Genomic DNA, 121896 nt, shown 5'->3' on the forward strand with positions numbered 1-121896 from the left:
ATTAATAGACGCTAAATATTATGATGGAATTCCTAATAACAAAAGGAAGGACTGAAGACCACATATTTATTAGTTTTGATAAGTCATATCGTCTTTTCTTTTGTTTTGCATCGTCATAAATAATAATCGTGCAGTGAGCTCTAGCTGGCAATTTTGGAAGTGTTAGTTGGGGTCCCCACCGCGAATTTCCTAAGACACCACGAACCCATTGCATAGTTGGAAATGAAGTTAAATCGGACTCCTTACTTATATAAATTTTTTCAATAAGTTATTATCGTGTATTAAACATTTGAAATAAAAATTGTCTATACTACTATCCAAACTGATCGACTGATATTTATATGACAGCCTCAGCTCTGGCAAGCGTAAAAATGACTGACAAGTATTACTCAACGCAATACAAACTACCATTGAATTTTAAGTCATTAACATTATTCATTGTTCATTAATAAAGATAGACGACTAGTACACTGTCGATGTACCATTGGGCAGAATGTGGAATCCCCTTTGTGCCTTGGCTTGTAAAATGGTCACGTGACTGTAATGACTCTAGCTAGCTTGATTTGGCGGGAAATTATGGGTGCCAGGTCTTATGCCGATTCTATGTGTGGGTTCCTTTCCTTCCTGCTGTCTACCCACGTACTCCTGATGACAAGAAAGTATGTCGACAAAGTAATCGATCGTCGCTCACTTGCCCGTCAAGCCAGCGAAATTAATGATGATTAAAGTTGGCAGTGAATTGAAAATGGCAGCCTTCAAAATTATTCTTAATCATTCTGTACACTGATATCTATAAAGGAATTGTTAATCTAGATCTATGGACCGGCCGCCATTAATGACACTTCTAAATCTCCTAACAACCCATATTAACTGTAGTCATTTGGACATGTGTCAATAATCAACCTGGATATGGACATAGTATTTGTAATTGAAGAATCCTGTCATTAGTACAGACAACATTGAGTAACTGTTAATTATAACGAACCGTCTCAATGTAATATAACAACACGACTCGACGTGGGCCAGCGCCGACAGTAATAATCTAAATTGATGAAAGGCGCAGGTTAATAGTTGAGGATAACTGAGGTAATCTGGTTTATCAACATATGAATTAATAATCAATACTATGGGGGCTTATTTTGGATAATATTGACTCTAATCAAACTAGCTAGTTTAGAAACTAAACTATTTTTCTGCTTGAGCACTAATTAATTAAGGAATTTTGATTAATAGAGAGCAAAAAAAGTTCTACATGATAAGGGAATGAAAATATTATCGGTTAGTATGATTTTTTAAATTAATTTTTATTCTCTCTGACATTTTGAATGATTCTATACTAGCCAAAGCGTGGACTGAGCATTTATTTCGCCTCATACGAGATTTAGAACTCTGTGTTTCGATATATATTCATAAGTCAAATGGTATTAAAATCAAAACACCGGTATATTAAAAATTCGAAATATCTCTGGCATCGAGTGACTCGATTACTTTACTCCCCTTTCCGGCTTCCTCCCTCTTTTCGAAACCTTCTTAGCCAATCAAAAGTAAGCCAAGGGAATCCCCCTCGTACGCGCGATTTTCTCGACCCTCCGCGCAATTGCGCCTGGGAAAAAGCAGTGACAAGATATTCAAAGTCTCGTTGATTGTGTCAAATGTGGTGAAATCAGTTCATTTACATATTTAGACTTTGCTTGGCCCTGACGATTAGAGACTATCGAATTGAATCACGACTGATATCCATTGCTCTGGTAAGCACTGGTTGTAATATGTTTCGTAATTTAGAGCAGTTATTGTTATATTTTTCGTCGATGATACGAACTACTTTACTGTAATAGCGCCATGCAATAATCCTTCACTCATTAGCATATTTAGTTTGTTCTGTACAAACGACACTGCGCGTTTGTTTGGATGTTTATGATGGCTTTGTCATAGGTCCATCAGACAAACCAACTTACTCTATCTTCCCTTATCTTTAACATTACCAATACATGAACGATTTTTTAAATCTTTTGAACCAAATTTAATAATAATCGCAGATATCGTGTTTTATCAGACGAATTTGCATAAAGAGAATACGATTTTTATTGAAACAAAAGCTAAAGGATTTCAATAGACATGCTGTCACTCGGATAGCATCCTACAGAAACATGGCCACCCCTCCTTAACGAAAGTATCAAGTGATTTCATATTTGTTTAAAATAAGCTGTGTTTTAAGAAAACAAACTAGCCTAGTCCTACACTCCACTTTTAATTACTCGGGCTACCTGTAAGGTAGGCCGAGTTTAGGTTTCGGTTTGTATCAGTCTATCGTATGGTCGAGGTTTTACATGATGAATATGTATGCCATCGAGACAGTCATGAAAGCGAGGCGACGCACGAGTGCAAGTCATGTGACCTACATGTTGGGTCGGAGGTTTTCTTGCTCTCTGCTCCTCGCCGGTGGTTTGTTATGGCGAATTCCTTTTCTTCTGGGACACTCAAAATACACACAAACGCACACGCCGTTCGCGGTAGACCCACACTAAAAGATGTCGAGCGTTTTCGGAACGGGTCGGTCCGCGAACTCAAAGCAAAATGCCAAAAGAATGCCAAAGATACCAGAAAGATTACCAGAAATGTGAACTCAAATGAAACTCGAATGAACTCAAATGAAACTCAAATGAACTCAAATGAACTCAAATGGACAAACGTACAAACTTACTCAAACGTACTTAAACGAACAAACAATCACTAACTCTTTAGTAAGCAGGAACTTCATTGATAACTGCTTCGAAGATGATGGAGACAAAGAAAACATTCCATGTAAGCTGAAGATGGACGCCATATTGGAATCTTTCAAGACAACATTTCATGCCTTCCGCGAATCAACAAGCATTGGACTTACGCCATTTTCATCGAGGATAAGTTTTTTATGTATTCTTTTCTTTTTGTTCTCAATTTTGGACAGTTTCTTCAACATTCTATCGTTCGTTCAATTATTAGTAGCGAGCCTGTTGTGCATGATGTTGATTTTAATTGTACATTTCATAAATGAGTCAACTAAGAGTTTGGTATACTCTTTGGAAAATGACTGTGATTTATTGGAAAAGACTGTACAGTTATCTGTATTTGTTGATCACAATAAACTATTACATTTATTAGAGGATTGCAGGTCTCGTTATGCCAAATTTTATACTTCTCAGTACCGTGTTGAGCACAAGCCTCGTGTTGCTTCGCGTGATCGAGAACCAAGTAGAGTCCCTGTTGAACAACTCGCACGCCTTTTGCACAAAAGCAGAAAAATACGGAAAAGGGTTCGTAAGTAAGTTTTCAAAAATGTACCCATGACATCTAGAATGCATTGCTTTGTCAATAAATGTCATTTGAATCACGAAATAATGAAGTGTTATTGCAAAATCTACAAAGGATCTAAACGAAACAAAGCTGCTGGTAATTCTTTTCCCGGTCGAAGGAAATTACGATTCAGGAAATCCCTCCTTAAGAAATTAAAGTTTCACAAAAAAGCAATAAATGCTGGTTATAGTCGTTGTCAGCCAATATTGAAAAATTATAGTCCAGGAAAACATGCTTCCAACAGTTTACCCCATGTTTACAAGAGTCTCAATCACAGAATAAATCACAGTAAGTTTACCCTAAGCAGAGATGTAGAAAAAAATCCTGGTCCATACACAGTGATAGATCCAAAAAAAACAATTTCTGCTCCATATTCTCAAGGTAACATTGCATTATTTGGTCCAAATGCTGGTCGTCAGTGTGTTGCCATGTCACTATGTGCATTGACATATAACCATAGGAGTGCAATAAGTTCTTCAGTAGACCTAGTAAACACCATGAATATTGGGAATGAGTTATATTCTGTCCTATCAAGATTATACAACCAAGAATTTTTACTGTTGACAGAATTACCCAGTATAGTAACAGTACTAGAAAGCACTTACCAAATGGAATACAGTCCAAGTTATACTGGTAATATACATGATGTCTCATCTACTGTTGATTTCCTCTACTGTATGCCCTTAGGTAATGCTTTGCAGATTTTAATTGGAGAAAATTACCATTCATTTCTATTAACTATTCAATGTAGTACGGTAGCTATTTATTGTCATGGTGATGGCAGATTTAGAATATTTGATTCTCATGCTCGGAATTCATATGGCCTCCCTCTTCCTCGAGGTACTTGTGTACTCCTAGTTGTCGATGACTTTAATGCTTTAATAAATTACTTCCAAAGTTTTTATGACAATTCAACAGGTTCTTTTGAACTCAGGGGAGTGCATATCACAGAAATGTGTGAACAAAACAATGCAAGTGAAAATACCTTAATCTACCAACCCACATAACTGAACAGAGTGAAGTGATTGGTAAAGGCACAGATGATGATCAACAAAGCCACAACAGTCATAATACAAGTTTCAATGCCTATATGAATGGTATAATTTTGAAACGTTGCTGCACTATATCATTTTATTGTATTTGTTTTTCTGTTTTAAAAGCCTGTAACTATTGGAATTCAGATACATTGGAATCAATTTCTGATCATGGAAACATGTTTTATACTCGGAGCCTCAACAAAGAGTGCCTTACAATCAATGATTTACCAGCAAGCCTTCAGATATATGATGCAGATATAAGTGTTAAAAATAATTTACAAAAACAAGGCAAATTGTGCTGCACATCTGCTACAAGCAAATTAGAACTACAGAAGATAACAAATAATACAAAAGGCAATACTGGATCTACCATCTGCTATCAATCGTGAAGCATTTGGATCAGGAAGCGAAAATGCCAAAGCATTAGCCCTACAAAATGCTCAATATTCTTTTATCTTTTTTACCAAGCAAACCGCCTGGCAACAACGGTTCCCGCGAGACCCTCTCATTTTTTCGGGGTTGACCAACATAAACACATCCTCTCCGATTGCACTCCTTTACTTTCACACTTCTACTACTTTCTCACCTTCTTTGTTTTCGACATAGGTAGCCCGAGTAAACGCCAATAAGGGCGTCTAGTTATTCATAAGACGTCAAACGATCGGTTGTCTATCATCGTAACGCTTGTGGCTAATAAACTGTAATTGGATCATCATTGCCCTCCATCTCCATAGAAAAAATCTTACACTAACTGTTAAAAGCACTTCATCTTAGTTCTAATTCCATTGGCTTTTTAACCGACAATTTTAGTGTTGGGAGGTCGTGTTGACTCATGATGTTAATTAAGTTCAGTCAGGTAGAAAAGGTAAGTTGAATAGACCACAAAAAATCGGTTTTGACAACCAACCAATGGCCGTTACTTCAATTATTTCATACTGCGCAAATTGCGCAACAATATGGTTATCAAATTTATTAGGTATAGGCTGGCGCAAACCTATAATTCAATTACAGGCTTATGTTCCCCTTTTTATTTTCGACCAGTTGTATACTCATGTTTGAACAATCAGCGGCATTAGGCATTGTTGAATGATGCAAAACAAAGTTATTCGTACTTCAAAAGTGAATGCAAGATAGGGGTCCCTCTGCCTGGGGTGATTTCATTACTTGATTGACACATTAATTTAAGGACTTATTTCAATATGCTTTGACTCAACAGATGCTCGTTGCATACTTATTACCCCCAGTGCGTCAACTCCAAAAAGTCACGTCATTGTTAGTAAGCAATAATTGGTATAGACGTTTTGCCGTTCAGCAAAATCAGTACTTTTTTGAATCACTGCGAAGTATTTGTCGAATACTAATATAATGGTTTAGTTGGGAGTGTGCTATGCACGCTTGTAAAGTTGTTGTAACCCATAAACCGAAACTATACTGATCTCTTCTCTAAGAAAAGGGAATTTTTAGCTCTTATACCCTACGTTGCTCTGTAACCTTTTGAACGTTAAATTTGAAATGCACGCTCGTGGGAGGGAGATGATGAACCTTTAAAAATACCATAATATATTGCGGTGTTTAGGGGGTAATGAGGTAATCAGGGGGAAATCCGCACAAATCATGCTAGATAAGGAATGTCTAGAACATGCTTCCAATGCGTCTTATGATATTTAAAGATGTATGAGAAACAAAAAGAAAAAGAAAGAAAGAATTTTAAGGAATTCTTTAAAGTAAATTTTAAATGACCACATATTCATAAATCGATACATTTTCTGTAACACTAAACGTCCTGATGTTCTGAACGTGGGAAATTAACTCGGAATGAACTGATATAAGCAGGTATAGGGTGCATGCAGTTGAGGAACGTTTATGACAGTTTGTTCACCAGGTAGAATGTGTAATGTGAAAATGGCCAGCAGTTGGGACCACACGCGTTAACCACTACTGTGAATGAGGAAAACAAATCGACCCTTTGTATTATAATCGACTACTTTGACGATGCAGCGGCCAAAGGGGGTCGCCAAATATTGAATCACAAGGCCTTGTGAGTCATCCATGGGGCAAATAGACAAAGCCTTGTTACAATAATGGCGTGGAATGAAATTTTCGGTTCAAATTAAGCCAATTTGACAAGAGATGAATTAAAAAATGCACAGTTCCATTACTTTGAGAAATTACTTAGTTAAAAAATTATGAGGAACATTTTAAAATAAGTCAACAGGTTTCAAAACAAACACCCGACTTAACAATATTCTCCAATTACGATTTATCGCTGGCTTACTGATAAATTAAAGCTAACAACGGTTTCTCGAATATCGTGGGGTCGACATTTCAGAAGGTGCTGCCTTAGTAATGACACCTGGAAATTGCTAGACCTTTTTGTGGTTCGGATGACCAAGTTAATAGCGGTCCCGTCCCTAATTAGCTAGAGACGTTAAGAGAGGACCACGAGTTAATCAGTTGAATTACTGTCAAGTGTTATCCTCTATAAACAAAGTTAATTTATTTATTTATAACAGGCCTCTCAATGGGGTGAGATTCTGGGGTAGGACACACCCAGTTGTAGAGCCAGGCTCATCTTCATTCAGTGTAGGCCTTCTCATAGCTTTACCCTCCATTCAGTACTTATCAAAACCTCGTTCTAATTTCTTATACTTCAATTTAATTATTAAACTAATCTTGACGTTGAATAATTTTCCAGTTTTTAAAGTTATTTCCTCAGTACATCCCGATTAATTGAAATAATCAACATATATCTTCCTAAATTACTTCAATAACTACTTAACATTGGTTTTAAGTTAGGATTTAGAACTTAGAAAATAATGCCTAGATTAAATTAAATCAAAAGCATTAACATTTTAAAATTCTGTTGTGCTAACATGTTTTCCCCCAAACTGTCATAGGATGCTAAAAATGCACTTTACAACGGCCAACTTTCACTAACCGGTTACATGCAATGTAGACTATTAGCATTCCTAGAGTTCCAGAATGCAATGCATCATGGGATGTTTCAGGGGGCACTTTAATACTTATATGCATGGTGTCGAGTCGGCAATAAGCCTTTTAATAGTTTAAGAATCGATTCCACTGCGCATGCGATTTTATCCCGAATTTCTCACCTTCTTTTGTTTAATTAAGAACAAAAGAAGGTTTAGACAAAAGGTGAGAAATTCGGGATAAAATCGCATGCGCAGTGGAATCGATTCTTAAACTATGAAAAGGCTTATAGCTTGCTAATAGCGGAAAGTGATAAGAAACCTTACCGCTGTTTAAGACCAGTATTCTGCAAACTCAGACATTTCAATGGCTTGTCGTGAAATCGTTTTTTTTTTTACTACCGCCAGTCAAGAATATAAAAGGTACCGACATGATTTTTGATTGACGGCAGCAAGAAACGTGTGTGCAGCTCACAACTACCAAGTTTTTGACTTATTATTTTGGATTGACGGCAGCAAAAAACACCATCTTTGTGCTATTCACAACAAGTTTGCAGAATATTGAAAACCACAGTAAAAGTTGTTAATTTTCAAATATTCTTTTCAGTGTTTCTTGGTGCATGAAATGTCGACTGACTTATAAAGTATCACTCAAAACAGTCCCACAATGCAACACATTTTTAAACTCCAAAAATGGCATTTTATTCAATTAATAATAATCAATAATTTAAAAATATAAAATCAAATATGTTATAAAGATTGTATGGATAAAATGGCAAGATGTTTGAAATTTCATTCCTTATAGTACACTCAACAAAATTACTCGACTCTGATTGGTCGAGAGGAGTACAATTATAGCGTTAATTGTACTCCGTAGGAGTACCGAATTAAGTCGCTATGGCAACACGGCCAAAACAATGTCAAAACAGTTATTTTCTATCATTTTGTACTTAAAAAGCATAAATAAAATTTTAAAGCCGTAAGAACTAATCTTTTTTATGCATTTCAGTTGCGCGATGGACTGAAAATCGGCCGCCAAATAGACAAAGATGAACGGCGTCGCTTCGCATTTTTTACTAAAATTTTGTTGAGTGAACTATAAACAAAAAATCGCATGATCTTCTCGTACAATTTGGAATTAATAGACACTCGTAATGTTTTGAAAGTTCTTTAATTGCACTCGCCTAAAGGCTCGTGCAATTACAAGAACTTACAAAACATTACTCGTGTCTATTAATTTCCAAATTGTACTCGAGATCGTGCGATTTCCTATACTAATGAGTCACAGATTTTCAACAAAAACCTATTTTTCTTGCTAAAATTGAAGTAATAATATTGCCCTTTTTCATTTAATAATAATGATCATAATCATGAACAGAAAAAAATTTCCATTTGTCATTTTGAGGATATAGGGTCACCTGTTAATGGGGGACTTTAAATATCTAAACCTTTACGAATTGTCAACCTTCTATCCTATCTTATATGGCCATCCCCCCTCCCCTACTCCCCCCTAAATAACTATAAGAAGTATATTTGTGCTAGAGTGCTTACACTATATCCATGAAATATAATCTAAATAGTTACTACCTAATAGTTTTTATTTAGCGACTATTAGTCACTATCACTCAACTGGAACAGCTTTAGTAACAATACACAAAGTCTTATCTTTCTATTGTCTTGAGTATTTGGTTTCCATTTGGTTTCCATTATTTCCAGCAAAGTAAATAATAATTCTAGTATTAAATAAAGATGTGATAAAGCTTGAATCAGAATTCAAAGGGAAAAATTCCTATAAACTTATGTTATAGTTTTCTCTTTATAAAAACTTTAATTTCTTAAAGCTTATTCATTTGTTTTCCACTAAAACCTGACAACACCTTATGTTATGTACATTTTAGTATTAGTAATTTTTGTTTTCTTGAGCATCAATGGCTTTTCTTGTTGCAGATATGTTGTCTTGAGTTGATGGTTGAAAGAAACCTATGGGTCCCATTTCTGCCGTAAAATTTTGAGGAACTCCAATCACGTGCATAATTGAATCCTTTGACTTCTTCATAGTTCTTTGGAGTTCTTGTGTTGTAGACTGGTAACACTTCGCTTGCATCACTTGATAAGGCCTGGGATTGAAGAAAAATAATTTAAAATTTTACAGACTCAAAATGGTTGTTTTTTTCATTAGCAAGTTTCCATGTCACATACACCTAATTCAAAAAAACATTACAGTCAAAGGCGATAGGTGATAGGTCATTCCAACATGGAAATGGTTTCGTTGAATGCAAAGAACATCGAATCAGTCTCAGCACTAAGGTCCATACTCTTGACGAGAATATGAAGCAGAAACACAAGTCATTCAAGCTATTCTTGGATCTTGGAATGACATATATGCTATTGCTTTTCGCCAATCGCCTTTGGCCTTTGGCGATGACAACGTCTTTTAATTAGGTGTATACATATACAATGTACACACAAGGTAACTACCATTTTCAACCTAATTTTTTTTTAAAATTACGTTTGACCAATTAGCTAGAAGGTTTAAACTAAAACAATTAGGCCTCTCTCCCTCATGATCTATGTAATGTTTATAACATGAGTGGTCATGTTGTATTGGCTATACAATCTAGAGGCTGCAGGTCTTATTGTTAAAGTATGCTAGCCTGATATTACAATATAATAATTATTTGATTTATCAGAATTTAAAGGAGTTTACTATCAAATTTGTCACATGGTAATTTTGTCATATTGTATAGTATTGCAAAGTTTTGTAAAGACTGGTCATCCTTGAGTGACATAGTAGCATAAACCATTAATTGAAAGGTGTGTATAAGTGAGAAATAAGTGTCATTTCAGAAACATCCTACCTTGAGCCAGATCATGGCATCTGTACCATAGCCTTCCATGGAATAAATCTGTAAATCGCCATCAAAGTACTTGGCATAGAGTCTTGATAATGGTAAGCCATACCCATAACCTGCCTGTTGGTACACATTTAGGAAGGTTTACATTAGATCTAAGTTTACATCAGATTTAAGAGTATTATAAATCTTCTTTCAATGCCTTAAGGTGGCTGCCTACTTTTGAACGTTCAATTTAAGCCCACGATGTGCACGTGCTCAAAAACCGCTGAAAAATCTACAAGATTTTATTGAAGAACTATATGTGTTTTGACCTTCAACCCAGGGTAAAACCCTCAAATTTTGCACAGGACTCTCTATTTTTTAATAGCTTATTCGAAAAAACTCCTAAAAATCTAGGCTATATCAACATTTCAGAAAAAGCTAATTTTTCTAACACATAAAAAATAGATTTTCGTAGGGATTTTTGTTTGACTTTATGAGATTTTTTAAGAGCACCAAAACTACAAAATATGACAAATCAATGTATCTCTTTCTCTTTTTGTCAAAAATGTCTAACATATTATTGTAGAATGATTAACTAGCTTTCATTTGTGGAATCATAGAGTCCGCAAATAACTACTTTTATCTTATGAATCTTCATTTTTTTTCCTAATCACTTCCGGTGGTGCAATTTTTGCTCCAAAAGCTCTATTATCTCGAAAACAAGCTCGGGACACCCAATTTTTCTTTCCAGATTTGGAATCAAAGTTTAAATTTTTTTCCAAAAGTAGGCAGTTACCTTAAATATAAACTTGTATTGGCGGCTCAAAATTCAAATAAGTATTGTAAGATGATTCTTCTATCACAAAGTAATTCTGATAATGTGGGTTTATATTGGCAGCTCTCTCTCCCTATCAAACTCACAAGAATATTGTGATACTACTAAATAGTTAGCACATTATTACTCAATACTTACCAATGGAGCAACATGTCCTGACGCTGATGGTTGAGGTGCAGTGGAATAGTGGTACTCAAAAACTTCATCTATCCTGGATTTTGGGATTCCACCACCACGGTCTGAAATCTGTAATGAAATAAGATTATTATCAAATTTTCTATGGCAGGAAATAAAATAACCTTATTTAATAGCTAATAATTAATAAGAAATCAGCTTTACAAGTGGTGGAGAACTATTGTGATCTAATTATGTAACCATAACTGCTTACAATAATAACTTTATTAATGAGTCTATATTCTAGCTTACGTACAATGTGAACTAATTTAGGACACCTATCTATACCATAATAATGAAAAACCTCCCCATATCCAGACCCATCTATCTATTTTAAAATCTATTTTCAAGCTTACCTTTATGGTAAGGTCTTGCTTGCTTTTTGTAATTAATACTTGTACTGGTGGCATCTCAACACTTGTGGAGTAATTTTCAGTTACTGCTCTCATTGCATTCTGTAAAACAAAAACAAAAAGAAAATGATATTTCAATCTGTATGTGGAAAAGCAGATTTCTTTATATATTTTTGGTTCATTATAGTTATTGGCTTCAAATAATATTATTAAATAAACACTATACAGTCATTATTAGTGCAGTTTTCGTATGACTGTGAAAAGCTCAGTGCTGTATGTATGCCTTGACACAACCATGTTTTTTAGAATTCTGATTGGCTGATTTTTTTTCACGCAATGTGATTGGTCAGTCATACTTAGGCAGTGCCATGACCTTGACATGACTGTGTCACGTGACCTTCATGCACTGTTCCAGGTATTTGATTGGAAGGAGAGAAAAAAACTCACACAATGTGACTGTTCTGGTGTATGCTTTACTGTGTCACAGCTACATGCTGCAAGCTTTTCCAGTTATATGAAAACTGCTCTACTATTAGCCCACATTAAATTATTATAAGACCTTTCCATTCCATTCCATGTGCTGCACTTCATGTTTTCACTTTGATCAATATTAAGGTGTAGAATATTTGTCTATGGTATTTAGGAGATGAAATTATTCAGCTTGTCACAGAAAAACACACTTAATTTTTTTCCAATGAAATTTCTTTTTTTGCTATGACATTCTAAATAAATTCATCTACTTTTTGAATGGCATTCACCACTATTTTGCTGTGATGGCACACTGTACGATTCTACATGTGCTACCAAGTACAATTCTTTTTGTCTTTAAATTCCAGGCACTTTTCAATAAGTAGGGAAAAAAAAGATATTTTCCAGGGTTCAGAAGAGCTTCTTCAGAGGTGTTCAAGGAATCCCATAATCATACCTTTATTAATTCAAATAGCATGTGATAGAGATGAGCAGGAAGGTAGGAGAATGTAACATGTGATTTCTGATCAATAGCTGTGGGTAAACAAGTAAATATTAGTGTCAATAATATTTTTCTAAAAGATGAGCATTAACTATATGTTAATCACAATGGTGTTTGGGCGATTTATGATCATACTTTAAAAAATAAGTTGTATAGCAGATCTAAAACGTTTGGATTAAGCACTACGCATATTCCGCCCCAGAACCGTGAGTCTTCAAAAGGCATGTAAAACAAGTTCAAGTTTCACTAATATTCATACTCTTATATGTAGCTAGACCTCTTTAGCTTCGTATGCAAATTGCCCATTTTAGGTCACATAACATTCCCTTGAGAATAGTTCTTTTATGATGAACATGTTAAAATATTTACACATGAAACAATCAACTCGCAAGAGTGGCATCACATGGTCTGAAATGTGCACAACAAACAATGAAGCTAAAAAGGTCTATAGTGTTCAACAATGAGACGTACATCCTTGGGAATGGCATTCTATTGTTGAGCGTACTGTATTAATTTCATCAACAATAGCAATAATAATAATCAGTAATTGTTGCATATCCTACCATTGTGTTCTGTTATTTCTAGCTCTGGAGAAGCACAGTAGTATTGCTCACACAAATATCTTGCATTATCTGCAGCATCTAAAAATCAAAATGTAAATTTCAATATTTCATAATAACCCAAAAATTTGTTTATGAATTACCCTTAAAATTCCGTCACATCTGGGATCCTAGACAATTCACCCATGCATTAAAGATAGCCTTCAGGCTTGAAAATATGGGGTAACTTCAAGTACGTAAACTTTTTTATGCGATAAAATATGTTGACAAAATTAAGAGTCAAGTACAGCAGCTCTTTTACTACTGTTTTAATTGCTACATACTGATTGAAACAATAGTCACGGCATAGAAATAGGACAAATTGTAGAATGTACGTACTATGATGCAGTCTGATTTATTTGAATGACAGTATAGTGTATTGCCTGATTTCTGTGTTGCGACTGTTATCTTGAGAGCAGGTAGCAATAAAAACAGTGATGAGTCTATCTTCCACTACTGAGTCAAACCAATCAAATACTGAACCAGACTTGGTGTATTTTTAGAAACCACCTTACTGAAATTTTCATAAACATGAGAACTCTGTGTCTGCAAGCTGCACGCTGAAATTTAGTTTTTTGCTGCTGTCAATCAAACCTAATCAGTTGGTACCTTTCATATTTTTGACTGGCAGCAGCGAAAGACCAAATTTCAACGCGCAGCTTGCAAACACAGAGTTCACATCTTTATGAAAATTGCAGTGAGGTCACCATAACAAACCCTCGCTACTCGAAAACATAGATTGTATTATTCCTTATGGTTTTTTTACTTTCTTTACCTTCCACAATAGAAGCTACATGACAATCATCTTCAAAACAGCCGACAAAATTACTCCTGGAGCTCAATGCTGCTTCATGACCAAACAACATTACTGTTGGCATAAATAAGAAATATATACGCTAAAGATGATAATAGTCTCAATAGAAAACAAAGTGATACTAGGGTAGTGTTTATAACAGCATTAGTTGGTGTTTACAAACATAATTGGCATTTAATGTTTTAAGATGCTTTTTTGTTGTTGTTTCATATATATAATCATTTTGTTCCCATTCCCCAAGCTAGATTGGAATGCCAACCATTCTTATTCTAGAATACTTTAAAACACCATTTCTCAAAAGTAATCTAAAAACACATTAAGAAATATTTCCAAAATACTTCTTAAAAGTAAAACTTACAGTGTTGAGTGATAAGCATTCTGATGCCGATCCTATTCATGTAAAAGCGGTCTGTAGTAGAATAGATGTGGGTGTTAGAATATTTTTAGGTACATGGAACCTTCTCAAAATTATCTAGAATACCAAGCTAAAATGGAAATACAAATGAAATGCCACAAATTCCATAAATAGAATGTTTTCTCAAGGTTGCGTGCGCACCCAAATTTAAGGAACTTGACGGGCCACAATACCAGAACATGAGCTTTATGATGAGCATTATCATGCATTGCTATGAAATCTTTTTCAATAAGAATTCATAAAATAATTATTCTCCTCTTTAAATATAAAACTGGCTTCTCAAATTTACTGGATTTGCGTTTTTCAGTTTTGTGGCCCGTCAAGTTGGATGCGCACGCAACCTTGAGAAAACAGTCTATTAAGAAAAGTCCGATTTCTCTTTTGTTTTTGTGTTAGCCTCTCATCCAAGACAATTTTGAGGTCAATTGAAAATGAAAAAAAACCAATATCAATTAAAACTAACACAATACGAACTGACCATAAACAGCAATGACTGCCATATAAACTTTTTTTAAATGATATCTGTCAATAATACTAAGGTGGTAGCATCTTATTTTCCTTAGTATACTAAAACCACTAAATTCATTTATTTAATTAACCTTTCCCAAATTTCCTTGAGGGGTTAAGAAAAAAAATAGCTCCAAAAAGAGTTCAGATTTGACAAAACACAGTAATTGTATAAAAATATCAAGTCAGACCTCAACTTCAAGCCCCATTGCAAAAGGTCTATTCTGTTTCCCTACTTGTACCAAACTTACCTAGGAAATACTGTATAGAAGGGTGTAATACATCCTTTCCTCCTCTTTCTCTGAGTTCCATTATACCCTGTTAAACAGGAAAAACAGGTGCTTAAGAAAGTGCTTTGCAAAGGGTTCTTTTAAATTCTACTTAACTCATGACCCCTAACAGAATCTGGTGAAGTCCTAAAGGATTTGGTCGCCAATACTTAACTTTTTATGGGAGCTCTTTAGAGAATAGCCTTCCTCTATCCCAAGTGAAGATGCTATTTTGTCAAAAGAGAGTTTTAGATAGACTTTTTTTCTTCCCGCAAATGGCAAACGTGACCACGTTTTCATAGTTTTCCTGTATTTTACTTCACCTCTTGCAAACTTTCATATCACAAAAAATTTTTTTTTGTTTTTCTACTACTTGGATTTTGTTGCGATTCCTTTTCAGTTATTTAAAAGAATTTTTCATTGATCAACTGACGTTACACATTTGCCGTGAACGTCAATCTAAAACTTTCTAAAACTGCCCTATTCGCCTTTTCCATATCGAGCAGGGTACTGGGCTCGAGTTCGGACCGCAAAGCATGCATGGATTGTTTGGAAGGACAGAAATTTTAGTAATGGCGTCCATCGCGACTGAAAATTGCATGTCAAAAGAAAAGGTTATTTTGACTGAAGAAGATATTCCCGGCGCTAAAATTTCACGTGATTCGATAGAGCAATGTACCGTAGTTCAACTACGAAGATGGCTTTTGTGTAGGGGAGCAAAAACCTCTGGAAATAAAGCTGCTTTGATTAGTAGGTAAGACGATGTTGTGATTGTTTATGTTTTGCCCTCTTTTCTATAATTTTTTTTTTATCCGTTAATTCTTGCTTTCATGTTAAAAAATCATGTTAAATCATTATTGTTATTTTAGAGTGCACGATTATGTAAAGAGTGGATTGGCAACCAAATATCTACGCGATCCTGATGGAGGCATCAACGTTTTAAAGAAAAAAGCTCAACTTGGCGTTCTTGACAACGCAGAACCAGAACTTTCTCTGACATTCCCGAAGGAAGGTTTTAGCTGTGACTTGACTGGAATGCCAAAGATAACTTTTGGCACAATATGGAGATATATGATTGACTATGTCGAGGTCAAGAAGCAGCTATCCACGGCCAAACCATTGGTCAAAGGCTATAACTTCTATAAATCTGGCCATGTTCTTTTCGTTAGTCACTTAGCTGAAAAGGGAAAACATTACATTAAAAGCCAAGTACTGCCATCTATGAAAAAGAAACAAGTATACACATGTTATATTGTCATAACCTCATTTGGAAATATCTTAAGAGCCCAATGTGGCTGTCCAGCAGGGGTTGATGGCCGATGTAATCATGTCACAGCTACCATGTTTGCTCTAGATGAATACTGTAAAGAGAGAGCAAAAGCTGAGCCAGATTCATCAGATTTGTCCTGCACATCAAAGCCATGTAAATGGAACGTTCCACGTAAGCGAAAAGGTACTGTTGTGCCTATTGGAAATATTGAATTTGCAAAACATGACTATTCAAAGCCAAAGAAAAAGAGAATGTCCTTTACAACTCCAAGACATGATGTACAGGCTCTAAGTCAGAGAACATGGCCTGAGGACAAGGTGAAAAATATGTTTAATCTTATTAAAGAATACCAAGAAAAGTCAAAGAAGGCAGTAGGATGGTTGCATATTCTTCCTCAAGAGGTTCCTGTCAAGCAATCAAGCACTACAGAGTCTACAGAGGAACAAAATCATGATTTGCTATCACCGATAAAGGAACACCCAGTCTCTGCATCCACTATCAAGGAAAGATGTCAACAGGTTCAAAGGAAACTGGATTTGTCTGAGTCAGAAATAAACAATATTGAAAAAATGACAAGGGGCCAGTCAAACAACAATACATGGTATTGTCAAAGAAGAGTCAGAATTACTGCATCAAAGTGTAAAAGAGTTGCTGCCATGAAGGCGTCAACATCACCAACTAAAGCTGTCCAAGAGATCTTGCACTATAATGTTTCTTATCAATCCCAAAGTATGAAAGAAGGACTTCAGCAAGAAAGTACTGTCTTAGAAAAGTACATGTCATTGATGCATGAAAAGGGACACAATGATCTGAAAGTCACTCAGTGTGGTTTCTTTGTCAGCAAAGACCATGGAATTCTTGGTGCATCTCCAGATGCTCTAGTTGATGACCCGTCATTCGAGGATGCAAAAGGACTTGTGGAAATAAAATATGTCCAAATGAATGAAGACGAAAGTTTAAATGATGCACTACTCAGAAAAAAAATCTGTTTGAGAAAGAACAATGACATTGAACTGAATACCAGCCATCAGTACTTTTATCAAGTACAACAACAAATGCATGTTACTCAAAGAAAATGGACTGATTTTGTAGTTAGTGGTTCAAGATGTGATGATTCTCTTTTTTGTCAAAGAGTGTTTTACTCTGATGAGTTTTGGAATGCAACTTTTCCTAAACTTCTTTCATTTTTTCAGAGGTGGGTTGCACCTGAAATTGCATATCCCAGAATTAAACATGGACTACCTAAATTAGATTTAAGATCGTTATAAATGTTTATTGTCCAAGTGAAGTCACATAAACTATAAAAACCAAACAAGTTATTAATAACTATGATATTTATTTTAATAACAATAACAATTCATTAACAATACATATCTTTTTATTGTTTATAGTTGTCATTATACAATCCATACATTTAGAGTGGAGACACAAAATTCATGAAACAAAATCTGAAATAGACACAAAAGCAAACAATGGAATAAGTGGCTTTAAGCCTAATATGCATTTCATGGGTTTTGTAACTTCACTCTATTCAAAGATAATAATTGAATATCTATTTTACTTCTTATATATTTCAATCAATGAATCAAGTTTATTTTGCTAGTTATTTAGTAGTAACCTGTTTTGTTTTGTACATTACAAAAACTATCACTCTAAAGATTTAGTTAATCAAAGGAGGATGAAAATTACTCAATGCACATACTATAATCAACATATCAGATGCAAGCTGTGCAGAAACAACTGGAATTCTACGGTCAAAAATATGCCAGTTTTTTATCCTTGCCATTGTTCTTTCTACATGGATCCTTAAACTAGCCACTTTTTTGTTGTGCTCTGTCTGTTCTTTCGAAAACTGTTTCATGTTCTTAAGCTTGAAATGAGGGAGGATAATTTCTGCACCTACTGAGAGCAGTTCTTCCTTACAGTCAAAGCCCTTGTCAGCCAAGACTTGATCTCCTGGCTTTAACTTAGCTAAAAAGTTGCTCTGTACCACAATTTCTTTATCGGAGGCACTCCCAGGGAAGAATTCGCTGACAAAATTGATAACACCACTGGGACTAATACCTATTAGTGATTTCATGGTGTTTCTTGACTTGTAGTGAGAAAAACACATTGATTGATTATCTAATGCTGATGGCTTCCCCATTTCAACTTCAGTGCAATCAACTATGGTTGTGAGGTTTGGGTAGAAGATTTGGAACACTTCAGGCATGTAATGTTTTGTAACCTCAGGTGGTGGGATATTAATCAGTGGCTCAAATTCACATCTCAGAAATCGCAGCCAAGTTCTAAGGATTCTGCAAACTGTTGCCAAAGATATGCCAAATCGATGAGCAAGGTCCTTCTCAAACAACCCAAGTCTTAAACGCATCAAAACCAGGGTAAACTCCTGAAAGGTATTGAGAGAACGAGGTCTTCCCAGCTGTTTAGTGTTGCTTGTGTCGACGTAAACCTTTTCATGTTCATAACTAAGATTTTTTGCAGAGTGTTCAATAAGGTTATAGACTAAAATCATAGCATCATAATCTGGAAAACCAGTATAGAATGTTATGTCCTCGTCGCTGTCCTTGTATTTGTTTATCTCAAATATGCTGTTGCTTTGCAATTCCAGCTTTAGTTCAGCAAGTTGTTTCTTTAAATCTTTGTTTTCTTCCTTTACAGCTGAAAATTGTTTTTCTATCTCAAGTAGTCTATCAATGTCTTTGTTTTCCGACCTTAGTTTTTCGTTTTCTTCCTTGATAGCTAGATATTGCTTTTCAATTTCAAGTAGTCTATCAATGTCTTGACCAGAAAGCAAAGTTTCAGTTGCTTGTTGAAGATCTTGGTTGTTTACTTCGACGCCATGATGAAAATCTGGGTTTTCGATGGTTTGTTCGTTTGTCTCTGACTCAACTCGTTGTTTTTTCTTTTTCTGTGATTTGTCTACAACAGGATGTCGGGATATCTCTCTTCTTTTATGTGTTTGTTTCATCCACGGAAAGATGGTTGGGAAATGATTGCGACTCAACTTTTCCCCTCCGAAATGTGCAGAGCAAACCCTAGTAGCTTGAGATTCGATCTTTAGTGTTTCGTTTCTCAAAATACGCTCGTAAACTTTTCTTTGCTCTTCATCCTTCGGAATCCTGTAATAATGTAATTCTGGAGCATTTCTGAAGCTGTTTAGGCATCCAGGAACACAACAGTTGGATTTATGCGGCATAATCCACACAATCACATGCAATTTTCAGTCGCGATGGACGCCATTACTAAAATTTCTGTCCTTCCAAACAATCCATGCATGCTTTGCGGTCCGAACTCGAGCCCAGTACCCTGCTCGATATGGAAAAGGCGAATTAGCCTCTCCCTCATATAGAACTTCCCTGAATCCTTATCTGGTTATAAGCACCTCAATAAATTCAAGCAATGTTTTAATTACCTGTGCCATAGTTTCTACAACATTATTATGTCTTTGCTTAATTTTTGCTAGCATATCTGTAAATCTAAAAGCAGAATGGTTCTTTGAGTAAGCAATTTTTAATAGTTGAAATCTTACAATTTCAACACACTGTTTTATACTGTACTAGTCATTTTAAGAAAATAGTTTTTTTAAATAATAATAATTATTTTTTCTCAAGGTTGTTACCTCTCACCCTTAGTCCCTCCCTGTCCCCTGCCCCCTCCTCCCTGGAGTTTTCTTTATCTTCATGTAAAAAATAAAAATTGATTATAATTATTCTTGAAAAATGTTTACCTATTTGCTGTTTCTTCATCGCCGTTTTCATCTTCAAACTCAACCAATTCTGAAAAACTCTGTACATACCTGGGATAACATGAAATATTTCATTTTAGTATAATTTTAGAATGCAATATAGAGTTTCTCATACTGTGATTGGTTGAGCGACCAGTGATTATGAGACGATAATCACTTCACAAGGGATGACTATGAGGTTTTCCAAAGTCTGCCAGAGCAGTAGCAATACTAAAACGTTTTTTATTGTTAATCGTGAGACAAACGCATAAGATTCATTCATTACGTTTCTACGATGAATAATATTTTATCATCCCAAATGATAAATACAAAATTAATTTTATCAGAAAAATATAATAAAATAACATGGCTATTGTTACTTACCAACTTCTTACCAACTCTACAGATGGCGTTTTAAGGAGATTCTTGGGTAAAAGGTCAATTTCTCTAATGATATGTGCGAGTCGTATGGGGAGCTCATGTTTACCAAATTTGTAGGAATCTAGGGTCTTGGCTCTTTTACCTGAAAACAGATCAGAAACAAATTTGAAGATTTTTTTATTATTTGTGTCTATTTTGACCCACTAAACAAATTGCATATCATAAAACATGGGGGGGGGGGGGGGGGACCGAAACTTTCTTTAATGCAAAAAATACTTTGGTCTTGTTGCCTATATTACTGCAACTTAAAATGTACAAAAAATTAATGAATTTTCAAAAATCCTAGCCTGCGTGCAGCCAGACTCTTCTCTCGTATAGTTAGTTAGTTCTGCTGCATGCTGGCTATAAAACTTCATAATGTAAAACATCCCATGAGGCAATGGACTGGAAATAATATTTATATTTATCACTTCTTGGTGTATTTGAACTCAATGCTCCATTTTACAGTGTTTGAATGGCAGGAAGTTCAAAAAATAATGACCCCCCTATCCTCCCCAAAAGGAAAAAAAAACTCAAGTTGTTCATGATTCGAGTGTCCTAACTGTTTTACATGTAATATTACGGTAATTCTTTTAGTCTTGAGTCTCTCCCAATCTTTCAACGTGGGTATGGAAATAGCCCCAGACATTAAAGCAATCAGAAAGAATATAAAGATCTACAGGTATAACAGGAATAAGCTTAATTTTTTTTCCTCTTTGGCAATGTCTGTCTAGCTACTACCACTTTAGAAAAATAGTAATTCAATACTACAATAATCCAGTCTTGATAAATAAAGCAATCGAAGACAAAGAAAATTACGTAAAAAAAGTCAATGGTTATATATTATTTTTTTAGTTCATAAATACAGTTGAAAAGATTTCACTTCTGCGTCATCATTTCCGAGAGTTGAAATGAGTCCACACGCAAAGGAAGCAAACAAAACGTGTATTTTTACACGAATGATTCTAGAAAAAAAAAACCAATTGTAAGATAGTTTTATTTCATAGTTGTTATGTAAAAGACACTTAAAGATTTCAAAAGCTTTATAAAATTTTACAAATACGAAAATTTATAAATCTCGAAGGCGTTTGGGGGGGCGGGTTGGCTACGTCACAATGAATATAAACTGGACTTTAACCCTACGCCTTTTTGGTCATTCATTTGCGATTTTTATACGTTTTTATTACTAAAATAATAAAAAATAATTTCGATCTAGACAAATTTAAACTACTTTTATTCCCTGGGATCCTTTTTTGTTAAATGGGTGAACTAAATCGTCAAAATTTGATTGAAAACCTTTAGATTTCAAGTTGTTGCGGTTGCTTTATTTTGATGAATATTGTAATACAATACGATAGAATATATAAGCAGTATTGCATCCAGTAGAGGGTTATGAGTTAATGCTTAACCTTAAATAAAACTACGCAGTAAGTGAACTCAGTAAGCTTAAAGATTGGCGCCTAAATTTCGTCATCTCATAAAAGACAACACAAAGAAACTAAGCATTTCAGTTCTACTTCAGCCGTTTCTTGGTAAAGTCTTCGAGTAAACATATGATATAAAGGTCTTGATACCAAATTAGAAGCTATTAAAAAGAGGTCTTACAAGTTTTACTCACCGAAGGAAGTATACTGTTCGATAGATAAAATAGACTGTTGGTAACGGCTGTAGCGTTGAATGAGACTCCCGATGTCTCGTAATAATCTTCTAGTTAGTCGCATGTTGAATGCAATCCTTTGAAGCAAACTAACTTCCTATAATCATTTGAAACTGAGATAAAAATAAAGTTACACTGTAAACCAGTAAGAAACCCCAACAGCCGCGATATTGCGTTCACGAGGAATGTGACGTGACGTCACATAACCAATAGACTGTTTGCTAGCCTACGTACAGCCGGGGATAAAGCCTGACAAGTGTCACGTAGCTATAGTTGGCATGCTCAAAGTAGCACGCTTTCCTGACACCTTTATTTTAACTCGAAAATTTCAATTATCTATGAATTTGAGGGATTTTAACAATGGCATGGACAACGAGAGATTATGGAGTAAAAATACACTGAGAATTTATTGAACTCGATTGCATGGTGTATTATCTGTGTGTGAAGGGGGGAGGGTGCACCAAAAAATCAAGCTTGCTGAGTATATCCATCCTTTTTTATAAACTTAAGGAAAAATAACTAAAATTGGCCTAAACTAAAATGAGTATGCCATCTTTTTCGCTGGCCTTGACCAAAATGGCGTACACAGAGTTACGTCATAGTCCCTACCCCCCTGTCCATTATATTAATCTGTTTACCCCAAGCTCACAAACTCTAAACATTATGAATTAATGATAACGAACGCGGATCGATCCAATTCACACTTGTTTTGAAACGTCGTCGTGGCCTCATCCTATAATACTATACTCAATACTCAAACATATAGTATTCTGGACCATGCTACTCGAATCCTCATAAACCATTTGAGAATTTCCGTCATCCCTCACGTGATGGCTTTTATCCCGTAAAACGCCAAGCTACGAACGCAAGTTTATTGTTTTCAACTATAACTGAATAAGTAAAACTGTGTGCTATGGGGATGGTTTTCACTGATAAAAATAGAGGCATGAAACATTTTGTTATAAAATGTTTTTCTTACCGTTATCCGAATCCATAGATGTAAAAAAAATTGTTTTTTGATTAAATATATATATATATATATTATTCCTTACCCGATAAATGACTTATCATTGATGTCAAAAATTTAACGAAATTTGCTAACGAAAAGGCAAAATAACTAAAGACTTTCTTTAAAAAGTAATAAGACAGGGGAAAGAGGATTTTTTAAATAGAAAACACTAAAAAGAATAAAATATTTAGTCCTAAGGCTATATGACGTCATCTTCTAAATCGTAATCTAAAAATAGCATATTCCCAGGTCTTCAAAAGTCTCGCTCTACCAGTTTTGTCCGCAAGGGACCGAACGTGTAGAAACAAGATGGTGGGTGTCTTGTGAACATGATTACGTACTGCACTATAAATAATCTTAAAAACCTTAAATAAAACGGCAAAACTAGGCAAAAACATTCATCTGCAAATGGCCGAAATAATATATACGCTTTCGAGGCATAATAGAGACGTGAATGGTTGCTGTTTTTCGGCAAACAGCCGCGTTTTAGCTTCGTGTTCAGGGGACAAAACGTCTCGACTTTGGGATATCGAAAGTGGAGAAGAACTGCCACAGTCTCCTCTTGAGCGGCACGACTACCAAGTAAACTCGTGTTGTTTTTCCCCATTCGGGACTATTTTAGCTACTGCATCTAGTGATTGTAAAGTTATCTTATGGGATGTTAATACTGGGGAATGCTTAGCTGTACTGGAGGGCCATCGAGGAGGAGTCCGAACTTGTTCCTTCTCTCCGAACTCGCAATTTTTGATTTCTGGATCTGCCGATGAAACGTTTTGTATCTGGGACGTGTCGACTAGGAAGCTGGTACGATGTGTGGATAAGATAGAAAGTACTGTTAATGCATGTGTTTTTACACCAGATGGACTTCAAGTCGTAATAGGGACGAGTAACGGCAATTTGTCAATATTTGATGTACACAAAGGCAACCTTCTGAAGTATTTGGGAGACGCACACGACCTTGGCGTTACAGCCTGTAGTTTTTCTCCTACCTTTGGATCTGCAGGTAATTTAATAATAAGAAGGGAAAAAAGCTACTTTTAAAGTATTAAATACAATCCTATTTGTCAGTTGCGATTACTGTATTTTCCTAAGTTACAGTACAATATTTGCAGCTGTTTCGTGTTGACAAATTATTAATCTGGAAGAGACTTCAAAATTCTAAAATATCCTACAGATCTGTGGTAATATATTCCGATTTACAGTAACACCAATAGCAAAGAAGATTATCTAAGATCAAAGTATTGATCTTTTATCTTTTTTATTGCACAATATATTTTGAGCACTTTTGAGTCGCAAAAAATATCGTTACATAATAAGAATACGTACAGTATTAAACCTTCTTTTACATCAGGACTTGATTCCTCCATGGCAAATTTTATTTTAAGGAATTATAATGTTTTCTTTTTTATCTTGACAATTTTAGAACTTTAAAATGAAGAGCATTGCGTGTGTTTAAATAAAAATAAAACATGTACAGGGTACTCAATGCGCTAATTATTCAAATTGCATTTCAAAAGAAAAAATAACACATTAAAAATATAAATTTCAATTTGAAAATCTTAATCAGAAATATGTATCAAGATGTCTAATATTTTAAGGATGAATTTATATTTTTTTATAAAATCTGCTCTGGTAAAATATCATGATATCTCATGCTTAAAATGTTGCAACCAAAATGCTAATATCTTCTACCAATTCCATATGCTGACGCTAATAATTGTATTTATAGAACCCCCATTGAAAACAATTGTTTCCTCTCAAGTCACTTTGCGTTTTTAATTTTCACATCTGTGTGATTGTAACCTCAGGTTTACAAGAATTTTCATCTTGGCTGTATGTTTAAATATTGTTACAAATAAGATTCATAGATTTATCAATATAAAATGGTATTTTAAAAATTTATCTGCAGAGCTGAAGGATGTGGTTCAGATTTAGTTATATGATCTGCCATTTTAACCATTCACCCATTCTAACACTATTTAGTATCATTACCCAGGTGATTATAGAAAATTGTGCCAGCTCATTGGTTGAGAATTTTGGACTATTTGGACTACTTTTTGATAATCACCTAGTACAGGTGAATATAGGATTGCAGGCATGCTGTTTGTTTATGCACGTTGCTTTGCTGTGAGGAGTCAGGATGGCATGCTCGCCTCTCATCTCTGAGGTCCAGGGTTCAATTTATCCCAGTTGTTTAATTCGTGATTTGTGTTGATTGGTTCTCTTCCTGACTCCAAGGATTTTCTGGGCCTCTGGTTTTTCCTCCCTTTTCTTAATTCAACTGTAACTAATTCACTGCTCGAAAACTGATCCCTGGGTAAATATTTGCAGAAAATCAATTCCCCTTTGGTGAATAATTGTTAATTAACATCAGGGTTCGTGCTACTCCTTGAAATCCTTGAAAAGCCCTTGAAAATAGGGGAAAACACCAAAACTCCTGGAATACTCCTTGAATTTAATTCAAACTTAATGCTATTTCTAACTTTCCTTTTGAAATAAATAATGATAAAAAATGATTGAAGAGTTTCTGGTTGCTTGTTTACTGGTTGGTTGCATGTCATGATCATTTTTATTGGTGGACGTGGCCCCGGCTGAATGAGCTGCACTGTAACATTGAATCAATGTTTAAACCACGTTCTAATACAAAAAACTTTATCCTTGAAAATCAAATTTTTATGCTTGAAAAGTGCTTAAAAAGTCCTTGAATTTTGAAATGAAAATGTAGCTTGAACCCTGTAACATCCTGTAAAATATTTAATCTAAATAATCCTCACACTAATTTGATCTAAATAATCCTCACACTGCCTACTAACACAAGCATTACAATTAAAATTCTTGAAATATGTGTTTTCTTGTGATGTTTTCAGACCATGATTATACTGAATCCCAATCAGGAATCTGTATCTCAGCTTCAGATCTTATTCCCACCTCAGACTCTGGCTCTCAGCCTATAAGTAAGCTAATCATTTCCAACTAAATATTATAATTATTATTATTAAAATAATGGACTTTATTCAAAGAGGGTGACACATGACAGTTGAAGTTAACCCATTTTTGGTAAAAACGTGTGAACAAAATCACAACCCATTTTTCATAGAAGTCTAGAAAATAACCTAATTATTAGTTAGCATTTGAAATTAGAAATATAGAATGTTATTGTGTTACGAGTGTGGACTTGAAGCCTTCACGTTAAGTGAAATTATATTCTAATTATATGTATACACAAAATATGTAATTTTGATTTGTTCCCATCAGATTTTTAAAATTTTTCCTCTAATGATTGGTATTATAAAGTACCTTCAAAAGATGAAATAAAAAAGGGGGGTCCCTGACTTCATTTTAGAGCTATAAGAGATCAAAAAAGTTTTCATGATATTGTGCTTATCAAAACATTGGAATGACATCATCACGATGAGCACGAGCTTACCAAATTCCTGCATAGAAAGGCTGCAAAAATAGAGTTACGTTAAACATAAAGCATTAAATTAATAACTATACTGATGTTAATCTTTAGAATAATGAAATTCAATGCTAAGGGATTTTTCATAAGCAGTTTGAGGTTGGACGTGATGAAAAAATAATCAAGTTCAGTCTCAACTTCAAACCATTGTTTCGTTGTCATCAAGGCGATATTGGGAAAGGTCTATCGTTGGCCTTTTTTAACTCATAGATACGCGAAGCATAGAAATGAGTTATTGTTGTGAGAAGACAGCACTTGATCATGATAACCTGTCTGCAATGTTAAAGCATTTCAACAAAAACTTAAGAATTTGCTTTACTATTTGTCCTCATGTTATAGACCATGCTTAATAGTCTGTCAACCTCTTTCAGAATAATCTAGAATGTAAGACTAACAGGAAAATACAAAAGAAATGACATAAATTCTAAAAAGAAGTCTGAGATCAAACCAAAATGTCTGTGCAATTTCTCTTGGAATAATAACAGGGCTTAAAATAATGGCTCAACATCGGACAATGTCTGTCCAGAATTGGAACTCGTTCAGTCAAATCTTTGCATTGCTGGTCATTTTGACCAGTAACTTTTAGCCGGAAATGAATTGACTGTGCTAAAACTAATTTGTCATCATCACTGACAACTTATTGATCATAATTTTAAGCCCTGAATAAGCCAGAGTCATATTATTGCTAAGATACCGATAATATAGATTTAAATATAATTCTCGTGCTGTTATTTGCTAACTTAGTTCCAACTGTAACAGACACTAGTGGCTGTGCTCCTCAGTTTCTGCTGGCGACAGCTGGGAATGATAACCTCGTGAGACTTTGGAATATATTCACTTCATCAGGTATGTTATTATAATATAGCATTGATAAAAGAAACAATAATTATGGAATTTTTCCATATTGTCTTTGTTTTATATTAAAAGGGTAAAACTTAATTGAAAGTGACTTACAAAACTGTGTCCCTCATCCTATGATCAATTTGGAATTTAGAAGAGGGAAACTGCTGAACCTGGAGAAAAACCCTCGAAAAACATGAATGGGATTCAAATCTAAGACCACAGGAGTGAGAGGTCCATGGCATATTGTTATACCCTGGGGGGGCACTCCTCTATATTTGCTATTCGAGTATGTGCCACCCTATAGGGTATGGTTTTTCAGCTTTTTGGTCTGGGGTAGGGTATCATTGTTTGACATTTTGTCTGGGATAGGATATCATTTTTGTCTGGGATAGGGTTAAGATTTGGTCGTTTTGGTCTGCTGGCGAATAGGCTACGCTTTCTGCCGGCACAAAAACAATAAAAACGTTAGTAAATATTAATTGCAATCTATTGACTAACTGGGTTTAGTCTGGGATAGGGTGTACAATTCTTTGTTAGAGTATGGGGTAGGGTATGTAAAATCAAAATTTTAGGTCTGAGATAGGGTCAGGGTTTTAAGGTCCTTGCTGCACACCCCTATCCAAGTAAGGGTGGTAGTACCCCCTCCCCCCCCCCCCCCCCCCCTCAACCCCCAGGTCATTACACCACTTGTTCCTCCCTAAATTTCCAAAGAGCAAAATATTTCAGCCTGTTTGTTTGTTTTTTGTTTTTTTTTAGCTTATTCTGAAGATTGCCACATTGATGCTCGGTGTGTATTGGATGGACATCAGGGACCAGTTTTGGACTGCAAATTCTCTGCCAATGGAAGAATTCTTGCATCTGCGTATGTACCAAAAATGTGCAATTTTGAAAACCCCAATACAGGGTCTCTCACATTATTCACCTATTGATATAGTTGGTGGGTACAAATATTGATTTATGTTATGATTATTTTTCTGTTTCATTTATTTACTTAGGTCAAATGACAAGACAGTAATTTTATGGGATCCTGTGAGTAGAAAATCTGTTTTGTTCGAAATGTTTTGTAGGTTGAAAACAAATACTGTAGCAAGAGTGATTATGATTGCATGTTTTATAAAACAGAAAAACAGTTGTGCAAAGGTTGGATAGAACTAGCTGATGGATAAATCTTATCCAGTAGAGAAATTTGATATATATTAGCAATAACTTATCCAATAGATATCCTTCATACAATCCTTCATACAACCAGGCCCAGTTGGACATGATTTGCAAATATATAAATGTAAATATAAATATAAATTATGCATATTTAGTATAATAAGTTAGTCTTAAATTTAATTCTATTTCAAATGTTCATATCTCCGAAATGAAAATTCAAGATACAAAAATACTGCACTGTTCCCATATAAGTGATTTTGAAAATGGAGAGATAACTAGCTAGTGTGAGCTGTGTCTGTGTTTCTAATGAAACGGTAATGATAAAAAGGTAAATTATACTCTGTGAAAAGATGAAAAAACTGATGTTTTGGATGCTAGTCCTTCATCGGAGTTAAAGAGCATTGATTTTGAAAATGATTTTTTTCTTTGATATGCACTTCAAGTCAGGATACCTGACCACGGGCAGGAACAGAAAATACCTCCAGCTTGTGCAGCCAATGAAAACGCACAATTTTTAGTATACTGGACCCGAAAAAAATAAAACTTATGAAACTATTGTTTGCTGTCATATTGATTAGCCAAAACAACTGTAAATGATATTTTGTTCACGTGCATTATGATGCAAGCCGTTTTTGCTGCACATAACACTCTGCTACTGCACGGTAACTATGCATTTGTCAACATGGCTTGCTCTCCTGTGGCTTGGTATGTTTGATAGATAGCAAGCCAAAATCAAAAATGAAAAACAAATATTTTGAATTATGAAACAATTATTGAACTCACAAATTATCGTGATCTGTTAGTGTCTCACAAGCAATTATTTGCCTCTGCTTTCGGCATCAGCAAATAACAAATCACAATGAGTGTTTTGCTCAACCTCGTCCAATAATTGCTTATTAATTTTCCTCTGTTTTCAACAGCTTAGGGCAGTAACATTGCATACTATCACTGGACACACAAGGTAAGTTCTAGACATTCATTTGCTTATTCCTTCACCAGAGAACGGAAACTCCTCCCTCTGCAAAGCCCAACTCCAGACCTACTAAATGCAATCCAGTGCATTTTCCTATACAAAACCTGATAAAATATTTGATTTTATATTCAGTACCATTTCTCATTTGTCACATGTTATGAGCTGAAATTCTAGCCTCTTACTAATATCATGGTGTTTCTTTCATTTTTGATGTTTATTTTGACAAATTTCCTTGTTTTAAGGAGTAATGTTATGGGATCTGTTACAGACAGCTTCACATTACTTTATATTACTTTTTTTCGCATTCCAAACTATGTTTGAAAATTCCAAAATTGGCAACCAACTTTGGAACTTCAGAATGAAATTTGTTATGAGCTTCTGAACTTTCCACCAAAGTTCAGAACTTGGGTGGCTTATTTTGCAGCTAAAACAAACTTGATTTTTAACCAGGAGCTTCTTGATTTCCTTTAGGATATTTATTGGGGAACTTCAAATTATATATATAAAACCAAATTCCAAACTTGGGGGGGAAGTTCTGAAGTTCATAATGAAATTAGTTTCAAACTTCCAAAATTTGTTGCCAAACGGCGTTCGAAGCCCAAAGGTGTAAAGACAAGTAATGTGAAACCGACTGCAGTACGAATGACCTATTACAATTTATGATCAATTAAATTTGTCAACTTACTATTTTAGGTATGTGACATGTTGTGCCTTCTCACCTGATAGTAGATGGTTAGCAACAGGGTCGGGGGACAGAACTATGAGAGTGTGGCAAATAACCCTTACAGAACGAGGTTGGTATTGAACTGGTGCTTAACTAATTACTTTTTACTTCTATCAAAATGTGTATTTTTTATAGCTTCCCTAATTCAAGAAATCAATATGTGGCTAGCAAAGCCTTGACTAAACCTCAGCTTATCTGAAATGACGTCACTGCAAAACTGAGTTGTCGTGAAGCCTGCGAAAATTGACCAGTGAAAAATAAAAACCTGTCCAACATTGCAATAAAAATATGAACCTCCTTAGTTATTGTGTTACTGTTAACATCCTCTTATTTCCAACATAATTTCATTTGGTGGCCTGGAAATCAATAATTTCATGAGAAAAAGTGACACATCAATTTTGCAAATTTTCTCAATTCTGATTGGCTAACATGTTCTCTCAGATCAGCTGGTCACTGTTTGAAACAGTGACTGTGAAGTATGTTGAATACATGTATCTGTATTTTTCTTCAGGCGACCTTGATACTAATGCCATCATATTGGAGAGAAAGGATGATTCCCAAACCATGCCTTTGGTGAGTCATGTCATTTTATTTATTCATTTTAAGTTCTACATTTGACATCATTATTCCAATTGCAGTATACTTACTCTCTGTAGGTATCCAGGACTGTTTTATGGCATGTGTTACCTTCCCATTGGCTGTTTAATTTTTAATAATTGTATGTGGGTTTTTGTTTTGGGGGGAGGAGAGGGGAGGGGAAGAGGAGGGATGATTTCTAGAGGTTACTAGGGAGTACCTCTCCCTCCCTGCTACTGAATCAAAGAGGTCTTTTGATTGATATTCAGTTATGATAAGGGAGTGTTCAAATAGAAAGGTTGCATCTATGTAAAGTTGGTTCATAACAAATTGACAGCTTGATAGGAATCAGCTGACAATGATTATAAAAGAACTCTTATAAGAAAAATCACTTTCTGATTGGTGGAGCACATGTGTTATATGATTGCACACAGCACACTATGCTCACTTTCTATTTCTTCATTTGAGTACACAGCCAATGCATAAAATATATGAATAGATAAAGTCAAGGACTAATAATCAGCTCAGTTGACAGTTTCACAGTTGACCCTTACATATGTGAAATGTTTTTTCCCTCCCAGGAAAAACCCAAAAAGAAGCTGCTTGCTTTATGGACAGTTGATGAAGTGTGTAGTTGGCTGGAGACCATTGGGTTAGAGCAGTATGGTGAATGCTTCAGGGAAAATGCCATCGATGGAGCAGAATTATCAAACATGACTTCTGAAATGCTTTTAAATGACATCAAAATTGGTATGACTTTTTCCCCAGAGGGATTTTTTTCATAGATTTACTGAGAGCAGCAAAGCCGTGAAAGCGAGTAGCCGCCCACTTTTCATACTTAGCTATTTATTTTTCTATTTAGGATCCCAATGATTTACTTCTTGCTTTGCCCTCTTTAGCTACACTTAGACTTCATTCACAATTCTCGATGGTGGGCTTCCTGTGTGCTAAATTACAGAGAATGAATATACGGTATTGAAATAAGATTCATTTTGTTGTTTCATTACCTAACCTACAGTTCTTGTAATTATTTAGGTCCTGTTGGACATCGTAATAAAATTCTCCGAAGCATCAACGACATTAAGAAAGAAGAAATAGATGACAATATTCCTGATGAGTATCTCTGTCCAATATCCAGAGAAGTGATGACAGATCCTGTTATAGCAGCAGGTTAGTCTTATCAAATCCACACAAAAAAATAACAATAAGAGAAAAAGTAAAATAAAATCCCTTTCTTGTGATAAACTAAGTATAAATACTGGTTTCCAAAGGCCCACTTTTGCTCACCACTACTAGATTCAATATTCGAGAGTCATGTGCAGTAATGGACCTCTTTACCTTGGATGCAATGTTTTCATGTTTCAGACTGTGTCATTTTCTTGAGAATGAGATTCTTTGCTTGAGTCATATCCATATTCGTTTGTCTTCTCATGTGCAACCATTAGACAAATAAATGATGCTCTAGGAAATGACCGTACCCGTGAAATGGGAAAACATTACACCCAAACCAAAAAGTTCTATTACTGAATGTGGTAATGGAGTAAAGACACGACCCCATCCAGAGGGGTCTGAATATGCAAATGGGTCATTTGCTCGCTCACTAATATTAAGATGTTAGCTAAATCACAGGTAGCCTGTGCTGTGTTGTTTCTGTGAGGGTTTTTCTTGTGACTGATAAGGGTTATTTTTGAAAGTACTGAACAAATGAGACTACCTTTGATTTTTCAAGTCATACATTGTTTTCAAAATGCAGGGGCGCATCTTGAGAGGGGGGGGGGGTACAGGGGGTGTGCACTTTTTATGGAGAATTACTTGATGTGATGACTCATCGGTTTGTCCTGATCATAAATCGTGCGCCCCTCCTAAAACATCCTGGGTCAGCCCCTTAAATGTCTTTGGCTTCATTTCTTCTGCTGTTGTATCATTTCAATGAGAACTCTATAATAAGGTCCTCTATTTTATCTCTTCCAGATGGTTACTCCTACGATCGTAACGCCATCGAGTTATGGTTACGGTCAGGACGACTTACCAGCCCCATGACCAACGCCCCTCTCAGGAACGCCACCCTTACTCCTAACAGGATGCTCAAAAACATCATTAATCGACATTTTGGTCAAGCCAACCAACCCCTGGCCTAATGTATTCCCTGGCTGCGATATATTTGGTAATTTTAATTCCAGGAATTTGTCCCCCTTGCAATCTCTTCCTGGTCTTACTGTTTAGTGGTCAACCAGTCTATGCAACGCATTGTTGAATCTTGGAGCGAAAACCAGCTCAAACAACTCCCTTTTGATATACTTTTAATCATCTGCTAGTATGAAGTGCGCGTTAACATTAGTCTGTGTGTCGGGGGGTCCAGTTCGAACGTAACCTGAGTACATCAGGCTCTCCTTCCCATCCCCACTCACCCTCCCCCGGGGCCTGATACTCAGGCTAGTTCGGACGATCGTGCTTATGACTCTCGTACTTCAGAAAGCCAGGCGCTGTCATTGTAATAGATTAGAGGAAAGAGAAACGAACACATAATCTATTATAGTAAAGAGTTGGCATGGGCGAAACCAAGAAAGGAAAATTGAAATGCTTTCGTCTGGAGTAACTTGAAAGTTGTAAATAGATAACATTTAGTGTGAATATTATTTTTTCTTATTTACTCTAATGTGTGTGATCTTAAAATATAATACATCAAAACGATGAAAAGGACTTGCTTCCGTTTTCTTGTGAAGCAATTTCTTGACTGCAACATCATGAAATAGAAAACGCGCATGCGTGCTGTGTACTCTTATGAAGCACACGCCATTAACCAATCAGAAAACAAGATTTATATAACAGTACTTTTATAATTTGGAAGTTGAAAGTGCGCATGAGAGCTATTAGGTATATTCTTCTTCGCAGCCGTTATTAATATTGCCCGGGACCGAATCATATATATACATATATATATGCACCTACTGGCAAGAACGTTGTCATGCGATATTAGAACAGTAGTAATTTAGTGAGAAAGAAATATATTAAAAGACAAAAGACAAAGTTCAGCTTCAGTGATCTTCTTTTGTTTTTTAATATAATTCCTATCCCACTAAATCAATAATGTTCTATTTTCGTATGACAACGTTCTTGCAAGTTGGTGTAAACTTCAGTTACAATCTTCCATTTTATATATAACATACAAGAACAAAAAAACAGAAATAGATAAAGAATTGGATCGGCTGAGAACGAAACTAATGACGGCTGCGAAGGACACTAGCGAGGTATGTGCTTTCATAAAGCACGCACTCAACCAATCAGAAAACGAGATTTATTACAGTTATTGTATAACAGTATAAACGGTGTGCCATGAGTTGTTCTGAAGTCACTAAATCCGTGAAATAAATATTAGACTAAAACACTTTAGTAGACCCTAGTCCATCGTTTTCTTTTGTGTCTATTTGACTATTACTTGTTGACTAACATTTTTATAGTGTTTTTCATAACCGTAATACAGGGTTAAATGCCTTTACTCTATGAGACCAGGTTCACACTTGGTACCCCCAGCACGATATTCGAGAGTAGAAACCCTTTTGTGCACTATTTGTATTTCGTGGTCAATATATCCGAGCCATAGAACCTTAAAGATTATTCCATTGAAGTTCTAGCCGAATTAAATTGCGGACGATTTTCGTACTCGTTCCCCTTTCAGTATCCTGCTCTTTTGCCCTTAGCAATGCTTTCAAATCGCTTAAATTCAGAGCTAATATTGTAAAACGTCATTTTATCGACATTAAATCGTATTAAATAAAGTGTATTTTAGACTAACAGAAATAGTCCTCTTTACCTTGGGCGTAATGTTCTCCCATATCAGAGCACGTGTCCATTCTCTAGAAATGGACCCCCTATACCTTGGGCGTAATGTTCTCCCATATCAGAACACGTCTCCATTCTCTAGAAATGGACCCCTTTACGTCGGGCGTAATGTTCTCCCATATCAGAGCACGTGTCCATTCTCTAGAAATGGACCCCCTTTACGTTGGGCGTAATGTTCTCCCATATCATGCAGAACACGTCTCCATTCTCTAGAAATGGACCCCTTTACGTTGGGCGTAATGTTCTCCCATATCAGAACACGTTTCCATTCTCTAGAAATGGACCTCTTTTCCTTGGGCGTAATGTTCTCCCATATCAGAACACGTCTCCATTCTCTAGAAATGGACCCCCTATACCTTGGGCGTAATGTTCTCCCATATCAGAACACGTGTCCATTCTCTAGCGTATCATTTCCTTGTTCTACGGTTGCTCATGAGGAGACAAATATTGATAAAATGGCCCCTCGTAACGCATTAGGTCCTTGACTCCCTTTCTTCTCCAGCATCAAACGAGGGAGTATGGATAAACTGATTTATAAATTGATAAAAACGTATGTGCGTTTGTTTTTCTCTGTTTTCTCAGTTTCAGACCATATCCTTCCCTGAATTAATTAGATTCTGAGTCTTATTTTATCTCATCTCTCACCTCCCCTGCCACAAATAGGCATAGAAGTATTTTTAAATTAATAATCTCGTTTCTACCTTCAACCTTACGCTTTTATTTGCGCTCTCTTGTACCCTGGATACCAGAGGCCCGTGAGGGGCTTGGGGAGAAGGGAGGAGAGAGGCTAAGGCTAATCAAGGCTAGCGGCATTCCGGCCTCCTCGATCCATTCCTCGATCCCCAAACTCTTCACAGGCCTCTGACACTTCTAGATCTTTAGCTCAATACTCAAATATAGTAATATAAGACACACACAAACTATATATTGAAACAATCTTTAATAACATTTTTCATATCATTTTAATCGACCCTATAATACAATAGCTATTAGAACAAACTATGCTAAAACACTATATGTCTTTGATTCAATTTAATTATAGGCATAGATAGAGAAAATATATATAGCCCTGTGTATAAAGGGAGGGGAGGGGAGGGATAATTTTCAAATTTTGTAATTACGCCGAGTGAAAATGTGCTGCACTTTACTACATTGTCGACAATAGAAGGTAACACTCGGAAAAACATCAAATGATCGACCCGAAAATTATTTTTAAAGTCTGGGTTTTTTTTTAAACAGCTTAACTTGAAACAATAGACCTTTCCCGAATTCACTTCACTGGTCACAAAACAATGGTTTGAAGTCGAGGTTGAACTTGATGAACAAAATAATCAAGTTTAATCTCGACTTCAAACCATTGTTTCGTGGTCAGTCAAGTGAATTCGGGATAGGTCTATTGCATGATTTGTAACTAATTTCTCTCACACAGGCTATTTATTTATTCTATGTGGTCTTGAAAATAATTTTGTTTTTGATTATATTTTATTACAGTGCAGCACACTTTGGGCCTTGTCATTACAATATCGATCAAAAAACTTTGTAAAAATACTGGAAAAATATATGGAATATATATATATATTATCTTGTGTCATCAGCTAGAGTGCAAACACTATACCATTGAATAGTACTGGTACTATTTCATGTAGTACTTAATTAGCACTGATTAAACAATAGGTAACAATAGGTATTGTATTATTCTGTACTATATTACGGGTTTAGTGACTTCACTCTATCGAGTTGAAAGTGTTTGCACTCTACTGTTTTTTTGGACTTCTTTTCATAACATTCTTTAAACTGAAATATTTCTACAAACAGAACAGTCCAATATGGTGTATTGTGGATTGTTCTTGTCTAATACAACCCAACGAATGAATTAGTATACAATATATACAAACCATTCATAGACCATTAGAAAAATTAAGGCATTTGTAAAACTATCCATTGGCATCCATTATTGCAATAAAGAATTACATATGAGAGGTTTTGCACCATCGCTTGACCTCAGCCATGTTGGACGACATAAACAATGCAATCATTTTACACGTGAACGAATTCAACTCCCTTAGAGTAAAGAGATTTTATTGTTCTGCCATCTAAACATGGCCGCCATCACGTGATGGTGCAAAACCTCTATATAGTGCTAGTTGCTGTGACGTAAGCTATTGTCATTACCATGCCAACCAGAGATTGATTCACTGATGAAACAACAAAGCAACTTGGCAAAAACTATTGTGATAATGGTTGGCAAATTAACATCAGAATGGTAATGTTTGTAAACCGCCACCAACTAGCGCTAGTACGATAATTTAAAACATTACCAACGAATTCGTATGTGATTTAATTTTGTTATACTATCTTTATGCACGCATTCCACAACCTATTAGTTATTAGCCGCGCTCTGACTTAGATCAGCCCTCAGCCCAGAGATTGTATTTTTTTCAGGATTTCGGAACTTTTTTTTACAGGATTTCGATATTTTTTATAGAATTTGAAAAGCTAATTGATTCTCAGTGGTTGTCCAGGTATTGTACTGGACTTTCGTGAGGCCAAGTCCTCTCCCGCAGGCTCAAATAAAAGTATATACTGACCCACTCTTACTGTTGAGGTTTTCCTCGTAGTTCATTGCTCTCAATAAAAAGCGAGCTTGTTGTGAATGAGTTCAGTGCCGGCCGCGACATGTATCATTCATCGTACACCCACTCCTGGCGAGCGCAAGCGAAAATCCGAAGCGTACGGTTGAAGTTTCACAAGGAATGCGCCATGCTGGCCGGGAATAAAGTCACAGCTATAATTCTCCATAAGTACATTAAAGTTCCCGTTCTGTTCAGAAAAAAATTATTCATTGAGGAACAGTTGATTTGATGTTGTTTAGCTGTCCAGTATGACTATTCTAACAAGAGAAGCTTATTTAAGAATGCTTTGTGTAGTCAACCAACATGGCGGCTATGACGTAACATGCACCCCAAGAATGTTGCTTATGTTAGAATAAATCCAATATGTACTGACTCAATATAACAGTCTGAATCGTCTAATCCTTAGAATCTGTTGTCCGTGATTGATAGCTGTCAATCCAACGAACTCCATGAACATAATATAAAATCCCTGAAAGTCGCGCAGCTCATTTCACTTCACTTATCTACAGTAACAAATGTCATCAGTACGTTCTTCACCAGATTTTCAGAATAAGATATACAGTGATCAAAGAGTGTTTACACCAGTGCGCACGTTGACCACAGCAGCTGGTAAAAGCTTGGTCTGTCCATTCCAATGCGTTTGCGCATGTGCTGATCCGTCATTACTAGGCCTTCTTCGAATTGCCTCATCAAGGTTCGTCTCTTGTAACCCTTGGTGCACCTCTAGCGGTTTTTTCCCCGTGTCAACGACCCAATAAGTGACGTTTGAAAGAGGATTGACAGGGAATCTACGTGGAGTTTGCGAAGGACTAGATCCACCACTATAGTTTTCCAGCGCACTGTGCGGTCTTGGAATATTAAATCCCCTCTCATTCTTAGACGAAGGACTCCGAACCCCAGAATGAAGCGAATCCGAATCTCCCGAACTGACCGAACAAGTATCCGACAAATTAATCGATGACACGTCGGATGATTTATCGGAAGAGTAGTTATGTGGGCTACTGCTTCGGTAGAGCATCGGAGACCACGAATTTGGTGGACTTGAACAAGTAGAGTTCCTCGAGTCGAATGAACGTTCAGACAGACTCGATGTTGATCGATATCCACAAGGAATCCCTTGCGCAGTTGTTGATGGGAACTGATTATGTGACCAAGACTGTGGCCGAGTGGTTGCTGTTGTCCTAAGATCAAACGCATCATTTTTAATGTCCTTGAGGGACTGTGGCTGAAGGATATCAGAACAGGATCGAGGCCTGGCTTCTTTTCGTTCCTGTGCCTTTCTACTGATTTCGTGCCTCAATTCATTCATTCTTTCTTCAGCGGTCATGTGGTGGTACAGCACACGTGGTGACCTGGGTAGCGCGGATGAAGGGACTGGTAATCTGACGACATCTGGAGCAGGACAATCTATAATCTCTGGTGGTGGTGGTGGTGGTGAAACCGGTGATCGCACGGTGTTGCTTTTTTCTTCTTCTGCAGAAGTTTCTTTGCTGTCTTTCTTCTTATCTGGAGTGTGAAGTGCGAAAGGTATAATTAAAATTCTCTGGCATGTCTTAAATGAATATTTATTTATATATTATACAACCGACCGTCACTCCCCTCGTGAGGGCTCTTCCGTACGGTTCCCTCCACACGCACTAGCTATACCACTACATTCACTATTTACAAAACAACACTCGACTAACATAAGAAGATATAACTAGTTAAAAACTAGTGTGAGCTGCGTCGGTGTTTCTAACGAAACAGTAATGATAAAAAGGTAAATTATACACCTTGAAAAGATGAAAACATTTACTGACGTTTCGGACGCTAGTCCTTTTCGTCGGAGTAAGAGAGTGAAAGACGAAGGACTAGCGTCGGAAACGTCAGTAAGTTTTTTCATCTTTTCACGGTGTATAATTTACCTTTTCATCATTACTCAACTAACATGTTGATGTTTACGAAAGTAGGAAAACCGGATAATCTGGAGAAAAAAAACCTCGTGCCAAGGGAGAGAACAACTTAACAAACTCAACTCCCATACGTGGCTCAGCCGCAAATCGACACAGTGATGAGAGACAACAGCGCATGCCACCCTTTACACTATAGACCCCTCGCAGCACGTCGGAATGCAGCTCAATTATTTGGACCGAGGATGTAATAATAGGATTCCAATTCTCAAAAGATTTAAATTGTTTTGTTTTGTCCTACAAATTGAGCTCCTTTGACGTCACGTGCAAGGGGTCTATTATGCGAGGCTATGGAGAATACCAAAGACTGACTCGAAGTTTTTTAGTTTCAAATTCAAGAGATATCTATGAAGAATATCTATGGGGAAAAAAACATGATAAGGAGACTTACTTGTTTTTGCTGTACTCCATTTACGTTCAGCCAGTTGTACACTTTTCCAGAATTGTTCGTGTAAGTTCTCTAATGACTTGTGGTAACTCGGGGGCATACTTTTGGGTCGTTGAGATGGCGGGCTTGGGCTACGACGCGAGGTGCTGAGGTTTTCTATCAGAAATATTAAAAGATAAAAAACGGGTTTTAAAACTTGAATCTAAAGATGGCTACCACTCTGGTGTTGTAAACGTTAGTTAGTTATATTATTAACAACAGCAGTATTTCTGAAGACATTTGATTTCAAATTATTCACTTTATTTAAAAAACTTTTAAAAACTTTACATTTCCACTGAATTTAAAGATGTAACAGATGTAGCATTGTATAAGTTGTCAACTTCCAAATTTAGAAACGTCGAAGGGAATATTTTAAAGCTTCAAAGTGTTAGCCTTCGTTCAGCCAGTATAATTTCTCTTTCGAAATAAAAAAACCTTCTTCCGAGAGAAATCATACCGACGGACTGAACACAGTCTAGAAAGTATATGACTGAAAGTGGAGTTTGAGGTTAAGAGGGCAATTGACTGGATTCAAATGATGATTAGCCAGCGTGGCTGTCTTTGTATTTTTCAAAATGGACTGTCTAAACTTCGTCGAAGGCAAATATAAAATATCTTGTTTTTCATCAATATAAAAGACTGCATGAATATAACGATTTAAAAATGCCCTTAACATTCTGTCACTCTAATTTAATGCATAAAATGCAAATGGTCTCATGATTAAATCTTCTAAAAGTTTTCCGAGTTTCATAGAAAGATTTGGGTAATTTGATTATCACAGTTAGCGATATACAAGAGATCAATGATATACATTATCTCACCTGAAGAACTATTATGCGGCTCGTAGCGATGCAACGATCTGAAGTGACTATCTGTTCAAAACAAAAGAAATCCAGTCATGAACATGAACTGTACGTTTTAGAGCGCTGAATTTAAGAATTATAAACCCCCACTGTTTTAGTATTGACCTTGAATAAGTGCTTTCTTGTGCAGGGATTCTTCATCAATTGAAACCACATGGTCCTTTGATTTCACTCTCTTAAACTTTAGCATACTTTACGAGAAGCTTTGGCACCTTCTTCAAAATATTTTTTCTGTTTTCTACTTGTTGAAGAAGTTGATTAGATTATTCAATGTTTGAACAACTTCAGCCTATCCCAAAGCATCTTTGGCAAGTGTTGATCCTTCGTCAACATGACAGGGATTTTTCAATTCTATTATGAGCCAAGAGAATGCTAACAATGCCTCGCGGAAGGATATATAGTATCTGAAAACAAGCTTTGACGATCGGGGACATGGTTTCCTTATTAATCACGACTAGATGGTAGAGCGGAAAAGGGGTGGCTAGTGAACTCAAGATTTTTGATTGCATTTGGTTAAAATCTGACAACTGAATTACACTAATGTCAACTAGTGGTATCCATTTATTATGAGAAGTATTCTATTTCCATCATAATAAGACACATTTAGTTCTTTTTTCCGGTAACGGAAACAGAAAATGGAGCCCAAAAAAACCGATAGGCCATTAGAGCATTAGGGAAATATTCCAGGAATTCTTAGTCGTTTTAGTTTATGAATATGAAAAAACCTTTGTGTTTACTTGTAACGACCACGCGTTAGAAAACGCCACGTTTTATTTACTGCGGAGATTACGGATTAACATTTTTTTAAAGTTCATTTCTTGTCTTTAAAATAGAGTGTGCCTTGGCTTTGCCACAAGAATACCAACGATAGAGCGTTCTATTATGCCACAGGGATCCCAACGACGAGGTGAAGAGAAAGTACGTACGGTGGCGGGAAACTAATTATGACTTTAAGCTCCATCGAGATTGGATTTCGACTTGATTGAGAATCAGAAAATGCCATGCCAAGTTATCTGCCCATGTGTATTTAACAGTATCCGATTGTACAAAAAGACGGAAGAAAATATACTGGCAGGTTTTGATCTGGATAATCAGAGGAAGGGAAGTGAGTTCATTTACAATAATATTGATAAGAAAAATCCCACGGAAATGAAGGGAATAGGTAAACCCACACAACTGTATGATAAACAGAAAACTGACTCACGAAAACACTGAACATCGTTTACCCCCAATCTCCACTAAGTAATAGGAACATACTGAACCCTGAGGTTGACAAAGTAAAAAACTGGAAAATCTTAAAACTAAGGACAGCTGCGGATCGAAGGTAGCGCCGGCACTAAAATCCTTCTCAGTGCTGTTATTTGATGGAATGAAAAATAAACAGAGCTCATAATTAATAAATAATACTACTAAACTATATTATTTGACCATTAATACTTTACGGCTTTATAAGATTAGAAAAATAGAGAGAGAACAGCACCAAAAGCGTCTGCTTAAAAATCCTAAAAAAGCTTTGAATACAATGCATTATGGGACTAAAATTGACCACCCACCGCAGGGGTGGATCCAGACTAGTGCCACTAGTTCCATGGAACTAGTCAAAGTTTTTGAAAAAAGAAGAAATTAATACTCTTTAAATAAATCATAAGCGAAATTCATACAAAAAAATCTTTCGACATTTTTAATCCCACGAAAATGCCTGCACTTCCGGTCGTTCTTTCCGGAAACAAATATTCTTGAGACAAAATTTGTGTATTAGGGTCGGGGCCCACGGGAATGTATTGCTGGTTTTCACATGACGTCATCAAAACATCAAAATCTAAACTATAGATCGTATAAAGACATTTCTCAAGTATGTTTTAGAAATCAGTGTTATAAGTCACAAGAAAAAATCTTGACTCATTTCGATGTTTGGTTCCCGAGTTATGAAGGTCGAGTTTGTGTCACGCAATACCGTCACGTCTATCTAAATAGCGATAAAAATATTAAAATAATTTACTTTAGTTGAAAATTTTACCTTAGACACGTTTAAAATATCTATTTAAAGTATATTTAAGTGAAAAATAGTCAAACATATTAAATATTCCATCATTTTAAGCCTTTGGAATTTCATCCGCCATGATGGTGTACCAACTTGGAACACCAAGATGGCGGCTCCATACATTTTAACCAAAAATTGCGTCATGTTTACTCGCCTATAGTTCCGCAACTAAATGCTTTACAGCCTTAAAATTTGGCCAGAATATGTAGTTTGGACCGCTTTACAAGAATATAAAACTTCTATTTTATTATAATGCGAATTTACGCTTTTGAAATTCATGATGACGTAGGTGAAAACCAAGAATTGCTTTCAGTTGTACTGTCAAGGTTGTCACGGCATTGATATGTGGCACTGGTCAAACGCTCATCCCATTGGCTGGCACCAGTTAGCTTTGTTTTTTGGCACTAGTCAAAGTCGCTTGCTATTGGCTACTTATGTGGTTGGCACTAGTCGGCACTGGTAAGAAAGACGCTAGTCGACGTAGTGTGACCAAAGATTACAAGTATACACGTTATTTACAGGCAGAATTACAAAGCATGCATGGCTTATATAACTCGTGGAGAACCAACCTTTCGAAAGGAGGATTGTTCTCCATATGATTTTGGGGTCTTATTTGATGATCTTAATGGTTTATCGGATTAAAAAAGAAACATGAAGTTATCACTAACGTATGGAAACCGAATAGCGATTTTCAATTTCCTAAGTCAAAAGAAGGCAGCAGAACCAGAAGATTTAATCCAGTCTGGTTGAAAAGTTTTCCTTGGTTGGTATATTCAAAGTACCTCGATGGAGCCTTCTGCCTCCCCTGCTCTATGTTTGCCAAAGAAAGTGGTCGTCAAGTCGCCGTTGACCTTTTGGACAACTGCTTTTCAACGCCTAGGAAATCATTCAAATGGCAAATGTCAAACACATAATTACTCTGTTGTTGCAATGAATAATTTCCTTCGAAGTATGAGACAAGAAACGGTTCCTGTAAATCAGCAGCTAAATACCTTGCTACAGCAAGAATAAGTAAGAATTGTCTTATATTGCTATTAGTAAGTCGGCTGTGTTTGAATAATTGAATCTATTGTTTTCTGTGTCTAGTGTTTTCTCTCCTTCTCTCCGGCTACCTAAATACATCAGAAATCACATATATTGTAATTTATATCAATGTGTTTTAATTCAACATGTATTCACAGTCAATATTAGCTACTTCCATTATACACAAGAAGTAAATATTACACTATTGAAGATTTGGAATAGGTGGATTTGAGAATTGGCACTGGTCAGGAAAAATCCTAGATCCACCCCTGGACCGTCGGAATAGGCCGTTTACATGATGGCGTCATTTTTACTACAACTACCAAAATGCTTCGCGAATTTTCTTCCTTATTCAAATTTGTATTTACTCCTTAACTGAATAAAAGAAAGAATGAAAAGGGGACTGGTGGTGGTGGTGGTGGTCGTAAATTACGCTAAGTTAAAATTTGCAGCATTATGCCATATGATTGGTCTAGTACTGAGTGAAGCAGAGATAGAAGGCCAGGCAGCGCAGCAAGTGCATTGAATATGGGTTCTCTTCAGCCCGGTATTTTTCGCCCATCCCGGCCCTCGATTTACGCTAGTAAATCAAAACATCGCTTCATTGTTTCTGTCGCTTACCTCGTCTAAACGAAGGTGGCAGCGTTGCCGAGCGATCTTTGTGCATTTCCTTTAAATTCGATAGATTTGGGTGAGATCCAACGCCATATTCCTTGCTTTGTTTTAGATTTCCTGTTTGCTCGCTCTTGTCAGGGTTTTCAGATTCTGTTTTAACGTTTGAAGTTGATCTTGGCCGCTGCTTGGGTAACTCTAAATTTAAAGAAATAAATGTGGTTAGTATTGTGAAAACAGGCAAGTCACATCTCACTCACGGTCTTCACTCAACTGACACACACTTAAAAAGAAACTTCGATGTATCACATTACATGTATATCAACTTTATTTGTAACAGAAAATTGTTTATGGTAATTCAAAAGAATATAACATATGCTGGCTATCTATAATAACCAAAAAGGTTGTTATGTCTCTCCTTTAATTCAAGAGTCTTTCTGAGGGATTTTAGGACCGGATAGAAGTAGCCCTGGCCACGTGGCATTTTAAGAGGCTTACCATAAACCACGAAACGAAACGAAACGAAACAATAAAATGCGAAACGAAGATTTCGCATTTTACAGATCTGTAAAATGCGAAACGACAGACTGTAACCTGAGGCTTTGCGATCTCATGTTTAACTGTAAGCTTACTCACGAAATTAGATGAAAACTGTGTAGCTCCATGTCTTAGAAAATTAGAGATTACTTTGAATCTCAGTGGGAAGAACAGTGTAAACTTTCCATGTACCAAAAGCCACAAATTTATAAACTATATTGAAATACTTCAACTCGTGTTGTTGTGGCGCCATTTTGAATGCACAGGGACCCCAATCGAATCATAATATATGACACCAGAGAAAAAATTTAGCGCCAAAGGTTTTACTTTTGAACTTATTTCAATGAGGTAAGAAAAGTATGGCGTTTAAAATTCTTTGAAGCGTTTTCCTTATGTTTTGCCGTCGAGTTATAACAGTTTGGTGCGTCTGGTGCTGAATAACAGCTGTACTAGAAAAATGTCATTAGCATGAATATCACTTTGAGTATCAATTTTGACTTAATCACATGTTTATGTTAGTTATGCATAGTTTGTGCTGCAAAAAAACTAGAAATAAATTGAATCCTTTTCTCGCTTTTCTTCTTGTGGGCCTACTTTGTGCTGTCATATATTACGATTCGATTGGGGTCCCTGTGCATTCAAAATGGCGCCACAACAACACGAGTTGAAGTATTTCAATATAGTTTATAAATTTGTGGCTTTTGGTACATGGAAAGTTTACACTGTTCTTCCCACTGAGATTCAAAGTAATCTCTAATTTTCTAAGACATGGAGCTACACAGTTTTCATCTAATTTCGTGAGTAAGCTTACAGTTAAACATGAGATCGCAAAGCCTCAGGTTACAGTCTGTCGTTTCGCATTTTACAGATCTGTAAAATGCGAAATCTTCGTTTCGCATTTTATTGTTTCGTTTCGTTTCGTTTCGTAGTTTATGGTAAGCCATTTTAAGAGGAATCCTTTTCCAAAAAACGTTGCCTTTCCTCGACGCTAAATGTCTATGATTGTTATAAACTGCCTTATTTATAGGATTTTATTTGTTCCATCAACATCGTAGACCTAAGAAAAAAGTTCCGAGTTGTTTAGCCTTTCTGCCTGGTCAGCAGCTCTCTGACAAAAGATCAGATTAACAGATTTCCTGCCGGCGTTGATCGTATTTACAAGGAATTACCAGTAAATCTAAGGTTCTATAACAGATTTTTAAAAACTACGTTTTGGTATATGCACTCGGAGTACCAATCAGGAAATGGACAGAAAATGGACAGGAAATAATTGGTCAGGAAATGTACTTTCCCTAAATCAGTACATACTACTTGATATGTACAGAAATGGCTTCTTTGATTGAAGTTTCATCGCAGTTTCTCCTCAAACAATACCCTTATTTTGGTGTGTATCTTGTCAATGATTAAGTCCAGGAAATGTAAGCACTTTATTTTCCATTCAGCTTAACAAAACAATACTTGAAGAATTAAGTGGCGGTTAGCCAGGAAATGCGTACCAGATTCGCCGTAGGGTACTCTTAACTATGACGCACGAATTATAATGGAAAATAAAGCTATTGTTCTCAAACATGTCAAACTGTATTCATTCAAAAAAGCCTTCAAAATTCTTTTTAATTAAAGTTTAAGGCAAATTTGAATTAATGATTGTTTGGCTTCTTGATAAGGTTTTCTTTTATAGATATTGTCCTCTTATGTGGTTACTGGTGTTTTTATCAAATATATCCTATTAGGATAAGTCAGGCTATATATATGCCTGCTAGCGCTATGTTAATGAACTTTCGCCAAACTAAAACGCTCTGTTTTCCCTAGCGTTTTACGAGTATGTTTTGACTTGAGAGCAGATGCCGTAACGCTTTGCCGCAATAGCGACCATACTGTCACGTACCATGATGAACGAGCAGCATCAATTACGTTCGTTGGACTCGAGTACAGAAAAAAAACAAACAAATAAAGTGATTCATTTGATGCTATCTTTGCATCTCAGTAAGACATAACCACTGCCTTGGTCCTAATGTTTCCTTGTTTTTCTAAATTTGGTTAAAAACTTCAAATATCGATTGAAAATATAATGAAAACATTAAACTACATAACTAAAGATGAGTGGCCCGGGGGTAAGAAAGCATGGATCAAATGGCGCCACCACCTTTGCAATCCAATAATTTTGACAAGAAGAATATAAAGAGAAAAAAATACTATGGCTACTGAAATAATACTCTAAAATATAAAACCCAAAGCACTGAAGCAAGCAGCAAATATTATCGTTTGTCTTCAAACGTTTCAAAAACCAATTTTCACTCATAAACTAGCTCTGTCTGATGTATGGTATCGCTCTCGCTACGTCAGAGTTCTGTAAAAACCGATTGGTGTTAGGCAATTATTGCTTTAAACTTGGTAAATGGGACACATAAGGTGTGAAAAAGGTGGTCTTAACAGAAAATTTGCACATACTTTAAAAACAATTTTTGACAGCTTAAGCCTATAGATTTTCAAGTTAGATTAGCTATAAGTAAATGAACTAAACAGGGTCCTCAAAGGCATATTTCTTTCATCGTCAGATCATTAAATGATGGTGAACTTTTTGAACCTGTTTGTCAATGTATATGGCTTGCTGTTAGGGATTTAATCCCTTCATTCCAGGTTTTTCTTGGTTAAAACTTTAGCTTAATATACGAGGATACACATGATGATTTTAAACAATAATCCCTTCAAAACAATGGCACCAAATATGTTGACATCAAAGGGCTGAGGATTAAAGAGATATCGTTGGCAATTTCGAAACAAACCTAAAGGCTATCTTGGAAATATTTGCCATACTTTGATAACAAATGAGAAATAATCGATTTTCTATCTGGAATTTATTTTGATGGCCCAAATCTCCAAAACTCTGCAGAACTGGGTTTCAAAACCTTGGAATTTTAGGGAAATCGTAACTTGCATTTGACTGTTAAGGTGACTTTATATGTAGTGCACAGAGCATAAATACTCAAGAAATGTGTACAGATATTGCAAGCCAATTTCTTCCTTACGGTTAGCTTATTTTTGGAAAACACACGACAAGCAAACGAGATAGTTCGTAGGTCTCTACGACGAGTTGATTAAAACTTTTTTGCGTCAAATTTAATCAGTGAAAACCTTGTATACATTTGAATTAAGCTAGATTGCTTCGCTTGCACGTTAATTGAATACCAGTTTTATGTAACGTTCTCAATTACAAGAACTAAATGCAAGAACGAATTAATTTGAAACCCCTTTTAGCGTACACTACACACACCTCCACTTCTTGTGATAGCATAAAAGAACAAAAACAGACCTAAAAGACATCCCAGCCCCGGAAATTGAAGAAAGCCTAGTACCAAAACATTGCGTGGGTTGTTATGAAGAAAATGACAATAAAAAAGACAACATTGAAAATATATACTGTGAATATTCTTAGTTATACAGGTTAAAGAGGCTTCAATCTCCTAAATTTCTCACAGAATTTGCCTGGTAAATAGTTGTTCAACTTGTTAGTGTCAAATATAAAGTATTGTTCGCAAGATTAGATAGCAGAAGGAGTAGAAGTACTTACTTTCACAGAGTGGGCACGGTTTGTCGACAAACAGACAAGAATAACACCTTGGATGACCACAATTATCGATCAGTCTTCTCTTCCTTGCGTTGTCATATCTCTCGCCACAATCAGGACAAGTTATGAATTTAGGTGAGCTTTCCATTATCAATGTAGGCATTTGTCTGGTGGAATCTAAATTGTACAAGAAAAGAGAATTGTTCAGTGCTTTGGAACCGCTAACCACTGACTCGAAGGAACGCTTACAGGTAACTGACTATACTTCCAATGTTCAGCTGCACCAACCTAATCTAAACTGAGCCCTTTTCTTGAAATGCACTGTTTATACGTCTCACTTCCTTTCTGGTGTAACGTGAATTTCCTGTGAAACAATTACCCAAAGCACGTAATTTATGAGTTCGTCACTTCATTAATACTCGCATCACAACAAAGGAAAAGAGGGCCAATACTCGACGCATGCATTATTGACAGTTAAAAGGTTTTGTGACTTTGCCCGCCTCAAATAAACTAGTCATTACTGAGAGCGAGGCTTTCTTGATCCTTGCAATCTGCTATCTAATCTAATGCAGTTTTTACAATACAATTGCTTTTTGTTATTTTAAAGATTACTATCACTGATTCAATCTGCTCTCAAGCAGTCAATGAAGCTGAGCACGAAGGGTCAATTCAAGGTCTTTTGAGCATGAACGTACTTTTTAAATTCTTCTGGATGTCAAAACATCGTGGCATCTGCTCTTCACCTTAAAATCAATCATGCAATAAATTAGGAATCTTATTAATTTTTTTCCTGCTGGAGTAAACAGAGCGGTGTTAATTCATAGACCCGGCCGGCATGCACATTTTTCCTGCATACCTACTCAAACTCGAAAACATCACTGCACAAAAATAAATAAATGAATAAAGTGGAGGTGGATTGCAAAGGCATATGGCTCATAAGGATTGAGTTGATAAGAGAAAAATAGAACGGAGAAAAAGTACAATTTTGACTTTCACACAAAGATGTTCGACTGCAGGCTGACACAGCGCGATCCCAGTTCCGTACGATTATATTTTGGTCAAAAAGTTACGACGCCTGTCTTTAAAACTATAACATGCTTTTGCAAGGCTCATGCTCTTAATATAGAAGGGTTTTAAGGTAGCCAAGTTTGTAGCCAAGAAAATCGCAATGTTTCTGTATGAAAAGCGATTTCATTTCCAAAAGGAGAAAATTTCTATGGCGTTGCCCTTCGACATAGGTGACATGAAATTTTTACGGCTATTAAAATTGAAAGTAATATAAATGAATATAGATTGGAACCATATTTTTCGGCTTGATAGACATACCCTGTCATATATATCTAAACTATGCCTGAGCTTAAGAGAAAGTTTGACCAAATCATTGACCTTCTCCACCAGTGTTTGCTCAAATACTCAATTAGGTCCGTCCTTACGTTCCGACAATATACACAGTGCCCCTAAAGAAATCCAAGCAGATGCTTTTGACGTGATTCACTGACATAATCGTAGCGACCCAGATCAAGCTAAGTAAGCTAAAATTGTGAAAATGTTTACAGACGAGTCATGGCGCTGGATAAAACAAAGGCACACCGAGGGTCATCATGACTTGGTGATGTTTGTCTAAGGTATAGTTTGGACGTCACGTCTAAGGGCAAGTAAACGTGACTTCAAAGCATTAGAATCAGAAGACTCTTGTGTGTATTCTCATACGTTTGGTTTTAAACTCGTGCGAATTCAACCTTTTTGACATCGTCTCAGTTTACATATTATTACTGATGCATATGAAGCCAATACGGCTTATGGAAACTATCAGACTATAACATCGAAAAATTCAGTCAAAATTTTAAAATAATGCTCGTCTATCTAGGATTATAAGAATTCCTATATATATTCTGACTTGAAGGAAAGCTTCCTGGTCGTACTTTTGGAATTTGAAATGAAATAGATTCAGAGCATGAAACTGACACACACCTACATTAGTGACGTCACTAAGTGGCACGTGATTAACCACTTGACGTAATGTGTGAAAGTTGGTCGAAGGGGGGAAATTTTCTCCGGAGTAACATGATATAATAGCAGCTTATTTATTAATGCCGGTAAAGAAGCATTATATATAGGTAAAAAATTCGACTTCTTGCTATGCATATAAATATATGTATGCCGGAACGGATGTTATGAAATTCAAAAAAAATTGATGAAATACCGATTGCCTATACGAAAATAATAAAATAAAAAGTAAGGATCGATTGCAAAATTATTGAACTACCACTGGACTGATAGAGATGGCAGAATCTTAGTTTTATAGGATAAATTTTTAAATGATTGCAATCCTAAGTAGCTCTAGTTTATGGTAGATACTTCGATAACCGAGATAAGCTTGCATGGACTGTCTTGTGTATTTATTTTACTTCCTTGGCGGTTTGGTTGGACTTTGGTTGTCAAACCTTGGCTCTGACAGTCCTTGCATCAGACTATGAACAGCTTCTTTATACTCATTCCCAAGACAGCAAAAGAATATTCAAAGAATAAACGTGTCGATGTTAAAGTCATCGATCTTACCTCAGTGTATATGTTTTCACAGTCCTTTCACATGCTCTTTCACAGCTACTTTCTTTTTGAAGATTCATGTAAGATGCTGTGGTGTCATTGATCTTGTTTTGGTGCTCTCTGATTGGTCGGTATGAATAGTTCAGGGAAATGGGTTTGTTGTACGTGGGAGTACAGCGTCACCGCTGTCACTGACAATATACGAGCAGCCCACGAAAAAAATTTGATTTCAATCGTCATGAAAATACAATGCGTCTTATTAAAAGCCCTAGGTCTTCCGCTAGCTGGGATGCTATTTTGAGCTGGTTTTGCTCCAGTGATTTTGAACTAAAAATACAATGTGCTGCGTTTGTAAGTGTGATAAACGAAAAATTTAGATGCTTGACTCCCTCTTTGATACCGGCGTTTGTCCGCCTTGTGCCGGAATGGAACGCGTTTCGGCTTTTATCAGAAAAAAAACAACCACAACATTTATTTGAAATTATAAGCAATTTCACGTTTTTCTATTGCGAAATGGGGCTATGCATGGCTAAACCGAGAATTCCGATGCCCAAAGCGAAGAAACGCCCTCATTGTAGGATGATGATTCACAACTAAACTCTGAGATGATTTTTCAGCCAAGGATAAGAATAAAGCAAGGTGTTAAGAAAACTTGAGATCCCAACTTAGAAAACCACGGATCCCAGATCACCGCCATCGGCAAACAATACTATACCTGACCTTATTTTTCACTGTCGTCAAAAATGTTTATCCTCTGCGGACTCCCTGTGGTGTGGTGAGTTCCCACTATTAAAATGATCTCACGTAGCTATGGCAACGTGGTCTTTTTGAAGGGAGAGCCAATGTTGAATATAATTCCTGAATGAATAAAAAATCTGCTAAATATATAAAAGGAAGAACAAACAATATTACAAATTCTTCCATAGATGGAGCTTAGAATGAGGATAAATATTTTTATGACCAGATTTAACTATCTGAACATAAATTACTGCTGACTCCATAGCGGCCATCTTTTCTGATGGCGTAACGTTGTAAGAATGTAGCTACTCCACATTGATGATAAACATGTCAAGTTTAGCTAAAAGACTGAAATAACAAGGTGGTTTTATCAGAAGGGTTCTGTGTTTGCTCATGATTTGGATTGTGATTTCCGATATCACCCACTCGTTTACAGTTCAATCCGCCAAATCAAAATCAACTTCACCTACCTACTGCACCCACTCGTAGCTTTAGTTATTTAAATTTAAATTTTATACATCTATCTTTTAGTTCATAATAACCTAATAATTGTCTAAATGTATCCCCGGTTGATTGCGCACGGACTTCGATCAATTGAAAGAAACTCCTGGGACAAGGGTCTTTCCGATCAAAATACATGAAACCAGAAGTTGATATGAACTAGTTATGGACTTCTGATGATACTATATCAAAGAGCCTTAGTTGGTAAAAAGTCTTGTTCTTAAAACTGACTTTGAGGGAAAATGGAAGCCTAATTTGCTATTCTGCGGTTACGTAATTGATATACTGACACCCATTTAGTTAGAGGCAGGAGAGGTTTTTAGGTGTTGTGGTCGAAGATATCGCCATTCTAGTAACATTGTCTCAATTCCATATAAAATTGTCTTGTACTCATAACAAAATTCAGTCAAGCATCCGTTAAACTGCTTGAGCCAAACTTTATTTGATTTTGTCATTATCGAGTCGATTCAGTGAAGACTATCTACAACGTGTTACCTGACAATGAATAAATATCTCACCAACCCGGCAGAGTATTTCTCCTTCTGCAAGTTTATGTTCGCAAACGGATTCTAGAGACTGTAGTTTGCTTTCTTGGCAAACGAGAACTGAAACCTACCTTGAAAGAGCAGAAAGAAAACAGGAGCAAACTTCGTTTTCAGTATGTTATGACGAAGATCACCAACAAGCAATAAAGATATCCAACCAAGTTCAAATGATCTATGCGACCAATCTCTTATTCTCTCTAACCTTCGTACATGTTCGTAATTCAACTTAATCTTGTAACTAATACAGGTATAGTGGCACGTAAAAGGTTGCCCGACTTCCGCTAAACGTGTCTTTTCACTCGCAAGACCTGACCACAAGCAGCAGGCTGCTAACGAGCGCAAAACGTCCCAAACCTTAAAACGTATTGTGTTACCCGATAAGTGGTCAGTGATCAAGGTTAGAGAAACTCTATCTAACGTCGGGCTAGTGTTCAGAGCTAGTTTTGGCAGGATGATATATTGTTTTTATTTTACTTCTGATAAATATTCCTTAAGCATGGGTTATGACTCGCTTGAATGGTTTATTCAAGATTTGGCAATTTTTTTTTTTTTTTGAGCTATTCAAGATTGGAAGAGTTGATGAAAAGTAGGTCACTAGTATTTTTGCGGTTTTTTTTTTATTTATTTATTTATTATTTTTTTAATAATTTAGTTTAACTTTTATTTAACTTTTATTTGTTAAGTTCGTTATTCTTTTAGGCCAAATATTGGATACAGATGTTGATCATTTGTGGTTGAAATTAAACTTTTGAAAAACTTTTGAATTCCTATCTGCAAAATAAATAGTGGCGAAAACCGAACAGGAAAACAGGGAGTTTTAAAGAGGAACAGGAACCTTGGGGTGCAGTTCCATATGAAAGGAAATACCAATACCAAGGCATTGTTGCGTGCTTATTCCTGTTTTATCAAGCATAGTTATTACGTCTGATTAATTCAGTGTGCTATGAACCCTTCAAAAGGTTGATACGGTACCATTAATGTTATAGCTACTTCCAGAGAGGTTGCAAACTGAAGGCCCGAACAAACGCGCGCAACAACACCCAACATTGTTGGCTGAGTTGTTGGATAATGTTGGCATTGTGTTCAAACGGTCCCAACAAGTCCCAACAAGTTGGGCATTATGAAGACAATGCAAAGGATCCTGGGACGAATATACCCACAATACCTTTCAAACTTAGTGTTTGTTTATCCGCCATTTTGCTTGAAATCATCATGCTGCATCCTTACAACGTGAAAAGAAACGAAAATGCACATCAGTTATGGTTATAAATGAAGTCCTAAGCGAAGAAAGCAAAAAAAGTGTTTGACGAGTTTCAAACTTCACCCAACAACATCCAACAAGTCCTGGCCTAACAACACGCAACATGGTGTTCAAACGCTCCCAACATGTTGGGCCCAACAATGTTGGGCTCCTTTGCTCGGGCCTTGAAAATGACCTTTCATTAGTGTTAAATTGAAGAAATAGAAAACGCGCGCGCGTGCTGTGTGCAGTCATAAAGCACGCGGGGGTTGGCAGAACACGAGAGAAGTGTTAGGAGAAGCACGACGCATAGCGCAGTGCTTCTGGACACTTTTCGAGTGTTCTGCCAATCCCCAAGTGCTTTATAACGGCACACAGCACGGCAAGCAAGTTTTTTATTTCTTTTATGAAATACAAAATACAATGATAGATAGGAATGACGCAACGGAAAGTGCGCGCGCGTGCAATGTGCTCTCATAAAGCACGCGCTCCAAGCAGAACGCGACATTCATAACAGTTATTTTTGACTCATATAAGTCTAGCATAACCTAAAATGGTCTATCACAAATGTTATATACCAATTATAGCGAAAAGTAGCGGATTTAAAAAGCAAAACAAAGCAAAAATAAATTATTTCAATCTAATTTTACATGATGAATTTTTTTATATGAGTTAGGGAAGTAGTATATAAATAATGGATGATTTGTCTCTAGAAAGCCAACGCAGACAAAAATCAGAGTCCCTGATAGATTTGAGTAGAAAAATAAAAATATATATTCCGTTTAGTCAAACTCTTGCAACAAGGTCAGTATTGTTAGATTATGAGTGTAACTAAAGCTGGAGCCAAACCTAGCTAAAACTAATCAGTATATCTTTAAGTAATACCATGGCACGAGGGAAGTTAGTGATTAAATTTCCCCGAATAACGAGGGAAAATTTGTGGAATAAAAACAAAAATAGAATCTAAAAACAAGTTGTCATTTTCAATTTATCTTATGACTGAGCATGCGCAGATTTGAGAACGCGTCCCACATGGAAACCGTGCAGTAATATCATAAGTAGGATACGTTGTATTCAGTTTCAGCGGCAGTGAGTTGTCCCTGAGGGAGACGAGGCATTAGAACATAAGGGGGTTTAGAAGACAATGAAATCCTTTGTCTTTTATGAAATTTCCCTACATTTAATATATGCGACAGGAAAATTTAGTAAAAGACAAAGGATTTCTTTGTCTTCTAAATTTCCCTCATGTTCTATGCATGCGGGAAATTCGGGTTTGAAAATCCGAGGTGATCATGGTATTACATTAGATATTTGTGTAAATGTATACTACAAGTCTGAAATGCAAGCAACCAAGTGTTAGAATCAGAATTTCTGCATATCGCTGCATAAATAATTTGAAGTTTAGAATGCCCCCACCCCCCCCCCCAAGATAAGATGGATGATTATTTTGAACATGTGTCACCCAAGGCAGTAGTCGCTAGGCAGTAGTGTCTAGTATTTAGAAAGTTTGTTTACTTAGCATTATTGGTTTTCAGTTATGATTAGTTAGAACTGGAATTTTACTTTCTTTCTTGATTGACATTTTTTCAGTCTTTTCACAGGCTAACCACTCTAATAAATGAAGGAAATACTAAATGGTGTCTTGTCTTTGTCTTTTTATTCGCGCGCGCTATCGATTTTTTGTCATCTCACCTACCCCCCTTGGTAACAATTTTGTTTTTCTACTATACAATATACTAACAAGGTTATATAAAACAATTTTGTTTTTCTACTATACAATATACTAACAAGGTTAGTATATTGTATAGTAGAAAAACAAAATTGTTACCAAGGGGGGTAGGTGAGATGACAAAAAATCGATAGCGCGCGCGAATAAAAAGACAAAGACAAGACACCATTTAGTATTTCCTTCATTTATTAGAGTGGTTAGCCTGTGGTCTTTTGGTGCGATAAGGCTTTTTAGTTTATTTGCCGGATTCTTTTTTGAGCGTTTGAATTTTTCCTTGAAAAAATATGTTTTGTAAATAGAGATAACTGAATAGCTATTGTTCTGAAGGCAGACCATAATGCGCAACTGGATACTATCAAAAATTAAAATGCATCTAAGAAACCCTTCCACCTGCCTACGCCTAAAGTGAAGTATTCAAGGAGTATTCAAAGACTCAAAATAAACCGCTTACCAGCACTAGTACTCATAGAGCTGATTTTGTAGGAGATAACAAGAGAGTCGAAACAACAGTTAGTTTGGTCAGTTTTGCTTAGTACATTTGGTAAAAAGAAAGAAATCAAGCTGCAAGAAGCCGTTCCCAGTTAACGATAATAGCTGACACGTAGGTAAGATTGTCAATAAAGACGCTTTATTTAACTCGTAGTATCCGACGCTTTCGTTTTATATCAGTAGCTTAATGAGTGTAACAAAAAAAAAAAAAACAAAAAAAAAAATGTTGAACAATAATGATGATTACTAGGAAGCACTAATGGATCGATAACGTTCTCGTTTTTCTTCATAAAGAGATTGTTATTCTTGACAGAAATATGAATATCTACACGAAGTTTCTTGTTTTCGCCGCTGTGTTTTTACAATTCGCGTCATTTCGTAATTCTTTCGCCGAATCTTGTGAAGCCTATCGTTTCGTCAAAGAAGAAGGAAAGGCACTAGTAAATCACGTCATCAAAACCACGACAATGAACTTAGAAGAACTTTGTTGGGATGCTTGTGTTTGGCTACCATGGTGTTTCTCGATCAACGTTCGTCATACCAGTTGGGGTGTCGTTGAATGTGAGCTGAATAACTCCAGTAAGAAAGCCAGTCCTGGTAGCTTGGTGTCTAGAGAAGGAACAGACTACAACCAGATGGGGGTGAGTTGATATTTAGTTAAAACCGTTTTAAACTAATTAATTGCGACGCTAATCCTGCATTAACTCCACTGGGATCCCTAGGGTGGGGAGTGGGGGGGGGGGGGGGGGGGTGGGGTGTGGGCAGGTGAAATTGAAGGGGGATCGGGAAAATTTTGGTAGGAAAAAGGGGGGATGCACAACCTCTGGAATAAGCTACAAGCCTTGCTTAGGGGGGATCGTATACATTATGAACGCAGCCTAACCATATAACCGTATAACCCGATATTACCCGCATTCCAACCGATTTTTATTTTACGTGTTTATTGCAATGACTCAACCAAGATAATAAGCTCTTTTTACCAAAATATATTTTGTTCAACATGGCAGTAGCACTAGCCCTTTCTTGGGGCACAATTTTCTCTATAAAAATTCCGCCTCAAATTACCGAACGACGCACATATGGATACCGTTAGATATATTTTTGGCTTGCAATTTCAGTCGAAGGTAACAAAAAACACCTTCAAAGATTTGCCCCATTCACCCTTCAAAAAGCCTGACTACAAACCTGCATAACACCTTTTTCTCCTACTACCGTACTACAGTAGGAATACCCTTTACATATGGGTAAAAGCTAGTTGTTATTATTAAAGAAAAAAATGATTTTGACCACCAGGATGTGCCCGAATTTCTGAATCAAGCAGCGGAAGTCAAAAAAAAGGAAGGTTTAGTTTTCTTAATAAAATTGTATTGATTCATTCATTATTTAAAGAACAAATTTAGATAGATTTCTTTAGTTAGCTCTCTTAACTGCAATAAGAAAAGCTTTAATCAAGTTAGAAAAATGATATTTTACTTGTATTTAGAGAACTAACTAAACAAACCAAGTAAATAGTTCATTTACAGTCAGTACATTTGTATGGGAATCCGAGAACGATGCCAGAACTTCTTGGTGACCGTAACACAATCCAACACAATTTATACCACGTGACGGCTAGCGTCGAAAAGGTGAATTCTCTTGTTTCCGCAATTTCCGCTTCAAAAAACAAATGAAATAAGGTAGTTGCAGTTCGCAATCATTTCAATAGTTACACTAGAAATCCATTATGATAACGAGGCTTTCTAGACAGGTAAAATTCGAGAAAATGTTACAGTAAGGCCCGTTCTAGACTAATGTATCCTAGTCAACTACGATGCACTGCGGAACGGAAACAATGAAATGTAATAAAAAGCGCCATTTCCTCTGCCAGGTAATCGAAAATAGCGGTTTTGTAGGTAAAGTTTGGGAATCCACTTCCATTGGTCTTGTTATTCTTGCTAGATGTGTTATAATCATCGTGATATAATGATCTATGGTAAATTTCGAAAGTTGTGATGTCTAACAGTTGGATGGCCGAGATATCATAATAGACCCTTTTCGAGTTCCAAATTACCGCTGTGTTCCTTTATTACAGACTCATTTACTCAGGCTTAGCCTCGATTTTGTGTATAGAATATTCACGTGTTCTAGTCAAGGCCTGTCGAATTTCAAAGTGTTTGTATATTGTTGGAGTTGTGCATTCTTTACTTTACCGTTGGTATTTGTGAATATTTAAACGTAACACTGATGCGAGGCTAAGCGGCCTGAGTAAATGAGTCTATAATCAAGGAACACAGCGGTAATTTGGAACTCGAAAAGGTCTCTATTGCGCAAAGATAATCTGTTATGAGCTGTTATGGGATACCTCTATGCTTAGTATATTGTGGGAGATCTTTGATGAATAAAACTTGCTCGACAACATGAACCTACAACAGAACCTCTCTAAAAATTTCAACCTAGGAAACTTTGGGAATTTGAGGACATTGGCATAGTGAAGTTTTGGGATTTCGTTCCACCAGTGTATGGAAGAACTTCGAGAACGATGTAGGCGAACGATGTGAACAATAACATAGCGGCATCTCATCGTAATTGACTAGGATATATTCTTTAATACAACTAGTTCAATAAGTTCGACTATATAGGGGGAGACTTTGGAGCAACAACTGATTCAGATAGTGTACGCAGTTGTGATGAAACAAATTCGCTGCTTTACAGGGACGACAGGGAAGGGAATATCTCCAGTTCACGGTAATTTAATTATGACTGCTAGATTTTCAAGGCACAGAACTATTATACAATAAACTTTCGGCGAAGGGCTGAGCTAAGAATGGGGAGAAGACCTTTTTCTCATTCCAGATGTGCAAGTGAGTGTGTGTGAATTCTCTGGTTGACGCATGTTTAAATGTTTTGTTAGTATAGAGTATGGAGTTTGGACGCATATCGCGATGAGCTGGACAAGTGATGACTCTACAACGTCAGCAGAACTCGCCATTAATGGTGTAATAGAAGCCACATTAAACTTCTTTGGTACCTTCTCAGGAGCGACTACCAAGGATACTTCCACCTATACCCTTGGGATGCAAAAAAACAGATTTCATGGTTCAGATTTATACTCTTTTAAAGGACACATTAGCAATCCTAAAATGTTTAACAGAAAACTACATATCGATGAGATCAAGAAAGACTTTGCACAATGTAAGTGAACAATGCCTTTTGGGTTCCTCATATATTTATGCCATACTAGTAGTGAAGTACGGTCAACCAACAACGAGGGACGTGCATGGTCTAATTAAGGCGTGATGAAACCAAGTTTAATCAAACAGCTGAGACAATCTATAGCTACTTTCTGAAAGCAGTCTACATGGTTTTACCGTGTAGACACTCCAACCGGGCCGGGACCGCTCTTACAAAGTTAACAATTAATAGACCATTTTCCTGTTCAAAATTACCGCTGTGTTTATTGATTACAGACTCATTTACTCAGGCTTAGCCTCGATGCGTGAAGAATATTCACGTGTTCCAGTCAAGATCCATCAAGTTTCAAAGTGTTTGTATCGTTGCAGTTGTGCATTTTTTACTTTACCGTTGGTATTTGCGAGTAATTAGACACTGATTCGAGGCTAAGCCTGAGTAAATGAGTCTGTAATCAAGGAACACAGCGATAATTTGGAACTCGAAAAGGGTCTATTAAAGATATAAAGAGGTTTCCACTTGGCCCGAAGAAGCCATGATCACATAATATACATAAAAGAGAACTTTTATATGTTGTCAACAACTCGTTGGAATAAAACGGTGTGATTGGCTGAGGACAATATTAATTCTTTTGATTCTGCTTTCTCCTGATTGGCTCCAGTTTAACTCCACACCCTGATTGGTTAATTTTGTATAGTTTAATAAGCGGTGCCTGTATATAAGAGTGCTTACATGGTAAACCTAAGCTAGTTGTTACTATAATATTTTAATTTTCTATCAAATGTTAAACGAATGAATATTTAGTGGCACTGAATAGAATTGTGGAAGCATGGTAGGCGTAGCGGTGAGAGCGACCCGGACTCGTCGTAAGTAGGTAGAGTTGTTTATAGTTTCTCCTGCGCTTCGAGGGATTTTCTAGAAAGGGCCAATATGAAAATTACTCTTTGTAAATCTAGTCACTTTTCCAGATTGTTGATTTTTCTTTGTCACTAACTTTCTTTTCTTTCAGCGATTGATATTCCAGACCTGTCAGCTGTTTGGATTGGCTTAAACAGGACGGACCATACCAGTGAGTTTTCATGGTCAGATGGCAGCCCACATGATTACTTCACATCGCTGGTGACTAATCACCACTGTGCAGCCTCAGGAAAAGATGGCCAATGGTTTGGTAGACACTGCCTTGAGAAAAAGCCTCTCATCTGTGAGAAAGCAGCAGAGTAACTACCTGTAGTAACAGATTTTAACTAGATGCTTTTACTCAATGTTATGTGTATGTGGTTAGTTTGAATGTGTGGTCCAGCCGGCTGACAACAAAACAGGAAGGCGCTGGAGGACCCTGGGTACGAGAGTGTATTTTAATACATCTAAGAAAAAGCTGAGGAGAAATACAACAGACTATCTTGCACTAAAGACGAATGTTTTTTGAAAGAAAATAAGTGTTTGTGGGTCGCATTAAGACATAATGTATAAATGATTTGCTTCATCGGCCCAAGAATTGTTAATGGGTAACGTGTATGGTTAGTATGAAGTGTAGGCACCGCGGGTGGTCACTGTCGCCAGAGTTTCTTTACATCCTCAGTAGAGCCTTTTACATCCCTCCGAATGATTGGTTAATAACGATGAAGTATGGAGGGACTGGAAATTTCTTGCACCCTCCTTGAAATTGTCTTGAAGACGAGGCTAACATGCATATACGAAAAAATGGCACAAGTACCATAAAGAAAAAGTGTGATCAGCTCTTTTTATTTCCATGTGAGCCTCACATCCAAGATACTTTTGAGAAAGGTCCATTGAGGGCCGCAACGCACATTAGAAAAAATAAGGCGCATTGTAGCTAATTATTGTATAAACAATCCTATTAAATGGTTTTAAATGTCTTTTTGCATAAAGATGGGGTTGCTGAGCAATTCGCGATTTATTAATACCTCTTGGCTTGTTAGCGCACAGCATCAAGGAAAAGTAAAAAAAACCAAAAAATCAAAACTAAACAGATGTTTTCTGGTTCGCTTAATCCATCAAAATAAAGTTTGGGAAGTGCGAGAAAAACGAACACAAATAGAGCTCACCACTAGCAGGGAGGGGTTACGGGGGGCACGGGCACCCGCGAGGGGGGGGGGGGTGGGGTTCACTTACCCCCAAACGTTTGCTCTTGGCACCAAAATGTAATTAATTCAAAAGTTGATTAATTCGGGACTCCTGTAGTTTTGCCGGGGAAATGATACATTGCCCCCCCCCCCCCCCCCCCCACAATCACAAATATAGGCACAGTGAAATAAAAACGAGTGCAACCGTACCCTCTCTTCCCCCTCCCTTAGTAAGTGAACTTATCAGTGTTGCAGGAATAAATGCCCCAACCCGCCTCTCAAGAGTCGCCACGCAGGCTAAAGTAATAGCGCAGCGCACTGATTCTAAAAATAGCTTAAAGATTCGGGCAAACATTGCATTCTGTTTAACGCTACGAGGATTATACGAACCGATTTTATTATTTTTACTTAAAGCTACAATAATAACCCATGTAAACTAAGATCAACTGCGATCGGCTGTGAAAATTATCTGCTGAAAGTAAACTTGTAAGTTTGTTTGTCCGAATTTCGCCTTTGTCTTCGTTTTTATGCCGTCACGGCTGCGCTGCGCTATTTCGTGACCTCCCGCTAGTTGCAAACTGCCGGTCACGGACGGTGACTTTATTATTTCGTGAATTCCCGCTGGCTGCAAAGTACCGATAAAGGCTTTTCATCTGCTTTGAAAGTGTTTTGATACAGCTAGGATATACGTACGAATCGCTATTATGGCTGAAAGAAGAGTTGTGTTAGCCATTGATGGGAGTAACTACAGCGACGAAGCATTTAACTGTAAGTAAAGCAATTCGAATGAAATGTTAAAAGTCTCGAATTCAATTCGCTTTGCTGCTACATTTTCCTTTCATCAAGCTGTAAAAAGAATGCGCTGCTCGTGGGCTACACTAAACAGACGACAAACACTACCGAACTGATGATGCTTTTTTATTTATGATATAGATTATTATGTGTTTTTAAACGATGCTTTACAAGCACGTACGTAAAGTATGCTTTATAAAATACAATCGTAGTCTTACTGCTGTACGCATATACTAGTCGCATTGCATGACTGGTTAATTCACAGGTGTCTACAACAACTTTTATACGATTGGCCAGCGATTGGCAAATTTTACATTGTATAAATCTCACATAATGAATAGGATCTTGACAATAGTGGAATAATGATATAAAATATAGCACTAGAGTGCAAACAATTAATCCGTGAAGCACTAATTACTAAATAGTACAAAATAGTGCTAATTAAACAATAGAAAACAATGGAATTTGCATGAAATTGTGCTATTTAGCATTACTAAAGTTTCACGGTTATATTGTTTGCACTCTAAAAAGAATTAACAAAGATGTCTGCTCTTGAGCCTTTTTGATTTGTCACCACAGCATGCCCAAACGAGAGCTTACAGGAGCTTTATTGGTAGCTGAATTTAATACTCTTTGCAAAATGTGCACTTTTTGTGTCATATGAATGGGAGTCTGACTTTCTGATATGTAATCTGTAAACTTCCTACTTTGTGGCATGTGTGTTTAATTCGTAAGAATGTAAAAATGTTTCTTTCTATTTTTTCAGTCTACTGTGAGAACTTGCACAAAGAAAACGATTTGATTCTTGTCATTCATGCTTTTGAACTGAACATAATCCCTACAGCATCCTATCCTTGTAAGTATATTGAGGGGGATTTTTTCAGTTGATGAAAGGCTCAATTAAATAAATGAATTTTTTGAATTTAGCCCGTTTTAAGTGGTGAGGGAAAAATCCTTAAAGCGAGCTAAATTCAAAAAATAACCACAGAGTGAAAGAAGTGCTATTTCTGAATAATCAAGTAAAATTTCAAGGCTATATTTCACATTTCAATGATTTTATTGAAATTTTTGAAGAATCCCCATGCATTTCCTTATAACATTACACCACAGAAACCAAGCTTGGGCTACCTGTGATATTTCCCCAATTTTTCTATTCAAAATAATATCAGTATTCAGAAATGATTTCTGAAATATTAGGATGAGAGGAAGGAAAATGGGGGAAAAAACCCCTTAAATCAAGGGAGAGACCTATAATAACAAACATCATTCACATGTGATCTGCTGAGTCTAGGAATCAAACCCAAACACTAGAGGTGAATGCTGAGTACTCTACCACTACACTACTTCTGTAATAAATTATTATGGAGGCTTGCTAGCTTATGAAAAGTGGAGCACTATAAACCCAAACCTGAAACTCTAACTATCAATTTTTGATGATTACCCTATTTTCTATTTGATATAAAATTAGCATTCAGAAGTAGTGTATCTGAAATATTAGCCTCCCTCCCCTCAATCCAAAAATTTCTCTGCAGTCCCAGCATTGTAAAATGATTGCAAAGACGTCCATCCAATATTTGAGATGGCTGGTCTTGTTTCCTTGAAGATGGCCTTGTTTATGCTGAACAGTGGAGCGACCTTTCCAGGGAGGCTAATGAAGAATCAGAAGAAGTATTAAGAAAAATAGGGAGAAAGTGTGAAGAACACAGTAAACAAAATGACAAGGTACATAATATATGAGTCTTTTAAACCACAATATGTGAAACAGTGCTAAAATTTATTTGGATTAAATGATGAAAATAGTGGAATATCTCTTTTTCCTATTGTTTCATCCAGGGCCATAGCCATCAATATGGGTGGTCCAGTTTTATACTGGAACACTTTTTAATGTCACAACCATTATTCTCCCTCATAAAATATTTATTGTGCATGACAACATCATACAGTCCTTTGACTAAACGTTGTCGTTTGATCGGCCTCATCCCTACGCGCCTAGACCGAAAAGGATCATGGGGATAATTAATTCACAGTTACTAGCTAGACCGCATATATTATCTAACACGCCTTGAGCAAGTTGTACTGGACTGGAAATACTAAATTTTTGGCTCTTATCCCCAAAGTAACCTATTTTGAAGCTACTATCTGTAGCCGGCGATAACTCGTCTGAACAACGCTCAAGCAGATAATCTTTTAGCGCCTGCACGTTGTCGATATTTGGGACATCCTTGATGGAATATGATGTGAAACGGCTCTTGTTTTCCTTGCGTAAAACGCGAAGACAAATGTGCACTTTGCTCTCCATTGTGCGATTGTCACCGACTGATAGAGAACAATTAATTATTCATCTTAATTTACCCGTTATCCTTTTTGGTCTAGGCGCGTAGGGATGATCCGATCAACGACAACGTTTAGTCAAAGGACTGCAAATAAAATAACCAGTTCACAAAATTAAATTGCACCATTGTCCAAATGGTGGTTACAGCCCTGTCCGTCCATAGTGCTATTTAGTGCAAACAATTTGAATAGCTATTGTTCTGCTCTGATTAGTGACTGACTAGCCTCTCTCACACACGTGAAAAGGCCATTTCCATGTGAACAACTGGCTAGTCAGTCGCTATTCAGCGTGGAACAAAAGTTTTTCTTTTTTTCCCTAATAATAGTCCCCTTCACATTTCCCTGCGCCGTCTTGAAAGCTAGCTGTGCGAACGTTGAGCTTGCAGTGGTAGAGACGTGAATAATTGTCCAAGGTATTGAAAAACGGTCTCCATCATTCCAAGTTCTCCTGAAATAAAAAATCGCACTTTGTAGAATTTTTATGTTTCCGGCCAAGCTATAAAACCTAGTGAACGGCGGAAAATCAACCAAAAACTTAAATTTTACTTTTAAAAATGCAGATTTTATCTAAATAATAGCGTTTCCTTGAGGATATAGGATAAAGGGTCATGTAAAAACTTTTCTTCACACTGCAATTATTTCTTAGTTTAAATTTGAGCTGTACAAAGAAGACGGGAAACCTGGAGAGGTCATTTGCAAGTTTGCCCAAGACAAGAAAGCCGAAATGATTGTGATTGGTTGTCGTGGCCTCGGTGCTATTGGACGTACTCTACTGGGTAGTGTGAGCGACTACTGCGTGCACAATGCTCACATTCCAGTTGCTGTGGTACGTTCGTCGTCTCCTGAGGAACACAAGAAGTAATTTATTATTAGAAAGATTTTTTTGTGCGGATTTCTTGCAAATACAGCTACACTGTAGTTTCCCTGCTAGCAGAGCCTATTTTCCTTTTGTTTTGGTGGAGTGAGAAAAATAGACTCTGCCGATGTAGGACGTTATACTTGTCGCGTATGCGTGGCGTAACTTAGAAACGCTGTCATTTTCACGTTTGGCGCCACGGTGTGTTACATTTGCTCATGCGCACTACATGTACCTGTACATGTACATGTACACTACATGTTTTAAAACTGGTTTCGTTTGTCTCAAAGAAAACGCTCTACATCGGCAGTCTCCCTCCTCCCCGCCTAAAAGAAGGGAGAGAAAGAGAAGAGAGACTCTGCTAGCAGCAGAGTTATTAGAGGGGAACTGGTTAGGAGACCCGGCAAACTTCAAAGGGATATGTCTTAGTTACGGATTTTGCTTGGTCATGTGGTCACGACCGTGCACACAAAATCTAGACAAGCGAGTAGCGTAGTAGTTTCTTAGAGAAGTCTTGCGATATTTATAGTTAGTTTTTTCGATTTAAACAATAATTTACCCTATGGATTAGATGCTGATAGTCAACTCTGGCTAGCAGGGAACACTGTAGTATATACCAGTTTCAATTTCCAATGTTTTTTTTTTTCCTTCTCTAAACTTACCGGCAATAATAGAGACGGTATTCAGTAAATGAAGCTATTGTATCCAACAAGTCTTAGCTGACCGTTTAAAAGATGCATAACATATAGACTACATGGTTCTTATCTTGCTACTGATAAATCAAAAGGGTAAATCACATCCCCTTTAATTTTAAGGTATTAAAAAGCATTTTATTAGGTTTGCATCTTATTAGGTTTGCATCTTATTAGGTTTGCATCTTATTAGGTTTGCATCTTATTAGGTTTGCATCTTATTAGGTTTGCATCTTATTAGGTTTGCATCTTATTAGGTTTGCATCTTATTAGGTTTTGGGAGATGAAAAACTGGAACGAATCAGTATTTCTTTTTCAAACGAAAATAACATTAGTTCGTGACATAGATATAGACATTAATCTTCACTTTTGTAAGGAAAAATTAATGAAAAATGAAAACATTGTTGCTAAGACAGACATTTCAGTGAACAGTCGGTTTTGATGTGCAGCATACTACGAGATCGGGTTTGTTGTTTACTTTGCAGGTTATTGAAAAGCTCAGAAATATCAACTGCAAACATGTCCAACGCAGTTTGCAAAGTGCCACCCAAAGTGCTTTTGTCAAAAATGTAAAAAAATCAATGCTGCTCCTCCCAATGTGAGCTAATGTGGTTATAAGTTTGGTCATGTATCCCACAATAAAAGCAAACAAAAACTGTAGCGTTTATATTTTGTCTGTGTTATGTCGTTCCTTGTACGACGTAATGTACATCGGCAGTTTTCGTAAGACTGTGAAAAACTCGGTGCTGAATGGGTGCCTTGCCGCGACCGTGATGTTTCCTCGAATTTTGATTTGGGATTTTATTTTCTCGCGCAATGATATTCTGGCAGTGCGGTTACTTCGGCGTGACCATGTCCACGCCATGTTCAATTCGTGCCGGGTTTCGGGCATTTGATTGGATGGAGAGTAAATTCTCTTAATGTGATTGGGCTGGAGTATGCCTTGTGTTCGTGCCGTGAGCTTTTCACAGTCATACGAAAGCCGCTCTCAGTTAGAACCCAGCTACCTTCCTCATCAAGGCCATAACCAGGAGGGAACACAGGTTGCACGTGTACCCCCCCCCCCCCCCATAAAAGCTTAAGGTCCGCTCATCTATCTACTTTTGCTTTAAAATTGCATGTAATTTTTTTTTGATTAAATCAAGACCACTTTCCATCTGCATATTGTAGCATTTTTAACAATCGCTCACCCATATCCCTTTTTTGGGGGATTTGCTATTTTTTTGGTTATCTCTTTTTTTTTTGGTTCTGCTATTTTTTGGTTACCTTTTTTTTTTTGGTTCTCCAAATCATTGCCTGTGCACCTCCCCTGCAATATCCCTGGTTACGCCCCTGCTTATTTAGCCGGTTTTAGTCTACCGTGCATTACATGAAAGACAATAAGAAAGAACTGAACGAATAAATTAACAAGTTGCGCGAAAAAAATGATTTGTGGTGTGAACGCTGCAGTGGAAGTGGTAAATAAAGAATGTATAAGAGTGCATGTGAGTGCTATAGTTTCAATGGTGCGCATTTGTCAGTAATCCACAGGAATCCCATCAACACAAGAGCCTAACTTTTCTTTCAGTGTTTAACATCTCAACAAATCTCAACATCTGACTCGTCCCCAGTCGTCTCCCACGTATTTTTTTTCCAGTCGCAAAGGGTCAAGGCCGGAAGAAAGAAGGGCAAGATACTCTCCCTTCCCCTTCCCTTGACCCTGGGCGCACTGCCGATATATCAGAGGGATGTCTAACCCTGCTCGTAGGGTATATAGAGGATATTACATGGGCGCGCGGAGATACGAAATCTATCTTCGAGTGTTGAAAAGATCTCTCACAAGTGAGCGCAACGAACGAGTGAGAGATTTTCAACACGAGAAGATAAATTTCGTATCTCCAAGCGGCCATGTAATATTCTGTTTATTATATAATTATCAATGAAGTATGTTTTGGCTTTTTCAGGCAATTCTTTCCTTGTATTTTTGAATAGCCATCGCAATGGGATTATTTTCACACGTGAAAATAATATGTTATTTTCACGTGTGAAGATATCAATTTTTCGAAATAGAGAAAAATAGATATTTCATTGGTAATTATATAATAAAGATAAATATTATTTCTCAACTCAAATCTTAGGACTTTTTGTCTCAAGAAGCAGACCGCGAACGCTTAATCCGTAAAAAAATCATTTTGCATTGTCTATCGGTTTCTATTAACCTCTATAAAGTGTTTGCGGGAAGCTGAAGCTGCCTCGTACCTTCGAAAACAAATGGCGAAATGAATTTTTATTGATTTGTTTAGAGTGATTTCATAAACCCGTGAAACAAAATTTAGCTATTAACTTCTATTAATAACACTTAGTTTAAATACACAGGTGATTATTGAAAATCTCGCGCGCTGATTGGTCGAAAAACTCACACTATCGCAGGATAATCACCTCCAGCGATAATCCAAAATGGCGGCCAGCCGCTTTGTTGCTGTTACCGGGAAAAAGTGTCTTTTATCTTCTTTTTTTCTTCTTTTTGAAACAATCACCTGTGTATCTTATACTAAAACAATTATTCATCTCGGGCTCAGTGAATATCGGGAATAATTTAATAACCTTAACTTCGTTTCGGTTATTATTGCCCTATATTCACTTCGCCTTCGGCGAGTAATTGTTAAATATTAATGTTTGATAGTGGTTATTAGTGAGACAACTAAGTATTGACTGTTTTTTATTACTTCGTAATAAATGAGTAATAACTAATGAGTAATAACTCGTACTAGTTTTAATGATTATTACGCTAACATTTATTTCACGGCTTTATGAAAATCACTATCATTTTTTTTACATTTTTGGCTATTATCGATAAATTGTCGGAAACTAGTCGTGAAACCTTCGTCAAGTCACGAGTGTGTTGCGTGATATACGGTTTTTCTCACCCGATGTCTGTACCTGACTGTACTTGTTGAAGCGAGCGGTCTCAGGAGCAAGAAAAGGCAATAAGAGATTTGGTTCAACCAACCACAAATACACTGATATCATGGGCGAACGAAAGGTTGTAATAGCAGTAGATGGTAGCCCTCACAGTTATAATGCTTTTCAATGTAAGTATAACGAAAATATTTGTGTCTCAACTAGCTCGTCTGTTGATCTATCAAATGTCGCCTCACACAAAGAACAAAGTCTTCACATATTTCAGCATCCACCCACGATTTATCGATATTATAGTCCAAAAAAAGACTGGGTAAATTATTGTAGACATTTTAAAGTCTTTTGGGCGGGTAAAATTATTTTTCTACAGATTGCATGACTTTTTTTGGACTGAGTTTGGCCGATATGTAAATATGGCATAAAGATAAGAATTGGGTGAACGTTTTGTACAAATTATGTACAAACGTTCATACTAGTATCGAATCCTTTATCGACAGAGCCACTATATGCAAAAAGTTATTTTGACCTCAAATCATATGTTGAAAATTATATATTACTGCATTATTATAGCACTGGTTTAGATTGGTTTACATTTACATGCAAGGACAATTATTGTACTCGTGAATAGTCAAAATGAAACTGCATTATTTTTCATGAAAAGTTCGTTTGATATGTTGGAAAAATTCTTTCCTCGGAATCCAAGCTTACCAGCTGCTCTAATGATAGATAGAGCTATTATGAGATTTATGCAAATACACGTGGCAATCTGTATCGAGCTGTAAATATGAGTGAAGGTACTCGGAGCCAACGGGGGGTGAGGGCTGGTATGGCAATTATTCATTGGGGGTGGGTGTTACAGTCAAACTACCTCAAGCGTGAACACGTAGAGGTCATTAATGACTTTATTTTTGGATTCTTGATTTCATTATTCGATTTGAACATTCATTAATGAAAACGAATCTTCAATATTCAAAAAATAATAATAATTTGAAAATTCGATTAACTTGGCTTGTAGGCTCTTGTTTATAGCGCAAACAGAAGGTAAGTCATTAATATAACATATTCCTTGCACAAAAAGTTGTTTTTGCATTTCAGTTGCATATATGCTTGGCTTTTGTATATGCCAGGCTTTGAAGATTCGTTTTCAATAATGAATCGAATAATGAAATCGAGAATCCAAAAATAAAGTCATTAATGACCTCTACGTGTTCAGGCTTGAGGTAGTTTGACTGTAAAGAAAAGTCCTGTGCTGCATAAGAAATGAAATTTGAAAGGTACTCGGAGCCAAGGGGGGGTGAGGGCTGGTATGGCAATTATTTATTGGGGGTGGGTGTTAAAGATAAGTCCTGTGCTGCATAGGAAATGAAATTTGATATAAAATTAATATAAAAAATCAAAGTGTCATCATTCATTAATATATTTGTCATTAATTTCTATTTATTGAATATTGTAAATATGCATTTTATTAACTTCTAATATTTTATTATATGATCATTACTATTATTATTTATTTATATTTATCATATTTATTTTTCTAGTTTTTATTTAGTATCCTTGTGATACCACAGGTAGCCCAAGCGTGGTAATTCTGTAGTGTCATGTTATAAGAAAATGTATGGGGATTCATCAAAAACTTCAATAAAATTGTTGAAACGTGAAATAAAGCCTCAAAATTTTAACCGATCATTGAGAAATAACATTTACGATACAAAGATTCCCATCGTGACCTTGGGTCGGTTGCTGAAGGAAATCCGTTGAACTGGTGTACAGTGAGCTCCAAGTACGGGTCAGAACAAGCGAGGTAGTTTGTGAATACAGGCAAATTTCATGGCTTAAAGACGTGAAGACTAATCTCTAATGGGCTTTCTCAGTTCTATAGGGATGTTAGAGAAGGGTTATGACTAAAATTTGGCGCTGGAAAGAAAATTCGAAGAGGTACAAGGTATCAAAGACTCGTGATGGTTCGCTTTTGGGATCCCGAGTCTCCAACCTTCTCTTATTTCTTACTGGTGGGGAAAAAATCCTTAAAACAGGCTAAATTCAAAAAATAACCACACAGAGCGAAAGAAGTGTTATTTCTCAATGATCGGTTGAAATTTCGAGGCTTTATTTTACATTTCAACGATTTTATTGAAGTTTTTGATGAATCCCCATACATTTCGTCATAACATGACACCACAGAAACCAAGCTTGGGCTACCTGTGGTGATATTCATGGTGTTAAGGATGATAAAGATAGATGTAGATGTAGACTTCTTTGAATTTCAGACTCATTTACAGTTTGAGACTATGGAACCAAAACAATGAACCAAAATTAGTGCCTAATTTTATTGATCTGCAATTAGAGCCTAAGGGCAATAGGGTCAAAACAACAGACTATATGAAAAAAGAGCGTATGACTGGGAACAAGCACCATGAACGATTCATGATTTCAAAATTTTTTTTCATTACAAGAAATACCATTTCTAAATAATACTTAGTAATTTCGGAAAGTTCTGTTGTCATATATTAAATCCCTGAAGAGTTATAAGCATTTGAAAAATACCAAAAACATGATAGCAAGGCTGGTAGGCCCTTGGTTGTTGTTTCCATACAAACCTTTCTAATTTCAAACAGCTGTACCTTTTTATCATTTAATGTTACTACACTGAAATTTTGGATCACTAATTTCGATATACTCTTTTTAACGAAAGCATTGTTGTTTTCTATAACTGATGAACTAAGGTATATCAAGGGACACACCCTTTTTCACATTGTCTATAGTCCACAAATAGGGGTGTATTTTATTAATCTTGGTGGTGGTGGGCCCTGAGAGATCTGTTGAAATGATGGATACTGCAGGATATTCCCAGTGACTAATTCTGTGCATAAATAATGTTGTTAAGTATACATACAAGAATTACTAGAACTCAGGCATGAGAAGGACGCCTTGTTGTTTTTATATCTACTCCAACAGTTTCGAACAAAGCAGGGGATTTTCTCAATGTGTTTTGGAAGCTTCCTGCTGTGAAGAAAATCACAATGATCAAGAGGAATGCCTGATTATCATAAACGTTTAGACAAATTGAACAGGATTTTATGGATTTTGAAGAATTGTGTGTGATTGACCTGATTGTGCAGATCTGCAACTGTGCAGCCTGTCAGTTGCCCACTGTGACCTACATTAACTTCACTTGTTGGTTATAACATGCGCATAATGTAGAGTTATGCAGAATATTTATTTAGATAAAGCTGGTTTTAATGGGATGTCTATCAAGTCTGTCATCAATGTCGTAGAAATAAGAACTAGATTGACATCCTTACACCAAAAGCTACTTTTTTATATGGCAGCAAAACTGTCAAATTTGATGTTTTTGAGAATGGGTGTAATATTGATGATTTTATCTCTTTGTTTATACAGTCTACTGTGAGAATATACACCAAAAAGGTGATTTAATTCTTGTTATCCATGCCTTTGAACTACCAACCATGCCTGCTGCACCCTATCCTTGTAAGTACCCATTAGATGTTTACTCAGCTAGTGTCAAGTGGTAGACTAAATTCTTGACAGAGTGGGGAAAAAAAGATCTCCCCTATAAAGCTTTTGTTTTTCATTGTCTACAATGTGCACTGGGACTGGAGGGGACTCCTATAAATACAAGGGCGGGGATGCTTGTCGTACCTTTTAGGGTTCAAGATCTGAAATCTGGTACCTCTAAGGCTGTAACAAATCTAAAAGGATTACCAGAAAGTAAGCCAGTACCTCATATGGTTTTTTTGAGGCAATAAGATATCTGATATTATATGACATTCAGAATGGCATTTGTAATTCAGGATATTTATTTCCAGTTCATTATCTGACTTCTTTCACTTAGATCATAGATAACCGGTACCTTTTAGGGATAAAAATAATTAGTTTGCATTTGCATGCCCAACTGGACAGGACACAGGTACCTTTTAGGGGTGATTTTCAAAATTTTGAATGAGCATGACCCCACCCTTCTATATATAGTAGGTCCCCCCCCCCCCCCCCCTTTGTGCCCTAGGATTCAAGATTTAATTTAAAAAAAAACATTAACAGAAGATTGCAAATGAAAAATGAAGATTGAAAATGAAGAAAATTACAAATCCAATAAATAAATGAACTGAACTTTATGATATGGTTTATTTGTGGCGTGAAATGTGATGCCGACCCCCGTGTGTTGCCCTGGATTTTTTTATTGCAGAGATAATATAGTTTTATTCTCATTAGATGGCTTTGCTTACTATGAAGAGTGGAGTAATCTTGTCAAAAGAGCAGATGACGAAGCAAAAGAATTATTAGAAAGCATAGGAAGGAAATGTCAGCGACACAATAAGGAAGAAAGTGAAAAGCATCCTGGTGATGAAGACAAGGTAAAATCTGATATTCAAAAATTATGTCATAATATTATTAGTAAAAGCGGTGCAATAGGAGTGGTTCCATTTCATTTTTTTCTGGCGACGTTTTTAGGGACCACTTCAATTTTTTTCTGGGGACCTTTTTTTTCTTCTAGGGATTGGTTCAATTTTTTCCGAGGACCCTAACCTTTCATTTTTTTGGACCATCATAAGTTTTTAGGGGATCTTTTAATTTTTTTCTAATGACGTTTTCACATGTTGTGGGACTGCCTCAGGGGAGGAAATAGATGCAACCATGGAAAAATGTTCCCTAAAACAGTACCACAATGCACTGCAATGCCAACCCGACTGAGTTTTTTCTTCAACCTTGAAATGCCTAATAAAGTAACCCTTTTTACAATTTTTTTTCCTTTGTGTCCTCAGTATTGCTTCAAGCTGTTCAAAGAAAATGGAAAAGCTGGAGAAGTCATCTGCAAATTTGCTCATGATGAAAAGGCAGACATGATTGTCATGGGTTCTCGTGGTGTGGGCACGATTCGCCGTACATTCCTGGGTAGTGTGAGTGACTACTGTGTCCATCATGCTCACATACCAGTTGCAGTAGTACCTCCGGCTTCAGAAGAAACCGCCGAAGCACAAGCAAAAAGTGATTAGAGTTGGGATTAACTCAAACTCATCTTTATTCATTTCTTTACGTTTAACATATATTGTTTCATACTAAATGTACTTACAGTCAAACTAAGAAAACCATGAACACCTAAAATATATCTGTAATGTTAAACGTCTTGTTCTGATCACTCAAATAGGACGTTTGCATGATGGCGTCATTTGACTCTCACTACCAAGATGCTTCGCGAATTTTCTTTCTCATTTAAATTTGTATTCCCTCATGAGAATAGTAAGACAATTGGTACTAATTAACTGAACGAAAGAAAGTGTGCAAGGGAGTCTGGTAGTAGAGGTCAATGACGCCATTGTGCAAACGTCCTATTGCAACTGTTAATTAGAAATGAACTCAATCTAGCATGTGATTGATCAGAACATAATGGTTAACATTTCAGACGTACTTTAGCTGTTCCCGTTTTTCTTACTTTGACTGTAAAGTATGAAGGATTTTTATTCTCACACAGTGATTTACTATACAAAGAAAATGAACAGTGAAAATGTTCAAAAAGGGTTTGAATGTGATGATTAGCATGACTGAATAAAGTGGAATGAATAGTAAGAGTCTGTCTGCATTCTTTTTTAACTTGTGGATACAGGGGTGGATTCAGGAATTTGTTAGGGGGTATCCCAAATGAAGAAATGTATATATAGATGTTATGCATCGCTTCAAAAGAGCATGATTAATTACAGCGTTGGGAGTGGGGGTAACCAGTACACTGCAGGACACCCCATGGATCTGCTCCTGTGGATACACAAAGCCTAGAAACGAGTCAATGTGCTGGGTCTGAATATGCATGTATCAGTCAGTCATATGTTAGCAGATCAATTTTAAATGATTATCAATCATCTTATGTCATCTGCTTACAAATGTTACATTACACTGTTAAGATTGTGTAGTTCTAAAATTTTGTGCCCCCCCCCCCCCTCCACCCTCTACGCATGATTGAGATTGAAATCCCCCCTGAAATTCTACACCCACAATCTTTAGAAATCAATGAAATCGGGTCCTATTTTGGACAACATTTAGATCTGGCTCCCTTAGAGAACCAATATACCATAAAACAGTAATTTAGTGGGATAGGAATGATATTAAAAAACAAAAGAAGATCACTGAAGCTGAACTTTATCTTTTGTCTTTTAATGTATTCCTTTCTCACTAAATTACTAATGCTCTAATATTGTATGACAACGCTCTTGCAAGTAGGTGTATCTGTGCAAAACTTTGTAAGAAATTGCACAAATTTGCACAAATTAGTAAGTTCAGTAAACTGTAGACCTGCAAAAGTCTGTAGCATTAAATGAATTTTTTGTATATTTTTGTCAGAGTGCATACCACATATCCATGAAAAAACTAAGAAATTTCACAAATCTACACAAATTAGTAAGTTCAGTAGACCTTGGACCATAGACCAACAAAACTGCACTTTTTCACCATATAGACCCCTTGCAGCATATTGGACTGCGGCTCAATCTGGGGAACAAAACAATATGTTCTACAGTGTAATTCTCAGGAGATTGGAATTCTTTTATTTTGTCCCCCAGATGAAGCTGCTTTGACGTCACATGCATGGTATACACTCTAATGCATCGCTCAGCCTCCCTACCCTGCAAAACGGAGCAATAGGAGACTTGCACTAAGAAATCACGTGACTTCTTGGATGGCAAACGCGCGCTATGTAAACAAACATCAAGATGGCCGCCGTCGCACCGGAAGGCGACAAAAACAGGTTAGTACAACCACTTAGACGTAACTTTTTAGCTTTTTTCTACCAAATATTGGTACCCATGGAGTCTTCAAGCATATTTTACTTTTCGATTGGTCCGAAAGAAAAATTCTTACGCTAATTTTTTCACCAAATCCAAAGCCGCTTCCTGTTTGTTATCGCAACTTTTTTTCGTGGTCTTTGACCTGGGACTTGCTTTTAAAGGGTTTTCCCCTAGAAAACTTTAAAAACAATACACAGACTCATGAAATGTTAGTAAACATTTCCATTCCAAGGACGTATTTCATCGTTATTGATCTAATTCTTTAGCGAGCCGGCGAAAAAAGGGTCGCTTGACCTTACCAGGATGCCTGAACTGTCGTTTGGCGACGTAGAGTTATTTGCCAAAAAGACTGGCGGAGGTTCAACGAGTCTGAAAAAAGCCTACAAATTTTTTGCCGAAACAGGATATCTCCATGATTATAAAGGTGAGTTTTTTGGGGAATTAAAATGTACGAAAAAGCTTTAAAAACGGTCAATGCTTGTGCTGTTGTACTAGTTGTTAACTCTGGCTGTACTTTGTCGTGCTTGTATATTCAATGGACTCTGTTAAAATTTGACTTTTTCTCTTAGTTCGCTATAGTCAAGAAGAGGCAACGATAGAGAGTAAATGTTTTCGCTCGATGAAAAAATCAGAGAAGCCACATTCAGTATTTATTGTGTGCCTACTGGAAAACAAGAATTTATATGGGAAATGTTCGTGCGTGGCTGGTGCAGGAGGAGCCTGTCAACATACCCTGGCACTTTTACTATTGATTGCACACTGCAAGCAGCTGGGTCTAACAGCATTGCCCGATGAACTTACCTGCACTATGTCAGCACAAAGGTGGAATATTCCTAGGGGAAAAAAGATCACGCCAGAATGTGTTGATCAAGTGGTTGTCAAGAAAACTAGAGAAGGAGCGGACTATACTAAATCTATAAAGAGCTCTTTGTACTCCCCTGCCTCCCAATACCTGCTGCTAGACTCTACTTTCAAAGAAAACCTGAAAGCTCTAGAGCCTGTACCTCTCATATGTACCCTTTTACCTGACATGTCTGATACAAACCTCCCTGCAATTTCTACAAGATTTGGCAAAGTTCCTATAGGTTGCATTTTATCTTATCAACAGAAGCTTACTTCCTCCTATATCATTAATGATTATGCTAATACTGATTTTCCTTCCTTACCATTGACCAGCAACACCTCTTTTACCAATAATTTCAGTTCCTGTTTAAATGCTGAGCAATCAGCTACACTAACCTCCTTAAGAGTTGATGAGGAAATGTCCTTTCATTTAGAAGAAAGAACTAGAGACCAAAGTGAGTGTCAACTTTGGCACACTTTAAGGAAGAAAAGAATAACAGCCAGTAAATTTGGCATAGTAGCTAAAAGACAAGCTAACTTCAAGTCTTTATGCAAGCAACTAGACCCAACCCGTCATGTCCAAACAGCAGCAATGAAGAAGGGAATTGAGATGGAACCATATGCAGCCTATAACTATGCAACCAAAGTAAAAAACAGTTCTGTTAACTTATATCCATGTGGTCTTGTTATTCATCCTGTTTGCCCATGGTTAGGGTGTTCTCCTGATCGCAAGGTCTTTGACATGGAACTAGCCACTGAAAATGCTATGAGTCCTTTTGGTTTGCTTGAAATTAAAGTTGTATGTAAAGATGTTGAAAGCTTACATGATGTGAATTATTTAACTTTTGACAAGGACACCAATCACTTTGCTCTTAAACGAAAACATGAGTTTTTTTACCAAATACAATGTCAGCTAGCTATTACTTGTTTACAATGGTGTGACTTTTTTTGCTTTGTAAGTAGTGATCTTTATTTTCATGAGAGAATTCTATTTGACAGAAATTTTTTTCAAGAGAGCAAAGACAGAGTTGATACCTTTTATTTTACTTACTATATAACATAATGCAATCATCTGTGTTATTTCTTAGGTAAATTCAAATAACACTGAAAAAAGGATAATTTATGCAATACGTAAAAAATATTATTAATAAGTATTGCCATAAAACAACTATTACAATATATTTTATTCAATGAATTTATTTCAAATTAATTCATATCAATTGAAATCTTTTTCATGAAAAGATAAAAAGTTGAATTAATTCAAGAACACCAATTTTAATTAAATTATTTTGCCAATTATATGACTCTTGTTTTCATTATATATATATTACCATAAAACTGAGTAAATTGGCATGAATATTTATTATAAATTTAGACCCTAGGCCCTTGAAGAATCCCTTCTTATTAAGGGGCCTTGGAAGTTAGTCAACAAACATGACACAGTCCACAACTGGTTAACACTTCCTAGTAAAGATAGGGGAACAATGCCATCAAAAATGTGAAATTCTTTTATCCTTCGGATAGCCCTTTCAACATGAATTCTTAACATGGCTATTTTCTTTGTGTCTATGACTTCTTGTGGCTTAAGTTGACTATTTTCTAATAAGTAAGGGGGTATGTTAAGATCTACTGTCTTGTTCACTAAAAGATCATCAATGTCAAAGCCTTTATCAGCCATAATGCTAGTATGGGGCTCTAAAAGATCTAAAATACCGGACTGTGCAGTTATTTCTTTGTCTGAAATTGAGCCTGTATACAGAGAGCTGACAAAGCACACTGCACCATTTGGTGTGATTCCAATCAAGCCTTTAAGAGTGGTTGAGCTCTTGTAGTTGCTGTACATCTGGGATTGCAGTTTCAGGGATGTTGGGACTTGCACTTTTATTTCTGTGCAATCAATAATGCAATGGGTAGTTGGGTATAACATTTTAAATAGGGGGGACATATTCTGTTTAACAGTGTGAAAAGAAGACCAAATAGGCTGCATCCCAAGGAAGAAGTACAAGTAATTGGCCCAGGTAATAATCTTACGGCTTACAGTTGACTCACTGACATTAAACCTATGTGACAGGTCAAATAGTTTCAACCCCAGTCTTATTCTAACCAAAAATAGGAATAGTTCATCAATAAGTAACATTTTTTTGCTGCCTGGGCACCCAACTGATATATTACTTCCATAGTAGTATGTCATGGTTTCTGCAGAGGGCTGCACAAATTCATAAAATAAAATAAAATGCTGATATGAAGGAAATCCAGTATAAAATTTGATGGAATTGCTATCATTTGTGAATCTTTCACATCCAAATTTGTAGATCTTCATGGCAGATAATCTGGCCTTCAGGTCTTCTATTTCCTTCTTTAGTTTTGTTATTTCATTTTCAAGAACATCAGTTCCAGTTGTATATCTGTTTCTACAAACAAATGCATAATGATGCTATTAAAAGGAAAGTATTTTGGGTTTTTCATTCAATATAGTGTTATATGTCTATAAATTTTTCTTTAATTTTTAAAGCAACATATATATAAAACAACTAATAAGCAAATTGTACTGAAAATGATAAAACAAGAGCATTTGTTAAGTTTTGATTTCTCTTTCTCTTTGCATGATTAACATGAATTGTTTATTACTTACATAGCAGCATTTGGCAACTTCCTCACAAGTACGCGTCTGGGAGGCTTGTTGATGGTCCATGCAAACTGAGTTGGTATAGCATGCTTTTTTAATCTTCGGCGCCCACATATATCCTTTTCTTCTTCATATTGATCAGTGTCAAAATGTCTTGAACATACTCTGGTGTTCGATGTTATCTAATCGAGGCATAAATATTCATAAAAACTCGTAAATTATTTCTGCTCACATATGCTTTGTATACAAATAAATTTTTTAGCGAGTTTGACGCTGTAAAATAAGACTGACCAATAAAATCTAGTAAAAAATTTAGTAATGAACAGTAACCAACGTAAAATCTTACCTTAAAGTTTTCTCCGATGTCTCTTCGTATTTTAACAATCCACTGTTTTCTTATTTCCTCTCGACAAGGGAAGCGGTGAAATGACAAACCATCATCACGTCGACCATCGCTTGTGCATTTAGGAACACAACAAACATAGTTGTTTGTTGGTCTACACGAATTGTGAAAATTCGGAATAAGACGATTTTAATTCGCGAAAAGTAAAGCAAAGGATAAAGTCCTGTGTTTAGAGTGTATTGTTTTTAAAGTTTTCTAGGGGAAAACCCTTTAAAAGCAAGTCCCAGGTCAAAGACCACGAAAAAAAGTTGCGATAACAAACAGGAAGCGGCTTTGGATTTGGTGAAAAAATTAGCGTAAGAATTTTTCTTTCGGACCAATCGAAAAGTAAAATATGCTTGAAGACTCCATGGGTACCAATATTTGGTAGAAAAAAGCTAAAAAGTTACGTCTAAGTGGTTGTACTAACCTGTTTTTGTCGCCTTCCGGTGCGACGGCGGCCATCTTGATGTTTGTTTACATAGCGCGCGTTTGCCATCCAAGAAGTCACGTGATTTCTTAGTGCAAGTCGCCTATTATTAGGGGGAGAGGGAGGGGCTGCCTATTACCGCTGACCAAATTGTGCAGACTCAGTTTTTAAAATGGCCGCGCGCAAAACACTTCTAGTGTTTGCACAAGTCACGTTTGAGATATTTTACGGTTAGAAAAGGTCTTTTTGGCGCTTTATTTGTAATAACACCAAGACCGTGAGAAGTTTAGAAAGTACCGGCCAAAAAAAAATCCAAAATTTAATTTTTAACGCTCAAGAAATTTAGGGTTTTCCTCGTACCTCGCTTGGTGTTTGACGACCTTGAACACAATATCACTTACTTTCTTTTTGCTTCGCGTAACTTTACGACAAGCTAAAAGGCTTTTTCGGCCGTGATAATTGTGTTCAGAAGCTTAACGTCGCCGTGTTTCTCGATGATGTGGTGTTTACGTTGAAGTCTTGTGTATCAACTATTGAGAGAGGTTGGATGTAATCTTACTCCAGATTTACACATGGATGAAGAGGATAGAACAGCTAACGATATTACGGTTGCTAGCATGGCTGGTGACTTCTTCTGTGAGCTCTGCAAGCTTGAGTTCTCTACGAAAGAGGTAACCTTTAAAAACCATGAGATCAAAATGTAAAGTTTATCATGAATATGTGAAATTTCATTATATTTTGTTGTCTTATTTTAAATCAGCTTATAGGCTTACTCATATTCGTATAGTACCTAACCTATTGTCCTTTTCTCCTAAATCAACAAAGACACTGTTCTGTTTTATAATAACCAGTTTAATATTTGGTTTTATTTTTCTTTGCAGTAGTGTCATGGTATTGATTCTGTAACTTTTATTTTTTGGTGAATTGGGCTATTAGATACATTTTGAGGACCTAAGTTTTTAAGAACCCCCTAAAGGCCGGTTTAGACGTTATGATTTTCGCCTACAACTGTTGTATACAACACACTTGCGCCATCCTACAACTCGAGTCATAGTGTGTAAATCAAGCGTAAAGCTCACCTACGACAGACGCGTGCAACACGAAAAAAGTTGTAGAATTTTAAAACATGTTTTAAAAAGCTATGACAATTGTAGGTGTCATGGCGCTAACGTGTTGTATACGATAGTTGTAGATGAAAATCGTACAGTCTAAACTGGCCTTAAGAAATTCCTGGACACATTAAGATCCCTGTGGATTTCCCTGCTGTTCATGACTTACCCCTGAAGAATACATGTGAAATCGGGATCCTCAACCCAGCACTACACACACAAAAAAACACAAAAATGACCCTGACCCCCAAAGAATTCCAGCACAAAAACATCACCCCCGACCTTTGAAGAATTCCATAAAAAACACCCTCGATCCCTGAAGAATTCCAAGGTCCTCAACCAGGTTTTTGGGGGGGGGGGGGGGGGTGGTTAACATGCCTAAATTGTTTGGAGGTATTAATATTGTTTGGATTGTGCATCCCACATTATTGCAGATCATCTTTTGAATAAGAGAGCAAGTGGAAAAAATTATTTTATTTCAGTACGGCTGCCTGGATTTTGAATAGGATCTGCATAGTTTTGAAACAACTAACTTGGTGGTTTCATTTACTTACCTATTTGTCAATCCAGAAAGGATGCTGCATAATTAATATTGCTGTGTATTCAAAGCAATATTATCAATATTACTGTCTACTCAAAGCAATATTATTAATAATGCTGTCAGCTATTTCAGCAGACAGCAATATTGATAACATTGCTTTTTAAAATACACAGCAATATTAATAATATTGCTTTGAGTACATAGGGATATTATTACATTGTAATGTGCCTAATGATGGTCACCCAAATTGATTATTTTGCTAGTCAGCCAATCAGACAGCCAGAATTTGTGCATTTGTATGTGAATTGACTCAGCAAGATCACAAATATTTAAAATTTTGTAGTACTCCTTGCGACAATAACTTAAATAAATAGCTAGAATTTACCTAGATGATACCTATTATGATTATAGATTATACCTATGTATGCCACTTAAACAGCAAGAACCAATCGAATTGTAAAACAAAAACAATACATTCCTACGTTGGGTCGTGGAGCCAATCAGAAATCAGCAGAAAACAATAGCCTTCAACTTATCTTTTTATTCCCACAAGAAAATGACAATGGCTATCTAGTTGTTTAGATGGAACACCAGGGTCAAATTGCAGTAGCCCACCTCCAAGATATGCTTTGATTGTCACGCACAAAGGTTTCAGTATGAGGCTACGTGCTAGATGCTCAGTCATTCGTGACAGGTGGTAAGAATAAATTTAATTTAGCATGTAGCCTTATACTGAAACCTTTGTGCGTGACAAGTGAAACATATCTCAGAAGTGGGCTATTCTTGTGCAGACTGTCTAAATAGTTCCAAAGTTTGGATGCATTGTTTTCATTCTGCATTTTACTTGGTTCTCTTGTCTAGCTGTCTAAGTGGCCCCGGTTACAGTAGTTGCACTGTAATTGATGGAAACACTTGGCGGGAAAAGTTTCCATGGCATTGGTAAAAAAATTGAAAAAAAATTGAAAAAGAATTTGCATAGCCACGGTTAGGTGCGCCACACTAATAATAATATTGCTGCCTTCTGACACTCCATTTTTTCTTTTCATATTTGGAATCAGCATTATAAAGTATCTTATAAAGTTTACATAAATTTATATGGCTTGGTAAAGGTATTTAATGTTATATATTTTGTTTATTTATTAGGAATTACAGGAGCACACATGGACAATGCTACATCATGGAAAACTTAACAAAGCCAAGGGAAGGTATGAGGTTTAGTATTTTACTGACTTATGTGCAATACCTACACCTTTTTTACCAAGTTTAAATAGTAATCTTTATTGCTAATGACGTGAGAATTGTTTTTTGCTAGAACCTTTCTTTAAATCCTAAGTAAGGCAATGATGTTTTATACAGGATATTTTACTGCCCCAGAAAAAGTTTGTATATTTAATAATGCCTCCTTTAACGTCACACCATTAACATATTGGGAGTATAAGCCTTGATATCTCCAAGATGCGTCACTCAAACCCTATAAAAATATTTTACCATTCAACTATTTACTTCATTTAGAATCAATGCTGAAAATTTTGAGTTAGGTGTCATAGGCACTTTAAAGCTGTTGAGACTTTCACAAAACTACAAACAAACACTCACCTATTCAACCTATGTACATGATTATGATGCCATACACTGTAGCCTTCATTTTGGTTGAATTTGACAAAAGACTTGTAAATGAATCCTTTTGTTAAACCAACCAACATGGATGCCATGTCTTTTGTTATTTAACTCCCTTGAGAATGATTGCAAACCAGTAATAGTGGATGCAGACTTTGCTATTATTGTCACTTGTATATTATTATTATTGTTTATTTAGATATATTTGTTCTCTATTGATGTTATTTGTCACCCATTTTACAAATAGACTCTGTCCTTTTATTGTGTTAGATTATATCCAATTGATTTCTGGTTGGATGGCAATTGACCACATTATGTTATCATACATATATATAAGGCCAAACACAAAAATAAGTGTGTTTCCTGTTGTGCGACCGACCCTTATTTTCTTGCCGATTTTTGCCAACCCTAATATATTTTTTTAATTCCCAAATGCACCACAGGGTTCCAAGTAAGCTCATTTCCACTGTTGTATTAGCCTGCGTGCAGCCAAACTTTTCTCTCTTATAGTCCATCTGCAAAGCAAAGACACAAATCGTGACCCAGCAAACCAGCATCTTGCCCAGAGATTCTTCTGGTAGCATTCTCTCCTTAGCTTTTCTTTGGTTGTTCATTTCACCTTGTCGGACAGATCTGTACATATTGACTTAACAGACGGGCTTCTTTCTGAATTGGCGAATAAGGAGGAACAGCGGGAATTTTTTCTTTTGCATGTGCGAACACATGATGTATTATCTTTGCTAGTCCCTTCGATACGGCTTTTAGGGGTACACACTTCATATCCTCTGCTGATCCTCTCTTTAGCTCATTTGTCTCAACAGGCAACATATTCTCCTTGTGTATGTCACGCAAGGTTTCAAGTTTGTGTTGCAGTTGGATTAAACTTTGTCTCTTTGACAAGGTTTGAAAGCGCAACTTGCATATATACTCGCTCTGTTGATTGAAAATAAATCTCCAACTCACACTTCACGTTTAACTTTGACTTTCCTTCTACAAGATAACAAACATGGTGCTTTGATAACTCTTGAGGACATAAAATACAAATTATAATTATTACTAGCAATAAACGAGACATAAATTTGAGTCTTATTCCCGGTAAGAAGCAATGCACGTGAAATCATATAAACAAACTAGCCTGAAATTTGAATAGAGACTGAAAATTATAGCCAATCAGCAAACTTATAAGTAAGAGCCAATCAGAATGTGTACTGAAATCCAGGTATGCTGCTGGGGGTAACGGAACAAGAAAGCTGTCGCTGGTTTGCAGACGGACTAAACAGTTAGCTAGTTCGGCTGCACGCAGGCTACTGTTGTATCAGTAAAAAAAATCTGACCTGCCGACCCCAATTATTTTTCTCATGCAGCAGGAAACACACTTATTTTTTTGTTTGGCCTAACCATCTATTCTGATAAAGTTAGTTTTATCTCTCTGCTTAAATTTTCGAAAAACTAAAGAAGTGTTTTCTTACCAAATCTAAAAATCTAGCAGAATTCTTGTATGGGGCACCGACCCGGTCAATATCATCATCATTTATTTCATGGCTTATTGTATTTTTATTGTGGTCTTTGAATTTGCTTTTATGGTGATTATATTAAATTTTTGGTGGGACTGAATTTGCTTTTGAAGCAGAAACCATTCAGCTGCATCAGAATGGGTTTAGTATCCCATACTCTTTCCTAATTGCCACAATAATAGCTACATGTACATGTACAAACTTTGTCATTTGTCAAGGTCAATAGATACAAAACCTCCTTTGTTGAATAGAGCAATCTTCTTGCAGTCCTAGAGACTTGGAAGGTTTTTCTTTCCTTCTCTTGTGGTCAAAATGTTGGCCACAAACTACATAGTACCCGAGTAAGATTTCATTCCATTCATTTTTTGCACTCTTCAGCATTTGTTCCTGATGAATGTAACGATCTGCTTAGTCCTAGAGGCTGTAATAATTTCTCTTTTCTTCTTCTCTTTTGGTTAAAATGTTGGCCACAAGCTGTTTACTTGTCAATTCAGTACATGACTAAACTTTACTCATGATGATTGGAATGATCTGCTTTGTCTAAGAGGCTGTGATTTCTTTTTCTCTTTCTCTTGTGGCCAAATAGTTTGCCACAAACTGTTTACTTGTCAGTACAGTACAGCCAAAATGGAGGCCCCATACTATCTATTTGTCAATCCAAAAAAAGCTGTATACTGACATTTTTGTATTAGCCACCCCTCCCCCTTTGAAATCATCCTGGATCTGCCATTGCAATAACACTATTTGTTTGCGTTTTTTAAATTGAAGGAAGAATTAATTTTATCGCACCTTTCACTTCCCATTTCCTTTGCTTAAAGTCAACTATTATTTAGTGAATTACTTACTCCAGATTGCCTCTTTATGCAGAGTTAAAGTGCACTTAACCTCAGATACAATACTTTGAGTATTGATTCTACATAAAGTGAATACAGTAGTTGAATGATGAAATATTTCTTCATTTCTACCTTAGGTAGAATCAATACCTAAAGTATTGTCTCAGGGTCTAGGTGCACTTTGATTAACATCTTGCAGATTCTTGTTGTCACTTTGACCAGTTACTTGACATACATAGATTTCCTTATAAAAACTAGAAATATTTCCATGTTCTAAAAAGTGGTTTCGTTGGATTTTAGGGATTGTGTACACGAATGCACTCTATGCAAGGAAACTTTCGTGGAGCTTCTTTCATTCACAAAGCACCTTCACGCTGACGCCCATCAAGAACGCTATCACACATGGAAAAAACAACAACGGTCAAAAGACTGGGAAGCACTGAACCAAATGCGAGTACCTTCTTCTGTTGAGGTCAGCGGCAATACTTCATACCGCAATAGAACTCGACACAAGCGAAAGAATTCGAACGGAAAGGACATTTCCTTCCGGACACGTCACCAGTCTCAGAGAGATGCTAGAGGATGGCAACACCACAGGAAAGGTAAAGGAAACCGGAACCCACGTCACTTTCAAAAGCACGGGAATTCATTTCAGTTTCAGGCATTTCCGGTTGGCGGTTCTGAAATGGGACACAAGCGTGACTTTGGAATAATGAATGAGAGCATGGGAAGTGAAGACCGATTCGGGAGAAGTAGTGGCTCCATCAGAAGCGAAAGTCCGTTCTTGGGCCAAGAACAGTACTTCAATTTTCATCCTCAGTCACAAGAATCAACTTTGTCTGATAATCCCACTAACCTACCTGGTCAGGCAAATCAGTCGGATTCTTCTTGGAGTAGCCGCTTACGACGAGCCAGAGATCAATTTTCACGGGATGCTACAGAAAGAAAATCTCTTGACGAATCTTTTCCGAGAGAATCTCGTGGCTTTTCTGGCTCTCCCGACAGTTCGATATTCTTTAGTCGCGTGGGCGAAAACGGGAACGGTTGCCCCAAGAGAGCCTCGCCCGTCATGGGTGTTCCTTCTAGAACGTGCCGCTCTGATAACATGACCTCCCGGTCAGGAAGGAATCATAACGAACAAATCAACGACTCTAATATCTATTCGGAATTCGTGCCCGAAAAGAGCAGGAATAGTTTCGGAAACCGCCAAAACCGCACGAGGCATTTTAAGAATCAAACTTGGGTTTCCGAAAACCAAAGAGTGTCAACATGTGCTGGGCAAAACTTCGGTTCCTCAAACACTTTGTCCTTAGAAAACAGTGATGCTCTTCACGACAATCCTAAAGGCGTGACTACGCGCTCGGGAGCGTATTTTGGACTTCGAGGTAGCCAACGTCAGTCTGATTCATTTAAAAAATTTAACCAAACATTATTCAAAGACAATCAGCCCAGAAAGAAGGATTTGGGTAATCGTGATTCAAGAGTGAATAATCAGGAAGAACCTAGCGATGTGGGAAGGAGCTTCAGTCATCCCACTGACGGGAAGAATGTTGAGCAAGGAGCATATTTTACACATGGTTTTCCGGATCCTGTGACCGGAAGTCCGGAGGAATTGAAGGCTGAAGTCATCACAAGTGAACAAATTCCACTCAGTAGGGTAGGGTCAAGCGAAGACACACGATCCATTAGGCCAAGGCGGATACGTGATTCTGATGATAATAGGGATATGAATCTTGGCCATTCTTTAAAATATTTCACAGATTCTAATGTTGAGCTTCCCTCTGACGAATTTGGAGTGCAATCGAGAGGAATAAAAGCCGCTAAATCCCATCCGAACAAGTCTTGTGTGACTGAAACGTCATCAATACGAAGGACCTCGCCTCGTTTACGTCGGGACAATTATGTCACGCAACCACAAAATTCCGACATAAGTTCCGTTGTAGGTTCTTCGGCGATTACTAACACTTTTATTAATGCGGAGCAGAAAGAACCGACTTTAGGAAACAATTTAATGGCAGATGAGGAAGTAGAGAGGCTCAACGCTTTAATCAAAATGAAGAAAGAACGTACCGATCCATCAGAGGTAAAACTCCATGTATTTTTTCAAATCAATAACGTGTTCATCTCTTATGGAATAAATTATCTTGATTATACTCGAGATTTCTTAGATCACGTACTACAAACCGTTTATATACGATTATTTATAGTTGATTATTTAGAATTCTTTGATTCATTGAGCACAATATTTAGAAATGATTTATATTGGTAAGGTACTTGAAAGCACATTTGTCGTATATAGTTTGATAATGTTGTTTTTCATGACTTGGAATAATTGTCAATGGCATTAGAATTTATTCAGATATACAGGGGTCAGAAATATGATCTAAAAAGAAACGATGCCTATTTAGAATATACAGTATTAATTTTATAGTACAAACTTTTAGGCTTTTGTATGTAATTTCTACAAACAACTTAACAATTATTGTGAATTTAAGAATCAAATTGAATTATTACTTTTTTGTGATTACAAATCGACTTCATTCTCAATGTTTATAGTTTTTGTATTTTAAATGTAGGATGCTGAAGCGACTGATAATCCTGATGATGGGAATGTCCAAGAACGACTCGAGTCTACACACGGTAAGTCCTTGCAGAAACTCATATTTCTGGGCCTTGTTATTTATGCATTTTGTGATTATCGACAAATTATATATATATGTATATAATCTCTCTATCATCCATACAACTTTAAAGAATGTTAAGAAATCAAGGTCAATTTTGTTTGGGTATCGAGTTAAACTATGATTTCTGCCTTTCGTGTCACTTTACATGTACAGTAGACAATATGTTTGGTAGTATATTATAATATATTACAGTGTATATGCTTCAGACCATTCATGCATGATATACTGTTTTGTTCCGCAATTACATTTGAATTTACTTGTTTTTTTCTTTTGATAAATGTTTCCCAGTAACGAATGAAGTAATGGATGTATGAATGGTTGGATTGAAATGAAGAGAAGTGAAATAAAATGATGGAAGGGATATTTTAACTTGCTTTAAAGTAAATGAAATACTAAAAAAATATTCAAATGAACGACTGTTTGGATGAATGAATGAATGAATGAATGAAGGAATAAATGACTAAATTGATGGTTTTCACGGCGGCCATGTTGAAGGAACTTAACAAAAGTATTGTCAATGAATTCATTTGTTATATCCTCCCACATGGCCGACGTGTCTTTTGTTATTCAATTCTCTTGGGAATGGTTGAAAACCATCAATAAGCGAGTGAGTGAAGGAATAAATGAGAGAGTGAGTGAAAGAATGAATGAGAGAGTGGGTGAAAGAATGAATGAGCGAGTAAATGAATGAATGAGTATGATGACAAAGCTTGAGACATAATATCATATTCTATCATATTCTACAAGTTTGTGCGTACTCTATTTCGAGTCCTGCCCAGCATAGTTATCTATCATCTAGTATTTAGCTTGTTTATCAGTTTTGCACCTTCCTTATGATATCAATTACGTGTTGGACTTCACAGGAGAAGCTAGTGATGCTCAAGCTCGATGCAGCTTTGTTCATATCGATGGTGTGCAATGCGAGGCCTTGACTTCTGAAAGGTAATAATGATTCTATACAAATAGTCTCTTTTTTTCATTCGCTAATAGACTTTTTTACCGATCCGGCGGCCATCCTGAATTCTATTGTTTTAATAAAGACATGAGATGCCACTCTATACTTTATGAATTTCATTCTATGTATTTGTTTAAGATACACATAGGAATGTAATGTTATAGTTCAGTGTCAACCTATCCTTCAATGTTCTAACATATGATCTGTTGTTTACTCCATAGGTACTGTAGTTACCACCAAAGATTCCCTCAAGGAAATCTAATCAAGACTGAGCCAGGCATTGAACACCAGCAAGCTGTGCCTACTAATACAACGCTTCTCAGTAACTCCAGCTTATCGCCGAGTGCTCTGCCTCGAGATCTGCCTAAGGATAGAGATGCCATACCTAGAGGCGAACGTAGTGGAATAAGTAATATGATTAGCACCGGAAGACAAAGTGAAAGCCTTGGAGATATCGACAACAAAGATGTTGATCATAAACACAGTAGCACGAAGACTGTCATTAAACGAAGGGAAAGTGAAAATCACGAGAACACACCTAGCAGGCATCCCTTGCAGTCTGGTATTTACTTTCATGGAAAGGAACAGGTATCGGAAGATATTAAATCTCAGCGTGACGCCAGGACAGAGAGCAGTGATAACACTGTCTCTAAAACAAGCAGCAGTGTAGAAATGATGGACTTAAGTATGAGTACTAACTTCTTGGTCTTACCTCATTCACAAGTGGCAACATCTACCACCGTTAAACCAACAGTCACCAATCGAACAACATCAAGTTGGCGGCCAAATGCTGGAGCTCAGCCTTGGAAAGACACCGTGCAAAGTGGCCATGGTTATTGGGATTTTGCGAATTCAACCACAGTTGTAGTTTCTTCCTCGTCGAGTATTGGCCAGTTACGCGAGAAGACTGCCCCAAAATGGTCCAGCAATGCTATTGTTAAGACTGAAAGACAATTTGATGTTCCTGTGTCGCCAGCCTCAACACCACCTTCTTTGACTGAGGCTCGAAAGAGTTCGGTATCCCCTGTCAGTCCGTCTGTACGTAAAGAATCCAACATATCGCCGATCAGTGTAACATCAGTTCCATCTCTAGACCTATCAAGATTGAACCTCCCACCGCATGTACGTCGTGCTTTAGCGCTAAAGTATGCCAACAAGAAACAAGCTGATGGTGTTTCCTTAGCGGCTAGTCTTGCGCCAAATGTGAGCTCTTCCCGAACCCGATTCGTGGAAGCCAAGAAATGTCTTGCTCCTAACCAAGAGCAAACAGACACCACACTCAAACTAACTGACACTTTACTTCGTAAACCACCAATAACGTCCAGTGCTATACAAAGACGACTTAGACAGCACAGAAGTGTTAGTTTGGATTCATGTCCTACAAGCAGAAGTTCTTTTTTTCCAGAGGTGCCTAACCCTTGTGACAGACTAGGCTCAACATCGTACGAGAGGTTTCCTACTGGAATGTCCAGTGTTTCTGGGCCTCATGTGTTTAAAGTTTCTTCGACAATGAACGCTAATAAAGGCGAAAATGTTCCAGTACAACCAATGATTGATCTGAGTGCGTCAAGCTACATTCCGTCATTGCAGCAAGCAGGAGCATCAAAGAAAAGACACAGCTACAAAGATCATGAGGCGACTACTGCATATCGCCTTGGTAAACCTGAGGTACGAGAATTCAGTGGCACTGAGGGTGGATTCTCATTGGACAAGGACAAAATACACAAGCATCAGAGAACGTCTTCTCTAGAAAACATACCTTCTTTGATGCCGACAGCCAGGCGCTCAGTGAGAGCTGCATCATTTGATAGAGATACTAGTTATGCAAGATTTGACGCTGGTGGGAGCAATCCACCACAAACTTCAAGGCTGGTCCCTGCTACTGGGATGATTAAGAAGGATGGGGATCAGTTTGTTTCTGGAGTACATTCATTGAGTTCAGCGACACACGAGAAAGAAACTAGTCAGTCCAAGTTCGCAACAGTTCTTCAGGCATCCCCAAGATCTTTGATCGTGACACCTCTACCAAGTGAGAAAAATAGCGCGCTCATTTCCTTGGAATCGGAAGTCAGCATCGCGAGGTCGTTAGAGGGAACTGAACACAATGACAAAGATGGCGGATATATTTCATTAGAGTCGACAGCTCGATCAGCAACCCCTGAAGGAACGACAGATAATGTTGTCAGGCTTCATCAGTATGGTCTTCTTGATCTTGGCTCAACAAGAAAGACCTCATCTATCAAAAATGATGAAGCAACCCGAGCTGCGTCATTACACGATGATTCCAGACCTGGCGACTTTATTTTCCCAGGAATGTCGAATTATATAGGTGCTAATAGGTATGACTTTTTATCATCGAAGCGAAAAACAACCGACGGGTCAGACACCGAGGAGCGGAACAAAAGGACGAAAAGCGTTGACTCCTCAACAAGTGGAAACGAATCATTGACTTACCTACCTGGAGTCGATGTACAGGAGCTACTTCATCTAGAACACGAAGAACAGAAACAACTTAAATCTTTACAAGACATTCAAGCTAAAGCCAAAGCAACACGATTGAAGTTACAGGCATTGTCTATCGAACTAGAACACTTGAATGTCTTGGAGAAAAGGATTTCGGAAGATATAAGTAATACCAAGAACAAACGACTGGAGATTCTGCAGGGCGCATTACGAGGAGGCCGAGGCAAGACAGGTGAAGCTTTGCACACCTCCGCTCAAACCTCTGCTGAAGACAAAACTAGCTCACAGAAAAACGTTGAAAATGCTGAGAAAAATAGCAATGTGAGTGACGTTATAGGTTTCAGTTCTACTAGTGATGCACAGGGCGATTCGACAAAAACCCTTGGTTATGACTGTAATATTGGATCAACGCGAACAGACCCTGCCAAAGAGGATCAAACTGTTAGTATCTGTGAAGCACCGACCTCGGCTATTGGGATCGACCTGGTTGTTAAAACTGAAGTGGAATCAGTATATCCCTGCGTAGAATCTTCATTTTCGACAACAGAAACTTGTCAAGTAGTACCACGTCCCGAGATAAAGACGGAGGGCGTGATTGACAGACAAGAAACTTCAGCAGCCGACCAATCAGAACACATGGAAACTGATCATGATGTACCATGTGATACGTTATCGAGACCCCATGATCCTCAGGGGGCTTCCAAAGATTGTGGTATAAGTCCGGAGTCTCCATCAAAGGACAAAGATGAATGGGTCTCAGAACACTTCGAAAAAAGCCGTAAAGAATTCTTCGAGAAAATTAAACAACAGCTTGGTACCCCGAAGAAACGTCAACAGAACAAAAGACAGCGAAAACGATTCTCGGAAACTAAAGTTTCTAATTCTCTAGCTGTTTCTAAGGAGAGGCTTCAGTTAGTTCGAGAGAGAATGCGAGGATGGAAAGAGAAAGGTCATGCTTTAGACTCCACTCATTCCCAGCGAAGCCAGCCACCCAGTGAAGAGGTTGTCGCAGGAGAAGATCATGAAGACGTTGATCACCCACACACATCGTCAAACACTTATAAAGACACAAATCTTACACCATCTAAGATTCCTGTGCGCGATGTAGGCGATTCCACCAAGGACAGCACGAATGAACTGAAAAAATCAAATAGTACTGACTCTAGAGCTAAAACCGATTTAAAAGTAAAGTTAAAATCAAAAATGAATGCTAAAAAGAAGAGAAAATCACTGCACCCTACCAAGAAGGCGTCATCTCGTCCTGATAAGCACATGAAAAGCACGGCAGACCAGCCTCAAACTGTCTCCCAAAAAGAAAAATCAAAAAGCAGTGATGAAAGGGTAAGCGCAATGTCTTAGTCTATTTACAATAATAGTAGATTTAGGTCAACAAATAGAATATACCTCTAGTTTGGGCGCGCAATATTTTCGCTATTTAGGAATACTTGGTTAATAACGTTATACCTTCGTGGCCATGTTGGTTGTATTTCATGTTAATATTACCAACGAGGTCTCTTTTTCTTTGCCTTTTATTGGAAATGATTGCAAACCATCAATATGGTTATTTAGCAATTAGTCCTTGAGCCCGAATGGTCTATTGACTCATAGGCCATGAGTACGAGAGTATTAATTGTTTTAGTCAAATCCAACTAGTCGGTCAAATATATAGAAGCAAACAAGATTTAGTAGTAGCTCATCCAATCAGAACGCAGCATTGATGATCACTGATCATGGATGACCACTAGCTGGATTTGACTAATAGTTTATATCCGTGTATTAAGGCTTTTATTCAAGCGTTACTCGTACGTTAACACAACCAGCTTTTATACGAATAGTGTATATAGTCTCATAGGTTTACGACAGCAATAATGTGGGGCAAAAGACTAGAAATTTTCTTTTTTGGGCAATGAAAGCCATGCCAAAACATTGTGTTTTTCCTGCCCCGCAACATTCCTGCCGTGAAACCCATCTATCTACAGATGAAATTGAAAAAGTCACGTTTCTTGATACTGGTGGTTATCCAATCAAACGCTATGAAAGGGCACCGTCACGATTGTCGCACATCACGCTAGGATCGTGTGCATTTTATTGCGCGCATGCAAACTTTATGGGCGACATACCACAAATTTGATAATTTCTACGATACTTTCGAAGAAAATTCGAACTGGAACATTACTAAAACTTGTTTCTTGATTCTCAAACTAAAACAGAATTTTTCACTTCGTGGCCCGTCAAGTTATTCATCTTTACAGATGCGCACTAACCCTGATGAACATTTCGTTTAGTTTAGCTATATATATTGAAGTTACAAGTTTGATTAAGATAAGCCACTTTTAAAATTTAGGTCAAAGTGAATCCAGTGCCTCTTTGTAGAGCATTTGTTAAAATAAAAATCTTAAGAGAGTTATTTTCTCATCCATAAGCATCGATAAATTGAGATTGAGGAGATTGCATGCTCACGTTGTTTGAAATGGGAAAAATTTAAGGTTGCACCTTAGAAAATGAGCACGAAACACCAACTATGAAATGTAAATATAATGTTGTTAAAGCAAAATGTAAATAAAATATGAAGTGACAAAAAATTGTTTTGATAAATATGGATTTTAATATTGATCAAAATATATATTCATGCGATACAAGGTTGTGTTTTGTTTTTCATTTTATGGATATGGCAGACGTAAACCACCAATAAGTTTCTGCGCTGTCAAAAAACTGTGCCAAACTCTACAAACGTATTATTCAAGACTTCAAGTGTTAGTGTAGATGTATGAAACTAAAATGATGCGCCAAACAACGTACTTGCTCTTTCGGAAATTGTGGTGGCTTATTCTGGTTTGCGTTTGCTTTTCTTGTATTTCAGTTCTTAAACTAATTGGTGCTTTCAATACCATGCATTTGCCGCTTCATTTGCGCATCCATTGCTGGAACCCTTTCTGCGCTTTTGAGATCGAATCGGCATTACATTCACAATTGGAAATTAATTTCGTAGATTGAATGCTTTTGCCGCATTTGGAATCTCATTTGCGCATTCGATATCATGTTTTACGCATTTGGAATATCGTCTGCGTATTTCAAATTTAGAGTATAGACCCCTTGCAATAATAATCTGGAAGTCAATGCAATGAGGTACACTATCTTACGAATTTAAACTTCACTCGACGTTGCTTTGACTTCCAGCCATGGAATTAATGCAAGAATCTTACTTTCAATTTTGTACAGCATTTTGATTCATCTGATCCATTATTTAAGTTTGCCGCAATGTTGCACCCATTAAACACCTCACCACACGTTCCTTGTTATGCGCGCGCCTGCGTCTTCGTGGCTGGCGTTTTTATCATCTCGACTTTCGTCATTACATACTCAAAAAAGAACGAACATCCACCGTGGTTTTGAGGTCGCTTGGTTACTGCAACTTTCTAGTTGTTTGACATGGGTCAACATTGAGGCAAACCGAAAGGATCAAGATGAGGTTACACCATTCAATTCTGAGATTTCTATCCTTTGGTATCAGGTACAACATACTGTTGCAGCTGAATCGCTCAAGAAGAAATTCGAACGTATGTCAAAAGGTATTGAGATTTCTAGTAATATTCTTTCAATCTTTGAACTTTGAATAAAAGCACAAAAGCGTGTACTACACTTCATTCCCAGGAAAGATATCATTTTGGGTGGAAGCACGGGTGGCTTCTCTCCAAAATTTTCAAGGCTTGATATGGCCCTATAGAGATTTTGCACCATCACGTGACGCAGTCGTGTTAGATGGCAGGAACAATACAATTGTTTTACATAAGAAAGAATTCGATTCCAAAAGCAAAGGGGTTTTATTGTTCTGCCATCTAACCACAGGCAGGCCAAGCTCTATTATGGTTGTGGGCACGTGATGGTGCAAAACCTCCATAAGCAATGGTTTGACCACCACCAAGAACTGTTTCTTAATATCATTTAATACGGTTTGTTCTATATTTCTATAGCTTCAAAGTCACTCTCCACATCTAAAGCAAGAGCGTCTGTATTCGAAGGACACACTGGTGCCGTGTGTGCACTCAAGGTATACATACAGAAATGCTTTCATAAACAGAATGCACAGACTCGATTCAGCTCTTCTTTAACTCGTGTAACTCAGACAAAGCAATTGCTGTTGATTGAATGAGCAACACTCATTAGCTTAGTTTGTGTATGCTGCTTTGTTATGCTTGTGTCGTAAGCATATACTGACTGAGCTCAAACTGTGTGTGCTGTTGATGCTTATGCCTGTGTTGCAACGGAAGGCCAGGTCCAAGTAAGCATACAGTAACTGTGTGTGCTGTTGGTGCCCATGCTTGTGTTGCAACAGAAGACCACGAGCACACAGACTGAGTGCAGCTCCTGTCTAACGTGTGAGGAAAGACAATTGCTGGTAATGACCAACACACAGCTCGACCTGTGTGTGCTGTTGGTACTTATGCTTGTGTTGCAAGGGTAGACCAGGTCTAAGCAAGCACACACAGACTGAGTGCAGCTCTTTTGTAAGATGTGTGAGAAAAAACAATGGTAATGCTGGTAACGACAACTCACAGCTGAGTCTGTGTATGCTGCTTGTGTCTGCGCTTGCCATATGCTTGCCGTTGTGATGTGGGAAGACCAGGCCAAAACTTTTATTTGGACATCGCGCTTTTATTCATCTTCTGGAGCAACACTGGTAGTGTTTTTATATGTGGCACCAATAGTTCCACGCGCATCCTTTTAAAGATACAAATAAGGGTTATGAGTTTAAAAGTTGCTCTATTATAATCCAAGTAATGAAGCAAGTATTAACAAGTATTAGCGAGTATTGGACTCTGAAGATGACTTTCGCTCAGGTTGTTGAAACGTCAGTCACCGCCAACAACAGTCTTTCTCAAGACTACACTCACCAGGACCATTACACTTCACAACAAAGAAGCAAGTATTGCATGCACACTGATGTTCTTTAATATTCATTACCATCAGGTATCCCAAGGAAAACTCTTTACATGTTCAGCTGACAAGACAACTAAATCTTTTGATATCCAGGTACAAAACATTGAAGTTATAAGAATATGAATAATATAAAGATGGCAGTAATCAGTGAAGGGCAAGACACACGGCAATGCTTCTTGCTCGTTGGCATTGTCTTGCTAATCAGTCCTTCCAGTATTAGTACTACTCTTACAAAAGATTCCGTGCAGCCTCATTCACAGACATGAATACTTTGATTAGCATTGGGATTCCTGTGGTTGCAATTATTGTTGAAGATTCCTGGTTCGCCCTCTCTTTTTCACCAGGCTTCCCACCACAGGGTTCCCGAATTTCCAGTATCACAGTCCTAACGAAATGTGGTCGCTTGTAAAGGAGACTAGATACCCTGCAAGTTTAGCTCTATTTGATATTGAAAAAAAAAACCATTTGTTAAATGGTTGTTTGTGACACCCAGGATTCAAAGGGGTTCAGATTTTTCATATTTTCCATTCTCTTTTCCGTCCAAATCACTGTCTTGTCAAGCTATTCGTTTTCCCCGATGACGTTCAAAGTTGAATAATTTTTAATAGGTTCGGCGTAATGTTTTCCATAATTTTAAGTAGCATTCTCTTTAGTATGAGATTCTTTATTTGAGTTGCATCCATATTCATGTGTGCAACCTTTCAACAAAGAATTGATACTCAACTCAAGGGAATGAGACGTTGTTTAGCTAAAATGGCAAACATTTCGGTCAATGTAAAGAGCTAGGCCCATAGTCCCCTTCACACTTCCAGTTCCACTTCCATCTTGAAAGGTAGCCGTGCCTTTCCATCGAAGCGAGACGAACGGTGAGCTTTCAATGATAGATATGTAAACAATAGCTCTTATCGTAGATTAGCACGCCACCCCAACAAACCAGCGGTATCGTGATGAGCGCAGCATCAAAACGACACTATCGGGTCGAGCTTCGGATAATTTGCTAAGAAATTCACCACAAATCTTCAACTGATCACAACATTTTTAAAAAAAACCTTAGTTAGATAAAGTTTTTTGTAGTCTTTCTAACTTTGATTGACGTGCTCAACTGCGATAAGAGCTATTGTCCAACGTGTTAAAAAAATTTTTCTATCATTGCAAGCTCACCGTTCATGTCGCTTCCATGCAAAGGCACGGCTACCTTTCGAGATGGCGCAGGGAACTGTGGAAGGGACTATTCATAAATGCCTTAGATGTCATACTCATACTTACGTTGCGTTTTGATTAATATTGTGTTTCCAGACTGGTGAATGTGTAAAGGAATACATAGGTCATCATCATGCTGTTAATTGCCTCGAGGTAACTTTAGTAGACCCCTTAAAAGCTTCGTGTGCAAATTGCATATTTCAGATCTTATAACATTCCCTTGAGAACTGTTCTTTTTTTGACGAACATGTTGAAATATTTACATATGAAAGAATCAACTCCCAAGAGTGGCATCACATGGTCTGAAATGTGCACAACAAACAACGAAGCTAAAAAGGTCTATTACTACTGTTTTCATTTCAGTACATGGTCATGTGTTTTTATTATTTTGTTATTTAATATTCTTATCAGCTATACTTTTCTTTCCTTTATTCTTATTCCTTTCCTATTCTTTCTCCGTTTTCTTTTCGTTTCTTATTTGTTCGTTTTCTTTTCTCTCTTTTTTCCTTTTCCTTCTTTATTTTCCTTTTCTCTTTCTTCTTATTCTTTCATTTCTTTTTCATATTTTCTACTTCTTTCCTTTTTTTTCCTCTCCATTTTTATTCAGTTTTGTTAAGACTCACTCAACAAGACATCTTTGTCAAACACGAGACAAACTTGTCCTTTCTTGTTACTCTTACCAGATATCAGATAACGGCGAGCGATTATTCACAGGATCAAATGACCAGACAGTTCGGAGCTACAATGTCAAGGTAACTGGTGTTGTAGCGAACTACGACATAGAGCAGTTTTCGTATGACTGTGAAAAGCTCACGGCATGAACACGGTTCGTGACACGATAAGGCATAAGCCAGACCAATCACATTGCCAGGAATCATCCAATCAAATGCCCGAAACACAGCATGAACATGGTCACGGTCACGGCACTGCCAGACCAAACACATTGCACGAGTCATTCAGTCATACAAAATCTCTACATGTAGGATATAGAGCTAAGTATTAAGAATAGTAGCTCTTAGTCTATCTATTGTAAGATTGAATCCACCTCCTAAACACCCCTTCAACTTTTTTTTGAAATAGCTGGTTTTGGTTATAAAAAAACTGTAGAGAGACACCATAAACTCTAGAAATGATGGATTCCGATACCCAGAGGGACAACTAAATATGTTGAATTTCTTATTTAAAGGATGGGGCTTGGACATACCCTGATATGATATTGTTCAGTTTTCTTCTCATTTAAAGGGGTACTTGGATTAAAAAAGGCACTTGGATTAAAAACGCCCCGATTTTTGAAAGTCCGAATAATTGAAGTATTTGAGGATAATATGACACAATTATGATTATGTAAACCAGATTAGTGAACATTTTAGCCTGGGAGCCACTTGCTATTGAGATATTTTGGGTTAAAAGCAGAAAGAACGATAGGGTTGAGTAAATGACTTTATTTACTCACAATTTAGGTGCTGAATAAATTGATAATTTTTTCCCGCCACTTTTGACTGTGAAGGAAACATGTTGCTTGGCTACTATCTGGGCCATATAGAAAAGTTTAAACAAGTTTCAAGTCATTTCCAATTTTCATTGATTTTCATCCAAGTGCCCCCTTTAAGAATCTTCCACTATTTGTTTTCCTAGACCGGTATCTGCAGCCATAAGTTTACGTTTGATGGCCGAGTCATGTGTCTTCACATTGGTTTTGGTCTTCTGTATGTCGGGCTGAGCACAGGAATAGTCACTTTAGTTGACCTTACGGTAAGTTAATTTTCATCACCACTACTTCTTTCACTTCTTTTAAGACATTGACCATGTGAACAAAATATCGCCAGGCTAATTTAAGAACTGAGGTCAATCGCCTCCTACAGAAACATACTTGACCGCTTTTGGTATCAACTTGCTATAATATGTAGGGTTGTTAGCCCTAAATTAATGAAATAAAGTGCATGCTATATTCGTAAAAAAATGTTGTAAAAAATTGCACAAATTTGAGCAAAGTAACGTAGACCTCGGTATACCGTAGGCCTAAAGAACTTTACACTAATTTGTATTTTGTTAGTTAACTTTTTCAAGGAAATATGGTATGCACTCTAGCGGCTGTTGTCCTAAAACTATCTTTGGTACTAAATTTGAAAGACAAACCTGTTTACGAAATAAGTTAATCTACTCGTTTTGACTTGCCATTCAAATAAACGTTGTAAGTCCAGGATGCAGGAAGACATATATTCTTATATTTTTATATTTATCACGTATGCCAGTGTATACTGATTTAGTAAGTAAGTAAGTAAACTTTATTTAAAGAAGGGTTAAAAAAAGTATTTATTAAATACACCAGTTTAGCAAAGCTAATCTTACACTGGGTCTTCTAAAAAATTTCAAATTTCAAAATATTTTGCTTTTTTAATGAGAACAATAATGTGTTTGTTAACCATATTATAAAATTGGTTTATTGGTAAAACTGCAGCATTGCCCTTGCAGCCTCGAGTGATAATGATGCCTAAAATTGTCGCGTAGAACCAGGTCTTAAGAACCCCCGCAACTCGAATTAGGTTTGCATTTCGAGAATCAGGGTATATCTTGATTACCTGTGTAACAAAAGATGAAACAAATCTGATGGAACATTGCGGATACCCTAATAGTTTCTTCTCAGAGAGCATAACAGCCGGTTCTATTAGCCGTTCCGCGGTCGAGAAAAAACTTGGTTGAATGGACTACTTCGAAGATACGGTGGCCATCTTGGATCGCAAGGCATTATGGGGCGTCCAAATAAAGCTTTGTTACAGTAATAACATCGATTGATTAATAGCAAAGGACAAGAGAATATCGAACACCTTTACCAGCCAATAAAAGATGCTGAGACAAATACACCAAACTCTATATATTTTCCGTCATCTTTGTTTTGTTTTGCCCCCTGGCAAGATGGCCGCTGTATCGTCGAAGTAGTTCAATGATATTGCAGGGCTGTCTGAGGGGACATATTTCAAAGATGGCGCGGTCTATTTCAGCCCGTGCCCTTAAGCCGTTCCAAAATGCACTGCAATGCCAATTCGTCCAAGTATTTTTCTCAACTTCTGGCTAATACTAATTCGTCCGTTCCCGCAGGTGGCTGTGTCAATGATCATTCGAAGCCTATGAATTTTAAATAAGAATAACACCAGACTGGTTCAGTATTATTACTTTCCCATTTGACATTGGAGCCTGGCTTCACTAAGATAAAGCAAATTACAAAACAATATCCCTTGGATGGGGCCTAAGCCTGTTGTAGGTCAACCCCGTCTCCCCGACATCTTGCCAAGTATCATAAATAACCCTAAAAGTTCCACTAAATAGTAACGTTTAATTTTAACTTTAGCTGTCTTTGGAAATATTTCGATTACGAATTTACGTTTATGCTGTACTGTTGTTGCTTTTCTTGGATAAGCTGTTCATAGCAAGCTGAACTCAATAGCACCTGTTATATTGATATAAAAATCCCTCATTCGAAGCGTATATATCGTATCATCTCGTGCTTCATACACACGTAACTTTTTCTGCTACTAATAAAAACTCATCTGGTGCTGTTATTGTGTAATATTCTTTGCTGGATATGTTATTGCTTTTGAATGGAAAGCTGTAGCAGGCAAGTACACTAAGCCTTGTATTTTTCTTTATTCCTTGTCTGCTTTTTTCATCGACTTTTTGCGAAGAAGGAGAGGAACCGTTTTCAGACACTTCTGAACCTTTGAGCAGTTTGATATCTGAAGCACTAGATGACCCACTTATAGATTCTTGGTCTTGTACTTGAGGAATTAGAAACATTATCAAAGAGGCGATTGTCATGACGCTCCCAGTCACGTAAAAAGCAGTTTCGTAACTTTGAAAGATATCAAAAATCCAGCCTGCAGCTGGAGGTCCAATGGTCTTGGGAATGGCCATAACGAAGTATAGCATTCCAATAGCGGTAGGTGTTTTCTTGATACCAACGATGTCTTTTGTGATGACAGGCACAAGCAGCTCGTAGCATCCATCAAACACACCGAAACCAGTGGCCAACACTGCTAGCCATATATATGAGCGTGCTATGGTAACCAACGTACTGGCCACGCCCATGGACAGAATTGAAAACTGGCATACATACAATCGATTACAATATCTGTGGTCACTTAGTTTACCGAATAAAAGGCTGCCCAACAGGCCCCCCGCAGCCATGAACCCTGCCAGTAAAGAAGCTTTGCTTTTACTAATCTTTAAATCTTCCGTAAGTTTAACCTTGGGAGAAAGTCAAATAAGAGTATAAGAGTTCAATGCCATAGTAAGAACAGTAATATTTTCGTATGGCCCTTTGACGAACTAAAGTAATTACCTCCTAGTTATTGGGCATCCGATCACTGTGCTGGGGTCAAGGAATGATAGCATTATTACTATTTAGAAAGTAATCCCTTTATTTATCACCTGGGTAGTCAAAAAATTTAGATTGATATCAGATGCTTTTTAGACAACTGGAGGAGGTTCAGCTATACATTATATACTTATTATACATACAATGTTAGGCAATTTGTTTTTTGTATGAGAAGGTGGTGGGGGAGGGGGTATACTGCAAATTACTTACCAAATGTACAAAAGGAACCATAAACACGAGCATGAATGTAGACAGGGCAATCATCCATATTACATATCCTTTATTCCGGAACAGACTCTTGTCAATAAATTTTCTCTTATAAGTAAGTTTTTGAAGCTTTTCCTCGTCATGTACGGGTCTATACAGTAAGCCCGAGAATATCATAAGAGCATTGAGTCCTCCAAGAAAACAAAACATGTTGGATGTCCCAAAAGCGGAGGAAAGTTGCTGCACCAAAGGGGCTAATGCTAACGCACCAACAGCGGCGCCTGATGATGTGATTCCATTTACGAAAGACAGTCTCCGCCGGAAGTACTTGGTGAGCATCACCAGAGATGGAAACATTCCAAAACTTGCCCCCACTCCCCACCCTATGCCATAAGTAAAATACATTGGAAGCAGGTCCTTGGCAAGCGACGAAGAAGCCAATGAAACTACTGATAAAAATCCAGCAAATATTACTACTTTACGGCATCCATATTTATCACTGAGGAAGGTGGCCAGTGGAGCGAAGAGGTACATAACGCTAGATGCAAGTGAGGTCACCCATGCTGTGAAAGAAAGAGAAACAACATCCTATTACCTCTGTGAATGGCTGGCTGGATATCATGTCTCCCGCAATTCATGACACAATGAAAAAAGATCAATACATGAAATTTTAAAACTAAATACTATGGACCGAAAGCTATGGATAGAGGATAATTTCCGAAGTTTTCAGAATATTAACAGCTAAAAACTAAATATAAACTACACTCGGTATCTATCAATATTGAACTATTTTGATGTAATAATTATTTTGTTGCTACTGTTTCAAAGAAATCTGAACGGAGCCTCCTTAATAATGGTTGGTAAGATCATTCTTTTGAAAGTAATTGGTTATCACAGCTATTTTTATTTAAGCTTTATCAAGCTTTATCCCTGTTTCTTGTACACGATGCCGGCTTCATTTAAATCCCGATGCAAATTTATCCTTCTGGGTGGCTTTTTTGGCGTCCTCCGCAGCCGTCATAAGTTTCTCAGATCCTCACGGGCCCTCTCCACTATGCTGCTCACTCTAGCACTACATTCCTTTTTGTGTATCCCTCGATTGATTTGGAAGATATTAGCTGTCAAAACCGCGATACATTATTCTCAGATTGTGGAATGCGGATTAAGTCAATGATAGCATAAAATAATTATCAAAGAATAGATGAAAAAAAAGGTCAAATATGCTATCCAGTTTAAATCAAAAGGCCAAAGGTCAGGGTTTTCAGTATGAAATACTAAATAAAGTACAAGGATTTCCAAGGAAAATGTAAGCGTTTCCAGAAAGCTGATGGAAGCCTGATTCTCACTGGTCAACCCCGTGGAAAGGAATGTATTGCTGGAGTGAGCAGCCATTACTGGAGAGGGCCCGTGAGGATCTGGGACCGAAACTAATGATGGCTGCGGAGAAGACTGGCTTTTTATGTGCACATCCGGTTTATAACCCACTAGACTGGACTTTGGACTGGATTTTCCAATTATGATTTGATGATTTATGTCGTCATTTAGACAAGGGCGCCAGGACAGACGCATTGGGTTTTAGATGTATTTGTGTAATTGTTTCAGTTATTCTGATTGAATTGATGTATGTTTGTTTCTAAATGGATACTAAATAGTGATCACTTATGTTTAAAAATAAACGTCCTTTCCAACCAACGGTCTTTCTGGTTTGAATCAGCCGTACGTACGCTCTGAGTGTTTGCCGCTGCACTATCCGTGCCAAGCAGCGCCGGCGTCGCTCCGTTAGCGATTACTCTCCTTTAATAAGTTAATCAAATTTACCTTCAGTACAGTAAAATAGACCGGGGTAGGAAAGCAAGAGCGGTTCTTTTGTGCTCTCGTCTGCTCGGATAATCCAATTATTTTGGCAGTACATAGGACACTTTGTTTACACAGCGATGACAGATAGGACTTTCGCGAACGCAAAACGAAGCCCGAACCACGGTTCGTTCTTCGTAATACGAACTCGAGGTCAAGATAGCCAGGACTCCGACTATGACCCCACGAACCGCTAGTGGGTTCCTTAAATGTCTTCAAAATCAATACCAAAATAAATGCCCAAAATATTTTTAGATTGTCAAAAAAATAAATGCACCATTTGGGTCCACTTGTAGCCAACACTATTTAGTATCCATTTAGAAACAAAGATATACCAATTCAATAAGAATAACTGAAACAATCACACATACATCTAAAACCCAATCCGTATGTCCTGGCGCCCTTGGTCTTGCTGTCAATACCGAATGTACGGAGACTGCCAAAGAAAATGAGTCATTTGCAATCGAATACCATTTCTGTAATCGCTTACCTTAACTCTAGAAAGCTAGAATATACAAATAAGAAAGACTGAATCTTTGCATTAGAAAAACTTTCATTTAATTTCAGTCGAGTCCGCCAATCTCTCTATAAGATATTCTGAACTATAGACTTTGGACAGCAGGGATTGCTCACGGATACAGGAACTGGACGAACGCCCGATGCATTTTTTTCCATATATATCAGTGTAAACTGAATCGTGACCTTGATTTATGGTCTTCTTTCTTGGGTATGGAAGGTATTTTTACCACATAAAATATTACCTGTCTCCGCTCTGCTCGTATTAAACGTATCCACCAACTCCGAATAGATAACACCAGCAATATTCTGTTGTCCAACGGTTACGATGTGAACTATGAAAGCACCAAAGCATACCGCCCATCCCCATCCTCCATCCAAGTAAGAAAGTTCCTTGGCTTCATTGGTGTGGCTTGAACGATGTACCTTGAGGCCCATGGTAAAGTTTCATCAAGCTCACCTACAAGAAACGCGATCCGTCATTCAACTAAAACACCGTGATATGAAAAATCGAATCACGCAGTGGGCGTTAGGGAGTTACTGAACACCTAGGTCAATCGCAAGCACCTACCCTGGTTTCAAGAGGAGGTCCGGTTTCGGCAAGGTTTCCTGAGTTCAAGATTTACTTAGAGCAGCATTCTTCGCCTCTCGCGGCTTTGTCACTTTCATTAATTCCGCGAAAAAATCCCTAAGGAACACAGCGTAGCAAGCATTGTTGGGCAAGCAATTGGTGCTGATCATAGAATTACGTCTCATTATTAGAAGGTCACTGTGACTGACGAACGATTATTCCTGATTAATTGGATTTAAACCACCCCTATTTTGACAGACAGTGATAACCTAAGTTTACACCAAAGGGATTTCGAATATCATGCTTTTAAAATATCCCTTATTTGACTTTTAAGAATGCTATCAGAGCTTTTCAACCATAACAGGAGGACGAAATAAGGCAATCCATTTGTTAAAATTCAGAAAACCTTTTTAAAAAACATTCTGTGAAAACTTAAATTTGAATAAGCGGATATGAACTATTTTTGATGTCTTGTACGATGCCACTATTGGCCACTTCAGAAACGAGCAAGAGACTGAGTGAGTTTTGAATTTAATCTTATTGGGAAAAAACTTTTGTCATTTGAGAAAGCATGGTGATGTCAAGGTTAGTGAGTCTGGCAAATTTGAACATGATTGGACGAAAAGAACCAAGAAATATTGGTCTTCAAAAGTCAGGCATTATTGCTTTAAATTAAAGGGTCTTTGACATAACTTCACTAAAACCTAGATTTTATTGCGTTTTCTAGGAAGTTTTGAGAAATAAGCAAATTTTTCCCCATTATATTTGTGATCATGTAAACTGTCAATTGACGGATGTTGGAGCCTTTGACACTCACAGCGAGGGGTTTCCTGGTCTAGTCTGCCCTGTTTATCACTGGACTCACAGGAAACGCTCTTTATATAAGAGAATATTGACGTGGACGCCTTTATCAGAGATAAACGTGCATCTAAGGTTATATTATGAAAGCTCGACGTAACGTACTATGGACGATGGCATGCTGTCTTTAACTTGCGAGACCCTTTTTGGACTCACTGCGCATGACAGTGACGTACAAACATGTATCAAAGTAAAAACGTCTATGTTCGTGACTCGCTGTAATTCGACCAAAGATGTATCAGTAATGATAAAAGGGTAAAACGAGATAAAAAGATGTATGTACGAGATATTTACCACCAAGAATGGCTAAATATTTTATTTTTCCTGATTTCAAGTAAAAGCAGTTTTTTTATTGACCTGGAACTTGGAATTATTGAGCTACGAACAAAATGTACGTTGAGAATTGAGCAAAGTCACGTGGTAACTAATATAACCCTGGTTGTTGTCGAACTCAGCGAACATGGAATTGAGGTTAACGTTTTATTTTTGTAACGCTTTCAGACAAACACGTGCGTGGAACGCCTTCGCTGTCATGAACCCCGAGCCGTGAGTTGCCTAGCAACGGCTACTGAAGGTCAGCGGACATTGCTGTGCACTGGTTCTTTTGATGCAACCATTTCTATACGAGATCATAAGGTAAATGTTCGACGATGTTTATCCATGTAAACACCCTATATCTCTCTCTCTCTCCGTCTATGGGAATCATAGCTAAGCAACCGACCGAACGTCGACCAACCATTCAACATATCTTAGATAAGTATCACAAAATATTGCAGTGTGAACAAAAACTTCTACCACCTTTTGTTTGCTGCTTGATAGCATACCATTTGAAATTATGATTCGTGTATCTAGTATGTGAATTAAGTCTCATGATTCAACATTAATATATCCTTCACAATCAATAGACCTATCCCGAATTCGCTTGGATGATCACAAAACAAGGGTTTGAATTTGAGACTAAACTCGATTCTTTTATTCATCAAATCCAACCTCGACTTGAAACCATTGTTTCATCATTAGTCAAGCGAATTCGGAAAAGGTCTATTGAACTACTGAACACCTTAACAATTACGCTATTCTTTGGAGCAGTAGTGCATAGGCTAGTCTAGTTTGACTAGTTTTATACGATCATGCCATACCGGATCATTCTTCGATTGCACGTTACGTCATCGCGGCCATGTTGGCACCATTCAACAAAAGATTTCTCATTAGCACCATTGTTAACGGTACCACAATGGCCGCCATGTTTTTGTCTTATAACTCTCTTGGGAATGCTTACAACCCATCAATACACATATTTATCAGCCCGCCTTTTTTGTTTGCTTGTGTAACTTATCATGAAAAAATGGGCCGAAATTGTAAGCAGCTTCTTTGAAATGTTGCTTTTTTACATCAATTTTGTGTCAATTATCAGTCACATTGGATATAACTTGTAGGCTGAAAAGTTCAAATAACTTTCCAGTTCACTGCATTGATGGTTAAATATTCAAAGTAAATGTAATTCAAAGTAAATGTGACTGATACCATAATCCCTCTGCTTGTTTTGTACAAACTGATTAATGTGAAAATTCTTTAAAAAGTTTGTCAAGTTTGATTATAAAAGGCTAATACATTTAAAGAAATTATCATTTAAGACGTTTTCGACCGAAGTTATCATCAGAATCAGAAATTAGTAAAGTTTGTTGCACTTTGAATAACATTCTCTATCATAAGAAACGGTTTTTTTTCGAGCACGAGTCAATTTATCTAATCGGGTACCTGGTTGCTCAGGGCTTCATGTATGATCAGTAAGATCTTGAAGTTATCTGGAAGCCAATGAAGACGCTTTATTATTGGTGTGATGTGCTCATTGATTTTCGTTTTAACAGCACTCCTTACTCTAGTGTTCTGTAAATACTGGAATTTGTCAATTTCCGTTGATTTCGTGTGAGAGAATGGTAAAGTATTCCGAGAAACAAACCTGTAAATCTGTCACTAAGCAAATTAGTGAACTCAAAAGTTCAACAGTACAAAATCTTATACAAACCAGTTATGTGTGCACATAATTCTGTACAATAAAAGTACAATTTACCTTTCTCTTGAAGGTCAAAGCTTTAGATACTTAAGTAGCCCGTTCGTTCACATCATGCCCGACCGTCAGTTCGTTTAGTTTGTTCACTATTGTCGGTTGTGGAGGCATGTTCAATATCTGTAGATTAGCACAATTCAGAATTATATTTAAACGGGCTCATCTTAAGTCATTATTGTATGGATCAGTGAATTTTAACACTGTATCTATAGGGATCCAGCTGTAGCTCGGTGATTAGTGAACTGATGTAATCGATTTTAAAGTCGATTATCCTAGACCAAAATAGTGTCTAATACATCTTTATAGGCCCATGCAGTTCAATCTTTTTGCATTAGACCCGGGAAATGTGAAATTCGACTTTTGAACTTGGCTTAAAACGAGAATAATCTGTGAATACATCTCATTAACCGTCTTTTTGTTGACGAAAATAATCAATAAAAATTAACAAACACAAATTATTCCAGCTATTGCCCCCTGGCAGCTCAATCAAGAAGACAAAACAATAGAATCTTACTCTCAAGAGAACTGAAACTCATTGCTTTGCCCTCTGAGTTGAACGGCTATGGGAATATTCCATTTTACAGTTCCGTTCCGAGCCGAGGCTGGAGTTTCCGCGCATGATAAAAAGTATAGTTTTGCTATGCGCGGAAACTGCAGCCTCGACTTGCAACTATAATTCGTGGTCACTCGAACGGAACTGTAAAATGAAGTATTGCTGAAACCGGTCTACTCATGGGTCTAGGAATAACGTATCTCATGCGCACATCTTTCCCCAATGGCTCAGGGGATGACTTTTTTTGAAACAGTCGTATTTTTAATTATGCGTAAAACAGGCAAATGTTGCCCATTTATATCTGACATTTTCTTTAACATTTATTTTTGAGAAATTTTCATTGAATATATCCTCTTTTTTATTTCACTTTTGATCAATTTTGGTCAGCGGTTATGTTCAATACTGGTAAAAAAAACCCGCTGTTTTAGATAAACAGATAGATAAATAGACATCTTAACGTTAGCAGACTGTCGTAGAATATTAAAATAATGGCTTACAAGAGGGTTAGGAAGGAGAGCTTCGACTGTAGTGAAAAACTAATAATTGATAACTATATATTCGAATATATAAAGGCCCATTTACACGGAACAACTTTTACCTACAACTGTCGCAAGCAACACAATAACTCCATCCTTACGACACGAATTGCTCCGTGTAAATTAACGGTACAGCTTGCTTACGACTGTTTCATGCAACACGAAAAAAGTTGTATGCTTTTGAAACATGTTTTAAAATCGTACGACAATCTTGGGGAAAATCATACCAAATTTGGCGATTTGTGCAAAAACAAAAAACAACAACAACAAAAAAAAAAACCCGAGCGAAGAGGGCAGCGGTATATATTTTTCAACATGGAGGATGTAAACATTGCAAAAAAGATATTGCAGTTTTTAGTAAAATAAAATTTGAAAATATGACGAATCGTATTGCTGTAAATATACCTCAAATGTTGTTGTGTCCATGCGTAGATATATCCTGTAATTTTGCTGGTCTTCAAGCCCTAATTCTTACAAAAGTGCTCGATGTAACCCCTTTTTTCCCAGACAGATTTTGCGCTTCGCTTACGTTTTTTTCGCCTCAGCACGATTGATACGGTCCGCCATTTTGTTTGTTGTTGTCCCTAGACTCTCTTGTGGCAAACCGAGAAGATTGTACACGATTTTTAGGTTTCGTAAACTAAGAGTTACGCGCGTGTAAAAAGCCGCTAAAACATGTCCTAACTCTGTTGCGTGCGACAGTTGTAGGGAAAAGTTGTTCATGGGCCCGCTTAATAAAACCAGCAACTAAACTATTAATGGCTAGAAGGTCTATCCATTTCCAAACCTTTTTGCCTGTATATGCTGTTTTCGTTTTCTTGATATCATAAGTTTTGTGAGATATCTCCTAAACTTGGTTTTACGCCAGTGGTGTTTTACTTCAAGAACAGACTGTTTTGCGCCATACAAGATTATTTCTTATGCCTTCTATATTGTTCTGTTACAATATGCAAATTAGATCTTGCCGAGAAACCTCTTTGCTCGAAATAGACCCCTTCACAGTTCCCTGCGCAATCTTGAAAGGTAGCCGTGCCTTTGCATCGCAGCGAGACGAACGGTGAGCTTGCAATGATAGAGACATGTGAATAATTGTCCAAGGTGTTAAAAAGGTCTCTATCATTGCAAGCTCACCGTTCGTCTCGCTTCGATGCAAAGGCACGGCTACCTTTAGTACGGATAACCGGTCCTGCAGCCCAGATAAAAGGCAAGAATTTCAAGTATTGAGGCGCGAATTTTTTACTGCATTTTGACGATAAATCAACACTAACAGCCAGCTTGGGCTACCTATGCTCATACAAGGATTGTGTAAACTTGTAGCCGGATTCATCAAACTGGATTGACTGGATTCTCAAATATTGATTACTTATTATTCCCTTCTTCTTACACCAGACGTTTTCTCGCACAAGGATTCTGTAAACTCGTAGGATTAATCTTTTTAGGCATTTTATTATATACGATATTTGTATCCAGCTTATTAATATATATAACATGGCCTTTTTCCTATTTCTTAGAACTTGATCCTTGTCTATAATATATCGATATCATAGTAATTTTTAGCATTGCTGTTGAGTGCAATCCTTTGAATAATAAGGCTTTGTAGTTATGACGACAACGTAATCTGCATCATCAGTCTTGTCGCCTAGAGCAGTTCTGGATAGGCGCCATACAAATAGTTATTATCATCATCATCATCGTCGTCGTCGTCGTCGTCGTCATCATCATCATCATCATTATCTTCGTTTATTTAAACTTTCAGTGTGCGTAATATTTTACATTATTTTAGAGCAGTTCTGGATAGGCGCCATACAAATAGTTATTGTTATTATTATAATAATAATAATTATTATTATCATTATTATTGTTATTATCATCTTCGTTTATTTAAACTTTCAGTATGCGTAATACTTTACAAGAATAAAGCGGAACTGTTATAATTCTAGGCTATATCCTTAGTGTGTCACTAACAAATGTCTATTCAAAGGTGTAGAATGCCTTTACTATTTCGCAGTTTTGCGATATCACCCATTTTTTGCATTGTCTTATCAAGTTTTGTCCATCATCAATATCTACACTTTCCATATCATGTACAAGTTGCTGTCATTATTATTATTATTATTATCATTATTATTATTATTATTATAACGCATAAACCACCAAATGACACTACAATAAGAAAATTGTAGCAAAATGCACGTAAGGAGAAAGATGAAAATCTACGTGAGTTGGTAGAGAATTTGAAGAATTCCTTACCCCAAAGGACAAAGAGAGCTGTTGAGCTTTCTACAGAAAAGGGCGCATCTAATTGGCTGACGGTAATCCCCATCAAGGACATGGACTTCGATTTGAACAAAAGAGAATTCAGAGATGCTATCAAACTTAGATACGACTGGGAAATCACTGACAGCCCATCGGTATGTGTGTGCGGGGACTTGTTTAATGTGGACCATGCTATGATCTGTAGACGTGGCGGATTTGTTATTCAGCGCCACAACGAGCTGCGCGATCTTGAAGCAGAACTGTTGAGCATGGTCTGCAATGACGTTGAAATAGAACCAGTACTTCAAGAAGTTACAGGAGAAATCCTGACCATAGGTTCTAATAAAGCTTCTGATGCTCGCCTTGACGTTCATGCACGTGGCTTTTGGGAAAGGCAGAGATCTGCATTCTTTGATGTTAGGGTGTGTCACCCAAATGCAGAGTCCTACAAAGACCTCACCCCCCAGCAAATATACCACCTGCATGAGAATGAGAAGAAGCGCAAGTATGCTAGCAGAGTCTTGGAAGTTGAACAAGCGACTTTTACGCCATTAGTATTCACTACAACTGGAGGTATGGCAGATGAGTGTAGAAGATACCACAGTAGGCTCGCCGAACTAATTGCCAACAAGAAAGGAGAAGATTATGCCACCACTGTATCCTGGATACGAGCAAAGGTTTCTTACTCCCTTTTGAGATCAGCTCTTATATGCCTTAGGGGCTCAAGAACCACAAGAAGAGTATTTAGGAACATAAAGGACATAGCCTTGGATGTTGAGACTGCAAATGCAGCAATTAACTAAATACTTAACATATATATATATATATAAATGTTTGCCATTATTACTATTTTTTTAACATATACTATTAGGATTAATTTTTACTGAATAGATTTTATGGTTATACATTAGTAGATATATTTTTATTATAGTATATTTCATTATAGTTTTTCTTTTTCTCTTTTTTTTATTATTATTATAATAAATAGATATATTTTTTATTGTAGGATATATGAAGAGATAATCTATACGTCGTATATATCTATATAGATACCAAATACAATTTTTTTTCTTAGTGAAGAAATTTAGTACCTAGCGGAATAAATAATACTTTGTCTTTATTTAATTTAAAAAAAAAAAAAAAAAATTATTATTATCCTCATTATTATCATTATTATTATTATTATCATTATTATCATTATTATTATTATTATTATTACTATTATTATTTATTATTATTAATTATTATGGATTATGAAAAAGGCTAAAAAAGGATTGTTTTGAACCTGGTTTTTTAGTTTGTTTTTTGTTGTGGATCGATTCGCATTCGATTTGCTCCCTCTAAAAGATGTAAGCACAACGTACAATTTGTTGATGAATCTTGCCCATTTTCCCCGCCAGAGTGCATAAGATATATCCGTTAAAAGAGTTTGCTAACAAAATTGTACAGATTATTGTAAAGTTTTGTAAGTTTACGGTAAAGTGCATACCATATATCCGTGAAAAAGTTAACCAACAAGATTGTACAAATTAGTGCAAAAAGTTTTGAAGGTCTACGCTCTACTGAACTTACTATATTTTGCAATTTCTCACAAAGTTTTTTCACGGATATATGGTATAATGATATGCACTCTAGCAGACTATAGCAGAGTCTATTTCCCTTTGGCATTGATTGAGGGGGAGGATAGACTTTTTTCTCTCTTTTCTCCGCCTAAAGAATGGAGAAAAACAGAAGAGACCCTACTCGCAGGACCTGCAAATGAAATCTTTCTCTCAGCCGATATAACACATTGACATCATTTTTTATGTTGTTTTTATGTTGTTGATATCATTTTTCTGTCTTTCAGACTGGATTATTGTTCAAGACATTTACTGGCCATTCTATGACTGTACTTTCTATGCAGGTAAAGTTTTACGCCATCTTAAAGTGCCTATCACCCTTCTGACAATATTCACAGTATTGATTCTACGTGGGGAAAGATGTTGGATAATCCGAAAAAAAGTTATAGTTTGAGTGCGGCTTCTTGAAGTTAATAAAGTTTTTCCATGCCATATGCTAATCCTGTGGCGTATGAGGAGGCATTTATGGTTATTTGTTGTTCCTCGTAATTCGAAAAACCTGCTTCTATGTGAAAACTAACTTGCAATAATTTCTATAAGGTCAATTGGGAAAACAATGACGTATTTCAAATTTAATCTATCTGTGCCAGTAATGTGTCGTATATTAAATGATTACTCCTCATACGTAGACTGACTCCATAAGTCGTAGTTTTCGCTCCTTAGTGGGTTGTGCCCGCTCAACGATATCCAGATTCGACAAAAGAGCGAAAACACCGACTTATGGAATAAGTCTATCCTCAGAAATCACAGGATTAGCATATGGCATGGAAAAACCTTTATAACTTCAAGAAGCCTCACTCAAACTATAAATTTTTTTCGGGTTATTCAACACCTTACCCCATGTAGAATCAATACTGTGAATATTGTCAGAAGGGTGATAGGCACTTTAAAACTTTAGTCAAGCGATAAGCACTTTGCTTTGCTTTGTTTTACAAGAGTATAGAGGTTTTGCACCATCATGCGCAGGTGCGCAAAATACAGCTTGGACTGCCTGTGTATAGATGGCAGAACAATAAAATCCCTTTGCTCTCGGGAATAGAGTTCTTTCTCGTGTAAAACGATAGCGCAAAAACTAAATAGCACTAAAAACATCTATTTCTTTTCAATTGTTTCATTAGTGTTATTTAGTTGTACTAATTTGTTAGTACTATTTCGCGGATATGTGATTTGCACTCTACAAGCCCCAACGCAACGTAACCTAAGATCATCTAACCAAGGCCTTCTTACGTCATAGCACCATTATCGAACTTAAAGAGCAACGGGGACAGAGCATAATGCATGGTATCAACTCCATGCAAGACTTAGGAATTCTATTCCAATGACATGTCCGCTCTGCGGAAACTTTAAGTAAATTTAAGTCATTACTTAAAACTTTTCTTTTCAGAAAATATTACTAAATGAGAAGACCTTTTAGAAGTTCATTTTCTTCAGATGTAAGAGGGCTGAGACAACGTGATGCTCCTGATTTCATTATTTTTTATTATTATGATCAATAAAACAAAAAACCTTTTTTGCGGTAACCGAAATATTTTTGATGAGCAACAAGAAACTTAGTTTAAAGAAACAATAAAAAAACCGCTGAGTCTCGAACTCCTTTCCATTTCTTGGACCATGTAAATAAAGTCAACAAAAATGCAATGTTATTCCAATTTGTATAGAAATGTCTGAACCCAGGTGAATGAATGTCAATCGAAGTATTATGATCATCCGGGTGTATGTAGTCCTGAGAAGGACTGTTTGATGTGACTGACGTTTCGACAACCTGAGCGGAAGTCATCTTCAGAATCAAGTGAAGAATCAAGTCAGATTGGTCATATTTATACTGCCACGATGATTATTCCAATTTATTGGAGGTGATTGAATGCTTCACTTGGGTTGCTAAGAACTAAATTATTGAATCAATGTTCTCATATTGTTCTAATCATTATTACTCTAGGTGGTCGATAATGTAATTTACAGTGGTGCAGCAGATGCAAAAGTCTTGGCACACAACCTGAATGTAAGTGGATCATGTGTTAGGAGAACTTCTTTAGGGTTGGAAATGAAAAAAAGATGGCTTGCACACACATACCAAGGAGAGGAGATGGAGAAGGACGAGGACTGAGACGTGTGTGTGGTTGTCGAAGTAGTAACAAACTTTCCAACCATAACTCAATAGTAATTAATTTAAAATTTTGCATGGTTGCCAATGCAATAAATATGTTGTAAATGCCCCTCAAAACACTAGGAATCGCACTTGCGAGGGTCTGAATTTAAAACTTTTTCGTGGGTTTCCTTCGGCGGTCGTCCCCTGTCTACTCTATGAATAATCTATCGAAATTGAAATAAGATATAAATACCCCAAAAAGAGAAAGGCCGCGCTATATGAGCTAACAAGGTTCCTGTATTGATCTGATGGTGATCAGTCTTGTCTGTTGTTTTTCGTTGTATCTCTAGACTGGCGAGCTGCTTAGGAGTTACACTGGTCACACACTGAGCGTAAGCAGCCTCCAAGTCGCTGGTAGTGTACTAGTAACTTCGTGTTTAGATAAACTTATTCGATGCTACGATCTTATGGTAAGTGGAACTATCGAAATACGATGCCTAGTACTGACTTCCAAGCAGATTGAAATAGTAGAAACATGGCATGGTTCACGTTTTGTTTTGTTCAGTCATTCACTTCCAAACGTCACTCATCACTTCACCACTGAAACAAGAATAACAGTTTCATGCTTCGCAATATGACCATGGAAACATTCTAGTATGATATACTGAGTGAATATTTCGATGGTAAACCGCACCTTCTGTTAGAATAAACGATGAAGGGGGTCGAGAAGAGAAAAAGATTTAACAAGTTTGATGGTTAGTATTTCGATCACGCTTCTGAAACAATGAGGATACAAGTAATATTCGTTATTCGCAACAAGAAATAGTGCAAGCACTCTTAACTCACGCTAAATCATTATTCTCCAACGCAGACGCTATTAGAATTGTCACGCAAGGCTCCCATTACTTGGTAGAGCCTTAAGTCTTCATGTTTTGAATATTTTGCTATTTTGAATTTCAAAATACGTATAATAATTGATCGATTTGATTTTGTGCAGAGACGTTTTGTGTGTATTTTACTATTAAAAATTCTTATAAATTAAAAATGGATGGATAAAATGAGTAACCGAATGGATACAGGGTGGATGGAAGGATGGTTAGATGGACAAGAATGAATGGATGGATAAACTTGAGTAGCTGAATGGATGCAGGGTGAATGGAAGGATGGCTAGATGGACAAGAATGAATGGATGGATAAACTTGAGTAGCTAAATGGATGCAGGGTGGATGGAAGGATGGTTAGATGGACAAGAATGAATGGACGGATAAACTTGAGTAGCTAAATGGATGCAGGGTGAATGGAAGGATGGCTAGATGGACAAGAATGAATGGATGGATAAACTTGAGTAGCTAAATGGATGCAGGGTGAATGGAAGGATGGCTAGATGGACAAGAATGAATTGATAGATAAACTTGAGTAACTGAATGAATGCAGGGTGGATGGAAGGATGGTTAGATGGACAAGAATGAATGGATGGATAAACTTGAGTAACTGAATGGATGCAGGGTGAATGGAAGGATGGCTAGATGGACAAGAATGAATGGATGGATAAACTTGAGTAGCTAAATGGATGCAGGGGGAATGGAAGGATGGTTAGATGGACAAGAATGAATGGATGGATAAACTTGAGTAACTGAATGGATGCAGGGTGGATGGAAGGATGGTTAGATGGACAAGAATGAATGGATGGATAAGCTTGACTAACTGAATGGATGCTAGGTTTATGGAAGATAACTGGATGAATGAATACTGATAAATTAGAAAAAGAATGACCATTCAATAAATTTTTGGCATCCATGGAAAATGACTTTATTTTTTATTCTTATCTTATAATTGTTTTTCATGTGCATTTAGTCGGCAGAGCTGCTTCAAGCTTATGGTGGTCAGTCAGACATGATATTTTCTGTTCATTTGTCTAATGGAAGGGTAAGTAAATTTATAATGTTAACATAGCTGACTTCGAGGTCCGTTCAAATGAAGGAAGGATGACTCTGGTGCCAATGTAGGATGTTTATTTTTGCTTTCTTCCCTTGGGGATACCGACCACAAACGCTAGACCTAGCTAGTCCTAGTACCATGATTACTATAAGGGTTTTGCACCATCACGTGTCCACGCCCATAATACAGCTTGGGCTGCCTGTGGTTAGGTGATTAGATTTTAGTTTCGGGTGATAATATAAAGGCGTACGACAAAGTAATTTGTTGGTTTATTGATTTTTAAATTGTGAATCAGATATCTATCGGATAATCCAATAAATCAATGTACAATACACTATATAAATGGAGAGAATAAGAGAAAAATATCAAATGCCCTTGACGGGAATCGAACCCAACGTACATATTTACGGTGTTCAACTTACCTATAGAGAAAAAATATCGCTCTGGGATCCTCACAAGTACCCTACATCTCATATTCCGGATGCGTTACCAGCGTGGTTGGTCCTTGTGGTGTAGTGGTTAACACATCGGACTGGAATACCGAAGACGTGGGTTCGATTCCCGCCAAGGGCATTTCATGTTTTTCTCTTATTCTCTCTATTTCATTACACACACCGAACGCATAATTTATTACTACTATATAAGTGGAGTGATTTTACTTCGCACTTGAAACAAAGTTATATTATTTAATCACTCTAAAATGTTTGTCACATTAACAGTAAATAGATGATTTGACAATACACATGATTGGCGCAGTGCGTGTGATTTTTGCTCATTAGCATCCCTAAGGTCCAAATGTGTACATTTGAATATGTAAGCTCTATTGGATGAATCTTACAGTTCGATAAACAGAGACAATGATAAAGTGAAAACAGTTCAACGACAAGTACCCTAAATTTTTTTTACCGAAAAATAAAGGACAGCACGTGGACTCTAGCATATATAGGGGAATAATGGTTCATATAGCTGTTACTTGAGGGTGGGGGAAGCACCCCACCTCCTCCTGAAATATTTGGTTCTGGTGATTTATTGGTCTCATAGCCCCTTAAGGTGCAACATTGGATAGGGGAAGAGGGAACACTTTGTGCAAGCACCCCACCTCCCCCTGAACAATATTGTTCTGGTGACTTGTTGGTGTCATAGTCCCTTAAGGTGCAACATTGGGTAGGGGGAGAGAGGAACACTTTATGGCAGTACTTCACCTCCCCCCCTTAAATATTTGGTTCTGGTGACTTATTTGTCTCTTAGCCCCTTAAGATGCAGCATTGAATGACGGAGAGGAGAAAACTTCGAAAGTACACAACTTTTAAGTGAGAAATAAAGTAATTTAAGTAATTAAGTAAAAAAGAATGGAAACTTTGTTGTGTTTGTTTGGGGAGAGGTCCAGTCGTCCCACAGGGTCTACTGAGACACCGTCCCCAGGTGCACATCTTTAAGATTTTCTTTTGTCTTTTTTCTTTCTTTCTAGATTTATAGCGGTACTCGAGATGGCAAAGTTTCGTCTTTTAAGCTGGATCTAAGAGTTTACCATCCTTGTAAGGTAAGAGGAAAGAACCTAAAACTCTGAAAAAGACTAGAAGAGAGTAGCCGTCTTGCGTAGAGACCTTAAGCATCGAGGACGTTGACTCCATATCTGTATCTGACGTATCCGAAGGACAAATCTTATCCACTGTCATGCGCTTTAACCTTATCCAGTGAATAACTCGATGCTGTTATCGATGTTAAGATTTATCCGTCAGATATAGCGCTATACATTCTTAGTGCAACCGGGCCATGAAACTAAAACTGTGATGACCAGACTTCTGGTGATGACTAAATGATTGATTGATTGATTATTTTTATCTCAAGTGGAAAGATTGTCAGTTAAATTTTGGTATCGTCTCACACATGAAAGATCACATTAAAGGTAAGTACAGGTGCATTTGCCATCTCCTGATAGTTCCTCATTCTTGTCCGCCCTAAAGGCCTAAAAGCAAACCAGTGAAAACCGTTCATCTCCTCATTTTCCTGGGTGAGAGGCAAGGGGAAGGGACAGGGCGTTTTGGGCGGGCTCCCCCAGTGTTCCTAAAGTCGATACAAGCATCATTATATTGAAAATTTATGGAACAGACATAGGAAAGTGGAAAAAATTCTGAGCCCCAGACAAGCGTAATTAGTCACAAAATCGAAAAATGTGCGACAATCAACCCACCCTATCTGCTATTTCCACAAGTTTTACATGCTGTCTTTTGCCTTAGATTTCCACATAATGCAGCAAGGAGCCATTGATAAGTGCCTTTGGGCTGACTGTGGCCATGTTTTTGGAGAATCAGATAACATAGAGGTAAAGAGTCAAAAAATTCACAATTCTTTTAAACCTCTTGTAGTATTAAGACGAAATTGCCGAATAGACCCCTTGCATGTGATGTCAAAGCAGCTCAATTTGGAAGACAAAACAAAAGAATTTCCATCTTCTGAGAATTGGAAACATGTCCTCCAAATAGACCTTTCCTGGATTCGCTTAAATGACCATTTTTTTATTCATCAAGTCCAGGCTCGACTTGAAACCATCGTTTTGTTGTCAGCCAAGCGAATTCGGGAAAGGTCTATTAAGCTTCATTCCGATTTATTGCAAGGATTCTATATACGTCACATAACACGTGATTTTTAAATTCATGTTGTTTATGACGTCATCATAATTTAATGCACACTGTTTTCTTTAGTCCAGTACTCGGTGGTATGAAGGGTGGATAGCGCTATCCGTTGGATAAATATTTATCAAGTGAATAAGTCGATAATGTTATCCAAAAAATTTATCCACTGGACATGTTTTATCTATCCGTATAATCGGGCCCAGGTAGTTTGTAAACATTAGTGTTGTACATTGCCAAGATGCCTAAGTTTGTCAAATGAATAATATTTTTTTCTATTTTAATCCTTAGACTATTTTAGATCACGTAGATGCCCATCTTAAATCCAGTAAGAGTGACACGTGATAATCTCAGTCAGTCTGCCTCCCCCGACACAGGAATACCGAGCATCTTAGGTTGCGCCATGACCTTTTCACAAGAATGGTACCCTGATGATCTGGAGGACCATAAGCGCGGTACGGAAGTTTTTCAAATGCTCCAGAAAGCATTTTCTCATTCATCTCTTTAGATCCATCAACATTGATGTCAATCAATTTGGACAGCATATTGAACAGCATATTGTTCCACATCTACGATGAATTATAGAAATCCCTCTTGCTATTACGTTTTGCTGCATCTTGGAGAAAGTATAAAAAAGACTCCAGACAAATATTAGTTATTTTATCCAAATGCCAGATTTCCAATCCAAGTATTTCGTCCAAGGAAACATTATTTTAAAAGGGCGACAGCATCATGCGATCAAGACCACTAACCGTTACCGACCTGTCCACACGGTAGGTTAGGTCTTATGATTGTAACATTCGCGACATATGCATCGTCACGTTAGGGTTCGCATCCGTTCAACGAATCACAACACGCGATATTACTTTCCATCCAATCAAAACCGGTTGTGACATAGTGTCGCCACAACGCCGCATTGTAGACGTTCTGCGCTGCAGTTGGCTTGCGTAGTCTTTGGATGAAGATTCTTACTTTGTTTTAGATACTTGTATAGACTTTTTGCACGATGGAGTGCCGGCGGCCATGTTGGACGTCATGCATTGCAATCTCCTTTTGCATGGGAAATTGAGTTCTTATTTAAAATGATATTTTTTCGAACCATCGCCGTCATGTGATCATGCAAGACCTTTATTTCTATTCTCATCAGTTAAGGTTGCAACTTCGTTACATAAAGAAAGATTTAACCTCAATGAGTTACGTGATTTATAAATGGCACTATGGGTTAATCAATGGTAATAAACTTTCAATTTATAGCCAATGAAATGCGTAAGTGAGGGGTTACTTTCAGTGTCTTCCTGGAAAAATAAGGAAAATTATCTATTTATCAAATAAAATGAAAAACATTCATTCATTCGAGAACATCAATCATTTTCTTAAAGCGATTTACAGTTTATGCATGAAACTAGCGAATGAAAATGTATTTATTTATTTTTGGTGGTTTTTAGATGTTTTTTTACCACTTTTAGGGAGGAGAGGGAGAAAATGAGAAAAACGGCAACAAAACTAACCAAAAAGAAGTTAAAAACCACTAAGAACAACAATAGGAGATCACGGTATGTTCAGTTTTTGTCCCCCGATTTTAAAATTTTACGGCTGTGAATGGAAAAAGAATACGTAGGAATTTAATAACCAAGGAACTAGAATAAGCAGCAACGACCAGAATGTTTAGTGAATTGATGGATGCTAGGCAGCTAAAAAATGTGCAAGGAATTCTGGTAGTTGTAGTATAGGTTGCCTATATATGGCAATGCAAATGGAGAAAGGGCAGTAGCTACTAGGAGTTAATGTATTGTTTATTTTGGAAAACAATTTATTTTTTAATAATATAATCATAATAACACGTGTTTTTTCTCTGTATGAAAACACGAGCAATAGCAAACACTGACATAATTTTGCCTTGGCAAGGTCTCGGATAT

General features: G+C 37.0%; 13 protein-coding genes, 1 long non-coding RNA gene and 1 other non-coding gene across 28 annotated transcripts; 9 read left to right on the forward strand and 6 right to left on the reverse strand.

Moving 5' to 3' along the window:
• Nucleotides 1–8880: 8880 nt before the first annotated feature.
• Nucleotides 8881–22330, reverse strand: LOC116307513 (pyruvate dehydrogenase (acetyl-transferring) kinase, mitochondrial). Its single transcript, XM_031717789.2, has 13 exons — nucleotides 22109–22330; nucleotides 20455–20593; nucleotides 20074–20142; nucleotides 19759–19822; nucleotides 15056–15122; nucleotides 14241–14291; nucleotides 13844–13936; nucleotides 13033–13110; nucleotides 12425–12501; nucleotides 11503–11601; nucleotides 11111–11218; nucleotides 10159–10272; nucleotides 8881–9417 (listed from the first exon to the last, which is right to left on the reverse strand). Exons 1-13 carry the CDS (start codon nucleotides 22209–22211, stop codon nucleotides 9226–9228), a joined length of 1254 nt encoding a protein of 417 aa, XP_031573649.1. The 5' UTR covers nucleotides 22212–22330; the 3' UTR covers nucleotides 8881–9225.
• LOC148907030 (uncharacterized) lies at nucleotides 15562–17712 on the forward strand. The gene is made up of 2 exons (XM_089036314.1): nucleotides 15562–15827; nucleotides 15943–17712. The coding sequence occupies exons 1-2, from the start codon at nucleotides 15610–15612 to the stop codon at nucleotides 17609–17611; spliced, it is 1887 nt and encodes a 628-aa protein (XP_088892440.1). The 5' UTR covers nucleotides 15562–15609; the 3' UTR covers nucleotides 17612–17712.
• On the reverse strand, nucleotides 17660–19752 carry LOC148907031 (uncharacterized). Its single transcript, XM_089036315.1, has one exon. It carries the CDS (start codon nucleotides 19540–19542, stop codon nucleotides 18004–18006), a length of 1539 nt encoding a protein of 512 aa, XP_088892441.1. The 5' UTR covers nucleotides 19543–19752; the 3' UTR covers nucleotides 17660–18003.
• A 1107-nt stretch (nucleotides 22331–23437) lies between the features above and the next one.
• On the forward strand, nucleotides 23438–34280 carry LOC116307448 (WD repeat, SAM and U-box domain-containing protein 1). 4 transcript variants are annotated; one of them, XM_031717708.2, is made up of 11 exons: nucleotides 23438–24159; nucleotides 26024–26110; nucleotides 27361–27462; nucleotides 28216–28321; nucleotides 28455–28488; nucleotides 29538–29578; nucleotides 30284–30384; nucleotides 30826–30887; nucleotides 31472–31640; nucleotides 31926–32060; nucleotides 32862–34280. In XM_031717708.2, the coding sequence occupies exons 1-11, from the start codon at nucleotides 23565–23567 to the stop codon at nucleotides 33026–33028; spliced, it is 1599 nt and encodes a 532-aa protein (XP_031573568.1). In that variant the 5' UTR covers nucleotides 23438–23564; the 3' UTR covers nucleotides 33029–34280. The 4 variants fall into 4 exon arrangements, with proteins under 4 accessions (XP_031573568.1, XP_031573576.1, XP_031573584.1 ...); XM_031717716.2 differs by having other exon boundaries at nucleotides 27376–27462; XM_031717724.2 differs by lacking the exon at nucleotides 26024–26110 and having other exon boundaries at nucleotides 23439–24159.
• Nucleotides 34281–35653: 1373 nt separating this feature from the next.
• LOC116307775 (uncharacterized) lies at nucleotides 35654–52935 on the reverse strand. Of its 6 annotated transcripts, none has more exons than XM_031718090.2 (8): nucleotides 52783–52935; nucleotides 50940–51785; nucleotides 49076–49123; nucleotides 48384–48557; nucleotides 44288–44476; nucleotides 40561–40611; nucleotides 39704–39856; nucleotides 35654–38869 (listed from the first exon to the last, which is right to left on the reverse strand). In XM_031718090.2, the coding sequence occupies exons 3-8, from the start codon at nucleotides 49110–49112 to the stop codon at nucleotides 37929–37931; spliced, it is 1545 nt and encodes a 514-aa protein (XP_031573950.2). In that variant the 5' UTR covers nucleotides 49113–49123; nucleotides 50940–51785; nucleotides 52783–52935; the 3' UTR covers nucleotides 35654–37928. The 6 variants fall into 6 exon arrangements, with proteins under 6 accessions (XP_031573950.2, XP_031573943.2, XP_031573964.2 ...); XM_031718083.2 differs by having other exon boundaries at nucleotides 49707–51785; XM_031718104.2 differs by lacking the exon at nucleotides 50940–51785 and having other exon boundaries at nucleotides 52783–52928.
• A 2960-nt stretch (nucleotides 52936–55895) lies between these two features.
• Nucleotides 55896–61325, forward strand: LOC116307223 (secretory phospholipase A2 receptor). 5 transcript variants are annotated; one of them, XM_031717399.2, is made up of 4 exons: nucleotides 55896–56285; nucleotides 56483–56810; nucleotides 59065–59340; nucleotides 60347–61325. In XM_031717399.2, exons 3-4 carry the CDS (start codon nucleotides 59091–59093, stop codon nucleotides 60556–60558), a joined length of 462 nt encoding a protein of 153 aa, XP_031573259.1. In that variant the 5' UTR covers nucleotides 55896–56285; nucleotides 56483–56810; nucleotides 59065–59090; the 3' UTR covers nucleotides 60559–61325. The 5 variants fall into 5 exon arrangements, with proteins under 5 accessions (XP_031573259.1, XP_088892310.1, XP_031573274.1 ...); XM_089036184.1 differs by having other exon boundaries at nucleotides 55896–56810; XM_031717414.2 differs by lacking the exons at nucleotides 55896–56285; nucleotides 56483–56810 and adding an exon at nucleotides 57604–57794 and having other exon boundaries at nucleotides 59060–59340.
• A 719-nt stretch (nucleotides 61326–62044) lies between these two features.
• LOC116307610 (uncharacterized) lies at nucleotides 62045–66749 on the forward strand. The gene is made up of 4 exons (XM_031717882.2): nucleotides 62045–62189; nucleotides 62980–63069; nucleotides 63817–63935; nucleotides 65191–66749. Exons 1-4 carry the CDS (start codon nucleotides 62126–62128, stop codon nucleotides 65404–65406), a joined length of 489 nt encoding a protein of 162 aa, XP_031573742.1. The 5' UTR covers nucleotides 62045–62125; the 3' UTR covers nucleotides 65407–66749.
• A 2233-nt stretch (nucleotides 66750–68982) lies between these two features.
• Nucleotides 68983–74573, forward strand: LOC116307503 (uncharacterized). Its single transcript, XM_031717779.2, has 4 exons — nucleotides 68983–69163; nucleotides 72390–72479; nucleotides 73221–73363; nucleotides 73772–74573. Exons 1-4 carry the CDS (start codon nucleotides 69100–69102, stop codon nucleotides 74000–74002), a joined length of 528 nt encoding a protein of 175 aa, XP_031573639.1. The 5' UTR covers nucleotides 68983–69099; the 3' UTR covers nucleotides 74003–74573.
• A 1074-nt stretch (nucleotides 74574–75647) lies between these two features.
• LOC148907032 (uncharacterized) lies at nucleotides 75648–77923 on the forward strand. The gene is made up of 3 exons (XM_089036638.1): nucleotides 75648–75741; nucleotides 76048–76205; nucleotides 76351–77923. The coding sequence occupies exons 1-3, from the start codon at nucleotides 75707–75709 to the stop codon at nucleotides 77685–77687; spliced, it is 1530 nt and encodes a 509-aa protein (XP_088892764.1). The 5' UTR covers nucleotides 75648–75706; the 3' UTR covers nucleotides 77688–77923.
• A 44-nt stretch (nucleotides 77924–77967) lies between these two features.
• Nucleotides 77968–80164, reverse strand: LOC148907033 (uncharacterized). Its single transcript, XM_089036639.1, has 4 exons — nucleotides 80063–80164; nucleotides 79597–79747; nucleotides 79257–79432; nucleotides 77968–79035 (listed from the first exon to the last, which is right to left on the reverse strand). The coding sequence occupies exons 1-4, from the start codon at nucleotides 80095–80097 to the stop codon at nucleotides 78003–78005; spliced, it is 1395 nt and encodes a 464-aa protein (XP_088892765.1). The 5' UTR covers nucleotides 80098–80164; the 3' UTR covers nucleotides 77968–78002.
• Nucleotides 80165–80245: 81 nt separating this feature from the next.
• On the forward strand, nucleotides 80246–121170 carry LOC116307638 (uncharacterized). The gene is made up of 21 exons (XM_031717915.2): nucleotides 80246–80733; nucleotides 82856–82917; nucleotides 85977–87759; nucleotides 88253–88316; nucleotides 89224–89302; nucleotides 89537–93119; nucleotides 95290–95347; nucleotides 95750–95826; nucleotides 96747–96809; nucleotides 98013–98069; nucleotides 98600–98668; nucleotides 99552–99668; nucleotides 106796–106930; nucleotides 113554–113610; nucleotides 115263–115325; nucleotides 115763–115882; nucleotides 117267–117338; nucleotides 118819–118890; nucleotides 119199–119256; nucleotides 119588–119673; nucleotides 120272–121170. The coding sequence occupies exons 1-21, from the start codon at nucleotides 80635–80637 to the stop codon at nucleotides 120323–120325; spliced, it is 6828 nt and encodes a 2275-aa protein (XP_031573775.1). The 5' UTR covers nucleotides 80246–80634; the 3' UTR covers nucleotides 120326–121170.
• On the reverse strand, nucleotides 83030–86650 carry LOC116307665 (uncharacterized). Its single transcript, XR_004198432.2, has 2 exons — nucleotides 86537–86650; nucleotides 83030–86356 (listed from the first exon to the last, which is right to left on the reverse strand). It is a non-coding gene; the product is annotated as an uncharacterized LOC116307665 (long non-coding RNA).
• LOC116307648 (monocarboxylate transporter 10) lies at nucleotides 100331–108511 on the reverse strand. Of its 2 annotated transcripts, XM_031717935.1 has the most exons (5): nucleotides 108366–108511; nucleotides 108053–108099; nucleotides 105111–105325; nucleotides 102499–103058; nucleotides 100331–102158 (listed from the first exon to the last, which is right to left on the reverse strand). In XM_031717935.1, the coding sequence occupies exons 3-5, from the start codon at nucleotides 105301–105303 to the stop codon at nucleotides 101421–101423; spliced, it is 1491 nt and encodes a 496-aa protein (XP_031573795.1). In that variant the 5' UTR covers nucleotides 105304–105325; nucleotides 108053–108099; nucleotides 108366–108511; the 3' UTR covers nucleotides 100331–101420. The 2 variants fall into 2 exon arrangements, with proteins under 2 accessions (XP_031573795.1, XP_031573787.1); XM_031717927.1 differs by lacking the exon at nucleotides 108053–108099.
• LOC148907034 (uncharacterized) lies at nucleotides 111522–112510 on the forward strand. The gene has a single exon (XM_089036398.1). It carries the CDS (start codon nucleotides 111782–111784, stop codon nucleotides 112508–112510), a length of 729 nt encoding a protein of 242 aa, XP_088892524.1. The 5' UTR covers nucleotides 111522–111781.
• Nucleotides 117852–117923, forward strand: Trnas-gga (transfer RNA serine (anticodon GGA)). Its single transcript has one exon. It is a non-coding gene; the product is annotated as a tRNA-Ser (tRNA).
• Nucleotides 121171–121896: the final 726 nt, after the last annotated feature.

The sequence above is a fragment of the Actinia tenebrosa genome, unplaced genomic scaffold (genome assembly GCF_029948245.1).
Source record: "Actinia tenebrosa isolate PJP-AT-01 unplaced genomic scaffold, QUT_ActTen_1.0 PGA_scaffold4__44_contigs__length_22323623, whole genome shotgun sequence".
NCBI lineage: Eukaryota > Metazoa > Cnidaria > Anthozoa > Actiniaria > Actiniidae > Actinia > Actinia tenebrosa.

What these genes read in the sequence shown, in the direction of transcription:
- LOC148907030 (XM_089036314.1), top strand. Translation starts at nt 15,610, where the DNA reads ATGCATGGATTGTTTGGAAGGACAGAAATTTTAGTAATGGCGTCCATC. An exon ending in AAAGCTGCTTTGATTAGTAG is followed by an intron (nt 15,828 to 15,942) that starts GTAAGACGATGT and finishes TTGTTATTTTAG; the next exon opens with AGTGCACGATTATGTAAAGA.
- LOC148907031 (XM_089036315.1), bottom strand. Translation starts at nt 19,542, where the DNA reads ATGCCGCATAAATCCAACTGTTGTGTTCCTGGATGCCTAAACAGCTTC.
- LOC116307513 (XM_031717789.2), bottom strand. Translation starts at nt 22,211, where the DNA reads ATGCGACTAACTAGAAGATTATTACGAGACATCGGGAGTCTCATTCAA. An exon ending in GATGAAGAAACAGCAAATAG is followed by an intron (nt 19,823 to 20,073) that starts GTAAACATTTTT and finishes TTCTGCTTTTAG; the next exon opens with ATTTACAGATATGCTAGCAA. An exon ending in TTCTATACAGTATTTCCTAG is followed by an intron (nt 14,292 to 15,055) that starts GTAAGTTTGGTA and finishes ATTCTACTACAG; the next exon opens with ACCGCTTTTACATGAATAGG.
- LOC116307448 (XM_031717708.2), top strand. Translation starts at nt 23,565, where the DNA reads ATGGCCGAAATAATATATACGCTTTCGAGGCATAATAGAGACGTGAAT. An exon ending in AATAACCCTTACAGAACGAG is followed by an intron (nt 30,385 to 30,825) that starts GTTGGTATTGAA and finishes ATTTTTCTTCAG; the next exon opens with GCGACCTTGATACTAATGCC. An exon ending in TTTAAATGACATCAAAATTG is followed by an intron (nt 31,641 to 31,925) that starts GTATGACTTTTT and finishes GTAATTATTTAG; the next exon opens with GTCCTGTTGGACATCGTAAT.
- LOC116307775 (XM_031718090.2), bottom strand. Translation starts at nt 49,112, where the DNA reads ATGCCACGATGTTTTGACATCCAGAAGAATTTAAAAA. An exon ending in CATCCAGAAGAATTTAAAAA is followed by an intron (nt 48,558 to 49,075) that starts GTACGTTCATGC and finishes TGTACAATTTAG; the next exon opens with ATTCCACCAGACAAATGCCT. An exon ending in ACCGTGCCCACTCTGTGAAA is followed by an intron (nt 44,477 to 48,383) that starts GTAAGTACTTCT and finishes CTTTAAATTTAG; the next exon opens with AGTTACCCAAGCAGCGGCCA.
- LOC116307223 (XM_031717383.2), top strand. Translation starts at nt 59,040, where the DNA reads ATGTTTAAATGTTTTGTTAGTATAGAGTATGGAGTTTGGACGCATATC. An exon ending in CAAGAAAGACTTTGCACAAT is followed by an intron (nt 59,341 to 60,346) that starts GTAAGTGAACAA and finishes CTTTTCTTTCAG; the next exon opens with CGATTGATATTCCAGACCTG.
- LOC116307610 (XM_031717882.2), top strand. Translation starts at nt 62,126, where the DNA reads ATGGCTGAAAGAAGAGTTGTGTTAGCCATTGATGGGAGTAACTACAGC. An exon ending in CAGCGACGAAGCATTTAACT is followed by an intron (nt 62,190 to 62,979) that starts GTAAGTAAAGCA and finishes CTATTTTTTCAG; the next exon opens with TCTACTGTGAGAACTTGCAC. An exon ending in ACAGTAAACAAAATGACAAG is followed by an intron (nt 63,936 to 65,190) that starts GTACATAATATA and finishes ATTATTTCTTAG; the next exon opens with TTTAAATTTGAGCTGTACAA.
- LOC116307503 (XM_031717779.2), top strand. Translation starts at nt 69,100, where the DNA reads ATGGGCGAACGAAAGGTTGTAATAGCAGTAGATGGTAGCCCTCACAGT. An exon ending in CAGTTATAATGCTTTTCAAT is followed by an intron (nt 69,164 to 72,389) that starts GTAAGTATAACG and finishes TTGTTTATACAG; the next exon opens with TCTACTGTGAGAATATACAC. An exon ending in ATCCTGGTGATGAAGACAAG is followed by an intron (nt 73,364 to 73,771) that starts GTAAAATCTGAT and finishes TTGTGTCCTCAG; the next exon opens with TATTGCTTCAAGCTGTTCAA.
- LOC148907032 (XM_089036638.1), top strand. Translation starts at nt 75,707, where the DNA reads ATGGCCGCCGTCGCACCGGAAGGCGACAAAAACAG. An exon ending in CCGGAAGGCGACAAAAACAG is followed by an intron (nt 75,742 to 76,047) that starts GTTAGTACAACC and finishes CTAATTCTTTAG; the next exon opens with CGAGCCGGCGAAAAAAGGGT. An exon ending in ATATCTCCATGATTATAAAG is followed by an intron (nt 76,206 to 76,350) that starts GTGAGTTTTTTG and finishes TTTTTCTCTTAG; the next exon opens with TTCGCTATAGTCAAGAAGAG.
- LOC148907033 (XM_089036639.1), bottom strand. Translation starts at nt 80,097, where the DNA reads ATGGCCGCCGTCGCACCGGAAGGCGACAAAAACAG. An exon ending in ACATCGGAGAAAACTTTAAG is followed by an intron (nt 79,433 to 79,596) that starts GTAAGATTTTAC and finishes TGCCTCGATTAG; the next exon opens with ATAACATCGAACACCAGAGT. An exon ending in AAGTTGCCAAATGCTGCTAT is followed by an intron (nt 79,036 to 79,256) that starts GTAAGTAATAAA and finishes ATTTGTTTGTAG; the next exon opens with AAACAGATATACAACTGGAA.
- LOC116307638 (XM_031717915.2), top strand. Translation starts at nt 80,635, where the DNA reads ATGGATGAAGAGGATAGAACAGCTAACGATATTACGGTTGCTAGCATG. An exon ending in GAGGCCTTGACTTCTGAAAG is followed by an intron (nt 89,303 to 89,536) that starts GTAATAATGATT and finishes TTTACTCCATAG; the next exon opens with GTACTGTAGTTACCACCAAA. An exon ending in ATGCTGTTAATTGCCTCGAG is followed by an intron (nt 98,070 to 98,599) that starts GTAACTTTAGTA and finishes TACTCTTACCAG; the next exon opens with ATATCAGATAACGGCGAGCG.
- LOC116307648 (XM_031717927.1), bottom strand. Translation starts at nt 105,303, where the DNA reads ATGGGCCTCAAGGTACATCGTTCAAGCCACACCAATGAAGCCAAGGAA. An exon ending in TACGAGCAGAGCGGAGACAG is followed by an intron (nt 103,059 to 105,110) that starts GTAATATTTTAT and finishes TTTCTTTCACAG; the next exon opens with CATGGGTGACCTCACTTGCA. An exon ending in TGGTTCCTTTTGTACATTTG is followed by an intron (nt 102,159 to 102,498) that starts GTAAGTAATTTG and finishes CTTTCTCCCAAG; the next exon opens with GTTAAACTTACGGAAGATTT.
- LOC148907034 (XM_089036398.1), top strand. Translation starts at nt 111,782, where the DNA reads ATGGACTTCGATTTGAACAAAAGAGAATTCAGAGATGCTATCAAACTT.